This window comes from Trachemys scripta, chromosome 12 (genome assembly GCF_013100865.1).
Source record: "Trachemys scripta elegans isolate TJP31775 chromosome 12, CAS_Tse_1.0, whole genome shotgun sequence".
Classification (NCBI taxonomy): domain Eukaryota; kingdom Metazoa; phylum Chordata; order Testudines; family Emydidae; genus Trachemys; species Trachemys scripta.
In genome coordinates, this window is record NC_048309.1 from 18,830,224 (window position 1) to 18,950,164 (window position 119,941).

The 119,941-nt window shown below is 45.1% G+C and overlaps 2 protein-coding genes across 2 annotated transcripts; both read left to right on the forward strand.

Moving 5' to 3' along the window:
• The first annotated feature begins 6,830 nt into the window (after positions 1–6,830).
• OCSTAMP (osteoclast stimulatory transmembrane protein) lies at positions 6,831–10,361 on the forward strand. Its single transcript, XM_034786611.1, has 2 exons — positions 6,831–7,826; positions 9,793–10,361. Exons 1-2 carry the CDS (start codon positions 6,831–6,833, stop codon positions 10,153–10,155), a joined length of 1,359 nt encoding a protein of 452 aa, XP_034642502.1. The 3' UTR covers positions 10,156–10,361.
• Positions 10,362–76,149: 65,788 nt separating this feature from the next.
• LOC117885881 (thyrotropin-releasing hormone receptor-like) lies at positions 76,150–103,972 on the forward strand. The gene is made up of 2 exons (XM_034787408.1): positions 76,150–77,027; positions 101,670–103,972. Exons 1-2 carry the CDS (start codon positions 76,221–76,223, stop codon positions 102,048–102,050), a joined length of 1,188 nt encoding a protein of 395 aa, XP_034643299.1. The 5' UTR covers positions 76,150–76,220; the 3' UTR covers positions 102,051–103,972.
• The last annotated feature ends 15,969 nt before the right edge of the window (positions 103,973–119,941 follow it).

Sequence of the window (119,941 nt, forward strand, 5' to 3'; positions counted from 1 at the left end):
GGGGGGGGGGGGGGGGGGGGGGGGGGGGGGGAGGGGGGGGGGGGGGGGGGGGGGGGGGGGGGGGGGGGGGGGGGGGGGGGGGGGGGGGGGGGGGGGGGGGGGGGGGGGGGGGGGGGTGCAGGCAGGGCAGGGGGGCGGGGCGGGGGCGGGCAGGGCGGGGGGGCAGGGCTGGAGGCAGGGCAGGGGGTACAGCAGGGGCTGGCTTCGGGCAGGGGGTGCAGCAGAGGCAGCTGGAGCCCCAGCCCTTTAAATAGCCCCCGAGACCCCCGCTACCCGAGGGCTCTGGGGGCTATTTAAAGGACCCGGGGCTCCCCTGCTTCTACCGCCCCGACCCTTTAAATAGCCGAGGGAGCCCTGGGGAAGTGGCGGGGCTCCAGCGGCTATTTAAAGGGCCAGGGCGGTAGAGGCAGTGGGAGCACCGGACTTTTTAAATAGCCCCCCCAGAGCCCCGCAGCCCTACCCCAGGGCTCCAGCAGTGGGGCTCTGGTGGCAATTTAAAGGGCCTGGGGCTCCAGCCCCTGCTGGGAGCCCCAGGCCCTTTAAACAGGGCAGGCTCCAGACACCAGCCCTCCAAGCATGTGCTTGGGGCGGCACCTGGAGGGGGGCGGCGCTCACCGGGGAGAGCAGCGGGGCCGCGGCCGGGCTCGGCACCCTCCCTGCCGGGGGGTTGGGGGGCGGCGGGAGGCTTCTTTGCCTGGGGTTAGCAAAAAAGCCAGAGCCGGCCCTGCCTTTAAATTGCCCCCTGGGGAAGCTGGGCCATGCCGGTACACCATACCAGGGCTTGGGCGCCGGGCTCTCTTAGGAATTGGTTGAATTGGTCTAAAGCTGGCCCTGCTCCTTGTAGTTCGGCACTAAGCACAACGCAGATAGATTGGAGTCTCTGAGCTGGAGCTGTTAATAGCTCCCGGCAGTCACTGTGAATTTATTCCAGATCTCTTTTTCCTTGATATCTCTATGGCATCAGTCACTGTGAGCTCTGGGAGTCTGAATTCTGTTTACACCAGTGCCCTCTGAAAACAGCCTGGGAGCAGGTGGTGCAAGAGAGTGCACATCAAATTGAAAGAGTTTAACTTAGCATGGCACAGCAGGGCAGACAGCATGTGCAAATTAAACAGCAATTCACTATTAAAAACATTTTTAATGAGCTTTAACAGTTCGGTGAGCAACCTGTAATTAGCCTAAATCACTTCACGCAGAAGCAGCATTTTAATGTGAAACTATCCGGCTGTGATGTACGTTTGCCAGGAAACAGAAATGGCTCCCATCAAACGTACAAGCTCTGTATCAAGCCTGGTAACAATCAATTCAGGTGCGTCAAGAACCACAGAGAAATTTCACAGAGTTTGTGCTTTGGCCTGTATCTACTCTACCAACTGACTAAGGTTTTCTATAGAAGCATCACCGTAGCATCTGTGGGAATTCTCTGTCCCTTGAAATCTTTCAGTCAGGGCTGGATGTCTTTCTAAAAGGTCCTCTTTAGCTCAACCACAAATTATTGGGCTTGATGCAGAAATCACTGGGTGAAATTCTATAGCCTGTGTTATGTGGGAGTCAGACTAAAGATCTCGCGGAGCCCTCCTGGCCTTAAAAATCTATTAACCTAAACGCTTTACAGGTAAACTACATCTGCATTGTAAGTTTCCTACGGCACTTCAAGGGATCACTGCTCTTCACCCTCCCCTGGTTTTAGGAGGCCGTCCTTGGGCTGGGTGTACAGTGTGGGTATCTAGCAAGGCCAAGGGCAGAGAGAGATGGATGATGTCACTCTGTGGCAGAAATCCCTGTAGAAGTTAATGCTGCTCCTTCCACTGTGCAAATTCTACCCCCCCTCCCCCGCTTGAAGGAGTAAGAATGTGCAGTTGCAGCAGGGAGAACTGTGAGCTACTAATACAGCTGTGCTGCCGGGGCAAGGACTTTTTGCCTAAGCTTGAGTTCAGTGGAGGTGGGCCCCTCTTGCAGATGTCTTCTACCCAAACGTGGGTGTGAGGCTGTGCCTCCCATCATTCCACGTTTCCTCCAGTCCTGTTAGGAGGACGGGGATGCATCAGGCCTGTTGTTGTTTGGAGTCATCAGTACGTTTTTTGGGTTGTTTTTTGTGGCATGGAAGGGATGATTGCAGCTCTGAAGAAGCAGATGACAGTGGAATCTTGCTATAACCATTTCCTTAAAAATTGTTGATACCTTAAACTTCTGCCGGAGCGCAGATACAGAAGATTGTGTGGGAGCTAGTTATTTATGGACTTTTTTTCCAGTGACAGCAATCACTGCAGTATCTCAGCACTCGAGAGCTGCCCAAGGAAAGTTCAGGTTTTATGAGTGTCTTCTTTTCAAATTAGATGTAGTCAGCTAATCAGACTGCAACTAAGGGATTGGTCAGCCTATAAAGGACCTGTAATGGGTCGTATCCCTTTAAATAGCTTATGAGTCCCCTCGTGGAGCACTGTCTTTCAGAAGCTCCCAGAAACCTGCCAGAGCGGCAGCATATATATGTACCTAGGTCTTCCCTGCTGTATATCGTTAGTGAACAGTTATTTGGACTCCACTGTATCCACGTGCTGTCTTCATAATACAATGGTGTAAAGAGCAGGAGACTCAACAGGGCCATTTCCAAGGGAGCCACTGTGTGCTAGCTGTGGAAATTGTGAGCACTGGTAACAGGAGAATCCACCTAGCGCTTCATCTTCTCCCCACAGCTGGAGCATTACTCTCATACTATGATGAGCGCTAAAAAAGAAAGATAAGAAACGAGGTGACAAGTAATAAAGAAACAGGAAAGTTTCCTTCTGAAGCACTGTCATTGGACACTGTCGGAAGACAGGACGCTGAGCTAGATAGACCATTGGTCTGACCCGTATGGCCGTTCTTATGCTCTTAAAGTCTCATCCTTTCCGGGGCGATAAAGTAAACATTCAGCTTTACCTCTCTGGGACCTCCTACCAATGTTCCCTGGAGAGTGAGTGGGGTTAGGAGGAAATCAGCTGGGCTAGGAGGGGAGCGAATGATTTCCTAATATGCTTTGATTATGGTTGGAAAAATGACCATGTGACTAATTTTCCATCTTACTCAGTGTTGTATTTACTTACCATATGTCTTTGTCGCTTATCTGCGAAAATGCCTGACAAAACAAGCTTTTATGCTACAGAGTTAATGCAACTACAGCAAGAGCTGAATACATACCTAGTGCTCATGTAGTGTGTGATATTTACAAACATCAGTGGAGCCTCACAACGGCCCTCTGAAGTGGGAGGGTAGCACTCGTATCCCCACTTCACAGAGCAGGAAGCTGACACACAGAGCAAGGAGCTGACCGAGGCCACAGAGTGTGTCACTGGCATGACTGGCACTAAGAATCAGGACTTGTTGACTTCCAGACGCACGCTCTAACCGCTAGCCCTCCTGTCCTCCTGAAATATTTCTATAGCAGGCGGCAAATTACAAATTCTGGGCTTTTATGAGCACATAGTGAGTATGTTTATGAGTAACCAATGTGATTTCATTTTGCTCATCAATAGAGCTGCTCGGAAGAGAAAAAAGAAGAAGTTGTGGGTGGGGGGAAATCAAGCATCCAAAACCGGAAATTTTTTCATTTTTGTTTCACTTTGGATTTTTCCATTGAAAAAAATGTAAAAACATTTCCATGAAATCATTCAAGTAAAAAACACTTTTTTGACATTTCCCACAGAAATAAAAGTCGTTTTTTTATTTACCAGCTCGATTCTATTCTGTTCTGTCCTGATTCTTCTACCACCCTCATCACTGCGCTCTGTGAGCACCTTCCAACAGCGCACTGAGCAACGTGGCTCACATCGGCCGTGCGTGGGTTCTCAGCCTCTCCCCAGGGTGGGAATGGGGAGTGGTTTGGTTTGGTTTTGAAATGGCCACGCTGCGCCATGTTTATCATCCTTGGAGAAGGGACGTCAAAGACGAGCACCTTGTACCTGAGGAGCTTTGTGATGCCTCCAGTTCCTGTGGGGGTTAATTCCACAGACTCAGATCAGCCCCAGAGGAAGCTCTGTTCACCTGCACTGATTTCTTAGAGTCTCCCACACTCCTTACTGGCATTAGCAACTATGCTATGAGGCACAGGAGGCACATATGGAAATGGGCCGCACCATTTGCTGCTGTAGTGGCACGGCTCCATCCTGCCCTGTGCTCCCCCGGAGTGTGCTTTACATGCAGTCATGCTAAACAAATGCAGGGTAACTTTTAAAAAACACAGCCACGCTAATAATTACCCGAGACAAGGCAACATATGCAGGGAGAAGGCCGAACAGGGAAATAAAAAGACATACTGTGGCCATGGAGGTCAGCAGTGGCCATAATAAAACCACCTTTGTAAAGTGTTAGGGGCTGATGGAAAGTGAGGGATAGGCGGCATTCTGTGTGGCAGGGGGTGAGTTCTTCATGCTAGTGCCTATCCTAGCTAAGGCAAAACCACCTGACATCCTAAGGTGAGACGGGGGGATCCCTCCAAAGCAGGTGTTGTCAGGAACAGAGCGTAATTAGCAAGAGGAAAAGAAGCCAAAGAGAGCAATTAAATTGGCATGGGACAGAATGGTACTTTCAGGCTTCTAAGGGGGTATCTCAGAGTTGCAGTATAGTAATATAGTGACTGGAGAATATTTTGAAGAATCAAAGCACTGAGGCTCGGTTTGCTACATATGATTCACAGGGCCATTATTTGGTTGGGTCACTAGGGCTTTATAAAAATGTTCACCGATCCTGAAAACGTTGTGAATTTTAGCACCAATTATTATTTGGCTGAAAATGCCCACGATAAGTAAATCATGTTATTCAGTGTCCTCCTTTTTAAAAAAGCTTAATTTATCCAATCAAGCAACAGAAACAATGCAAATAGCAGATTGTCAATGCAAGCAATCCCCGAGGCTGAAAATGATCTGCCCAACCTCTCTTGCAAACCTTTCTGAATATCAAGTATATTGGAAGGAAATGACGATCAGCTGATGAGCAGTTCACTAACCAGAGTCAAAGGGCTAACATTCAGCAACAAACATGATTCAGAGTGAACAGCTCTACCACAGACTCGAGATCGATGACACCTGCTTGGTTCTTTTCAGAACTGACACTTCTGCTTTCTGTGGGCAAAATTGTGCAACGCCCTGTGTGCCTTTTAGACAAGCAGTCTAGAATCCAGCAGAAGTTCCTCAAGAGAGACGGACTAAACTTGTTCTGCATCTGACAGTGTGATCGCTATCTGGGTCTCTTAGTAATACTGAGCTCACCTTTTGGGCCAGGCTTGCCACACTTGGCATCACCAGCCTTCACTGTCTGAACCATTTTAAAATGTCCATTCATTGAAATCTACCCCTCTAGTCCCAGCTGGTCACTTTTCCTAGTTCATCTGTCTGTGCCTTTTGGGAGCTGTTCTTGAGGTTTCTTTCTGAGTGGATTAAGTGGCAAGAAACTTTCCTGAAGCATGGAGCACTTACAAGAGAGCACGAGGTCTCTTCGCAAAGCTGGGTATGTAGAATTCACTTTCCTCTGCATCTCACTCTCTGTGCCTATGAAACTGACATTTTATCTATGGAAAATCCAAGGAACAATTGTTCCAGAATTGCTTTTTTCAATATTCTCCCCCAAAGAATAACGGTGGATGCTCTGATTTGGTTTGAGTCATAGGAAGACAGACATTGCCAGACTGGATCAGATCCAAGGTCCACCTAGCCCAATATCCTATCTCCAGTAGTGGTCAGCACCAGATGCTTCAGGGGAAAGTGTAAGAATCCCATAGCAGGCAGATGTGGGACAATAGGTCTCATCCTGATTTCTAATGGTTAGCGATTGACTTAAAACCTGAAGCATGAAGGTTTAATATCCCTTCTCAAATGTTTATCATTGTTAACTATTACAACTCAAAATAGTCCTAATATCCATAGAAATGTCCAATCATCCTTTTTAGGAATCTCTTAAAATTCTTAATCTGAATAGCTTCCTGTGGCAAGGAGTTCATGTTGTGTGAAACAGTATTTCCTTTTATCAGTTTGCAATTTCCTCCCTTTTAATTTCATTGAATGTCCCCTTGTTCTTGTGTTATAAGACAGAGAGAACAGAAGCTCCCAATCTGCCTTCTCTATACCAGGGTCAAATATCTACTACTGGTGGAGCGTAAGCTATTTCTATGAATCATAATAACTGTAGGGTTGATATTATTATCGCTATTATTATTTGTATTATCGTACTGCCTAGGTCCCACAGTGCAAGGTGCTGCACATACTCAGAACAAAAAGATTATCCATACCACAAGAGCTTAATGTTATTCAACATTACATTTGAGTATGAGCAACTGACCTTCAATTATTAATTTAGAACTTCCAAGAAATACCTAGAAATTGCCTGTTCCGCATGATTTGAAGGAAATTCTACCCAGTCCCACATACGTAGTTCAGCAAAGCCAGTACAGAGGAACAGAAGTGAGAGACAAGATGTGTTCAGGGAAGGAAGCACACAAAAAAGACCTGTTAGTGCATCACCCCCCAAAGAATCCATCTGCTAGTAGCCACCCCAACAGAGATCATCCTTATGTATTATAATGCCCAGGAAAAATAAGGAAAAGACATTACACCAGTCGGACAGTGCTTTCTTCTTGTCCCATTTCTATTAGTAACTTTATAGTGCATAAGGAGTAGCTTTCACAGCTTGGTGGAGGTCACTCTGCTTCATCTGACAGTCACTGTTTTGACATAAACTTTTGGCTCGTATCAATGCATTTCTATATTGACTCTGTTAAATACAGAGTTGCTTTTTCTTGGTATAGGTTAAGAGTCTGGATCTATTGCCAGGACAATCTGTTTCCAAAGATACAAGAAGTCATGTTAGATGCATGGTCTGCCTACTCAAAGCCGGTGCCTTCAAGCTGCAGTGAGCTCCTGACTTTATTTCTTCAGTGCTGCTGCATTGCTGTGCTCACAGGTGGCCTCCTCTATAACTGGATGTTCTCCTCGCTAGAGTATCCATTTCACCTCTCCTCTGCAATTGCTGTTTCCTTCAGTCTGCTACTTCTACTGATCCTCTTCTTGGTGCATCCTGTCCGCTGCATGTTCACCATAATCATACCTACGTTGGGCACTAAACAAGGCCGGAGGCTTCTCTTGTCCACCTGCTTCATGATCGTGGCAGTTAATATCATACCAAACATCATGGACAACATTAAAACCATACTGCAGGTTATTAAATGCATTTGCAAGAATTACTCAGACAGCCTTTTGAACTCAACAATCCTATTGGGAACAGCTTCCACGCAGTTTGGTCACCAAGTCAAAGAAGTCACTGACAACATGGCAGATAACTTTCTGACGCCCAGGAATGGACATTTTCAGTATGCTGTGGATCACAGTAGTTCCTTGGTGAGGGAGCAAGTACTCATCGCTAGTCAGAAGATCAAGGATGATTTCTCTGCTGTCGAATTGCTGGTCAAACAGGCATTGCTGGTAGCCAACAGGGTGGCTGCTGGCTTTTTCCTGTTCTATCTCCTTTTTGAGTCCGCTTGGTATTTGAAAAGTTATCTCACCAACCTCCGATTTGACAACATTTACATCACCAAAAAGCTGGAGGTCTTGGCTGTGGACAAGAAAGCAGCCCATCTGCTGACACACTCACCCAAAAAACTGATCAGATCCACCGGCTTGAAGCTGTCCCGGGAGGAAATGGTGGTGTGCCTGGTGCGCATGATGCTCCTCACTTTGGTCCTGATGGTGACAGTGGTGATCATAGCAACGGACTACGTCGCCTTCCACTTAGCAGATACAACAATGAATGAGGTGGTTCAGTTTCCCACGGTGCCCATAACGCTCAACATTAAATACAATGTAAGTAGCAGAATCCCTAGCTTGGGCCTCTAAATAAAGGAATGCCCAGCTTGTCTCACCAGCCAAAGCTACATTTGTCTATTGCCAACTGCACAGGCAGAATGGAGGCAGGACAGGGACATGTGTACTCTCACAGCCTGCCTCCAGCACATATAGTTATATAAGGCAACATTGTGATCTCTCCTGTGCCCTCAGCTCCCACTAGCATCAATGGCAGCTGAAGCCAGCCATCAACCTGAAAGAGCAGGGTCTGTAGTACAGCCACTCCCGTTGTAGGGATCACTGATGAATCCCATGTGCTGCATTAACAAATAACGGACAAAACTAGCCCAGAGTTTGTGTTTAACCCTATAGGGCAAGTGAGGAAGTCACTGGTCAAGCAACTGATGTGGGGATGAAAACTTTCACTTTTAAAGCATATGTTCTTGTAGGGGTTGCCCTTAAGGATCTTTTCGGGGATTCTGGGGTAGGACTGGGGGGAGGGGTGAAGCAAAATCCAAGAGAATCAATCACGTGGTGTCAGTCATTCAGGGCAGGAGCATCTCTTGCCCTCATGCCAGTACAGGAGAGTCAGGCAAGCACTTTGCACCTCTTTACTCTCCTCTGTGCAAGTAGGATGACCTGATAGCAAGACAGAGCCTGATAATATGGGGACGTCTGGTCCCCCTATGTGCAAGGCTACCTGCACTGTGAGTCACAGAGCAGGGAAGGAGGGAAAGCAGTCTCTATGGAGTCAGTAACCCCACTCCTGTGCAGGTGGGCAAGAAATGGGTGAGTGGGGGGCACGGAATGGGCAGAGCTTTTGTTCCTCTCCCACCAAATGCTCTGGGGGCCAGTGTATATAGAACAGTAGCAAGGAGGGGACCCGGGAGCAAACTGTGATTCCAACTGTAGAGATACGATCTAGCCCTTAGACAGCATCACGGATACCCTGCAGTGAAATGAGGTGCTGGAATGCCACCCTGCGCCCTCTGCATCCTGCCTCTAGTCTGGGACAAGTGGGCTCTCAGTGACAAGAGGAAAGAGCAGTTTATTAGAAAGAGGAATGGGGCTCTTCCCATCTCTTCCTGGACTTGTGATTGCACTGACTGAATCATAGCTCCAGAGACCCACGCGTATGACAGCGGGGAGAGTTTTACCAGGAGACATTTACACAGTGATTATTGTGGGGATCTACCATTTAGGAATATGGGAGTCACCAAAGCAGAGCAGATCTATGGTTCATGTAGTCCAGTGTTCTGTCTCAGAGAGTGGTTAGTACTGGATTCATAAGAACTATGATTTATTATTTATACAATGCCCAGAGTTTGTTAGACACTTGTACAATCACACAGGCCAAGAGCATGGCCCCTGGCTTTCAGCAGCATTCTCACTAGAACTGCTCCCCATTCCCCAAACCCTCTCCAGTTTCAATATATCTTTTATCCCTCTACCTATTTTCATTTTTTCTTGTTTTTTAGCTTTCCTGTTTTAATTATTCTCCCATCTCTTTCCTTTTTTGGGATGCTTCAGACGCAGGTGTAATCCTCCCATCACACACTTAACTGGGCAAGTCTACATTTCTTCCTAGCTACCACTGGCAAGCAATTTATAGCCAGGAACCTGTGGATTGAGAAACTATTTAACCTTCATGTTAAAGAGTGTGACTGCAGGTGCCATTCTTTGCTAGAAGAGTTAAATTTTTTTATGACTCATCACCTCAAACAGTTTATTGCTATTATGGAAGCAGCTAAGACCTCAGTCAGGATCCTACCGTATTATGCTAAGCAGCGTATGCCCAGGTAAGCGTATTATCACTCTCAGTCACAGCTTGAAACCCACTCACATTTTTATCTCCCAATCTTACCAAACGTGTACAAAATTTAATTGTGATTCTTACATTGCCAAGTTGCTATTTTTGTACTTGCCAGATTGTGGTGGTTTTTTTTTCATCTTTCCGTTGAATCTTTTATTTTGTTTGTTTCAGGCCAAAATAAGCATTCTGCCCTTTATCTCGAAAATTTTCAATGGAGTCATTTCTGGCGAACAATCCATTGTGAACTTTGAAAGAACTTACCAGCAGAATCTGACCTTCATCTCTGCCAATTGCACAATTAAACAGCCAAGCCCCCCAAACAACTTTGTGGCCCTTGCTGTCGGAATGCTCTATTGCATCATCTATGCCATGCTATTTCTGGAAACCTACGCACAACGTTTGTGCCGAAAAATCTCTGCCTCCTTCTTCGAGAGACAAGAAGAGCGGAGAGTCCAGTACCTCTACAGGGCACTATTAAGGAAATACAACAAGAAGGAGCAGCAACTGCAGCAAAAGCTGAATGCGGATTTGTAAATATCCTGCATCCTGGCATTCCTGGGATGTTGTGACAGAAGATGACAGAGATGCTTTAGGCACTATGCCATGACAATCTTTTTTTGGATAGTTCAGCCTGGGTTTTGTCTTCAAAGTCAGGGGTAGGGAATATATGAAATATGGGCACAAAACCACAAAAATCTCAAAATCGGAGGGTTTTGCATTTTGCTTTAGTGTTGCAAAAATGGCCAAAGTTTATGGTTTTTTTTTTCTTTTCTTTTGCTCAGCTCCAGGACACTTTTACAACAAAAATGGTCCTACTATAAGCAAAAAAACCCAGCGTGCTCAAGATTTCAAATTTTATTCTGATGCAGAACAAATTTGGCCTCAAAACGTGCAAAAATGAAAACAAATTTGCATATTTTTATGCAAATACAATAAAGTCACAAAAATGTCAAGAAAAGCACAATTTGACTCTGTCCTGGAATTTAATTTTGCAAAAAGATCATGCTGTTTTTGCCCAGCCCTAGCCAGAATGTATTTGTGCAGAGTTATAGTCTGTTTCACTTGTGCTATGTTAAATATTTATACATTTTGAGAGAGAGAAATTGCTTAAAACTTTATTGATCTATGGGGAGAAATATGTAACTTCCGGTCCAATGATTGGCATTGGCTTGGATGTCCTGGATATTGTCTATTCTTCACTCGCGGTGATGTAACGCACAGCCACTTAGTGTCTCCTCCTAGTGGTGACTGGGCCACATATAGAAGTTGATGAGCCTATTACAGCCTCAGTTAACACATTTAGCTCAGGCAATAGAAGCTCACGCTTTTAGATCCAGAGATCCCAGATGCAGACCCACCCAGAGATATGGCATAACACTGACACTACGTGAAAATGGGGTTTCAACGACTGACCTGCCGTTATCAAGCACCATAGGGTATGTCTACACTGCATTTTGGAGCGAGCCTCCCAGTGCAGGTTGACAGACTCCGGTTAGCGGGACTCATGCTAGCACTCTCAAAAGAGCAGTGTAGACAGGTCTTTGAAGTTGCATCTTGGGCTGGAGCTCAAGCTGTGAAGTCCACCCCCCGGCTTCAGAGCCTGAGCTCCAGCCTGAGTCACTTCACAGCGTTGTCTACACCACTATTTTTAGAGTGCTAGTGCAAGCTCCTCTAGCCTGAATCTGTTGACCCAGGTTGGGAGGGAATACACCCCTGTATTCACACCCTCCACACTATTGTAATAATCTTTGTACAAAGTATGCCTTGCAAAGTGTCATTTGAAAACTCATCATTTGCTGGTCAGTATTGTCCTAATAAAATATGTGTGGCAACACTGTAGGCAAAGTTACAAGATTTCCCTGTATAATGTTATTAACACATGTTTCAAATCTCACAGCCCTGCCCAGACAGAAGTTGACAAACAGGTCTGTCTTAGACAAAGGAATATGTGCTCTGCTTAATTTGCGTTTAAGCAGTAAAAAGAGTCATCAAGCAAGAAGGGAAACAAACAAAGCTCAAACAAGTGAGAAAAAGCCAGCAAGGAACCTCCTTCCACATAGACTCTTTATTTCCTAGTGCCTAGCCGGAAATGTTTTTTTCAAGAGGGGGACTGAAACTATAAAAAGGAGGGACAAACACCCCCAGGCACCCCCTCTCTCCACCATCGCTTTCACTGCACCTGAAGCGACAAAGGAAGCATTCGTTGGACTCTGGGGGAGGGGTCCCAGCCTACAGAGTTTGATCAGTCAGGCCGCAGAAAGCCTGTGGTGAGACATTTTGCTTGAATCTGATATAGTTTGTCAAATTAGGTGTTAGCAAACATTCAATCTTTATTAACTACAAAGAGATAGATTTTAAGTGAGTACAAGTAATGAGGCAATAAAATAAAAATGGGTACAAGAAAAATAACCTTGTTTTACTGTTTTATCTAATGCAGTGCGTTTAAATTGGAGTGTCTGAATAACTAGTTGCGATAATAAAATGGCATATTATTCCCTTTAAATATTTTGTACTGTCCAGGAGAGGGCTGAGTAGTACAAGACATACATTTATGGGGGGAAATCTGGGACTGGACGTGTGTTGGGGTCACCCTGCAGTATAACCCAGGCTGGTGAGAGCCAGAGTGTAACCCAAGTGTGGCTGGCAGGCTGCAGCTACACACAGACCGTCATGGTGTGGCTTGCATGCTGGAAGGCTGTTTGTGAGTGGCCCATGTGGGAACTATGTCAGCAGGGCATTGTAAGGCATCCATAGTTGCAGGGCAGGGGCAACACAGCTACTCATTAGTCTGGATTGTACCCTGGTATGTCACAGAAGCCCACATCAAAATGCTGTGTAGACCTAGAGTACTCCAAGGGTTTGTCTACACCAGTGGTTCTCAAACTAGGGCCGCCGCTTGTTCAGGGAAAGCCCCTGGAGGGCCGGGCTGGTTTGTTTACCTGCTGTGTCTGCAGGTTCGGCCGATCGCAGCTCCCAGTGGCTGCGGTTCACCGCTCCAGGCCAATGGGGCTGCGGGAAGTGGCTGTTAGTATGTCCCTCGGCCCACGCCGCTTCCTGCCGCTTCCATTGGCTTGGAGCGGCGAACTGCGGATACTGGGAGCTGCGATTGGCCGAACCTGTGGATGTGGCAGGTAAACAAACCGGCATGGCGGGGCTTTCCCTGAACAAGCGGCAGCCCTAGTTTGAGAACCACTGGTCTACACTAAAGTTAATTTGAATTAAATTAAATTAAATTAAATTAAATTCCTGGTAAAAGTGGATTACGCTAATTTGGAATAAGGCACTCTTAACTTGGAATAAGAGCATCCACACAGGGAGATAATCAGAAATAGGTCAACTAGAATAACTCCCCATGTAGACAAGGCCTAATATGGCCTGAAGCCACAAATTAGGCTGGCTGCCATTTCAAGGCTTTGGCCTACAGTGTAATATGAACTTCTAAAATCAGGTTGTGTCTACTGAATTTAGAAGACAAAACCAAAAGAATGGGAAGTAGATTCAAAGTAGCTAATAATGAGCTACCCAAGATTGTCATGGCACAGGTATGAGAATCCCTGAACATTTTCCATGTGAGGTGGGAACTCTTGCTGTTCACACCAGATCTCTCACTGGAAAAGCACCAAAAGGATTTTAATAATATCACTGGCAGGAGAAGTGAAATCAATAACTTAATGGCCCCTATCTATGCATTGTGATAGGGGAAAGAGAGGAGCACAGAATGGGTCAGTCAGTCCATGCCCTCTTCCCTGATCTGAATGATTAGGTTTGACACCACTGCCCTTCCCCTTCTGAGCTCTGCATTCTCTGTCATTAAGAAAGTAAGGGAAAGGGTGGGAGTGGAGGAAGATATCACACCTTGGTGGATATTCAAACCTCCCCTTCCACGGGCTACCCATTTGGGAACCTGTGCTGCATGTATTATAAGTTACCTAGTGGCGTGCACAACTAGAAATTACTCTGATCCTCCAGCAGTTCTTGCCTGAGTATTTTTCTGGGAATGAATTAGCCTGATGGCATTTTTTGCTAGCAAGTTCAGTATTTCTCTAATGTGTAGAATTGTAACCATATAGTGGTGAGAGTTAGGCATCTTCAGACCATGCTAGATCTTGGCTACACAGTCAGCAACTAATCAGCTGGACAAATGTTGTCATGGGAATATTGTGTGATAAATGGAATGACTTATTGCTTTGCTAAAGCATACATTTATTCCATATAATAAGCCTGGCTTTATGCCCTCTGCACCATAAAAATATCCTAAACATGTGACTGAGTGAGATCTCTCCCTCCAAAAATTTCCAAAGCCATAATATACAGTTAATTTCTTACACTATTGCCCCTGCAAGGATACATCAGCACTGGAATACATCTCGCTCCCAAAAGGGCTAGGCTATCTATTAGGTTGTGTCTATTTTGACGATCATAGTAATTATGTTATAACTAGATTTTAAAGAGTTTCTCAGTAATGACAGCTTACTCTGGAAAATTATCTTCGCCCCTTCCCACTTAGCCAGATCAGTCTCTTCCACTCGTCCCCTAATGAGAGACTTGGAAAAAAAGAAAACACGGAGCAGAAGAGCAATCCAACATTATAAAATAAAAAGGGATTTAGCACTACCTGGGAAAAGGGCACTTGAGGATTTGTTATGTAAATTTTTTAAAAGGACCTAAGGGCCTCTAATCTTCTGTTTCAGTTCAAGCTAAGGCTGCTGTATGCCTTAGAGTTCACTGACTCTTTTCATCGTGCTGCTGGGGAGGTGAGAAGATTCGGTGTGAGGGATTGAAAATGCAGAGTGGGAGGCCAATATTAGAGGCAGATGACAATGGGGAGCAATTAAGTGTCAGGGCTGAATGATGCCAGGTGGGCAGATTCTGTTGTTTCCATGGGGCACGTTTGTAGAGCGTCAGAAAATGACTGTGAGCAGGAGCTCTGAGTATCACTTGGGAAACTGTACCAAAGCGTGACATTTCAAGGGGAGGTTTTAAAAATACCTATCTCCTACTGAACCATCGTGGAGAGAGGCCGCTTCAAAGCTGATCCTGTCAGCAAAATGATTAGGGTATCACTAGCAATCTGAAACATGTACATGGGCTGCTTCCCACCTCCAACGGGTAATATTATATATATAGACGCACACTCCTGGGGGGGGGGGGGGTTGTGTACAGAAATGGGATAGTCTCTTTAAGTAGTCTGTGATCCCTCCTAGTGGTGCTCACTGTGTTCTATGTTCTATGTTTTAGAACGGGGGGTGGGATGTGGGGAGGGGCAACCTGTGGCTTCAGAAGTTAATATGCGGCTCCTTGTATAGGCACGGACTCTGGGGCTGGAGCTACAGGCACCAACTTTCTCATGTGCTGGGGGGTGCTCACTGCTCAACCCCTGGCTCTGCCACAGGCCCTGCCCCCACTCCACCGCTTCTCACCCCATCCCCTGAGTCTGCAGTATCCTTGCTCCTCCCCCCCCCCCCGCAAAAAACAGCTGATCGGGAGGTGCGGGGAGAGAGGGGGAGATGCTGATTGGTGGGGCTGCCGGTGGCGGGAGGTGCTGAGACGGCGGGGGGGGGGGGGAGCTGATGGGGGGGACTGCTGACGTATTACTGTGGCTCTTTGGCAATGTACATTGGTAAATTCTGGCTCCTTCTCAGGCTCAGGTTGGTCACTCCTGTTTTAGAAGCTGCTGGAAACCAGCCAGAGCAGTACAGAGCTCAGTGTGACATTTTTGTGTGTATTTAGTAAATATGGTTATTTGGAACCCACTGTGCCCATGTGATTTTTTCCTATTATATTTCTTATGTAAAGAGCAAAAGACACAACAGGGGACATTTTCAAGGCACAAATAGCAGTTAGGTGGCTAATGCCCAATGGTTTTCAATGGAGATTAGGCACCTAACTCATTTGTGCCTTTGAAAATCTCACCTATAATCCCCACAGGGTATTTATGCCCCATAACAGAGACAGCAGCACAGCTGGGGCTGCTAGAGAGATGAAGCCGGGTGTTAAAAAGAAACAAACAAATTTTCAAGCATGACAAATAGTGTTGGCATCTAAAACTGAGCCCACAATTTTGTGGCCACAAGTTTAGTGGGTATCTTGTTTTCACCATTAGTTTTTGTGAAGGTGGCAAGATGGATTTGCACATGCAAATTGGGTAGGATTGTATGCATAAATGCTGTTTCCATGCACTAATCCTTGATTACATATACAAAAATTAATTGCATACCAGATGAAAAATTTCAGGTGCAAAATTTCAGTGGCTGTTTTTCAAAATTTGGCTCACATAGTCCAGTTTATTTCCCATTGGGCTCCTGTAGGAGTCCCATTAGTGTGGCTTGTAATTAAGAAGAGATTTCAGGCTAGCAGGTGATTTGGGAGAGTGATCAATTCTGAAACACCACTGACTCTTGAAACTGGAATAATATGGCAACCATTAGTGCTCTGGTTTTAGAGCATGCTAGCGTCACTTCTATTTGTGTTGCTAAATCCAGTGGTTTTCAAACGTTTAGGCTGCATACCCCTTTCCAAATAATGGAGTCTATTGTGTACCCTCATCTGAGACAGGGTCATAATATACCTGTGATTAGATTGGCAAGTCTTACAAAATAAAATGTATTGTCCACCATTACAGGATTTTTCTCATGTACCCCCTGACGAGAGCTCGTGTACCCCTAAGGGTAAGCATATCCCTGTTTGAAAAGAACTAATCTGTCCATCTAAGTTTTATATGATACCCATGGCCATTGTATTTGTGTGCTTCTCAAAATTACAAAGTGTACGTACATATATGCATTTCTCTCTCTCTAACTCCCTCAGTCAGAAGTGGCTGGATTTGTTGGGGTTGGTTTACTGTTTAATTTTCCAGAAGGTTTCCTCTCTCTCTGTGGGGGTGTAATTGGGGATAGGCTATTAAAAGTGGGTTTTGCATTTGGCTGTCAAGGTTCTGAGGTCCACAAACAACTTGAGTTCTCCCGGCACTTAGTTCCAGATTCATGAGCCAGTTACTAATAAAGTTCTTGTGTTGAGGTGGGTGTTCCCTGGTTCCTGCAGAACACAGCTGCAATGGGAGGTCATTATCGGGGAGAGGGGGTCCCCTAGGTCATTTAGATCAAATCCCTAAAGGGGATTTGAAGATGAGGACCAAGCTTTTGAATATGATTCAGTACTACATGGGAGCTGGTGCAGCAAGCAGAGCAGTGGGGTGACCGTGTCTCAGTGGCCTGCATTGCTGAGCAGATGAACGGAAGTGCGCTGAACCAATTGCTGCTTTTTCAAGCTTGATTGTTTCAAACCTAAGTTCAGAGAATTGCAATACTCTAGCTCAGCGGTCCACAGGCACAGATCACTGCGGCTAAATCTGAATCTGAGAGGCAGCACATCAGCCCCCCTTTGTTCTGAGCAGACTGCACCAGAGGATGAAACAGGGGGAGAATCAATTAAATTACCGAGCTCGGTTATAATGACGAAACTGTGCAGCCTCCCTTTCTTCAGTGTGTCTTGACTCTTTCCTTCACTTCTCCCATCCAAGTCTTCGTTAAGGTATTGTAATTATTTGCCATAATGGACCTTATGAGATTAAATTGCAGAAGTGAAGAGGCAGCTGGAGCCAGATGCATCAGACAGACTCTTTCAGCTTCTGGGGTATTTGGAACAAAAGAATGTGGGGTTTTTTATTTAGTAGCTACCTAAGGAAACAGTGGCTGTAACTGTCTCCCTGGGTTTCCTGGCGCCACATCATTACCTTGTTTAATACAAATGCCTTTCTGCCTCTGGAACAATCAAGGGCTTTGAGCCTGGTGTTTCTTTAGAAAATGTTTTAAACTCTCCTGCATTTGTGAACCAAAGAGACTTCCATGCTCCCTTTGAGTAGCTGAACCTATCCGGAACCAATGACTGGAGCAATGGGGAAGAGAAGAGAACAGAAGATTTCTTTCTAACTAGAAACCATCCCTATTAGCATACGGAGTTCTGATAGGCACTTTTCATTGTAGTCATTGAAACAGATGGCTCAATTTTTCAGAATGGACCCTACTCTTTTTAGTTAATGCCTCACAATGGTACATTTCACACAATCCAAGTTCTTTTTGTACCATATCCTTAATTCGAAACAAACTCCCAGTTCCTGTCTCTATCCCCCAACACAAAGAGGAGTGGTTACAATATGATCTGCAGGGAAGATTTCTGTAGGAGTGGAGTGGAAGATGAAGATGGTCAGTTCAGAGGGTGAATGGCAAGGGGAAAGTGGAGGCACAGGGTTGGGGATTTATTACATTTAGAGATAGGCACAAGTCTCAAAATTCAGATGTGGATTTTGACACCTGACACAAAGCCAGGGGGATGTTTGGGTCTGGGTTTTGGAGTTGGCCTTATCTGTGAGGAGAGAGAACAGAGCCCATTGGAGTTGGAAAAGTCAGAAAATCAATTGGCAAAGCAGCTCTTCCAGAGGACAGTGGGAGCAGATATTAAAGTGCTGCATTGCCGCAGAAGAATCTCAACAGAAGAGAACAGAACATCACTGCAAAGAAAGAATTAGATATCCCTTTTGTATCAAGGGGTTGGAGTTTCTCTTCAGAAACACAATGCATTACAAAGGGTGGGGCCCAGCAAACAAAAGGCATAAAATACAATTATATTTGTGAGACTCAACTTCATTTGTCTTTGCTGAAGTTACATCGAGATGCTGGGAAGCAACAAAATCAGAAAATAAATAACAGCTTTAAAAGGTCTTGCAAAATTTCACCCAGCATGTTTAACAGGCTGGCTTTTAAAGATTCAGGCCCATATTCTCTGCTGCTGTAATCTAGGGTTACCATACGTCCGAATTTCTCCGGACATGTCCGGCTTTTTGGTGCTCAAATCCCCGTCCGGGGGGAATTGCCAAAAAACCGGACAAGTCCGGGGAAATAGGGAGGCAGCATAAGTCAGGGTCCGCCCGGCCCTAGCAGGACCCGCTGGGTCCGCAGTGCAGCCCAGCCGCCCGGCTACATTGTAGCGAGCTCGGTCGGGGAAAGGAGGGGGGCGCAGCCACAGAAGGCAGCGGAGGGGCCGCTGCTGCTCCCGGAGGCCGGGCGGACCACGCGCCCCAGCCGAGCCTGCAGGACCACGGGGATGCCGGGCCCAGCCAGTGGCTCGGGCTTCCCTCATGGGCCAGGACTCCCCGGCCACTGGGGGACCCTTCCTACGGCCCCGTCACTCTGAGTGGCAGGAAGAAGGCTGTGGTGCGGGGCAGCAGTGTGGCGTGTGCCGGGGCTGCAGGGACCCGCGCTGCCTCAGTTGCCGCTGAGTATCCGAAGCCCCCGCCAGGCAGAGGCTGCTGGGTGAGCGGGGGAGCAGGGCAGGCGGGGGTGTGTGTGTGTGTGCAGAGGCTGCAGGGTGAGGAGGAGCAGGGGAGGCAGGGGCATAGAGGCTGCAGGGGTAGGGGGGCGCAGGGGCAGGACAGGCAGGGGGCGCAGAGGCTGCAGGGATGGGGGGGGTGCAGGGGCTCCAGGGCCAGTGGGGAGCAGGGAAGCACTTAGCAACCTCCAACCGAGATCAAAGTGGGAGGGAGGAGGGGGAATGTGGGGTGCTCAGAGGAGGGGGCAGAGTTGGGGCAGGGACTTTGGGGAAGGGGTTGGAATGGGGGTGGGGAAGGGGTGGGGTTGGGGTGGGGTGGGCAGGGGCGGGGAAGTGGCGGAGTGTCCTCTTTTTTAAATGTTTGAATATGGTAACCCTACTGTAATCTGATTGACCTCAAGGAAGCTGCACCACTTTCTACTAGCAGAAAGTCTAACCCCCAACATTTGCATAAGGCTGACCTTCCTTCCTGTTATGTACACAGCAGCTACCCTCTCACTCTGCCAATCAGTGGCAGCTGAAGTAGCAAACTCTGTTTTTTTTCTGCCACTAAATTAGGGATGGGAGAGACCTCAAACCCAAACCACAATGTTTTTGTTTGTTTCAAACCTGTGTGCTTTCATTTCCCCCCCTTGGGATTTTATTTATCTTCCTTTGTGTTAAATGCCACCTACCAAACAGCAACATTAATTTTCATTTTTGTCTTGACTAAAATCCAGCATAACCTCTCTGAGCCAAAACCCATGCCAGTAATTATATGGATGAAGATAAGTATGCATACACACACTCTATAATCTATCTGGGCACAGCATCATACAAGGAAATCAGTGAGAGTTTTAGCTGAGTAAGGACTGCAAGATCCAGCTCACATTCTTGCAGGGAAATGCCATTAGCTGAATGTATCCATTTTGCTCCATCGTTACACAGCTGCCCTGTTTATTTTTCACGGTGTGAAAAATACGCCCTCCTCCTTCCCCCGCCCGAGCTCGCTACAATGTAGCCGGGTGGCTGGGCTGCGCTGCGGACCCGGCGGGTCCTGCTAGGGCCGGGCGGACCTTGACTTATGCTGCCTCAATTTCACTGAACTTGCACTGTGCATCAGCCAGAAATATTCAGAAATACCTGGACGTCTTGGGTGTTTGCCAAGTCCTATAATATCCTGTCTCCTTCACTTTTTTAACAGAAATCCTCACCTCCTTTGGCTGTAATTCCCTAGGCCTTGCGAGAGGAGACTCAGCAATCACCTTGTTCATTCAATCAGGTTAGTAGGGCTTTCCCCTGACATCTAACAATGACACCTGTCCATCACGACCATCCCTAATGCAATGAATGTCTTAACATCTTTAAAGGTTCTTTTAGTTCATAATAACCTTTCTCCACTAAGGACTAACCCTCAGAACCTGATAGGAATTCAACAGAGCATAAAGCTTGATTTGGCTAACCAAATCTTTTAACTGTTATCTGAAAGGATATAACAACATATCTTAGGCTCCCCTATTATCATAGTTTCTGAGCCTCTCACAGGCTTAAACGCATTTATCCCCACAACACCCCTGCATTGTAGCGCAGTGCTATTATCCCAACCTACAGATGGGGAACTGAGGCACAGAGTATAAGTGACTTGTGCAACATACACAAGAAGTCTGCTGCAGATCAGAGACTGGAACTCAGGTCACCCACATCGCAGGCTGCTGCTGCTAACATGGACCCATAAAACCATCCCATATGAGAAGTTTCTATATCACAGGAAATCTCCGTCTTGCAAGAGCTCAACTACAGCTAATAGCCAGTGGCAGAGCATCACATTATTATTGGCTTTAACTAGCACAGCCACAGACTGTGATCTTCTTTACTTGTAGTTGAGTGGCATTTGCAAAAGGGAACGACTCCTTCCTGTTTTTTGAAACCATCAAGGAGTATCAAATAAATCTCTTCCTGTCTGATCTTTACAACCTAAATTCCTCACTGACCAGTCAGGGTCGGTGGCTATACACACCAGTTGCAAATGGCTTTTGGAAAGTGACTTGATCCTTACAGCTGAAAGATGATGCTAAGTGAAGATCAAAAACAAAATTCCACTGTATGCAAAGCCCTGCTTTCCTCTCAGAGAAGCAAAGAGAGGAATCTGTGGAGGAAACCAGTTCACTCCCCACCCATCTTCTGCAGCTTAATTGCACAACATTTATGTGACGTTTGATTAACCAGCAGCTTCTCCTAAGGTTTGGCCAGTATTTCTAAACTCCCACAATGGCAGTGACTCAGAGTCAGGGTGGGATAAGGGTTATCACAGCACGATCAGGATGTTCTGAGTCAAGGGAAAATGGCCTGACTAATCCAGTGGAACACATAGACTGCAAAGACCTAGCAATAGCTGGACAACTTCTTGTAGCTGGGCAGTTGTTTCCTCTCAGAGCCAGGCCCAGCTGACACAAGATCCCTTTCCTATTGATAAGAAATAAGAATTCCACAAGGGGCCTGAAAGCTGAGATTTCTCCCTCACGATCACTGGGATTTATTTATTTATTAACGTTGGGGCAAACGCTCGGTCGGGTGTAACTCAGCAAAGCTCCACTGAAATCAACGGAGCTGCAAAAATGTACACCAGCGAAGGATCTGCCCTTTCTTGAAAATAACTATCCCCTCCATAGTGCTTTTCAAGCACTGTACAGCCAGTGACACCCCCCCCCCCCAGCCTGGCAGGTGTAATGCCCATTTCACAGACAGGGAGACCCAAAAGGGTGAGGTGGCTTGCCAAGGTCACACTGCAGAGCTGGACCTAGAGCAGACTGAAAGCACAAGGATCACACGATTGCTGCGCAGAGAGGGTGAAATCCCCACCACTTAATTACCCCCACTGGTTTACAGGGTGTGTAAGCTCTGTGTGGTAGCCTACGCACAGGAGGTAGTGTCACCTCAAGAGAACAGTGAGGGGGAATTTGACCAGCAGCAGATGTCTTCCTTTTTATTAGAATGTTAACAAATCAGTGGTATCCCTGCTCATTCCAGCTCCGGAGGCAATAGCAACATTTCTAAGCTGATGGGCATGAGGTGCTATTTCTCTGTCAGTGCAGTTTGTGTGTCCCCTACTTGTTGGATTCACGAAAACACTCTCTGTCTTGAAAGCACCTGGCCCAGTGCCTCCTGTCACATGTTAATCAATTCTTCCCTATTTCCCCTCCAACACACACTCGAGTTCTGAGGTCAGAAGCAAATGGTCTATTCCAGGGGTTGGCAACCTATGGCACGCGTGCCAAAGACGGCATGCAAGCTGATTTTTAATGGCACGCTGCTGTCTGCCGGGGTCCCGGGCTCTGGCCACGCTCAGTCCGCTGCCAAACCCAGGCTGGCAGCGGGCTGAGCGGGACCGGTGGCTGGGACCCTGGCAGGCAGCAGCGTCCCATTAAAAATCCTGCCCGGCCCGGCCCGGCCCGGCCCGGCCCGCTCTTCTCCGCCCCTCCCACCGGCATTTGCACATGCTTTCCTGACCTCTGTCACTTCCGGCGGGAGGTTGTGTTTCCGGGTTAGCGTGTCCATACCTCTATCTGGTGTCTGTGGAGACTGAGCAGCCCCGCCGGTGGGGCCAGGAAGAGGGATACAGCCCCACAGGAGTTGCAGCGCCCATGAGGCCTGTAAGTGGGGAAGGGTCGTGGGTCCCAGCTGCACCGTGTGCCTGCCCGCCCCGAGCACGGCCGGCCCCACTCCCTGGACTCAGGCAAGCTGCCCCAGGGTTGGAGCCCCGGTGCCGGGATGAGCTCGGCTCTGTACTGGGGCAGGCCGCGTCCTACAGCCCGAACCCGAGGCCAGGGGCTGCGGCTCGCCGCCTGCTGGACCTTGGGAACAGCTGGGTCACGCCTCTTTCCCCACCGCAGGTCATTGGACCCCGCTCCTCTCCGGCATTGAGGGCAGAACCCAGGAGTCTGGGGCCATAGTCTCCGTTTGCCCCCCACCCCCTCGAACAACTAGAGCCCAGCTGGAAACCTAGGAATCCAGAGTCCTCGCTCCCAGCACTCCTCCTCCGAGCGTCAGACACCAGCCCCTTCCCGGAGCCCAGGAGTCCCAACTCCCACCCCGCTCCCTGCCCTACCCCCCCCACATGTCCCCAAAGCCCCTGCCCTGATCCCTGCACCCCCTCACACACCTCCAGCCCCCGCCCTGACCCCTGCACCCCCCCATGACCCCAGCCCTGACTTCAGCACCCCCAAACATACCCAGCCCCCCCACACCCCATGCTCTGACTCCTGCACCCCCCTCACATGCCCCCAGCCCTCTGCCCTGTCTCCTGCACCCTCCTCACACACCCCCAGCCCCCTGCCCTGACTCCTGCACCCCCACACATACCCAGTCCCCACATACCCCATGCCCTAACTCTTGCACCGCCCACATCCCCACTCCCACCCTGAGCACCAAATGGAAGTCCTGCACCGCCCCCCGCACCACTTTCCCACCTACACCCATTGCACCAAATGGGAGCTGCCCAGGTAAGCACTCCACACCCAATCTTCTGCCCCAACCCTGAGCCCCGTCCCTCACTCTAGCTCTTGGCCAGACCTCATACCCCAACCCCCAGCCTGCTCCTTCACCCCCAGCCCTGTGCTCAGTGCACTCCCACCCTCAGTTCAGTGCAGAGAGAGAGGAAGAGAATGGGCTCGAACCAGGGAGAAGGTACGTACCCACTCTCTGTGGGCAGGGCCGGGACCCCAGACCAGCAGTGGGCTGAGCGGCAGCGGGCTGAGCCGCTCAGCCCACTGCCGGTCTGGGGTCCTGGCTGCCGGCCCCGATCAGCCCACTGCCGGCCCTGGGTTCTGGCTGCCGGCCTCTTGCCAGCCACGGTCCCAGCTGCCGGTCCCACTCAGCCTGCTGCCGGCCTAGGTGAATGGAACCCCAGGCCAGCAGCGGACTGAGCGGGCCGGCAGTGTAAGATCAGCATTTTAATTTAATTTTAAATGAAGCTTCTTAAACATTTTGAAAACCTCGTTTACTTTACCTACGACAATAGTTTAGTTATATAATATAGACAGAGAGAGATCTTCTAAAAAATGTTAAAATGTATTACTGGCACGCAAAACCTTAAATTAGAGTGAATAAATGAAGGCTCGGCACAGCACTTCTGAAAGGTTGCCAACCCCTGGTCTATTCTCTTGCAATGTGTGTACCAATCAGCTGACTCAGTACTGCTGGAGCATTTTGGCTCCTTTCTGGGTAGTTTAAAGGCCTCCAAACGCGAAGAATCAGTTCGGGCAGAAGCAGGAGGCAGGGATTTCTGTTTCTGAACCTGAAGGCCTGAGAACAACAGCCGCATGTGGAGTGAGTGAGAGCACTGCCTGGCCCTGGGGAGTGCATTCCAATCACAGCGACAGAAGCGCTCCAGATGGGCTTTGCCTGAGGCACAACTGTAATGGTTTGCTAGCCTGCAGGAAATATGCCATTGGAAAGGATTTCTAGTTCGGCTGATAACATACCTCCAGCCCACATGAGATGCCATTTCATTTTATTGCAATTAATTTGTTGTTCAGCTGCTACTAAAATGTTTTAAAAGCCTCACAAAATTCAGTCTACTGGGTCTGCAAACCTTCATCTTAAGCAGCATGTCTATTTATTGCTACTGTAAGTCTCATTTTCCTTAAAGTTGGTTTTTTTGTCTCATGTGGCACATTGCAGCAGCAGAACTAACAGTGAGCTAGCAACTGGAAAGCTCTTAAAACGTATGCTTTGCCCTTAGCCCCTTCTACCTGAGGATCGCAAAACACTTTGCAATTAATTAATCCTCATGACACTCTGTGAGGTAGGGCAGTGGTTATCCCTATTTTGCAGAAGGAGAAAATGAGGCACAAAGCAGTGGAAAATGACTTAACCAAGGCATCACAGCAAGTCACTGGTAGAGTTGTGAATAGAACCCAGGAGTCCTGCCATTTTAAAGCAGTTAGTGATATTCACCCCATCAGAGGTGTAGCCATATATTTTTGGCATGACAAACCAACGTGTGAACGGTGAAAGTGGTGTGTTGTAGAGTCATGCACTGTATCTGTTGTTGTATCTACTCCAGTTTACCAAGCTTTGTAAGAGGAGGCTGGCTGCTACTATTGCATCTATTTGGTATTTAGAATGATATGGGTTGTAGATCACTGATGATGCATTGGAGAGGTTTTAGCTGAGGACTGTAGGTGATGGCCAGTGGCTGAGGTACAACCGCATTTGCTCCAACCCCTCAGACAGAGACCAACACCTACTAGATCTTCACCAAGCATTCCTGGACAACAATCCCTCGCTTTCACAGGCCTTGGGAGGCAGGCCAGTCCTTGCTCACAGACAACTTGCCAAGCTTAAGCATATTCTCACCAGCAACCACACACCGCACCATAGAAACTCTAACTCAGGAACCAATCCATGCAACAAACCTCGATGCCAACTCTGCCCACATATCTACACCAGCGACACCATCACAGGACCTAACCAGATCAGCCACAACATCACCGGTTCATTCACCTGCACGTCCACCAATGTAATATACGCCATCATGTGCCAGCAATGCCCCTCTGCTATGTACGTTGGCCAAACTGGACAGTCCCTATGTAAAAGGATAAATGGACACAAGTCAGATATTAGGAATGGCAATATACAAAAACCTGTAGGAGAACACTTCAACCTCCCTGGACACACAATAGCAGATGTAAAGGTAGCCATCCTGCAGCAAAAAAACATCAGGACCAGACTTCAAAGAGAAACTGCTGAGCTTCAGTTCATTTGCAAATTTGACACCATCAGCTCAGGATTAAACAAAGACTGTGAATGGCTAGCCAACTCCCTTGGTGTTCACACCTCAACTGCTAGAAGAGGGCCTCATCCTCCCTGATTGAACTAACCTCGTTATCTCTAGACTGATTCTTGCCTGCATATTTATACCTGCCTCTGGAAATTTCCACTACATGCATCTGATGAAGTGTGTATTCACCCACGAAAGCTTATGCTCCAATACGTCTGTTAGTTTATAAGGTGCCACAGGACTCTTTGTCACTTTTTACAGATCCAGACTAACATGGCTACCTCTCTGATACTGTTCGTAAAAATCTCCAGTGACAGAAATTCCACAACCTCCCTAGTAATTTGTTCCAGTGCTTAACCACCCTGACAGTTAGGAAGTTTTTCCTAATGTCCAACCAAAATCACCCTTGCTGTAGTTTAAGCCCGTGGCCTCTTGTCCTGTCCTCAGTGGATAAGGAGAACAATGTATCACCCTCCTCTTTATAACAACCTTTGACATACTTGAAGACTATTATCATGTCTTCTCTTCTCCAGACTAAACAAAACCAGTTTTTTCAATCTTTCCTCCTATGCCATGTTTTCTAGATCTTTAATCATTATTGTTGTTCTCCTCTGGACTTTCTCCAATTCGTCCATATCTTTCCTGAAGTATGGGTGCCCAACAATAGACACAGTGCTCCGGTTGAGGCCTTTTGAGTGCTGAGCAGAGGGAAAAAATTACTTTTTGTGTCTTGCTTACAACACTTCTGCTAATACATTCCAAAATGACTGACATCTGTCAAGAGCTATGAACATTTGCAAAGTGACATCTAATGAGGAAAACGGTGTGCTGAGACGGAGTACCCCCGTACAATCCTAGTCCCTTTCCCCCCTCCCACACAGAGCAAGACACACATACACTCTGTGGTGTGTTTTGTTAATTACACATCATCGCATAAACTGTCATAATAGAAATATATTTGTGGCAGAGAGTATATTTTAGAACAAACACATTATAATTAAAAACACAAAGATTAGCACAATGTGATTTCTTTATTATTATCATCACTGTCAATCTGTTTTAGGGACTAACACTAGCTTAATAAAGCAAAGCACTTATTCAAATGTAAATTGCATTCAGGAACAACACAATATTTTTAGGTTTATGAATCATCAGCTGTTGATTAGACGATTGTTTCTCCAGCCACATTATTCTCCACCAAAAGTGCTGTGATGCAAATCACTTCACACAGTCGATTGTGTCCAAAATCCACTTATTGATTTTTAAATTACCATATTTTTCTCATGCAACTTTTCCAGTGTTGACAACAGAGCCAGTGGGCTAACATATGTTAAGCTGACCACCTTATAGTAACCAATAATATTTCTCATGCACTATAGGCCAGAGATTTAAAGGTACTTAGGTGCCTAAAGATGCAGACAGGTGCTTAGCAGGATTTTCATAATTGCCAAGATGCCTAACTCCCACTAAAATCGATAGGAGACGGATGCCTAGGCACTTGTAGAAATTCCACTAGGCACCCATCTGCACCATTAGACACCCAAATACCTTCAAAAATCTGGCCCTTTGCATTTAGGGAGCTGAAAAGATACAGCTTATCCCCTGTAGAGGTGCTGCACCAGAGGGAAATGGGCTTGTTCCAGGGCAACCCCCATAAAGGTTTACAAGCCCACATAGAAAAGTCAGGCCTGGAGATGGGTTTGTCATGGGAAGGCCAGGGGTCCAGATGATGGATTGATAAGAGGATTTAACAAAACCCTTCAATCTCTCCGCTTCAAGGACTCTAACCCAGTGTCTCTAGTTACCATCGGATGGTTGTTTGGTGCCCCAGCTCTCCATGGACAAGCCACAAAAACACTCATCCCCTGGAAAGGGAACCACAGCTGACAGTGTAGGAGAGAGGCCAAGGCCTGACTGGGCCATGGAGACTGAGTGCAGATTATATTGGAATCATGTCTGTGGGGAAGCCTGAACTGTCACTGCCCATTGCTATACCTCGTCTGCAGGTAAAAGAAAGGACTTCATCCTCCGGCCCTCTCAGTCTTGAGGCTCAGAGGAGCCCTGTGAATTACTATTATTTGTACAGCACCAGCTGTGCGGTAGGTACTTCACAGTCTGATATGAAGACATGATCCTTACTGCCCTCAAGCACCCCCATTTGACTGGCCAGCACTGTGGACTGATTAAATGATGGCATTGGGCTTCATTAAGTGACCCTACCCTCCACATGCCTTTTGGGGTGGTTTGCTCTCCCTGGAGCAGTCCCAGCTCTCCTGCAAGCGTGGGAGCTGTGATAGTGTCTGACACTTGTGCAAAGTTTGAAGTGTAAGGTGCATTCCTTGCAATGTCCCACACAGTCACATGAGAGCCAGGGAGAATCTAGAGCAAAACCAAGGAGGAAAGAGACACCCAATCCTTTCTAATTAGCTGGAATGTTCTGATCATTGTAAGGGTTGGAGAGGTGAGGGGAGATAAAACTAACTAGGGACATAAAAAGAAGAACAGGAGTACTTGTGGCACCTTAGAGACTAACAAATTTATTAGAGCATAAGCTTTCGTGGACTACAGCCCACTTCTTCGGATGCATAAAAGGGACATAAAAGGCAACAAAAAACATTTTACAAATACATTGGAAGCAAGAAGGCCAAGGACATAGTAGGCCCATTCCTCAATGAGGAGAAAAAGACAATAACAGAAAATGCAGCAATGTCCGAATCGTTAAATGCCTTTTTTCAGTTTTTACCAAAAAGGTTCGCCGTGATTGCATGACCAGCACAGTGAATATCAGTGTACGTGGGGAGGATCTGAGGCTAATGTAGGGAAAGTACAAGTTAAGACTTACTTAGGGCAGATCTATACTTAAAACACTGCATTGGCGCAGCTGCATTGGTGTGGCACTTAAGGGCACGTCTTCACTGGCAACGTTAAAGTGCTGCCGTGGCTTGTGTGGTCGCAGCATAGCGCTGGGAAGAGAGCATGCCCAGTCCTCTAGACAAAACACCTCCATGAGGGGCGTGGCTCCCAGCACTGGTGCACTGTCGTTACTGGCGTTTTACAGTGCTGAAAACTTGCAGCGCTCAGGGGGGTGTTTTGTCACACTGTCTACATGGGGAGTTAGGTTGGTACACCTATGTTGCTTGGGGTGTGGGTTTTTCACACCCCTGAGTGATGTAGTTATACAGATATAGGCCTGAAGTGTAGACCTGGCCTTAGATGTCTTCAAGTCATCAGGTCCTGATAAAATATATCCTAGAATACTTAAGAAACTGGCTGAAGAGATCTCTGAACCATTAGCAATTATATTCGAGAACTCGTGGAGGACAGGAGAGATCCCAGAGGACTGGAAAAGGGCAAGTACAGTACCTATTTATAAACAGAGGAATAAGGGCAACCCAGGGAATTATAGACCAGTCTGCTTAACTTTGGTACCTGGAAAGATAATGGAGCAAATAATCGAACAATCAGTTTGTAAGCAATTAGAAGATAATAAGGTGATAAGTAACAGTCAACAAGGATTTGTCAAGAACAAATAATTAAATCAACCGAATATCCTTTTTGATATAATAGATTTGTCACTGGGGAAGAAGTAGTAGATGTGATAGACTTTGGGTATGTCTACACTACAAAATTAGGTTGATTTTATTTAAGTCGACACGAGTCTCCGATTTAAGCAAGTCGATTCTGCATGTCCCCACTATGACATTGTGTCGTCAGAGCGCGTCTTCACTAGCAGGGCTTGCATCGACTCACAGAGCACTGCACTGTGGGTAGCTATCCCACAGTGCATGGAGCCGAGTGGAATGTTGGGTAGGGCTTGCAATGCCTCATGGGACCAAAACATTTGTGTGGGTGGTTATGAGAACATGGCATTAGCCTCCCATGATGCACTTACCTCCGTCCCTCCCTGAAATCCATGGCAAACCAACCAAGCCTTTTTCACGCCTTTTTTCCTAAGCCTGGGTTACCTGTGCAGATGTCATAGCACGGAAAGCCTGGACCCCACTCAGCTGTACACTGTTGTTGTGAGCATTACAAACACCTTGCGCCTTATCCTGCAGTATTTGTTCAGCCGAAGCAGGAGCCGCTGCACAGAACAATGTGATGCCCCGCAAGCAGCCCTGCTGGAAGCCATGGAGTGGAGCAATTCGCATGCTGGCGACAGTCGCGCATCACCTTGACATGATGGAGTACTGGTTCTGGGCCCAGGAAACAAGCACTGACTGGTGGGACTGCATCGTTATGCAGCTATGGGATGACGAGCAGTGGCTGCAGAACTTTGGAATGCACAAGGCCACTTTCATGGAACTGTGCAAAGAGCTTTCCCCAGCCCTGAAGTGCAACAATACTAAAACAAGAGCTGCTCTGACAGTTGAGAAGCGAGTGGCGATAGCTCTGTGGAAGCTTGCAGTGCCAGACTGCTACCGGTCAGTGGGGAATCAATTCGGAGTAGGGTAAATCTGCTGTGGGGTCTGATGTGATCCAAGTTGCCAGGGCAGTCAATAGACTTCTGCTAATAAGGAGAGTGACTCTGGGAAATGTGCAGGACTTAGTGGATGGTTTTGCTGCGATGAAAAAATTGTGTTTGTTAAGTTTGGAGAAGAGAAAAGACTGAGAGGGGACATGATAACAGTCTTCAAGTATGTAAAAGATTGTTATCAAGAGACGTGTGATAAATTGTTCTCCTTATCCACTGAGGACAGGACAAGGAGTAATACACTCAAACTGCAGCAAGGGTGGTTTAGGTTGGACATTAGGAAAAACTTTCTGTCAGCGTATTTAAGTGCTGGAACAAATTACTAGGGAAGTTGTGGAATCTCCATCACTGGAGGTTATTAAAAAGGCCTGTCAGGGATAATACTTAATCCTGCCTCAGTGCAGGAGGCTGCACTGACCTCTCGAGGTCCCTTCCTGTCTTACATTTCTATGATTCTATAATGGAGGTGAAGATGAAAAAGGGAGTGCAAAAGGTCAACCAAGCTAATAACCAGACAGCAGCTCCAATTACCTTCACTGCTGTTTGAAACATCCCCTGGGCCAGCCACCCAGGCCGAATGGTGTATCAGTGATAGGATGGGTTAATATCCACTAACCAATGGTTAGGAGAACTAGACCAATCCTTCTGGGCAGGCTAGCACATAAATCAGGAGCAGCGGCCTGTAGCACATTAAAGCAGCAGAGGTAATTACAGCACTTCCAAATGCAGCACGCTGGGACCTGATTATTCAGGAGTTTGTTTCTTGCTCCTTGCTATTGTGGACAGGATTTTTAATTTCAAGAGAGCAGGTGCAGTTAGTTTGTAGCAGAGGAAATCTTTGGGAAAGACTCGAGTGGCCACACCTGCAAGGTTTGACAGAGACGTTATGGCTGCATAATTGATGCAAGCATCTATTGTGCATATAAAAGACGTAGCATAATCTAGTGGATCGGGCACTGGGCTGGGACTCAGAAGACCTGGGGTTCTGCTCCTGGTTGCCAATGACCTGGTGTGTGACCCTGGGCATGTCACTTTTCCCCTGCTACGTCCTGACTCTTTCCCTTAATTCTGAAGGCGATGGCAAGGCTGATGATGTTCCATAGGCATGACTGCCTCACGGGCATTCTGCCAACTAATCTCTCTCCTCTAGGACTGTTTCTAGTATTCCAAATACCTGAGTAGCTGCAGAGAGACATTTATATTATTTTTTATATATACAGATGCACACACATAACATTTGAACCATTAATTTGGATAGCAGTCTGGAACATGCCAATAGTTTTAAAGATGTCCAGGAACCTGGTTCATTCTAAATTGTATCTTGTTTGTATTCTGGGCCTTAATTTGATGATGGAACATCCTAAAATGTTCATATTAAGGCTGCCCCCATAATGAGCTAAACTAATTGACATCTCGCTTTGGGTTGAGTTCTGCTTGATAAGCACATGACACATACTTAGCAGATGGTGAAATCCATATGCATCAGTTTCAACAAAAGCATTCACTTCTAAGAGGTAGAATGTGCATCCACTCTCAGATTAGATGCAAACTCCTTTATAGTCCTTCTGTATTCATAGAGCCATTATGTGCATCACTTATAAAACTGGGACAGTGAGATTGTGTCCTAAGAGCCCAAAGCAAAAGATACAGGAGTCCAGTATGATCATTTAATTAGTCCAGAGAATCAGCACAAAAACAGGCAGAAGAAACAGCCAATTAATCAGGCCAGTATTAAACACAGAGAACAAGAAGTCATTAATCTAATTGCAACCAGACTAATTTCAAAGTATATAATTATAATTAAATCATAATATAGAACATAAACTCTTTAAAGCTTACTCCCTGTAAAGACAATAGTTCGTTCAGCATTCACAACATTAAGACTTGTTCAAGAAGAACAAAGCCTTCATAATCCTTACAATATTGATCCAAGAGTGAGTTCCAACAAGATTAAATGGACATTTCATAGCACCGGGAAATTCAGTTCATACTTGAAAGATTGCATTGAAATAAAAAGCATCAATTTTGTAGTTAGGAGATGGGATTATTGATCCAAAAATGAGAAAATAATCTTTAATTCATCAGGACAAGGAAAAATGATCTAAGGCTTAATCAACTGGTGCTAAAATCCCATGCAAGGGAACAGTGGGAATTAACAAAGAAAAGTGTATACAGCACTGAATACAAGAACTGCTGAGCTCAAACCGAGGGTGTCCCTGGCTCAGACTCAGGTATGGTCTAGTGAGTAGAGCAAGTTATGAGTAGATGGTGAACAATAATTTTTGGTTTGCTGGCACTTCTGGCGGAAAAAGGTTTTAGGTCAAATCAAAATCAAAACTTTCTGAAATTTTCAGTGAATCAAAAATTATTTAAAAAATACTGAGCCAAATGAAACATTTTGTTGTAACAATATTTCATTTTAGTTACATCATTTTAAACCCTTTTGATTTAAAAAAATAAAATTAAAGGAATTTTTGAAAAAAATCATTCTGAACTGAAAAACCTTAACATTTTGGTTAGAAAATGGCAAAATGAAATGTTTCCGTTTTTAAATTGTTTTAATTTTTTTTTAAAACCAAAACAATTTGGTGAATTTGACACAAATCCACAAAATGTCTCATTGTTGCAAAATCTGCAGTTTTTGGCAAAAAAAGGTTAGGTTGAAAAATGTTGTCCAGCTCTAGCCATGAGTTCTGTTCCTGACTCTGTCACCAATGGTCTGCGAGCTCAGCTTTGCACGGACCTGAAAGCCATCGGTTCTGCACTGAGGCCAATAAGAGCACCCCAGACCTCTTGGGAGACATACCCCACGTCACCAAGTGCCCACTGCTGCAAGATGCTATAAGTCACTGAACTTCTCTGTGGGCCAGATCCTTGACTTCCCAGCCAACTGCTTTGTGTTGCTCAGGCAGCCAGAAAGCTGCATTAAATGGGGGAAGCTAGGAATTTGGCTGTCATAAGGGAATACCTTAATGACAAGGAACCAGGTGTGCCTACATCATCCAAATTCCAGCCCTCCTGAGATAGGAGATGTGTTGAGGCCGAAAAGCATGATGCCAGAGTGTGCTGCTCTTTGGCCCACTGGAACAGCACCAAAGGGATAGGGCCAGCCAATGTAAACTAGAGGAGACCATAGGCTGCTCTATGTTATGTCAACAGCTAAAATAGGCCATTTCAATCTAGGATCAATGGAGTGGAAAGATGGCTTAGAGCAGGGGTGGGCAAACTTTTTGGGCTGAAGGCCACATCTGGATGGGGAAATTGTATACAGGGCTGGGGCAAAGGGTTGGGGTGCGTGAGGGAGTGCGGGGTGTAGGAGGGGGTGTGGTGTGCAGGAAGGGGCTCAGGGCAAGGGATTGGGACAGAGGAGGGGTGCAGGATGTATGAGGAGGCTCAGGGAAGGGGGTTGGGGTGCAGGAGGGGTATGGAGTGCAGAAGGGGGCTCAGGGCAGGGGTGCAGGAGGGGTGCGGACTGTTGGAGGGGGCTCAGGGCAGGGGGTTGGGTGCAGGAGGGGTGCTGGGTGCAGCAGGGGGTTGGGGTGCACAGGAGTGCAGGGTGCAGCAGAGAGCTCAGGGCAGGGAGTTGGGGTGCAGGAGGGGTGCGAGGTGTGGGCAGGGAGTTGGGGGGCGGGGTGCAGGAGGGGTTCAGGCTCCAGCAGTGGGCGATTTAAAGAAACAAGTCCCTGACTGCATCACCCAGGGTCCCTTGGCTGGGCCCCAGAGGAGAAGGCAGGTCTCTACCACCCCTATATGGATGGGGATAAAGACTGCTGAGAACCCTGACCAGGGGTGGTAACAATCACAGGAATATTGGGCTTTGCCTTTGTGTTCCTGCTTTAACTTTCTTTATTTCTGCCCTGCTCAAAAAGAGAGAAGGGAAGAAATCTGTCAAGGGGAAGCACCAGAACAGAGGTGAGGAGACACTTTGAGATGAAGGCCCAAACTCCTGGGACTATTGAGCAAAGGTCCACTAAAGCAGTGGTCTCCAAAGTGGGGTGCGCAAGAGGATCCTTGGGGGTGCGCGGCAGGAGGAGCGCTTTTTTTTTTTTGGCTTTGGCAGTTCGGGCGGGAGTCCAAGCGGCTTTTTTTTTTTTTTTTTGCTTTGGCAAAAATGGTAGAGCTGGCACGGCAGGGGGTGTGCTCAAAATTTTTTTACTGATAGAGGTGTGTGATCAAAAAAGTTTGGAGACAACTGCACTAAAGGACGCTGCTAACATTTTGGGTGGGGCCAGACTTCTTTCTGTCCCAAAAGGGGAGACATACAAGTTACCCAGCTAGAGGATTGGACTTACAGACAAAGATTGATGGACACCAGTTCCATCCCTGATCCAACTAGGGGAAACTGAGGCAGGGACAACTGCAGTTCCACAGCAGACTGCCAGGTGATGCTACAGGACTGAAATCCCTCAGTGACAGAAGGATTTGCTCACAGTGTCTGCAAAGAAGACAGAAGTGGAAAATGATACTTCAGGCGCTATGTCAGAGGGATTTGATAAATACAGAAATACAAAAAGAAGGGCATTTTAAGGCTTGGTATTAGGAGGAAAACAATCTAGATTACCTATTGAACTCTGGACCTTTCTGCAGTAAATGAAATAAAAACCCTCTCTTTATACTGTCCCCACAAAGGCCCTCTTAGGATTACTTTAGAAAAGTAACTGTTGCTAGCAGAAAGTTAATATGATTAAATAAAAGCAATCACACATACATGGTGTGGACAGGTGAGGTCCCCGAGGCCTGGAGAAGGGCAAACACAGTACCTAGCTTTAAAGATACTGGACAAGTGGTCTAGATGAAATTACTATGAGGTGGGTACATAACTGGATGAAAAAACATACCCAAAGAGTAGTTATCAATGGTTTGCTGTCACACTGGGAGGATGTATCTAGCGGGTTCTCCCCAGGAGTCAGTCCTGGGTCCAGTACTGGAGTGGAGAGTAAGCTTATAAAATCTGCTGATGATACCGAGCTGGGAGGGGTGGCAAGCACTTTGGAGGACAGGATTAGAATTCAACCTGACCTTGGAAATTAAGAGAATTGGTCTGAAATTAACAGGATGAAATTCAATTCAGACAAGGCAAAGTACTACCTTTAGGAAGAAAAAAATTCAGCTGCACCATTACAAACTGAGGAATAACTGGCTAGGCGGTAATACTGCAAAATAGGATCTGGGGGTTATAGTGGAACACAATCTGAATATGAGACAACAATGTGCTGGAGCTGCAAAAAGGCTTATATCATTCTGGGGTGTGTAAACAGGAGTGTTGTACATAAGACACGAGCGATAACTGGCCTGCTCTACTTGTCACTGATGAAGCTTCAGCTGGAGTATTGTTTCCAGTTCTGGGCATTACACTTTAAGACAGATCTGGACAAATTGGAGAGAGTCCAGAGGAGAGCAACAAAAATGAGAAAAGGTTTAGAAAACCTGGCCTATGAGGAAAGGTTAAAAAAAAAACGGGATAAGTTTCGTCTTCAGAAAAGAAGATGGGGGAATCTGATAATAGTCATCAAATATGTTAAGGGCTGTTATAAAGAGGACGGTGATCAACTGTTCTCCATGTCCACTGAAGGTCAGACAAGAAGTTATGTGCTTAATCTGCAGCAATTGAAATTTATGTTAGATATTTGGAAAAGCTTTCTAACTATAAGGGTTGTTGAGATCTGGAATAGGCTTCCAAGGGAGGTTGTGAAATCCCTGTTAGTGGAGGATTTTAAGAACAGGTTAGACAAAGACCTGTCAGGGAGGGTCTGGGTATACTTGGCCCTGCCTCAGCGCTAGGGGCTGGACTAGATGACCTTGGAGGTCCCTTCCAGCCCTACATTTCTGTGATTCTATGGCGTATCCATTAACTCATTATAATTCCTCCAATGCACATTTGCAACCAATTAATTCCTTCCTTAATTACAGCTCATTGATTTCTTTCACTCTGCACACCAGAAATCTCTAAGCTTCAGTACACAGGAATAAAGCACATATGCCATAGGAATGACATTACACACAGAATTTGAGAAATTCATTAAAGATTAATCCCCCTAATTAATCAAACAGTTTGTTCAATAAATCCTGGAAACTCCTTAGACAGAGGCACTTTCTTGGGATAAAGTAGCTCTTTCAAATCTGAAAAACTTTTCTGGCCCTGTTTTTCCACCCTAGGATTTAAAGGAACACAATCAGGTGGTTTATCCTCAAATTTCATTCCAGATTTGAGTGCAAAACTGTGAAAGAATTTGGATGTCTAACCTGCCAGGGCCAGATTCTCTTCTCACTTCCATCCATATTACACAGGAGTTTCAAAAACTTCAGTGAAAGCAATTTTCACAGTTTTTTTTTTAAATAAGGCTCAGTGTACTCACAAAGCCACACCAGTTTAGCTAGAAATATTGTTTTATGCCAATATAGCAACACCAGTGCAACTTTGAGTATGGATGCTCTAACATCAATTGAAACCTGGCTTCTATTAGTTTACTTAGTGTCAATAAAATTACACAGGTACAAGCTAAACGAATCTAATTAGTTTTAAACCAGTGTAATTGTGTCTACATAAGGGTTTGCACCACATCGGGTTTTAAACTGATTGAAATTAAACAAGGCAGCTTCCTTATGTAACTATGCCCTAATTTAACCATACCCCACAGTGCTGAAACACCAAACACAATGGCATTGTGCTAGTAGGAAAGAACAACAAAGAGAAATAGGCTGAAAGCACAGAGCAGTCAATCTAGTTTCATTATGCAAATTCAGTGAGGAATAAAAAGTTCTCTCAACTCCTCGCTCTTCAAGTGCGTTTAGCACCCATGGGTGAGCACTTATTCACAAGATGGATTTCAATCTCGCATGACTTCAGAGCCACTTGTGTGCCAGGGAAGCAGAGAATCTACACTTAGGTCCCTGTGTCACATGATATCATATCCACACAAATATAGACATTCAACAGCTTTGCTTTTAATGTGTTAGTGGGAGCAGGAAAGATGTATCTGAGGAATGCTTTGCAACCCATAATATGTCCTGATGTTCCTGCTGAAAAGAGCCCGAGTTGTTAGCATGGGGAGATGTGTATGAATCTCTCTATGAAGCAACTTCCTAAACTACTAACTTTGCAGAAAGAAGATGGAACTGTTGGGATAGAGGCTGATGAGGTTTCTATGAGGGAATCTTTTCCACAAGGTTTATATTTTTTATATATGGAAGGGACCCTGAAAGGTCATTGAGTCCAGCCCCTGCCTTCACTAGCAGGACCAAGTACTGATTTTGCCCCAGATCCCTAAGTGGCTCCCTCAAGGATTGAACTCACAACCCTGGGTTTAGCAGGTCAATGCTCAAACCACTGAGCTATCCCTCCAAGGTGTTGTAGCAGCACTATGTAATATCTTATCTTGCTCAGAAATCTATCCCGTTACTTTCTCCTATTGCGTGTTGGAGGGTAGCCTGGCTTTCCACTCTTTACTTAATGGTAGAGCAGTGAAATATTTCACACACTTACCCACTGGGCAAATCCAATATATCTGCACTGGTTTATGAAGTGAGATCAATACAAAGGCTTCATTAAGTACTAAGGAATTTCCATTGATTTCTTTCACATTCGTCTTTCAATTTGTGCCCCTGCTGAACTCTTCCCATCCCTCCCTCTGCTTTGTTTTTATTCAGCACTAATCCTTCTGTCTCATACACAGAAAATAATTTGGAAAGGAGGGTCAGACTATGATGATACCTTTGATTGCTTTCAGCTCCTGCCACATGATATGCCAGCATACAAATGGACAACTCTTAAGAAACCCTTTCTCTCTTCACCCCTCCCCCCAATCTGGTCTAACTAAATAATATTTACCAGTAGGATATTAAATTTAGAGCTGGGCAAAAGGAACCATCCTGGCACAGATCTTGGTCTTTAAAACTTTCGTTGATCAGGGACACAGTAGTTAGCTCTTTTAATCTTTTCCTCATAACTTAGTCCCTCCAGAACTAATACATGGAAAAGTAATTCTTCTTCTTCTTCTTCTTCTTCTTCTTCACTGAACTCCCTCTGTCCAGTTAATATATTTCTGTTACATTATGCCCAGAACTGAAGTGCAGCTGGGAGCTACCCTAACACTGCTGAGGGGAGAGGAAAACGTTGTCACGCTTCTGTTTATGTACAATAAAAATTCAGTTAAATGTACCACAAATGATGGTACAAGTTGCTCATGCTGTCTGTAGTTGTCCATTGATAGGCATCTCTATGGCCCTCATCAATGTCATGACTGGTCAGAAACCAAATAGTGTTGTTAAAGTACCATCACTTGCACGGATGTAGCATTGATTATGTGGCATATGTTAGCAGTGTAACTGGAAGGAGAAGCTGTCAATCTCTTTTCTGTGTCCAGGCACCTTTTAAATGCAGAACAGTCTCCGTGCCTGTCTGCAGTGGAAGCAGCTATGAGGCAACTGCCATGTTGTGTTACAATTCAAATGCAGAATGTTACAGCATGAGTCGCTGCGATTGCTCTCTCTCACAGAAGGATACATTTTCCAGTCCACTGAGTCAGCTTGATGACACGGGGAGAAAAATGGACTTAAAGCATCCAGAGATGGTCAGCAGAGAGTTTGCCCTGTGCAGGGGGGACTCTGGATGAGTGGATGGCTGGTGGAAGTAGCTCCACTGCCTCTTACACCAGCCCCATGATATCATAAGGAGGGCAAAAGGGCCTGTCAGGACATTGCATTGAGGGGCAGAGTAAGGCAGCGAGGGGGTGGATCTGTGTTATGCTATGCCTGATGCGCCATTGGTGTATGTCAGAGTTTCCTTGCAGCACTCGCTTTCAGCAGGGCAGGGTAGAGCAGAATCAGAGAACCACAACGAGCTCCCTGATGGCCCCATTTCACTGGATGGAGCTCTCACACATCTGAGCATCAGCCCTGAAGACTCTAGAGCTGATTCTTCTGGACTTGCACCTCATGCCTGTGCAAAGGGAGTGAAAATGGGTATAAAATGCTACTATTGGTACAATATTCTCCTGCTATGGAAAGCTGGTGCGTGGTAATGAAGGACCCTGATGTGCTGAGATGCAAATTTGTACACAAACAGAGCCTCCTAGGCAAAGTGTAATTGACAGCCCTAATCTTCAATCTACCAGAGAAAACACATTTTAATATTTTCCCAGGAAATAGAGTCACTAGCAATTTTAAATCCAGAACACTTTTGGGCGGGCTTTCATCCCATCTAAGTTATATGTGTTGTAAACAAAAAATATTATTGGTATCATACATTATTTTAAAAATACCTCTCAATATTTAATAGCATTTTGCATATTTTTTTCAAGACCTCCTCTATTCCCATTGATGTGTAATGTGCTCTGCTGCTAAAATACTTCTTCTAGAGAAGTCTGTCCTCAGAAACCTGCCTTCTGTCCATAAAGAATTAATGTGGCCAGCACCTTTTTGTACAGATGACAGCTGAGTTATTAATAAGCTATGTGCTTTGTTGATGGGACTTACCTGGGAGACCATAGATAGAGCTACATGCCAGGAGGAAGAAGGATCTCACTGACATGGTGAGGGAAGCTAAATGGGGATAATTATATCACTGAAGATAAGAGAACATTTAATTTCTGCACTCACAGATCTTCATTCTTCCACTCTCCTGGCTTTTGAAAACTGAATTAATTGGGCTGTCATCAAAACTGAAGAGGGAAAATAATGTCACTGAGAATGAGACTTTCTATCTAAAGGCTATTTCAGTGACTTATGTGTAATGAGTTGATGGGTCTCAGTCCAGTTCCTAGTGGACAGTTCTCTGTGTCACACACTCCCTCCCCACCAATCACAACATGTATACCAGAGTAGCCATTCTTAGGAGAATGCAAGATTTAATTCTCTCCTTTATCACCAGAGATCGTCCTACCACGTCAGGAATGGGGCATTCATAATATTTGCATTGTGACTGCCAATGCTGTCGAATTCCAGTAATAGATAATACTGATCTCCTAGGTTTTCAGTCTGCACTATCATTCCTTTGAACAAACAAGCCAAGATAGTGAAGTCATGGAGCATTGCCAAAGCCTGGTGCCTGTGAAGTCTGGGAGCCGCTGGTATTTCCTGAAGGCTGGAGTGGGGATTTGCTTCATTTACTGCAGATTTTCCAGGTTCACTTGAGTCTGAGATTCTGACAGACCATGTAGCTGGCAGCCTCCTTTTGCTGCTCCCTCTAGAGCAAGGTTTATGCCCTGGCCAAAAGTGTCCAAATTGCTGCCAATCCCATTTTAGTGGATAACCTTAATTAAAAGAGGAAAGTGGAAAATACTTGTGAAAAACGTCTATCTGGGGGAGAGGATCTGTATTCTCTCTCTGTCATCTGAGGAGCCCACGGACACTTACCTTGAGAAGAAACTCACTAGGGCTAGACCACTCAGCAAGAACCTGCTTTTACTTTCACCTAAATTGCTCATTAACATAATTCTACTGGATGAAAGCCAATAGACAGAACTAAAACTAAACCAAAACCAACATTAAAAATACACTTCAGTGAGCAGCAGGATGGGTTAGATATAAAAGAATTTTATATCCGATCCATAACTTCTATAAATATATGAAGACTTCCACACATTGAAGCAATAAGAATAGCCTAAAAAGAGAATTGTTAATCTAAGATCGGGGCCGCATTGCACAGTGCTCTGTACAGACAGGCAACAAATTGTAATATTTATCAGCTCTGTTTCAGTTAAAGCTTCAGTCTAAAGACTGTTTATTATATGAGCATCTAGAGGCTGCCATGTGCTCAGTACCGTACAGAGAAACAGCCTTTGCGCTGAAGAGGCAAGACAGACAAAGGGTGGGAGCTGAAACAGACACGCACAAAGGAGGAAAGTGGCTGGGCCAAGGTCTCACAACAGGCCAGTAGCAAAGCTAGGACTAGAACATAGGTCTTCTGACTCCCAGTCCAGTGCCCTCTTCACGAGGTCACTCTGCTCTCTGAAACCCTGGGTTGCTGCTTAGCTTTTCTGCAGGACTGGGCCAAGAGCTGAAAACCAAAGACGCACTTTGGAGATGTTTCAACAGTTCAGGGCTAAGGTGTCAAAACCTCCAGAGAAGGTCATTAAAGAAGCTTGAGATAGTAACACGGAACAGGTGTCAACTCTGTATTGTCCTTTGATGCCCTTCAGGAGTTCTGCTCTAATGGAAAATTAAGGTCTATCTGTTGGCAGATTATGAGATTGAGGTTCTATTAGCAGGTAAGTTTTAGACTGAAGGATACTTGGTAAGGTGTGCTAAGGCTGCATTGGATCTCCTGACAGGAGCAATAGCCCGGCACGTTATACTCTTCTAACAGCATCCCTAGGGTGGTGTGTCAGGCACAAAGCTGAAGGCCCCGCTCTTAAAGACCAGAAGAGCAGCATCTGAGCTCAGAACACATGCTGAGATAACAAGACCAGTCTAAGGCTGGGTGAATCTGCTGCAGACCAGCAGCAAAGCAGTCGGGTGTGACAATTCTTCTCATTAGTTTGTGAGATTATTCCTGACTCACAGTGAACAAATAGCACAAGTCTGCTGAGTCAGGTATAATATCTGTCTGTCTCAGTTCCTTGGAGAAATGAGGCCTAAACAGACTGAGTGAAATCAGTGCTAGGTCACTGGGTGTTAAACTTTTCCAATTAGAGACTCCTTCTTAATTGAACTAATATTGATGTATATAATATAATTGGAAAGATGCCTCTCCATGGTTCTGGGTTAAGAGTGCAATCAAGAGTATCTACAAATCCAGCAGCAAAACCTTGCCCCTTTAAACCAGCATAATCCTCCGGAGAGAGACCAAATCCACTGCATTCCCCGAAACGATCATGAAAACAGAGAGGCTTCATAGCATGCTAGCTACAAAGGGGAACAGATTCAAGCTACTTCAGACCAAGGTAGTGGGGATCATTAATTCCAGACCTGGGGGTGGTGGTGAAGGGGATGTCGATAGAGAACACCCTGCTGTCTCTTAGACCATGGTTGTGCCAGCTTCAGCATCTCTGTTGATTGTAACTGTGGCAGCATGAGACAGGGAAAGAGGCACCTTTCAAGTAGGGAGATACCAGAGTCAAAGCCAACACACCTGAGACTCTACCCAGAAACCAGCCGACGGCCAGGGGGAATCACAGAGCATTGATGCAACATGCTCACAACAGAATACCCCACTTTAACAAGGGGGCTATTGCATTTTGCACTGGCTTCAGCTTCCAAGTGCATTCAAGCTCTAGTCCCATGTCAACTGCACCACACTTGTCAAAGCTAGCAGTGACAAAGCTTGGATTGCTGGCAACATCCTCGCATCCGTGAGGAACAGCCACATGCTTCTGGCTAGATGTAGATGGACAGAAGCCATCTTGGCCACTCCTGCTACTTGATCTTCCAGCAGCCTCCGTGGATTTAACCAGGCCACCAGGGGACACACATCCTCTACCAGAAGGGCAGATATAACTTTGCCATTTGCTTTCCATTAACTTGTGTTCATTGAAACTGATCACATGACATGGAAAGGAAACACGAAAGGGACTGAAGTGTGGCTCATGGGAATTCATTTTAAAAGGTTACTGAATATTCATGGAACAAAGCTTTCCATGATTCTACGTGCTCTACAGGGACTGCTCTTATTGGATAAAGAAATAGTGAGTGTCCTCCCAGTCCTGAAAAGGTACTCAAACATCTGTGAGCTTGTTTGGCTTTTCATTGCTCTTTAACCACAAACCTGTGCAGTGTTGCTAAACTGAAAAATTCAAAAGCCACGAGTCAAGCTCCCTCCTCCCCCTCCCAAAATCATGAGATTGGCTTAAAAAGATCAGGAGACTTTAAAAAAAATTAATTTTGGATTCCTAGTTACCTTCTGGTTTTTGATCCTTTACGGTTCACATTTTCAAACTTTTCTCTACAACCACGGGGGCTAGACATTCACATTTTTTGTCAATGAAAGCTGAGATGTTCACATAGGCACATGATTCCAGCAGCTGGGGCTTTAAGAAAAACACCAAATACCACGAGATTCATGTTACCATTGTGAGAGTTGGCAGCACTTTGGGTGGCTTTAAGAGTCTTATTCTTGACGCTTTTTTTTTTTAAATCAGATCTTCTAATTATTTCCAATGGAAAACTAGAAGTTTTAATTGTGGCACCTTAGAGACTAATACATTTGTTAGTCTCTAAAGTGCCACAAGTACTCCTGTTCTTTTTGCAGATACAGACTAACACAGCTGCTACTCTGAAAGAAGTTTTAATGTCAGAGTGAGTGCTAAGGCAGCTGCACTGAGAATAGGATCATTTGCATTTCACCAACAGAACAGTCCCTGTCATTGCAGTTCTTTTGAATTCAGATTTCTAGTTGAACGTTGATATTTGAGTGTTGTGTAACTGAAAGCGAGGTCTGGGCACTGGCCGGTGATGATGCATAATGGGTATATCCTTTTGACCTTTCGAGTCAATGAGAGGGAGATAAATAATAATCACACCGATCATTACACAATTTTTAGTAGTGAACTGGGTCCATATTTTCAAAAAAAGGAGGCTAAAGTTAGACGCTAATCACATATTTAGGTGTCTAAATAAGTAGCCTAATTGTCAAAAGTGCTTAGCACTCAGCAGCTCCCATTAGCTTGGTGCTGAGACTTTTTGAAAATCAGGCCACTTTCTAGGTGCCTAGATAAGGATTGACGAGTCTAACTTTAGGCACCCAGTTTTTAAAATCGTGGCCCTGATCAGCTGTCTCAGCACCAGAGTGCACCAGAGACCTAAAATCTGCTGATCTGAGATTATAAACTACCGTGCAGTGTGGCCATGGGCTATTTTACAAGAGCCTTTGAAGAATTATGAACGATTAATGAAATCTTGATTGAACTGAGTCAATTCAGTGCTTTGCAGCACAGCAACAAACCAGTCAATCTTATTTGCAGAGAGAGAGTGAGAGAGAGAGAAAACAGATTGGAATAAGATCAAGGTTGGCTCACTTCACTGGTCCTGAACTGAAGAGCAAATATACATGCAAATATATAACGCCCCTCCCCCAAACACTTATTCATATGCTGTTGCAGTCTAACCCTTTGGTATTAACTCCTCATTTTACATATAAATCACAGGCAGAATATGCCCTATCACTCAAGGGAAAACAATTTCTCAGGGAAGATAGAAAGCAGCTCTGTAGATTTGTTTTCCCACAGAGATTCTGAAAAGATAATTTAATTCAAGGGAAAATTACACTTGAAAATACAATGAAACTTCCCACTAGTGACTCAGGGAAATGCAGGTAAATTCTAGAGGAGAATTGAAAACCAAGATACTGGAGGAAAATATCCACCATCACCCAGCTCCCTTCACTTGTATTCCAGTCACATCTTAGCCACAATAGTATGGCCCCGTGAATGGTTATATTTGACTGGAGGACGATCAGCATCTGTGATGTTAATTTATCTTTTGAAGTGATCCAGCAACTGAAATGACCAAGTTCAAAAGCTGAAAGTTTCTCTTGCATTAGCTTAAAATCCATTGCAGCTATTAATTCAGTAAAGCAGGGATATGGCAAATTGCAGTAAGGTCCAAATCCTTTGTCGTGGCACAGCAGCCTGAGGACTGAAGAAAGCATGGCAAATGAGGGGTTCATTTGTGGTTTTCCTTTAATAGGAAGCGTCTCCTTGCTTGACCCATTGTACAGATAGTATATTCAGCACTGCAGAGTGTGTAGCTGTAGGCTGAGCAGGCAGGGGCTGTAGCCCGAAATGACCATGCTCTAAAGAACAAATCATGCAGGAATCTACTGGGCAGGGTTCAGAGGCAGCAACAGTGCTTTGGAACATTACTGCAGAGTGAGCTCAAAGCACTAATGGGATTTGTCCTCACCCAGCGTCGTGTCAGAATTTGTAGTACCCACCTGCCCTGGTGGCAAAAGGGGAAAGTGTGGCTCTCATGCCTATCAGAAGCCACAGTCCTCATGTTTATTCATGGCTATTGCATGCGTTCAGTATTGTCTACTGCAGGTGACCTTAATATGCTCAGAGGAGCAACCAAGGTTTGGAAGTTTAGCATCTATCTAAGGAACTAATGCCCCCATGGTCATAGTGTCTGAGCAGCTAACAATTGTTAATATATTTATCTTCACAACATCCCTGAGGTAAGGAAGTAACTGTTGGTCCCATTTCCCAGATGGGAACTGAGGCGCAGAGGGACAAGGTCACTGACCCGAGCTCAGACAGGAAGTCTGTGGTGGAGCAGGGACTTGAATCCAGGCCTTCTCAGTCCTAAGCTAATGCTGTAACCACTGTAAGAACAGTTTCTTTTGTGAGATTCTTGGTACTTCCTACTTCTGGATGGAGAAAAAAAAAACATAGGAAGACCCTTTTGCCTAAGGTATTACTGCATTTCCAAGTCCTGATCCTGGCTGGATTTTGGAATCCCTTCCAAACCCAAGAGTGAGTCAAAACTTTTTTCAAAACCTCTAAAAAGTTTAAGGTGAAGGCTCTAGGGTGGATTCTATTTTAGTTTAACTGCTTTTAACATCCCTAATTGTAAGGACTGTTTCTTTACATCCACTGTTCTTCCATCCTCTACTTGTCCTCAGTGAGCGGCAGTAACTATGTCAAAAGAGACAGAGTGGGGGCGGAGGGAAGCAAGGTGACCAAGCCTTATAACTGGTCTGCAGTCTGGGGCCAGCTCTCCCCTGCTTTGCCCCTCTGCAAGGTGAGTGCAGAATGTTGCCATCTGATCTGGTCACATTATACACCCCGTCGGCGCTGTGTAAATTATGACACACAAGTTGCATGGCTATAGGGCAGTGTTTCCCAAACTTGGGACGCCGCTTGTTCAGGGAAAGTCCCTGGTGTGCCGGACCGGTTTGTTTACCTGCCGTGTCCGCAGGTCCGGGCGATCGCGGCTCCCACTGGCTGCGGTTCGCTGCTCCAGGCCAATGGGAGTTGCTGGAAGTGGCGGCCAGTACATCCCTCGGCCCACGCCGCTTTCAGCAGCTCCCATTGGCCTGGAGCAGCGAACCACAGCCATTGGGAGCTGCTATCGGCCGGACCTGCGGACGGGGCAGGTAAACAAACCGGCCCGGCCCGCCAGGGACTTTCCCTGCACAAGCGACATCCCAAGTTTGGGAAACACTGCAATAGGGGAACCAGAACCTCTGCATTTTTTTACCCCATTTAGAGTTTTTTTCTCTCCTTCCCACAGCTCTTTTGTTCACTGTGCTGGGAATATTCTTGCTCTCTCTATTTTCAGTCTCTTCTCAGTGGCATGTGAACCCATCACATTTGAGCTCAAGTGGGTTTAAAGTTAGAGAAAGCAGCAGGGTTGCTCCCTCAGTCAGCAGGGTAGATAGATTTCAACAAGCACTGTAGTACAGCCAGTGTGGATTGGAGTGTGAACTGAGCAGAATTAGCCCCATCTGCTGGTGATAAAGCTGCAAGTTTGCAGGAAGTATGAAAAAGTGGTTGGTTTTTAAGATCCAGGGGATGATTTGCCCCTGCTAGTGCATAGCATGCAAATGGCACTACTCACACCAGCACAGGTGTGATTAGATTCACTGAAGGGGAGGCCATGCAGTGTTAGCACCCTCCTTCCCCAGGTATTCAATTGCAAATTAAAGCTGCCTCCTGCAGTGGGAGGTTTATGGAAGCCTTATCCCCAGAGGTCATTAAGTGCACTTTGTGAGTGCCCAGGCCAAGCCCCCTCCACCACCACCCACTTTTGGGGCTGTGCTGCCTAACTTCAGGATCCCTCGCAGAGAAGGGATTGTGAGCACCTTGTACCAAAACCGTGTGACACTGCACCCCATATTCTTCATAGTGAGGGGTTATTGGAAAAGTTCTGATTTGCTGAATATAATTATTCTATTGTTATGCATGTATCGTTTTTGTATCTTAAGTTATGAATGTCACGTTACACTCCATATTCTTTATGGAAATATGCTTATGATATGGATATGACATAACTGAGATATACTTTATGCAAGATGGGTCTTGTAAGGTATAATTGGAAAGGTTATGATTTACTGAATGTGATTATCCAATTTGTATGCATGTATCATTTCTGTATCTAAAGTTAGGAATATGGACTATGTAACAATTACAACTGGGTGTGTATTGGGAAGACACCCACCAGATGACAGGCCATCAAATTTGATGGCCCACTAGGAAGGAACAACAAAACCATGAAGATACTAATTCCTCTCCCTCCTGGGAGGCGTCCGGGGATGTAACTGTGACACTATTAGGTCAGGTGGTCGTGTCACCTGATGGTAAACATTATCTTGGACTTCTTGTAACTTTCCACTAAAGGCAAGGGTGGGGTCAAGTTTGGGAAACAAAGGATTCCCGCCTTATGTAAATATTATTTAAGGGTGGGGAGGAAGGCAAACAGGACTCCTCTCCATGGCCTGTCTGCCCAAGAAGAAAGACTGCTAAAGACACCTGAAGGGAAGGCAAGGGGAGAGTCCAGACTGAGACAGGGGTCCAGTCTAAAAAGAAATATAACTGGAACTCTAAGCTACAGAAACTTTGCAACCTGCCTAAAATAACATTTAGGGTAAGACATTACATTTTGTAACCTGTTTCTTAAGTATATTGAGCTTAGCTTGCGTATTTTGTTTTATTTGCTCAGTAATCTGCTTTGTTCTGTGTGTTATCTCTTATATTCACTTAAAATTCACCTTTTGTAGTTAATAAACTTATTTCTTGTTTATTATATAACCCTATTTGTACAATTCATAACTGGGGGGGTGAGGAAAGAGGCTGTGCATACCTTCCTCCATATTGAGGGAGGATGCGGATTTCATAATATACCTGTGGGTTTGCACTCCAAGGGAGGTGGACACCTGAGTGCTAAGGCAAGTCCCTTAAACTGAGTCTTTCCAGAACTGATGTCTGTGTCATTCTACATTTGGGTGTGGCCCTGCCTGTGTGTGTGCTTGAGGAGGCTTAATAGCCTGGCTCAGCAAGACAGGTAAAAAGGGGGCCCAGGGCTGGCTTAAAAGGAGGCTCAGTGGTATCTCAGCACATCAGGTGGCATCCTAAGGGGGGCAACCTGTCAGGATGAATATTGACTATGTATCTGTATTTCAAATGTAATTACACCTAGGTAATGCCCACTAGATAAGATGCTTTCAGTCTAGATAGCTGGTTGGGAAGGGCCTGTTAAGGGCAATGACCACTAGGGAAAACAACAGGCCTTAGGAGAAGCTTATCTCCCACCTGGTGAGCCTTCCTGAGAACACTCCACACAGCCTGTAAGTAATGGCTGCCATGACTCCACAGGGACATGTGACCAGGCCACATGATGCTGGACTCCATCTCGGGATGTCAGTATTTTTCCACAGACTGGTCTGGGAACCCAGCTTTGGAACAAAGGTTTTCCCGCCATATGCAAAAGCTGTATAAGGCAGGGGGTGACATCATCTGGGGTTCTTCACTTTCCACACAAGAAGACACCTGGAAACACCTGAGGAACAAAGACTGAACTGGAGAACGTGCTGGACCCAGGCTAAAGGGATTCCTAGCCTGTGTGTAAAATACCTGGGATTCCAAGCTGTAAGCAAGTGAAGCTTGCCCCTTAAGAATCTGCAGCCTGCTTGTATCATCTGTTACGGTGAGAATCTGCTATTCATAGCCAAGCTATGTATTATATTAAGCTTAGTTTGTGGTTTTTGTTTATTTGCTAGGTAATCTGCTTTGATCTGTTTGCTATCCCTTATAATCACTTAAAATCTATCTTTTTAATTAATAAACCTGTTTTTGTTTTAATCTAAACCAGTGAGCTTTGACTGGAGTGCTTGGGGAAAACCTCTGCTTGGTTACCACAAGTGTGCATTGTTCTCTTCACATTGAGGGAGAGGCGGACCGGGTATTAAACCCCTATACTGGCCAGATTTGACCAGGGCTGGACGATATTGCTCTGGGGTTCCAGGCTGGAAAGCTGGTGGTTAGAGAGCCTGCGTGTAACTGCAGCTGGTTTGTCCCCACCTGTATGAATGCTGGTGAAAGTACAGGCTGGAGGGCATTGTAGATTGTCACAGCAGTACAGTATGAGAGGGAGCCCACGCTGGTGAGTCAGGGGGTAACCCAATTCCAGGTGGTACCCCGGGGGGAACCCATCACAACCCATCTCCTACCAGATAATCAAACAATGGAGGCCCTATCCTGAGGTTACATTGAATGACGCCCCAGGTGTGTTCACAGTGCATCTTTTAACATCGTGCCAAATATCCAGTCAGGCCTCTGCCTTGCCTCCACTTGTGCACATATAAAATTGTGAGGGTCCCCATGCTTTGGAAGCACAAAGGGCTACACGCACACACGTGCACATACACCATTGCAAAACCCATTTGGTAAATGTTCAAGTGTGTGCCTAAGAGTTTGCCCCAGCAACATGTGGGCCCGTGTATGCAAGTGTGCAATTGTGTAGGTGTGTATAATGAGGCCAGGGGCTGAAAATCAGGCCCTTGAAATGTCAACCCAATCTAGATGTTCAGTAACTTTTAAATGCACATGATGGATGCATTTTCATTCCCCAGCCAGTTAGCGATATAAGTGGGTTTTGCTTAAGCAAAAATGCTAAGGATTAGGGCTTGGAATTATTGGTACCCTTAAAGTCAACTATGAATTTTTAGTGACAGATTTTTTTATACAACAAAGCACTTAGTCTGAAATCTCAATAGTATCTTAGCTTTCTCCCTTATAAATGATTTGAGATGGGCAAAGGGGCTTGGCTGGGCATTGCAGAACACTGGGGTGGGTGGAGAGGGTGTGGCTTGTTTTGCATGACCCGGAATTTTTTTTGCCCTTGACACCCTAGATAAAGACCATTTGGAAATAGTACCCCTGTGAGCATCTCTTCTGGTGGGGAAAGCATGGGGGTGCAGAGGGGCTTTGCCTGGTGCATGCAGTTCTTAGTGGGCATTTTGATTCTAGCCCATCTCTGCTAATGGAATTTATGGTCCATAACATCTAACATGTAGTGTCCAATCTTGTGAAGTGTCAAGTGTTCTGACCTCCTACTAAAGACATGGACAGGTGAAAGTGCTCAGCACCTCATAAATTCAGCTGCTACCAGGGGGGATGCACATTTAGCACCGCGGTTGGACGGTTACAAGCCAGACAGATAACCTCTGTATCCATCAGAAGCACTCATTTGTAACGGATGTTGACATTTTCACTCTGCTGCCATCTCTAGCCTGAATTGTGTGTGGCAGTCGAAGTTTTGTGTTCAATTCTAGATTCTAATATGAACCAGAGCAAAAAAATAATAGCTGTGAATTCACCTTCCTCAGCAGCGATATTAATCAGCAGTGTGTGCAGTATTATTGTACCTAAGTGCTTGTTGTAATAGTGTTAAAAGGTTAACACATATTACAGGAACTGAAATCACCCATAATTACAATCTTGTTATTCTGCCAGGGTTTTCTTCTCTTGTAATATTGTATTTAATCCTTGCATTAACCCTCCTATTATCCCTTCAGGACTCCAGTCTATTAACTCAAACAGGCTGGTTACTATTTTCAGGAACTGACTATTTCTGGCCCCAAACCACTATATTTTGACTTAGCCCATGCATTCTCCCCCAGGACAGGAGCAGGGTTAGGTAATCCAATTCACATACAATACATCCAGCCTGAACCATTGTCCTAAAGATGAATCTCTTGAACATATTGTGATTAAAACTTTATTGAAGTTCGTAAAAGCTTGGCTAACTATTTAAAAGTGTATTGTAGGCTCCTTGAGCCTCTGTACCTCCTCCATTTGGCTGGGACCAGAAGCAGAAATATACCAGGAAAAGGTGATTTCTATTGTATTTCTTGTCCTGGGCAAAAAACAAAGGAGTGCTGAAAGTTTACAAGAGAGGCTGTCCTCAAACAAATTCCACTTTGATTCCCTGGCCAATGTGGTTGGGATAGATTTGGATGCACTTCAGAGAAGCCACTGGATGAAACTTTTGAGCTTTGCCCATCACCTATTTGTCAGCCTCTTCTCTGGAATGTACACATGGTCTCTGGAGTCCGCTATACTTCAGCCTATCCAATATTTTGAGAATTTAACTGTGTTGCAAAGAGATCAAACACAATCCCTCACGCTCTTCCTTCCCAGCACCATTGACTCTGGACCTAAGTTGCTGGAAATCTCTCTTAACCAAGGTTCCGCAAACAGGACGTTGGCTGGACCTCTGTATATTATTTCATTGGCCATTCATAATTTCTTCTGGGATACCAGCTCTGATTGTCATTTGTAGGGACCATTTCTAGGGATTTGATGGAGCAAAATATAGCTGTTCATAGAGAAACAAATTGGACGCATCAGGTCTGCCAACAGTTACTGATGAATCCCTGCTGTTATATCACAACATGTTAATTGTTTAATAAGTGATCCAGGAAGCAGCAAAAAAAAAAAAAAAAAGAGATGGAGTGTGCCCCACACTCACATTACAGACCAGTTCTTTTCAGGGGGTTTCATCACGTTTTCTGCCAAGTACAAGTTCTCCTGCTTACTTAAGTGTGCCAAATCTAAAGCAGATTCTTCTGGGCTGATGAAGCACCACTGACGATGATGAGAGCAGTCTGAGGAATTGGCTTTCTTTCCCAGAGGGAGATTTTCAGTAATAGGCCTCGCTGTACAACACTGCCACATCAGAATGGAAATGTGCCTCTGTTTTATATACCATGGAGGCAAAGCGCTGAAATTCCCTAGGTGAAGGAGAAGAGTGGGAAACTTTCACAATCAACATTAAAGCAGGTGAAACTCACATTTTTGTGAAACACAAGCTAGGCTTAGTGACACTGCAGGAGAAAATGTACCAAGGTATGATCTTAAATCCTGCTAAATATGATCACAGCTTAGGTTTGCTTAAAGGTCTGGGGCCTGATTCTCATTTACACAGAGGCCTTGCACTCTGGCAATGTAACAGGTAAGGAAGAATCAGGCTCTGGAAGCTTGTTTAAACCTCACGTTGAATGGAGCTAGGTAACAGCTTTGTATGAGCCCGAAGCAAACCAGATCCGGGGTTTCACAAGACTTCTAGGTATCATTGCACTCACAGCATTAATGGCCTGATTGTGGGATGGGGGGCCAAAAAATAGTGCATGCTACTGTGCACCTGAAATGTGCTCCTAAATCCTAAATCCTGTTAGTGGTCAGTTCTCTCTCTATCCCTGATGTTTCTAGAGTGCCCATCACTATAGCATGATGTGCACGTAAATGGCTGCTTGTAAATGCCAATCTCCAATATGCGCCTGCAGTCATGACAACTGAAAATTGTGCATACACAATTGCAGTCTCAAATTGGGACATCCAAATGTACTTGGTTTCCAAGAGGGACCCACAACAGCACAGATCCAGATGATACCTCTGCTTCAAGCCTGTATTTCTTTCAAAATAGCTACAATCTGTTATGTTTTTCCAAGCACAGAGAGAAACTGTTTGCTTTCAGCCTGACTAGTTTTTATTTTAGATGAAAAGAAAAAGCAAAACATGAAAGAATAGGGGCGGAGGGAAAGCGAGCAAGCACAGTGTGTAGCTCCTCTGTAACATGGTGTACCAATTCTGTGTCACAAAAGTAAGGTGAAAATAAAGTGATAAGAAGTAACCTGGAGAGCATTAGTCTTCCTGCTTTTTGCAGGGAAGCAAGGTTGTGATGGGAGGTTATAAATTGGTGGCAATAAGTTTATTTCCTTTAAAGATTTCTTCACATTTGTGACACTATCTATTCAGTTTCTACTCACAAATCCTCACAACCTGAAGATTGGCCAGACAGACTGTGCAATATCTGTACAGCTATTTGTTCTCTTGCTGCAAAACAGGGTTTGCCAACAACTACAGGGCATCTTCCTTGGAAACAGGGCCAATTGGGTGGGTTTCTACTGTAACAATTATCCCAGCCAGCTGCTCAGGGGCAGGATAGAAGTGTGTAACTCGTTCTCTCTGCCAACTGGTGACTAGGCATTAAAGCACACGGGACCCATGACCAATTAATAATTATAGGTGTTTTTATCAGTGATCCCTTAATCTGCTGTGAGTGTATCTGCATGTGACTGCAAACTGAGACCTTGCGATTTTTAAGTGACAATTCTACTAGACATTAGATGGTCCCAAAACACATCTCCACTCACTCTGTGAGGAAGTTCAGATCAGGAGACAAACTTTTCTCTAATCTTGACTGGAAACCCCGTCTGTCTTTCTTTCTTCCTTTCTTCCTTTCTTTCTTTCTTGGAACTACATGTGGGAACTATTCCCTTTCTCTTCACCAATAGTTGTGTCCACTGACCAGTAACCAGGCACTGTCTGAAACAGATGTCGACAGCTAGCAGAGTTCTCCATCTAGTGGGCATGTGATGCTGGCAGACCAGTGCCAGCTCATGCCAAGGCCCCTAGGTCTCAACAAAACACTGACCAATACCATAGGCACTGACTTTGCGGTTGCTCCAGGGCTGGAGCACCCACAGAAAAAAAATGGTGGGTGCTCAGCACGCACCAGCCACAGCTGTTTGGTAGCACCCCCAATTAGCTGATCAGGGTTCCACCAAACAGCTGATTGGAGGCACCACCAAATAGCTGTTTGGTGGCTGGGGGAGGAGTTGGGGGGAGGGTGGAGAGCAGTGAGTAGGCAGGGGCCTCAGGGAGGGGGCAGAGTGAGGTGGGATGAGGCAGAGCAAGGACATGGCCTGGGGGAGGGGGGAAGAACAAAGCCAGGGTCTTGGGGAAGGGGAAGAACAAAGCCAGGGCCTTGGGGGGAGGAGGGAAGCACCCCTAGGGAAATGAAAAACTCAGCGCCTATGACCAGTACATATCTGGAACCAGTCTGGCTCACCTATGCGGTAGTATTGTTAAAATAGATACTAGTGTTATAAAAATGTGCTTAGTGTTTAGACTTTAATTAATGCTTGTAAATTGCTGCTGGCATTACCCTCACTTATATAATCTGTATCCCATGGTATAAAGTAACATGTAAGTATTGCTCTGTAACTGTAAATCACCAGACAGGAGAGAAGCTTTACCAAGTGTTAATAACAGGAGGTGTTACACCCTGCCCAACAAAGAAGGCTCATCACCACCAGACAAACTACTGTGGGACATCAGAGGACAAAAGACTTTGTTGATTGCCCCCCCTACCCCATGAAGAGGAATTCCTCCCATCAGCTGAACTGACAGCTCAGAGAATGGGAATGGGATAAAACCCCTAACAAGAAGAAACTGGATCTCTGTGCTGCTTGGACACTTGAGGGTGAGGTTTTCTAGACATAAGAAAGAGATCCCCAGTGTTTACCCTGGATTAGCCCTCAGGGGTATATAGAGCTTGCTTATTGTAGCAGTTTCTATTACCCAAAGAAACTTAAGATTGTAACCAATTTGTTTGTGTGTGTTTACCTTGTAAATAATTGTCTTATTTCCTTTTCCTTATTAATAAATGTTTTAGATAGTTTATCGTAGGATTGGCTACAGAGTTGTCTTTGGTATGAGATCTAAGGGGCATTTGACTTGGGGTAAGTGACTGGTCCTTTGCGACTGGGAGTAACCTGGATATTGCAGGGATCTTTGGTGTAAGGGACCATCTATCACAAAGGCAAGCTTGCCTAGGTGACAAGATAGATCAGTGTACCCAAGGGGATGGTTTGTGACTCCATGGTTAGGCTCTTACAGGGCCTGAGGAGTTTGTACTTGATAATTGGTTGGTGAAATCTAAGTATAGAGCTCCCAGCCCATTTGGGGATGGTGCGCTGCTTCTTAACAGTCTGCCCGGAGGTTGGTAATAACATTCTTGAGCCACTGCAGGTCAGCTTGACAGGGCAGACTCCCCATTGGACATCAGCCTGAGCCCAGAAGAATCACTGAAACGTCATGAGCAAAGGACAATATTTCCAAGCTCACTGAAGCCAGGAAGAATCAGAAATCTCCCCCAAAAAGCCTGTCCCAATAAGACTGTCCTATCAGACATGGTGATTAGTGACTGAGCTCAGACTCTGGGGCTTGGTACATCCATAGAGGGCGCCACAGTCCCTGTCCCAGGTTTGGGGTAGGAGGTGCCCTCTCCTGAGCTGATTGCCCAGGCTGAACTCTCTGAGGCGCTTCCCATCCCTAGTTAGAAAATGCTTCTGGCTATTTTGGTTGGTTTGTTTGTTTTGTTTTAAATAATTTTAAAAATTTGCATAAGACATTTGTAAGACTCAAGCTGAGAACTGGTAGCTGCCAGTCAAATTTCCAAAAACAACGGCTTTTCCTCTCCTCGGGCTCCATTGGAAAGGTGGAAACAATGTGAGTGTTGGGCTGTTCGCCGAGATGGCTCGGGCATGTCAAATTGGTCCCAGCTAGTCTACAGCCAAAATGACTGGGAAATACAGAAGAAAGGAGGGGAGCTCTCTGTACAGAAGATGCCAACGCTAACGCTCACAAACGTCTGATTTAACTAGGTTGTAAAGATACACTGTACCAGTCTGCTTAGCTCTTAAACTATATGGAGATGGAAATTATAGGTATTGGAAAGAGGAAATTGGTATCCATAGAGCTACATAATGCATCCTCGTTCCTAAAGGTTGTTCTGTTCAGAGCTGCATCAATCCCAGTGTTTCAATTCATTGTGCTTATAAAACCAGTCTATAATATATCACACTAACAAGTGCTTTTCTGCTCTTATGGTGTATTCATAGGATCTCAGTCATTCCAGAAGCTGATCAGAATGGATTCCAAAATGTGCTCTGATTATAACTGTAACATGCAGGACGGATATATTCAAAGGCAGAGAAAAATAATTTAATTTCTGGATGCTCCTGGATATAGGAGGCTGCATCAGTGATGAATTATAGTGATTTACATGTCTGCAGTGGATAGAGAATATGAGAAAGAGGGACATCTGTCTGAAAGTACTATTTAAAACATAAAAAAGAAAAAACAGGATAATTTCTTTTTTTTTTTCATTAAAAATTACTTATCAATAACCCTGGAGCTAGCCTTCTCCTGTTGTTTTGTCAGATTAACACCTGCTACCTTATTCTATTAGAGCAACATTTCTATTAAAAATGGATTCAGAGCAAAATCTGACTAATGTCTGGAATGAGCACAATGTGGTCAAATGGTATGAAGGGTTAATTTGGTGCATTGCTGCTGTGGTCTACAGGGAGGAACGAATCTGCTGTGGTGTTGCAGTTTTAAGGAAAAAATATCAGCAACAAAATTTATTTTCTGGTTGGCTGCTAGTTTATGCTTGAATCCTGCTGTCCTTACGTGGGCAAAATTCTCACTCAACTAAGTCAGTGATGGTTTCCATTATTTATTATTATGGTAGCAGACAGAGGCCCCAACTGAGATAGGGGTTAATGCCAGGCACGGTGCACATACATAGTAAGAGCCAGTTGGGGCAAAAAACCTAACTGGCTTCAAGACAGAGCTTGATAAGTTTATGGAGGGAATGGCATGATGGGATTGCCTACAATGGCATGTGGCCGATCTTGACTGCTAGCAGCAAATATCTCCAAAGGCCAGTGATGGGGAGGGCTCTGAGTTACTACAGAGAATTAATTCCCAGGTGTCTGGCTGGTGGGTCTTGCCCAAATGCTCAGGGTCTAACTGATTGCCATATTTGGGGTCAGGAAGGAATTAACCACCAGGTCAGATTGGCAGAGGTCCTGGGGTGCTTTTTTTTGCCTTCCTCTGCAGCATGGGGCACGGGTCACTTGCAGGGTTAAGCTAATGTAAATGGTAGATTCTCTGTAACTTGAAGTATTTAAATAATGATTTGAGGACTTCAGTAACACAGCCAGAGGTTAGGGGTCTATTACAGGAGCAGGTGGGTGAGGTTCTGTGGCCTGCAATGTACAGGAGGTCAGACTAGATGATCATGATGGTCTCTTCTGACCTTAAAGTCTTTGAGTTTGTTCCTGCCCCAAAGAGCTTACAGTCTAAATAGACGAGTGTAGGAGAAAGGAAGTATTGTTATCCCCACTGTACAGATGAGGAACTGAGACACAAAAGGTGAAATCCTGGCCCCATTGTCAAGTCAAAACTTCTATTGATGCCATGATTTTCCCTAGAGAGATTAAGTGACTTGCTTAAAGTCGCACAGGGAATCTCCAACAAAGCTAGGAAATTAACCCACATCTCTGAGTCCCCATCTGCTGCCTTAACCACAAGACCATCCTTCCCCAGTTCTTGTTGCCCTGTAATTAGGAGTACAAGGTCTGCCGCCTAGTTTGTCGTGACAACACTGCTTTCAGTTAGGCACACGGTATAATAATACATTTACTACCCTTTCTATTCTTCTGCTACTTGGCTGAAAGTGCATGAAGTGACCGATTAGTGCTGGGCATTACTTTAGTAAAATCAGACGCACTGCGCTTTCAAAATCCAAAATGGCTGGTTCAGCAATTGTGCTCCGAGTGAGACTTCCACCAGCTTTATGTTAAACAAACAAAATTGTAATCATGGTCTTTTAAAAGCAATGACTTTAGCTGTGGAAAATGACACCCTGACTTCGGAAACATGCGTTCTTGGTGGGGAAATAAATCACAAACTTGGAAAGTTTTCTGTAACCCTCATGTGCTGTTTTGCTCCTGATCCTCTACAAACCAGTCACCTTTAACACCAGAAAGGGCTGAAGAAGGCAAAGTGACTGAAAGCAAGCACCTGCTCGTTCATTTGTGTTTGACATTTGACTGGCAAGTGGAACTGACTCAAAAACACCACCATGTACTCTTACTTTAACTTCTCAGGCATCTCTTGTGAGACATACTGGATTGATTGTGCCTGCAGCGTGTTGCCATTCACTCTGCAGAGAGACACTGCCCAGCTACAGAAAGGCTGAGTCTCATCATCAGAACCCTCCATTTGCTTGTCAAGATCCTTCCATAGTTCTTTTCAACATTCATGTTCTAGAAATGACAGCCAACAGCCTAGCTTTGGAAATAGACTTGCTTTAAAAACCTCACCACAGCCTTATTTTCACATCCTCTCCTTTATATTCCCTCTGGGTTGTAAGGCAACAGTCAACACATCTGTTCCACCTGGAGATTGTCTCTGCTAGAGCCTTTCAAAAGTAGTACTTGTGAAGTTGGTCACATCGGTACTTGGTGGTCTGGGATGCATGAGTCATGGATACAGAACATTCATAAAGGACAAAGAGTGGGTCATGGGTACATGTCTGTGTAGCCTGGCATATGTGAAGCATTGTTGAGACACATTGGGCATCACATCATCAATATAACCTTGATAAATAGGCTTACTTCCGAGAATTAATAGGAGGAAGAAACCAACTGGATCAGGAAGTGTTGGTCTCGTGCAACATGTCCCTCTTCACATTTAATTGGTATTGGGTGAGTGATGGAATACATGGCCCCACACACCTAATATCCAGGTGTACCAGACCAATCCTCTAACCAAGGTTCATACTAATGAATGCTGGCTGAGACCAAAGTTGGGCTCTAAGCACTTAATCTGGGCCCATTCTGGCTGCAGAACCAATGGAGGCCTTATGCAAAATAACAGCCTTGCGGGTTATTGCTTCTTAAAGAAGGATTCTCTAATCCACTTTCTCAATGTCCTGCTCCACCAGCTAGCTCAGCTTGTGTCAATGGTCCTACTATCACTTAGAATATGCTCAAGGCCACTTAGGGAGATATTGGCAGAACAAGGACTAGAATCCATGACCCCTGACTCTCACTTTGTGTCCTATCCACTGGCTCCTGCAGCCTGATTGCCTTACCCTACTCTGGTGCAATAAATAAGTCAGCTTCTTCTGTTTGCTGCTCAATAGTCTTTCAGAAGGTAAAGCCCTGTGCTTTTGGAATGGCAAGTCTTCCTGTTTGCTATGCCCTATTACCTCAGTCTGTAGTAGGCTGGTATGTAAGGGGAGCATATGGTTAGGTATTAATGATTTAGTTAGTGATTTATACAATGTATCCATCACACATTCTCCAAGAGCAAGTATAAAAGCTTAAAACAATAATGATTTCTTGGCAAATGGCACCTTTGAAGGCTCTTGCCACAAATAATACTTGATGCATTCCCCACAACCCTTCTCCCCACTCCAGCAAAAGCCTGCTTCAACATATGGGCCCTGATGGCAACACCCACAAGAGGAAATGGGAACAAACCCGCATTGGCCCCAGGACACTGACTGGATGATATAACAGGTTTTTTTCTTTCTCTACCTTCACCAGGAAAATGAAAATTACTCTTCATCTAACTAGGAAATTCAGGCTCTTTCACATCAGTGGGAGGAAGTGAATTCCAAAATAGAACACCCTGACCTGAGACTTCGCTTTCTCCCAGTATGGAAACACAGGGAGTGTAAGAGAGATTTCCTCTCCACTAGCTGATCCCTGCTCTTGTGACTCTTTGGGAGACAGCGCAGAACTAGGTAATCTAAGTCAACCTCTAGAAAAACAGAGAAACAGGAGCATCATGTCACACAAATTCGGAGTGGGGTAGAGTTATGTCAGCAAATAGAACATTATAAGTGATTATGTTATATCCTGCAAAGTCAGGGATTGGAGGGAACGGAGCATATAGATATATGAAAAGTTGTGGGGGGACCAAGATCTGTCAACTGCCCCCTTATCCCATAGCAAATGATGCCTCTACAGAGAAACAAAAAGCCGTAACTTTCTTTTGTATAATTGTTAGATCAATATTGAAGCAGGAGGGAAAAAATGAATCATAGTTTCTGACACTGGGCTGCTTGCATACTGATGGAGCCATAAACCTTCAGGTACTTAGCACCAGCAAGAGGCTCAGAATTGCCTATTCGAATTAATTACTTCATTTTGGAAAGACATTTCCCATTTTATTCCAGGTGAAAAGTTTTTTGCTTGAGGGGTGTGAAAAATAGCGGGTAGGGGAAATGGAAATCAATTGTTTTAATTTAATGATGTAGCAGTCGCCTTATATGGGTTTCTTAGACAGATCAACTGAAAGTTATTAAAGAAAAATCACTAACATCCACATGCAGCCAATTCCTTTTTTGTTTTTACGAAGTTGTGAAACTCCTATGGTGGGGGGAGGAGGGGCAATGCCACACAGAGGCATAGAAGCAGCTGTGAGGTCACTGGAATAGATTATTCCATGTAATATATATAGAAGTGATAACAGAAACCAGACAATGACATAAAGGAGACAGAGAACCTATGTACTGGTGGGGAAGTCAGTGAAGAGAGCGTTTGGAAGGGGAATTGCCTAGCTATGCCCTACAAATAAATCACCAGCTTGATCCTTCACCCATTGAAGTCAATGGGAGTTTTGCCAGAGTTTCACCCCCTGGCTTAGTTCTGCACCCTTGAAGTCAAGGTTAAAGCTCCCACGGGTGTCAGTAGTTCAGGATCAGGCACTTAGGACCTGGATCAAAGCTCACCAAAGTCAATGGGAGGCTTTCCATTGATTTAAATGGGCATAGGGTCAGGGGCTAGGTCTCCCTGGTGCAAGTGAGGAGTATCCCAAATCCTAGGTGGGACTGCACACCAATCCCCTTTTGTGGAGGCCAGGGCCCAGTCCTATTCAATATATTTACAAATGATCTGGAAAAAGGGGTAAACAGTGAGGTGGCAAAATTTGAAGATGATACAGTTAAGTCCCAGGCAGAGCTACAAAAGGATATCTCAAGACTGGGTGACCGGGCAACAAAATGGCTGATGAAATTCAATGTTGATAAATGCAAAGTAATTCACATTGGAAAACATAATCCCAACTATACATTTAAAATGATGGGGATCTAAATTAGCTGTGAGCACTCAAGAAAGAGATCTTGGAGTCATTGTGGATAGTTCTCTGACAAAACCCATTCAGTGTGCAGCGGCAGTCAAAAAGGTGACAGAATGTTGGGAATTATTAAGCAAGGGATAGATAATAAGACAGAAAATATCATATTGTCTCTATATAAATCCATGGTATGCCCACATCTTGAATACTGTGTGCAGATGTGGTCACCCCATCTCAAAAAAGATATATTGGACTTGGAAAAGGTTCAGAAATGATTAGGGGTATGGAACAGCTGCCGTATTAGAAGAGATTAATAAGACTGGGACTTTTCAGCTTGGAAAAGAGATGACTAAGGGGGGGATATATAACAGAAAATGTGGAAATGGCAGAGGTACTTAATGACTTCTTTGATTCTGTTCTCACCAAGAAGGTTGGTGGTGATTGGACGTCCAACATAGTGAATGCCAGTGAAAATGAGGTAGGATCAGAGGCTAAAATAGGAAAAGAACAAGTTAAAAATTACTTAGACAAGTTAGATATCTTCAAGTCATCAGGGCAAGACGAAATGCATCCTAGAATACTCAAGGAGCTGACTGAGGAGATATCTGAGCCATTAGCGATTATCTTTGAAAAGTCATGGAAGACAGGAGACATTCCAGAAGACTGGATAAGGGCAAATATAGTGCCCATCTATAAAAAGGGAAATAAGGACAACCCGGGAAATTACAGACCAGTCAGCTCAACTTCTGTACCTGGAAAGATAATGGAGCAAATAATTAAGCACTCAATTTGCAAACATCTAGAAGATAATAAGGTGATAAGTAACAGTCAGCATGGATTTGTCAAGAACAAATTGTGTCAAACCAACCTGATAGCTTTCTTTGACAGGGTAACAAGCCTTGTGGATAGGGGGGAAGCAGCAGGTGTGGTATATCTTGACTTTAGTAAAGCTTTTGATACTGTCTCACATGACCTCATAAACAAACTAGGGAAATGCAACCTAGATGGAGCTACTATAAGGTGGGTGCAAAACTGGTTGGAAAACCATTCCCAGAGAGTAGTTATCAGTGGTTCACAGTCATGCTGGAAGGGCATAATGAGTGGGGTCCCTCAGGGATCCGTTCTGGGTCCAGTTCTGTTCAATATCTTCATCAATGCTTTAGATAATAGTATAGAGAGTACACTTATAAAATTTATGGATGATAACAAGCTGGGAGGGGTTGCAAGTGCTTTGGAGGATAGGATTAAAATTTAAAATGATCTGGACAAACTGGAGAAGTGGTTTGAAGTAAACAGGATGAAATTCAACAAGGACAAATGCAAAGTACTCCATTTAGGAAGGAACAATCAGTTTCACACATACAAAATAGGAAATGACTGCCTAGGAAGGACTACTGCGGAAAGGGATCTGGGGGTCATAGTGGACCATGAGCTAAATATGAATCAACAGTGTAACACTGTTGCAAAAAAAGTGAACATCATTCTGGGATGTATTAGCAGGAGTGTTGTAAGCAAGACATGAGAAGTAATTCTTCCGCTCTACTCTGCGCTGATTAGGCCTCAACTGGAGTATTGTGTCCAGTTCTGGGTGCCACATTTCAGGAAAGATGTGGACAAATTGGAGAAAGTCCAGAGAAGAGCAACAAAAATGATTAAAGGTCTAGAAAACATGACCTATGAAGGAAGATTGAAAAAATTAGGTTTGTTTAGTCTGGAAAAGAGAAGACTGAGAGAGGACATAATAACAGTTTTCAAGTACATAAAAGGTTGTTACAAGGAGGAGGGAGGAAAAAAAATCTTCTTAACTGCTGAGGATAGGACAAGAAGCAATTGGCTTAAATTGCAGCAAGGGAGGTTTAGGTTGGACATTACGAAAAACTTTCTAACTGTCAGGGTGGTTAAGCACTGGAATAAATTGCCTAGGGAGGTTGTGGAATCTCCATCATTGGAGATTTTTTAAGTGCAGGTTAGACAAACACCTGTCAGGAATAGTCTAGATAATACTTAGTCTTGCCATGAGTGCAGGGGACTGGAATCAGATGATCTCTCGAGGTCCCTTCCAGTCCTATGATTCTATGATTTAACATTTGACCATATTCAGCCACACATTATTTGCTTGCACCCACTTTACCAAGTGATCCCGATTTCTCTGTATCAATAACCTGCCCTCTTCCTTGTTTACCACTCCCAGTCTTTGTGTCATTGCAAACTTTAGCAATGATGATTTTATGTTGTCTCCCAGGTCATTGATAAAAATATTAAATAGCATAGGGACAAGAGCTGATCCCTGTGGGACCCCACTAGAAATAATGATGATTCCTCACTTATGCTTACATTTTCAGACCTATCTTTAATATGGAGATATACCTATCTCATAGAGTGGAGGGGACCTTGCAAGGTCATTGAGTTGTGTCCAGTCCCTGTCTTCACAGCAGGATCAAGTACTGTCCCTGCCACATTTTTGCCCTAGATTGCCCCCTTAAGGATTGACCTCATAACTCTGGATTTAGCAGGCCAATGCTCAAACCACTGAGCTATCCCTCCTCCCTAATTTTTAATCCATTTAATGCATGTATCTTTTTGGGCATCTAGTAACATGTTCTTAAATAGTTCCCAATTATTGTTCACCTTTTTCTGTTTAATTTTTTTCTCCTAACTGATTTGGCTCAAAAATGTTTTCATCTTTGCGAAATTGGCACTTTTAATGCATCATATCTATATTACTGGTCTGGGCTTTATTCTGTTCGCACATAGCAGATGTACTCAAGTCAGGATCATTTGTATCTCAATTACCACTAATTTTTAGTTCTGTGGTCAATTCCTCTTTATCTGTCAAGGTGAGGTCTAATGGAATTCCTCCTTGTCACAAGCAACACCTTTTGAGTTAGGAAATTGTCATCTATAATTTTTAGAAATGCCAAGGATGTTTTCAAACTAGCAGCCTGAGACCTCTAGCATATGTCACTCAGATTGAAATTGGTCACAATAATGCAGCTTTTTCCCCTACATATTATAGATACGTGCTTAAGGAACTGGTCAGCCTATTCCCTAATGTGATTTTGGTGGACTGTAATAGACACCAATTAATACCCCGTCTTGTGTTTTATCTGTTCAATGTGTGGACGTTCGAGGTCATTTGTCAGTGACTCAGAAGCAGGTAATGCCAGTTTTGACAGTGCTACTCCCCCTTCCCTTCCTTTTGCCCACTCAAACCTTCCTAAATAGGTTATACCAATTGAGTGTAACATTCCAATGATGCAAATCTTTCCACCAGGTTTCAGTAATACCAAGTAGGCTGAATTTATGCTCATGAGTGAGCAATTCCAATTCCTCTTATTACCCAGGCTCCTAGCATTGGTATATAGACAATTAAAGGATTCCAATATCCCTGAAAAACTTTACTCTGCAATGCCCTTGTCAAGAGGTTTAATATTTGACTGAATAGACAGACCAAGACACATAAATAGGGCTCTACCAAATTCATGGCTGTGAAAAACACGCCATGGACCATGAAATCTGGTCTCACCCGTGAAATCTGGTCTTTTCTGTACTTTTACCCTATACTATACATATTTCACAGGGAGTCAACTGGGAGTCCCAACCCAAAAGGGACTTCCTGGGGGGGTCACAAGGTTATTGTAGGAGGGTTATGGTAGTCCCACCCTTACCTCTGTGCTGTCTTCAGAGTTGGGTGGCCAGAGAGTGGTGACTGCTGGCTAGATGCCCAGCTCTGAAGGCAGCACCCCACCAGCAGCAGTGCAGAAGTAAGGGTGGCAATACCATACCATGCCACCCTTACTTCTGCACTGCTGCCTTCAGAGCTGGGCGGCTGGAGAGTGGCAGCTGCTGGTCGAGGGCCCAACTCTGAAGGTAACAGCACAGAAGTAAGTGCGGCAATACCATACCATGCCATCCTTCCTTCTGCGCCGCTGCCGGCAAAGGTGTTGCCTTCAGAGCTAGGCTCCTGGCCAGCAGCCGCTGTTCTCTGGTCACCAAACTCTGAAGGCAGCGTCACCGCCAGCACCAGCGCAGAAGTAAGGGGGGCAATATCATGAGCCCCTCCCCCCATCTCCTTTTGGGTCAGGACCCCTACAATTACAACACCATGAAATTTCAGATATCTGAAATTTACAATTTTAAAAATTCTATGACTGTGAAATTGACCAAAATGGACCGAAAATTTGGTAGGGCCCTATATATAAACATAACAAGCCACGTTCATTCCTGGTATAGATAGGGTAGAGTAAAATTCAGCAAGCTAACTAACTTTCCATACTATACCCCTCTCCCTTCAATCCGAGTGACCCTACCATGCAAATATCTGGTAGGACAGTAAAATGGACAGAGAAACACTGTCGTGTTTGGTCAAATATGCTTCCTCATGAAAGTCCCTCATTGAGACACCCCATGGCCTCTGTGAGCCCCACCAGTGTCTTTCATAGTTTGCTTTAGACACAGCATAAATCCACCAGCTTTCAGTCTAATTTCACAAGATGAATGGTTTTAATATTTTTAGTGTACTCGGCACCCCAGAGAAGAGAAAGATGCTCATCCAAAGTTTGGACACGTGGATAAACTCTCCCCCCACATTGTTTATTAAATATGTTAAAACATCATAGGTCTTTCTGTCCCTGGAGCTAATCAAATTGCTCACTGAGGCCATATTAGAGGAATGAGTTTTCTAGCGGTTATTAAAAAAATAGGAGAGTAAAGATGTTTATTGTCCATGTGAGATGTAACCTTATTAGCTCCTCAGCACAGGGATACAGAGCTGTTGCAATGGGAAATAACATACTACATGAAGGATTGAGCAGTGTGGGAATGTAGGCCTTTAGGTGGCCTGAATAGGTTTTCTTAATTATTTTTATTACAGTAGTGGCTTGAGGCTTCTATTGAGATCAGGGCCCCATTGTTCTAAACACTGTACAAACAGACAAAACAGACATGGGGAGGGGAGGGCAAATGGTGTCCTACTGTCCTGCAGTGTGTATGTGGCAGGGTCTCCACTGCACAGTTCAGGCCCCATTTTACCCCTTTCCTTCAGTGCTGTAGTCTCTGCTTTGGCTGCTTCTGCAGCTGCTCCTACCAGCTATCTCCTGAGGCTACCAAACAGGAGGCTAGCTACTGCCACTTGCTTTTACATTGTGGACTATTTGTCCTTTACAAACTGGACTGAGAGCCCTCCCTCCCGCCAAACTCATTTCACAGAGGCCATGGAACAGCTGTCAGATGATCACATTTGTTTTTTAAGGACTTGAGCTAAACTTTAGCATGTGCCCGACTGCAAAGCAGAAAGGCCTTACAGCCCATTGCCTGAGCTATTCAACCTCCTCCCCAGCTCCGCTCCATTTGAAAACCTCCATTCTGACCTCCCTGGTGTCCAAACAGATAGCATGCTCACACTTCACATTTTAATTATATGACCGTGGGGTCTATCTACACATCCCTCGCTTACTCTTCCCTGATTGATTTTTATAGTCTGTCGGAGCTCTCTCTCTTTCTGACACCAGCATTTTTTGCTTGGTCCCTCCTCTGCCACCAATGGACATGCTGGACAGCCTGGTGTAAGAAAATGAACACTGACTGTATTCATGTGGGGTCAGTGATAGCACAATAAATTCCTGTGCATGCTGTGCTCTCTTCATTAATGTCATTCACTGGCCTCCACAAGACAAAGCCAATGACAGATCATCGAGAGTAATGAGGCAGAGATAACTCACCAGAGAATGCAATTGCAAATTAATTTTAGTTTCATTACTTGTCCTGCTGAATTACATTAATTAAGGAGGAAAGGAGAAACATGTTTGCTCAGCTATTTTCACTGTCCGGTTACAGAAAACCAATACTCTGTGCCCAACTTGTTCAAAGAAATTAGCGAACGAGAGGGAAAAGTGGCAGGGGGTGGAGTGGGAGGGGGCGACACCCTCATAATCCATAGCCCAGTTGAACAGTATGCAAATCCATTAGCAGAGGGAGACATGCTCTTCCTAGCAATAGCAGTTGCTTGTAAATAGTGCCAGAAGCAGGAGCGCTGCCAGCTTTTTTCCCACCCTAGGCGGCAGAAGGTCCCACCCCTGAAATATTGCCGACGACCGGGGCAGCCGAAGATACGGCTGCCGCGGTCGCCGCCCCCCAAATGTTAGTGCCCTAGGCGACCGCCTAGGTCGCCTAATGGGTTGCACCAGCCCTGGCCAGAAGTCATTGAAACCATTCAGGGCTGGATTTTCAACTATGTCTAAGTAGAGTTCCCGTGCAGTGGGGAGGAGTAATCATGATACCAGTTTGAATCCCCGATGCTGCATCACTGGCCGTGGTGTAAGAGCCCTCCAGGAGCGAGCCTGAGTGGTGCAAAGTAGATGAAGCAGACCAGAGACTCTGATCCTCTAGTCTAGATGCTTCTGTCACAGTTCAGTGCAATGGCACCTGAATTTCCCCCTCCATGGTCCAGCAAGGGCACCCACTCTCACACTTTCAGCTTCCCAGCTGCCTCTGCACAGTAGGGTGGAGACCCGTGTCTCTTTCTCCCTCCTGGCCAGGTATTTCCCCGCCTACACTGTGAATTCCTTAGCAAAGTCAGACTGCCTCAGCAGGCCTGCTCTGCTTTTCTCCTCAGAGGCTATAAACAGCGTATTACCTACCATTAAGTTACCACACAGCTCTTTCTAAGCAAGCATATTTATTCTTAAGGTAAAAGTATTACCGAGAAAACATATTCCAAACAATAAAAGAACCTTGTCCCATGCTAATAAGTTTACCAGAGATCACCCCACCCCTCCATCTCCACCCAGGGCTCGCATTGGTGTCAGTCCTTCCTACGGATTAGGGCCACTCCCGTTGGACAGAAGGTTCTGTCCATTTGCTGGACCAGAATGAAGACCCTGAGTCAGTTTAAACTCAGGTTATTTGTCCCAAAGTCCTTTCTTTGTCTGCTGGTCTCTGGAGAATCCCATTTGAACCAGTATATGCAAGTATCTGCAGGTGGTGGTGCCTCTTTGGAGGTGTTACAACCTGATTATACTTTTGTAGTCACCTTTCACTGTTCTTAGTTCTTCATGTGCTGTGGTTCCTCTCCCCCATGGAATTTCATATAATCCCTGGTCCACAGTGATACATAAACTTAATACCATTATTTTCTCCCAAAGATTTTGCAGGAAATTGCCATGTCTGTCACAGCTTCTCTGAATTTACCTGATCAGATTTGGTTTGGACAATGGGGACTAAACATCTCAGCAGATCAGACATTCTTTCAAGAGTTCAGTTTCTCCTTCCTGATTTTAGTCAGGCTTAGAAAAATCCACAGAGATTTTCTGTCATGATATAGACACTTTTGCTTCTGGGTGAAACTAGCAAGTGCAGAAGTACAACTATGTGGAAATGTCAATTACAAATAAAAATTAGTCAAGCTTCAAGACACACACACCTTTTGGATTTCATTCAAATTTGGGGTAAATATTTAGGTATATTCTTCTTTAATACTCATTGGCTGGCCAGATCTTATTTATAAACACCTCATTATACTGTTATTTTTTTAATACCTGAAAAGTTAAAGTTTTTTCTGAATTATAAGCAACTGAAAACAGGGAGTTACAAAGGAAGTTGTTAGATAATCTTAATAATAAGTGTTGCTACTGCACTGCTTATAACCTTATGTGTCTGCATTATGCTTGTGTGTGTGTATACACACATTTTATGTCCACTTCCTCCGGCATTTGGGCAAAAGGGGAGTTGATACTTTGGGATCTATTGGAGTGATCTGGTGCCATTATTATTATGGCTATTCTTATCTTCATGATTACTAGGGGGTTATTTATTGTTGAATGGGCAGTTCTGCAAGTAAACTGAAATGCGGTTTGTTGTATGAGGGGAAAACAGTCAAAAATGATGATCCCACAAACTGTTTGCTATTTGATGTGAAATAGCAACAATATGTATTATTACTTTATTTTTCTGTCCTGGACACAGCCCCTGGCTCTTGGAATGTGTTTGAGAAACCAGTCAAATCTGGAACCACTCTCTGTGCTTTCTGTCGTGTTATACTCTGCTTTCCTCTCAGCCCACTCTCACACACTTTACCACCCAGCCTCCATCTCTCTCTCTCTCTCTCTCTTTCTATATTTTGCAATGCAAGCGACATGTCAGGAATAAGTTACAGAGACATCCAAATTAGGAGGACACGTGAATAACTTTGTGTCCACTTCTCCCACATAGTCTATTTCAGGAAGCAGTGCTGGTTTGGCTGATGACAATGCTCAGCATAGATTTTTTGCTGCCTTTTTAACACCCTGGATTGTTTTGCATCAGATTATTGATTCGGTACATCTGCTGAGCTGCACTGCCATATGATACAGCAGAACACCACATGTCTTGTCACATGAAACATATGGGAAAAGAAAGGGGAAGTCTGGTACAGTGGTTAAAGGACAGGACAGATGTAAGAGGTTCTATTTCTGACCCAGCCATAGGCTAGCTGTGTGAATTTAGGCATATCACTTTGAAAATCTTACCCTAAGGCACAAAGGGCAGTTAGGCATCCAATTCTCAATGAAAATCAAATGGAATTGGGTATCTAAGTCCTATTTGTGCCTTTGAAAATCTCCCCCTGTATCTCTTTGGGCATAGTTTTCTCCATCTGGGGAATATAGTAGGGATGGGAGTACTCACTACAGTAGGGGATGATACTTGCCTACCTAACAGTGGTGTTGTGAAGGTTAATTCATTAATTTTTGAATGTACCTCTGGGGTTCTTGAAAGGAAATTGCTATATAAGTGCAGAGTACTATTTTCTTCATGAGTTCCCCAACCAAGAGATAAACTCCTCTGTTATTGCAGGACAACAGACGATACAAAAAGATGCAAGTGACTCTTCCAAGAATGCCCTGGTGACATTGGTGCCTCCCTCTGTACCACAGTGGCAACCACCAAGTCATAGTGTGCTCCAATAGCTCCTTAGTCCAGTTGGGAACATGGGATGTTCTATTGTGTTTTTGATGTTCATGTGGCACTCTTCTACTCATAGGCTTATAAGCTTTACAGTCAGAAGGGACCATCATCATCATCTAGTCTGACCTCCTGCACATTGCAGGCCATAGAACCTCACCCACCCTCTCCTGTAATAGACCCATAACCTCTGGCTGTGTTACTGAAGTCCTCAAATCATGATTTAAAGACTTCAAGTTACAGAGAATCTGCCATTTACACTAGTTTAAACCTGCAAGTGACCTGTGCCCCATGCTGCAGAGGAAGGCAAAAAGAACCCAGGACCTCTGCCAATTTGACCTGGGGGAAAATTCCTTCCCGACCCCAAATATGGTGATCAGTTAGACCCTGAACATTTCAGTGAGACCCACCAGCCAGACACCTGGGAAAGAATTCTCTGTAGTAACTGAGAGCCCTTGCCATTTATTGTCCCGTCACTGGCCTTTGGAGATATTTGCTGCTAGCAGTTGCAAATCGGCTATCTGTTGTAGGCAGTCTTCTTACATCATTCCCTCCATAAACTTATCAAGCTCAGTCTTGAAGCCAGTTAGGTTTTTTGCCCCCACTGGAATGTCTGTTCCAGAACTTCACTCCTCTGATGGTTAAAAACCTTCATCTAATTCCAAGCCTAAACTTGTTGATGATCCATTTGTTCTTGTGTCCACATTGGCGCTTAATTTAAATAACTCCTCTCCCTCCCTGGTATTTATCCCTCTGATATATTTATAGAGAGAATCATATCTCCCCTCAGCCTTCATTTGGTTAGGCTAAACAAGCCAAGCTCTTTGAGACTTATCTCACAAGGTAGGTTTTCCATTCTGATCATCCTAGTAGCCCTTTTCCGCACTTGTTCCAGTTTGTATTTGTCTTTCTTAAACATGGGAGACCAGAATTGCACACAGTATTCCAGATGAGGTCTCACCAGTGCCTTTGTTATAATGATACTATTAACACTCCCATGTCTCTACTGGAAATACCTCACCTGATGCATCCTAGGACTGCATTAGCCTTTTTCATGGCTGCATCATATTTGCAGCTCATAGTTATCCTGTGATCAACAAATACAACCAGGTCTTTCTCCTTCTCTGTTGCTTCCAACTGATAAGTCCCTAGCCTATAGCAAAAATTCTTGTTGTTAGTCCCTAAGTGCATGACCTTGCACTTTGCACTATTAAATTTCATCCCATTTCTATTGCTCCAGTTTTCAAGGTTGTCCAGATCATCTTGTATGATATTCCGGTCCTCCTCCATATTGGCAATACCTTCCAACTTTGTGTCATCCGCAAATTTTATTAGCACACTCCCACTTTTTATGCCAAGGTCATTAATAAAAATGTTAAGTAAGATTGGCCACAAGACCGATCCCTAAGGAACTCCACTAGTAACCTCCCTCCAGCCTGACAGTTCACCTTTCAGTATGACCCATGATAGTCTCCCCTTTAACCAGTTCCTTACCCACCTTTCAATTCTCATATTAATTCCCAACCTCTCTAGTTTAACTAATAATTTTCCATGTGGAACGGTATCAAATGCCTTACTGAAATCCAGGTAGATCTACTCCATTTCCTTTGTCTCAAAAATCAGTTATCTTCTCAAAGAAGGAGATCAGGTTGGTCTGGCATGATCTCCACTTTTTGTAAAACCATGCTGTATTTTATCTGAAATACCATTTACCTCTATGTCCTTCACGACTTTCTCTTTCAAAATTTGGTCCAAGATCTTACCTACAATTGAGGTTACACTACCAGGCCTGCAGTTTCCTAGATCACTTTTCTCCTCTTTCTTACAAATAGGATCTATATTAGCAATTCTCCGGTCATAGGATATTATTCCCCCAGTTTACAGATTCATTAAAAATTCTTGCTATTCAGCTTGCAATTTCTTGTGTCAGTTCCTTTGATACTCTTGGATGGAGATTATTGTAACGTACAGTGCACAGTAACTACTGAACCTATTATTTTGTTGTACCTTTTTCCTGCATCTGCCTCAAAATTATGTGACAGTTTTTACCACAATTGATTTCTGTTTTGAAGGACATTTTAATTACCAAACAAAAGATCAGGAGTGCAAAATTACACCACTGCACAGCAATGTGGTGTCAGATAATAACATCCAGAGTGGACCCTCTGCTATTGTTAAGATAGAGCAGTGTATTGATGAACAGCAGCAACCAGATTGGCATTACCGTCACTCTGTTTAGAATAATGACTTGTGTCAGCCCTTGAACACCATGAGCTAAATGAACACACACACACACACAAACACCCACCCACTCCAAGGAACCCCACTTAGCAGACCAGAGAGAATCCAATTCATGGATTTCACTTGTAAGTAGCTTATGGAGAAAAATCATACAGCAACACTAAGGCCTTGTCTACATTGTGAATTTGTCCGATTCCAGCCATCAGCAGCTAGCCACTGATTCCTACCCCCTCATTTCAAGTAGGGGTAAGTTCCACTGGGCAAATTGCAGCTTTCCTTGTTTACATTAGGGGTTTGCACCTGTGCTGGCTTTCTAGTGGCTGGCTACTAATGGCTGAAATTGAGACATATTCCCATTGTAGATGAGGGCTAATTGATGGACTGCACCACTTCAGGTTAGTGCAGTGCCAAATACGGGGTTGAATTCAGCAGACTGCCCTCTCCAACAGTGTCAAGCACTCAGTGGGAAAGGATTATGTAATGAATGGTGATCAAGAAGTTCACTGGAAACCTTAGTCAGCATAAGGTAAGGGATAGGGTGGAGGTCATGATGGAGAAAAGCAAGAAGTGTGTGGCCACATTCAGTGCCTGCAAATCTGTGGCTCTTATATTAAGAGGTTCTTCGGGTGGGAAGCTGAAAGTTATTATATTGACACAAAGTGAATGAGGAGTTTGCTGAGTCTGGCAGCATTGGATGAAAAATGCCACTGAGAAAATGCTGAATGGTGAGAGGTAGAATTAAATCATCCAACAATTAGAAAATAATTAAGTAATGACATGTGCTATTAAGCAATAAACTCTAAGTGCTGGTTCAGGTGTGAAGACATGGGTTCCTGACATCATAAATCCCAGATCTGGACAGTATCCTGCTGTAGGAGCTGATGATGATGTCAGCTATTATTTCTGTAGAAAATAATGGTGGGTGGTTGACACAATGAGAAGTAATAGGAAGAGAATGTTTATTATGGCTGGAACAGGGCCAAGAGAGAAGAAAGTGGAGCAACAGTGCTGCATTCAGGGAGGAACAATGCACTGCAGCCCTGCTAATGGTGCCAAGCAACAAGTAACCAGGAATGCTGTAAATCTATAATGAATATGCTATGTTCTTGCTCCTATACCAGAGGGCAGCAATAATGATGATGATAATTATTATGACTCACATTTCTCTAACTTGAAAAGTATTTTACAAACATTGCAAAGCAATTTATAATATCTATATAATGTGTGTGTTTGTTATCTAAATATAAAACATAACAAAATGTGTTAAGAGAATGTTGTTTAGGTTGTAAAGTCAAGAACTCAAAAGTTAGGAAGTACTAGATGTGTGGTTGTCTGCATCTCCCAACCTTGTGTGTCTGTTCTATGCACTGACTGAGGTGGGGGTCTTGTAGAAAAATAGTATTTTATTATGTGCTTAAATAGTTATAATGCATACACACAAAGGGGCAGGATTAAGTTTGCATGGGCAACCAGAAATCTGGCATTCCCTAACTTTTGAATACTTAGCTTTGCAATTAAACAACATTCTTTCAATGTACTTTTTGTGTATAATTTCTTAGGGTTTTTTTAAGGGGAAAATCAAATTCTGTTATGTGCAGGTTTACAGGGGAAGGTGAGCCTGCCCTTTTCACTCCCTTTACAGCTGCACTGGCAGTTCCCTGGTGTTCCCAATGCAGTGCCTACTGTTGCTGCTGCTTTGACAGCCTTGGAAGGGTCAGTGATTTTGGCAGGCTCCAAACATTTCCATAAGAAAAGCAAGTGGGAGAAGAGAAATGGTGATTTTTCAGTATCTTAATGTTAGAGTCAAACTGAATGGAATTTTGAGACAAAAAAATAAACATAAAAATCTGTAGCTTGAAAGGATTCCCCTTGCTGCATATCAAAGGCCTGCTGCAAATGATGGTGACATGAGAATTTTGCAACAACAAAAAAACTAGCAAGGATCATAGAATCGTAGGACTGGAAGGGACCTCAAGAGATCATCTAATCCAGTCCCCTGCACCCAAGGCAGGACTAAGTATTATCTAGAACATCCCTGACAGGTGTTTGTCCAACCTGCTCTTAAAAATCGCCAATGACAGAGATTCCACAGTCACCCTAAGCAATTTATTCCAGTGCTTAACCACTCTGACAGTTAGAAAGCTTTTCCTAATGTACAACCTAAACCTCCTTTGCTGCAATTTAAGCCCATTGCTTCCTGTCCTATCCTCAGAGATTAAGGAGAACAATTTTTCTCCCTCCTCCTTATAACAACCTTTTATGGACTTGTAGGTATATCCTTTATTATGGAAAGTGTTACACCACTTTATGCAGCCCTGACTGTACATGCTCAGGGTTTGTGTGTCGTCTTCTTCATACAGAGAAGAGTTGATAACTGATGTGACCCCCAGGGAAAGCTCAGAAGAATTATCATGAGGGTCAGGAGCTGAAGCTTCAAGGGGAGGTTTCAGTTCCTGTATCTATGAGTCTCAATCAAAACCTGATGGGGATTGAAATGTAGGGCAGAGTGGCGTTTGAAAACGTGGACTGTTCAAATCGAATTGGCTCTGAGCGACACACAGGCTGGTGCAACCCGGATCCCCAAGGGAGAGGCAAAGTCCCGAGGAGTGTGAGTGAACCGCAGAGGTGGGCTTATCCCCACGCAAGCTAGGCTTCGGTTGCACAGACCCCCAGGAGTCAGAACTGGGTCGCTGGGGGACAAGCACTCATGCAAGTGCTTCCAAAGGCGGAAGTGGGGGAATATGGTGGGCTGAAGAAGAGGGGCGGGGAGTTGAACATGGAGAGGAGGCAGAGGGCAACAGACCCTGTGCTAAGGTTACCAGATGTCCCAATTGTATATGGACAGTCCGGATTTTTTGGTCTTTTTCTTATATAGGGTCCTATTACCCCCCCCCCCCACCTCCTGTCTTGATTTTTCACATTTGCTGTCTGGTCACCCAAGCCCCTGCTTGGGGGAGGTGGGGGATAGGGTGACCAGATGTCCCGTTTTTAAAGGGACAGTCCCGTTTTTTGGGACTTTTTCTTATATAGGCGCCTATTACCCCCACCCCGTCCCTTTTTTCCACAGTTGCTAACTGGTAACCCTATGGGGGGAGGACTAGTCACTAGCGCCCTGTTTCCCTGGGCTCCGGGCTTTCCCCTCCGGCTCTGCGAGGAGGGGACGCTAGGACCCTGCCCGAGACGCCAGCTGGGAATCCCCCACCCCCGGGGGGCAGGTAGAGGCTGCACGCGGCTCAGCAAAGAGCCACAGCTCCAGCCGCGCGGCAGAGAGCCGACGGGCAAGGCAGAGCGAGGGGGATCGGAGCCCGGCCCCAGCCGCAGCGCCTCCGCCCCGGGACGGCGTTGGCCACCCCGCCCGGCCAGGGAGCTCAGAGCTGGTAAAGTTCGCCCGGTCCCCGGGCAGTTCCCGGCCCGGCTCGGTCTCTCTCCGGCTTAGCACAAGAGGAGTTCAGGCAAAGGCGCGGCGGGCGCTGTGAATGCAGCGGCGCCGGGGCTGCGAAGCGATGGCAGGCGCGGAAAGTTTGGGCCAGCGGGACACCTGTCTGTGCCCCGGGTTTGCGGTCTCCTAGCCCAGACTCGCTGCTGCTGAGAGGGGTGTGTTGGGATGTATGAGGGGGTGCTGTGTGTGGGTGCTGGGGTATGGGTGTGTGTTGGGGTGTCTGTCTGTGTGCTATGCTATAGGTGTGTGTTGGGATGTATGAGGGGGTGCTGGGATGTGTGTGTGTTGGGGTGTCTGGCTGTGTGCTATGGTATGGGTGTGTGTTGGGATGTATGAGGGGGTGCTGTGTGTGTGCTGGGTATGTGTTGGGCTCTGAGGGGTTGCTGGGGTGTCCATATGTTGGGATGTATGAGGAGGTGCTGGGTGTGTGTTAAGGGGGTGCTCGGGGTGGTGTGTGTGTGTTGGGTGTCTGTATGTGTGTGCTGAGGCAGGGAGGACCAACCTTTAGATGTAAAACAAAACCCTGCCTAACTCTTGAGCAGCGCAATCAAAGGGCCCCCGTGTTTTGGGGGAAGATGCCGGAGGTAACTGTGGGGAGGGTGATCTCCTGATGGGGAGTGCAAGGGAGAGACCAGGGCGGTTCCTTTGAACCAACTGACTTTCCCTGTCTTTCCTTGCTCAGGATCCCTGAAGTGCAGCCGGGGAACTGGTGAGAGCATCTGGGGAGCCCGTGGGACCAGCAGCAGATCTCCCAAGCAAGGCCCCATGGAGAACAAGACCTTGGCCTTTGGACCCCCTCTGGGCAACAGCAGCGTCAACCAGACGCTAGGGAAGATGCCCCAGCACCCCATGGAGCTGCAGGTGGTGACCATCCTGCTGGTGCTGCTGATCTGCGGGGTGGGCATCGCAGGGAACATCATGGTGGTACTGGTGGTGCTGCGCACCAAACACATGGTGACCCCCACCAACTGCTACCTGGTGAGCCTGGCCGTGGCGGACCTGATCGTGCTGCTGGCGGCGGGGCTGCCCAACATATCGGAGGTGGTGGCCTCCTGGGTTTACGGCTATGCCGGCTGCCTGTGCATCACCTATCTGCAGTACCTGGGCATCAACATCTCCGCGTGCTCCATCACTGCCTTCACGGTGGAGCGCTACATCGCCATCTGCCACTCCATCAAAGCGCAGCTGCTCTGCACCGTGGCCCGAGCCAAGCGCATCATCGCTTGCGTCTGGCTCTTCACCTCCCTCTACTGCATGATGTGGTTCTTCCTGGTGGATACTGCCCAGGCTACCTTCTCAGACGGGGCACAGGTCAGCTGTGGCTACAGGGTCTCTAGGAACCTATACCTGCCCATCTACTTCCTGGACTTCACCATCTTCTATGTCATCCCACTGGGGCTGGCCACTGTCCTGTACGGCCTCATTGCCCGTATCCTCTTCATGAGCCCTCTGTCTGCCACCCCCCAGGACCCCGGCAGGCTCAGCTCCATGCACCAGGGCAAGCCGCCCAGCTCCAGCTCCATGAAGCTCTCCTGCCAGGGCAACAAGGGGGCTCTGAGCTCCAGGAAACAGGTACAGCCTGAAAGCCAGTCTGCTGCCCCCCTCCTGCTGCACCTGAGAGGGGGTGGCATTGGGAGGGTGGGGGGTATGAGACAGGTGGGGTGGGGCAGGGACTGGAGGTATGAGAGAAGTGGTGTTCCTGTGTTCCTAAAAAAGTGTTCACTCTCTGTCTCTCGTGCGTTATAAAGAAAGACCAATTCCCAGAGTGGCATTTTTTTCTTGGTGTTTATAGATGGTTGGCATGGTGACATCCTGGAATGGGTATAGGCGAGTTAGTGCATTACCCCCGGTCCCCCGTTATGGTCAGGATGCATTAAAGGAACCCATCTGATGGCTGCTTAGAAAGTCATCATCTCTCTAAACAGAAAAGCCTGTGGAGTTGTCTTACTCTGGGGGTTGGCAGCAAAGACCTTCTCTGTGGGGCAAAATCTCTTAGAAGTGCGACTCTGATCCCTGGCTTGACAGGGGCCCTGGAACGCCATCTATTCAGTTACACCTGATGGGTTCTTAGGGATCCTTTTCTCCTGAAACACCCCCCAAAGTTGGCAGGCTTCCCCACAGAGCCCAAAGGTTCTTGGATTTAAAGGAGTGATCGACCCCCTCACAGCAGACAGTGAGGTTGTGTGAGGGGAATGGAGCTGAGCAGAGGAATCGTGCTATTGCCTTTATTGCTATTTCCGGGTTTTCTTTCCCTTCCCTGTGTAATGAAATCGTCAGGGGTAAGAGGAGAAAAGGAGTGAAAGCTGAGAAAAGGCTGAGTTCTTTTAAAACAGGGGTTCTGGGGTTGGGACAGAGAGATGAAGAGTAGGGCCGAAGGTCACATGGCAAGTCAGTGGCAGAAGCAGGAAAAGAACATGCATCTCCTGGTTCCTAGTCATAGAATCATAGAATGTCAGGGTTGGAAGGGACCTCAGGAGGTCATCTAGTTCAACCCCCTGCTCATGTCTGGATTGCACTGCCTCCCTCGGGCTCCATCTGAATTATGAAGCTGCATGGACTATCAAGTGAGCCAACTTAGTGGGACCCCAGAAAGATTATGGTGGGAAATAAACTTTGGAAATATTGGTCTCTCTGTCTCCAGAGAGAGATGGTCTCCTGGGAGACAGTGAGCAGGAAGGTACCTTCCAAATGCAGCTCGAGCTTCACTGCCCTGTGACTGACAGCCAGAACGTCGTGTTCAGGTTTACTGCATGGTCCAAAGATCACTTTAAAGGTCTTTCCTCATTCTTTGCCTCCGTAGAAGAAACCACTGTCAGCAGAGCTGGGGTAAGCATTGGAGGCAGTAGGATAACTGCCACAAAATGCAGTTGGGAAGGACCAAGTGGGAGAATACATAAGATCTGCAGCCATATTAGGGGGACATCAGCAAGAGGATAATAAGATGTGGGAAGGAGACAATAAGCTGTGTGTATGCCTCTCAGGCACACACACAGCTCAAGTGCGTGCATCTCTCTGCAGTTCATTAGCTGCTGCAGCTGAAAATGTCTCTCTTCCTTTGCCGACTCTAGTTCCATTTTCAGAAAATTACAATTGTGAAAGAATTTGAAAACCTACTTTTTTCTTCTAACTTTTCTGTCATCGTCTTGTTAAATTTGACAGGGGCCATTTTCATATGTTAAAATCAAGGCTGCTGTGAAGGCTGGAGAGAACTATAGGGTCTCGCTTCTCCTCCCACTTTTTATGCTGTAAATTGGGAGCAGCTCCACAGAAGTCAAGCAGAATGAGAAGTTCTCAAATGGAATATCCAAGTCATTTATGTCAATGCCAAACTTTGTCTTAAATGTACTCATGCTTCTTGCTCCCACTACTTTCCCCACATTAGATTCTTCCACTATCCAATGGGTCTCTGTAGTAGAAAACCTTCCCATTAATATTTAGCTGAGAGCCATCCAGTTTTTAACAACAAATTGCTTAGAGCTTAATACATTTATTACAGTTCACACAGAGTGGCGGAGAGGAGACAGAGACAGATGAGATTATCAGGCCAGAGTCAGCAAGCTAAATATTGTTTTGTGGTATTATCCTCCAGCTTTTCTTTGCCTTTTTTTGTTTTTAATTTTTTTTTTGGATGCATGTGAGAGTCTCCAGTGGGTGTGAATCATTCACCTGGCAGAGAGTAAATTTATGTAATGCACACATACTATTGGGAGCCTCTCTCAATGAGGACGACAGGATTATTAGCATGTTTGATTGCATCCAGCATAATATTTGGGATCATTACAGCTTCCCATTCAATGGGCTTTGGAGGATTTCAGAAGACAATGAGCTAACATGCATATTATTATTTATTAGTAACATTTATATTGCAGTAGCATCTAGAGGCCCTAATCACGTTAGAACCCTACTGCGCTAGGTGATGTACATGCATCATAAATGACAGTCCTTTCCCTAAAGAGCGTACCATGTATTGTAAAGGTTATTGCCAAGTGGATGGGGAGAAGCTGTAGACACGATATGCCTTGTTTTTAGTAAGGCTTTTGATGCAGTCCCACAGGACATTCTCAGAAGCAAACTAGGGAAATATGTTGTAGGTTATATTACAATAAGGTGGGTGTACAACTGGCTGAAAGACCATTCTCAAAGAGAAGTTATTAATGGTTCACAGTCCAACTGGGAGAACATATCAAGCGGGGTCACACAAGGGTCTGTCCTGGATGCGATACCATTCAATATTTTTATTAATGCCTTGGATAATGGAGTGGAGAGTATGCTTTTAAAATTTGCGATGAGACCAAGCTAGGAGGGGTTGGAAACATTTTGGAGGATAGGATTAGAGTTCAAAACAACCTTGACAAATTAGAGAATTGTCTGAAATCAACAAGATGAAATTCAAAAAAGACAAATGCAAAGTACGACACTTAGGAAGGAAAAAAAATTGAATCTCAGCTATAAAATGGGGAACAATTGGCTAGCTGGTAGTACTGCTGAAAAGGATATGTGAGTTATAGTGGATCACAAATTGAATATGAGTTCACAGTGTGATGCAGTGCAAAAAAGGCTAATGTAGTTCTGGGGCGTACTAACAGGAATGTCGTATATAAGACACAGGAGGTAATTGTTCTGCTCTGCTCAATACTGGTGAGGCCTCCGCTGGAGTACGGTGTCCAATTCTGGGTGCCACACCTTAGGAAAGATGGGGCATACTGGATATAGTTCAGAGGAGAGCAACAAAAATGATATCAGGTTTAGAAAACCTGATCTCTGAGGAAAGATTAAAAAAGCTGGGCATGTTTAGTCTTGAGAAAAGAAGACCGAGTAGGGACATCGTAAGAGTCTTCAAATTTGTTAATGGCTGTTATAAAGAGGACAGCGATCAATTCTTCTCCATGTCCACTGAAGGTAGGACAAGAAGTAATGGGCTTAATCTGCAGCAAGGGAGATTTAGGTTAAATATTAGGAAAAACTTCCTATCTAGGTTGTGGAATCTCCATCATTGGAAGCTTTTAAGAACAGGTTGGACAAACCCCTGCCAGGGATGGTCTAAGTTTCCTTGGTCCTGCCTCAGTGCAGGGGGCTGAACTAGATGATCTCTTAAAGTCCCTTCCAGCCCTATATTTCTGGGATGCTATAAATACCACCTAAAATAGCTTAGAGGAAAAATACTAACTGGGAAGACATGCCAGAAACCCCCATTTCAAGCTTCTGGCTGTGAACTGTGTTCAATATACCTGAACCCCAAATACTTATGTGCTCTATATCACATTGACTAGGAGTTCCTGCCATCACACCAGCCTAGGTCGTGATCTTACAATTAAGTAGAGTCAGTACAAGGATGAGAGATTTCCATGGCTGACTCCAGTCCCTAGAAGAAGTGAGGTTTGTAAGTAAACAGTAAAGCTAATACTCTACAGGTGCCCCAGTGGCAAAGCCTTCCTTATGGAAGAGACTACTGAGAAGATGGGCTGTGTAGCCCTGTAAGGGTGAAAAACATTCTGTGGGGAGGCAGTGGAAATGCCTCTTCTGTATCTGAAAGTTTGGTACAGGCAAGAATATATAACACAGCTGGCTCTGATTGTTCTGCTAATCTCTCTCTGTCCTGCATTGCATAAGGGCACATCTCAGGAGTGAGAAAGGATGCAGGTTTTGTGATAATTTATTTCCAGATGCTTGTTTGTGTAAAGGACACAATCAACCTCAGAATGTTTTCTGTGCCATTTTCTCACAGATGGTTCTGTTTATCATGGAAAAGGAGAGAAGACAGATATATTCAGGAGGCTCTGAGTGTGGAAACATTTTCTTATGCCATGGCTTGCAGAACATTGTATTTCACGTGGATTCCTGATGCACTTTGTTAGATGCGTCCTGCTGAGTCCAGACAAACAGCGTTTGGAAGGGGTCTGTTTAAAGAGACACTGATGGAGAGGAAGCAGGCTAGCTACACTATTAGCTCAGTTATCAAACAACTGTCTGACAAGCCTTCTAGTTAGGCACTACAGACTCATTAATGCCTGCTTCAGAAATGTATTAGTAACCACAGTCTTAAAGGTGAGACATAAAGCCAAAGCTTATGGTCATTAAAGATCCCCTTTCATCAGAATAAGGGCGCTAATCTGAATGTCATGGCTGAGTTTCCGCTCTCTGCATTGCTCAGGCAATTTCAGCTGGATCCAGAATTCTTCTTCACTTCCTGATCCAAACATTTGTATTGTTGTGCACTGTTAACAGTTGCTATGTTCCACCCCAAAGGTGGCTGCACTTCAATAGTAGGGTAAGCCCAATTTCTCTGAAAAAACCTTCACTGATTTTTAGGACTAAACTCAAATGGAATCATTAAGGTTTTGAGGTGATACTTTTGTTTTTTCTGCTTCCCAGATAGGGTCAGAATTATCAGAGGCAAGGCTATTCTCACAGTAGTTTCATGTGTGGACAGAAGTGCCCTCAAATCTCATGCAAAATCTTGTTCACCCAAGCTTGTCAACCCAGGTCTGCAGACCCACATGGTACAGAGAATACTGAGAAGTGCACACATTTCTGGAGACTTATCTGCACCAAACCTGAACTCAACAACTTTTGAGGTCCATTCAGCACTCAGAAAACGAGTCTCTAGCGTAAATACTCATCAACATTCCGAGTTCAATCAGTAGGATAAGAAATTATGCCTCTAGGCTTAATTGATATGCAACTTCCCACTTCATAGGAATCTACATAGGAAATGCCATACTGGATCAGAGCAGTGGTCCACCTAGTCCAGTATCATGTCTTCAACAGTTGTTGGCACCCAAGCTTATGAGGAAAGTGCAAGAAACCATACTATAGGCAGTCATGGAATAACTTCCTCCCAGGGGAAGTTTCTTCTTAACCTCCACTAGTTAGTTTTGCTTAAGCCCTGAAACATGTGTGTTTATAATCCTAATTCACTTAGGTCCTGATTCTGCACTACTGAAATGAATGGGAGTTTCATCATTAGCTTCAATGGGAAAAGGATCAGGTCCCCATAGCAGAAACAAAGTAATCAGGCTCCTGTCTGGAAGGCAATAATCTTTGTGGGGTACCAGGGAAGAGGCTGCCATGTAATTTGAATGTAAGTGCTGCTTAGTAGGTGTTTCACATTGTACTTACTGGTATGAGACAGGTGATATGAGGTGAAATTAAATGGGCAGTCAGCTTTTCCTTGAATCGCAGCATATGTTTTCAAGTACCAGTTTTTCTTCTACAACAATAAAGGGATCAAAATTCCACTGCCTTTTTCCTACCTATTTGTATACTCCTCATCCAAAGATCTCAAAGTGCTCTACACCTACTTGAAATAAGTGTCACAAACCCACGTGATGTATGAAAGGATCATCACACCCATTTTATACATGGCTAATTTGAGTCACAGAGAAGCTTAAGTGGCTTGCCCAGTTTCACATACCGAGTGAAAGAAAGAGCCAGGAATAGAAACCAGGAGTTCAACCCCCCGTCCCTTTACCCACTAGAGTCATTGTGAAGCGATTTAACTGTGTGCTGTTATCCTTAGCAGTAACTTATCTATGCACCAAAATCACGCCAGATAAATCACAGCTATTTTGATGCAGCTGCAGAAGGATTAAACAGAAAGAGTGCTCTGAGTATCATAAATCTGGGCTTTAGTAGTGCATCTAACAATGCCATCTGAAAACTAACTGGATAAATTTGATCTAGATGCAAATTCTGTGAACTGGATTGAAGAACAGCTAATAGATCATTCATAAACTGTGGTGATTCATGGTACTCCATCTACTTGTGAGGAGATGAAGGTATCTAGTTCATTGTTGGGGCCAGCTTTGTTTACACCTTGCTAAGTGATCTGGAGGAGGAAGGAGCACCTGGATTACATTTGCAGGTGATATTGAGCAAGGAGATATTGAGCAAACGGAGCTCAGGTAGTATGGTGAAGGACAGCAGTATAAAACCCTGAGATACAGCAGGGAGAAGACACAGACAGAGCTGAAATTGGGGAAATGGATAGATAATTAATAACTAGGCTTCCATTTGGAAAAATGCAAAATATTAATAAGGAGAACCCTAATACAGAAGTAGTGGATGGAAGAAAGGAGCTTAAAGAAGAGCCAGGTGTAGCACTGTATGATAACTGGTTCCCTGCAATGGAATCTGGTTGCTAAGCCAGTGCATATAGAGTTGTCTAAGCAGAGGCATCAAAGTATGTGACGGAGGGGTAACACCAGTGCTGCCAGTGCGTGCAATTTTATTGCAAGTCTCGTGATATTTGATGTTTTTCATAAGGCCTCGGCTCTTACAATCAGGTGATTATGTGAGAATCTTAGTTTGCACTTCTAAAAAATAAGTTTCTAGCCCTCATGGTTGTGGAGAAAAGTCTGAAAATGTGAAACAACTGCATCCTAAAGGCTCAGACACCTGAAGGCAAATAACCTCCCTTCCCCCCAAAATATATTACTTTTTAAAATTTCATGACTTTTAAACTAACCTTGATGCTATTTCAGGGCCCGAAGTGATTTTTGAACAATTGGCATTGGCAATGCTGTAACAGTCCCTCTTTGAGCAGGGCTGGTGGGGCTGCATTTGCAGCTCAGTCTTGCTTCTAATTGAAATCAGAGACAAAATTCCCACTGATTTCAATGATCAGGATCAAACCCTTGGAATCACTTGGACAGTTTGGGGCATATCTGACTGTGGAAAAGACAGCAACTGGAAAAGGTCCAGAGAAGGGCAACAAAGATAATGAAGGAACTGAAGGGAAGAACCTCCTACGAGGAAAAGTGAGGTGAGGCGCCTAGGCAGAGCTTGGTGAAAAGTTGCCTGAAGCAATAGGGATATTTTTGTGTCTCTTGCTCTTTACACAAAAAACATAATATGAAGGAACTACATGGAGAGAAGGATGATCCAGTGGTTAGGGCCCTAGACTGCGACTTAGGAGACCGAGGGTCAAGTTCCTGCTCTGCCACAGACATTCTGTGTGAGCTGGGGCAAGTCACTTAGCTTCTCTGTGCCTCATTTCCCCATCTGTACAATGGGGATAACAGCACTGCCCTGCATCAAAGGGGTGTTGTGAGGCTAAAATACATTAGATTGTGAGGTGCTCAGATATTACAGTAATGGGGGCTAGATAGGTGTCTAAGATAGGTAGAAATAACCATGGTTACAACATGCAAGTCTCAACACAATGCTGTTCTGGTGGCTTCTCAAAGCAGACATTGGTGAGGGCCACAAGAAGGCCCTCAAACTACTTAAAGGGATACTAGCCTATTCTGATATGCTACGAGGAGCTTACATTATTGTGGGGGGGTGTCTCTCTTAATTTCTCTCGAGGCTCCAAATCTGACTTGTAATTGTGTACATCCTTAAAAGAAATTATGTGCCTTCTCCCGGACTTACAGGTGCAGCCTCCCTCATGCTTAACTCATAACAGGCTGCTAACGAAGGAGTTCAGGTTAGACTGAATCTGAAGATAATTGTTCTTAAAGGAGGGGAGGAATTGCTGGGGGTGGGGAGGGGAGAGGTGGGGAACAAGGGAATAACAAGAAATGGGGGCATGAAACGGTATAAAAGAAAATGCAAGCTCGACTGCACGAACAGGTAATTGCATTGGTCTGTGGGAAACTCTCCCAAGGAACATTACTGAAGCTCCCACTACTGGAGTTCTTCAAACTGAGGCTGGATTTGCCCCTTAGGGTAGTGCAGTAATGGCTGATCTTGCCCATGGCAAGGAGATGGACTCCACCCAACAGGTCTGTTCCATCCCTAATAATTGTGTTGCTATCAAGAAGTGACTGGACTAGCATGACATGGCATCTAGCCTTGGCTTAGCCTCAAGAACCCAGTCTCCAGGCCCCTTTTCTATGGAATAGGTTGAATCACTAGCACTGAGATATGTCAGGTGACATTCCATCTCTTTCCAACCACAAGACAACCCAGATGGCTTTAGGAACTTGCGTCTCTTGAATAGCACCATAGAATGCTGCTTCACAAGTGATACTGGTTCCAAACCTGTGAAAGGCTCATTTGCTTATGAATCATTTGTTGGTGGTGTGGATTATTTGCCTTCTGCCATTCAGAAGCCCGGACAGCTTTTTGAAAATGTCACAGAAAATATTCCTGGTGGCCTTCAGAAAGCTACCTTGTCATTTGTGTCAGAAATTTTGAATAGCACCAGATGCTGCTATTATAATAAAAGACATGGGGAGAGGTGTCTTATCTGAAATGGTAAATACTAGGATTAAATAAAACAGTAGACATGCTAATGATGCGACTTCTCTGCTTCAGTACTAGAGCTTGTTAAAAAGCACAATTGCCAAGTAGGTACAAACACAAGGGAGGCAACTAGAAATCAGCAGATTTTCAAATACAAATGTGCTTCTGCAGGTGGTGCTAACATAGCAATAAATATTATTATATCTGTTATCTCCTACTGTTCACAGGTATGCTGGGCATCTCACAGGAAACAAATAGAAGGCAGATCCCTGCTCTGAGGAGCTTACTTTCTAAGACCTGGATCCTGCAAACACTCATGGATGTTTGCATTAAAGAACATAAGAATGGCCATACTGGGTCGTACCAACGGTCCATCTAGCCCAGTATCCTGTTTTCTGACAGCAGCCAATGCCAGGTGCCCCAGAGGGAATGAACGTATCAGGCAATCACCAAGTGATCCATCCTCTGCTGCCCACTCCCAGCCTCTGGCAAACAGAGGCTAAGGACACCATCCCTGCCCATCTTGGTGAATAGCCATTGATGGACCTATCCTCCATGAACTTATCTATTTATGGGCCTATTCGTGTGTGTAAGCATTGGCAGGATTAGGGCCTATGTGACTACCATGACAGACAGGAGCAGATACAACATGCCCCAACTATTTGATCTTGCAGCAGTCCAGTGGATGGAAACGGAACAAGCTAGACAGATTCAGACCAGAAATAAGATACATCTTTTCATCAGAGATCTGGCAGTAAATACAAAATCACTGCTCTAAAACTTTCAGATGACACAAAGATATGCATAGTAGTAAAGGATGAGGACAAGGCAATCAGACAGAGCAATCTGGATCACATGTTAACTTGGGCCCATTCAAACAAAATGTGTTTTAATACAGCCCAATGCAGTTATACATGTAGGAACAAGGCATGCAGGCCATACCTACAGAATGGGGGACTGTATGCTAGAAAGTAGTGACTCTGAGAAGGGCTTGGGGGGGATAGTGCACAAGCAACGTAGCATGAACTCCCAGCGTGATGCTGAGGCCAAGAGTGCTCATGCGATCCTTGGATTCACAAACAGCAGGGTAGTGAACAGAAGTAGGGAGATGATTTTACCTCTATGTATGGCTCTGGTGAGACTGATCCTGGAATACTGCGTCCAGTTCTGGTGTCCGTATTTTAAAAAGGATGTTGAAAAAGTGGGGAGGGTGCAGAAAATAGCCACAAAAATTATTTGGGGGCTGGAGAAAATGCCTGACAGTCAGGGACTTAAAGAGCTCAATTTGTTTAGCCTTTCAAAAAGAAGATTGAGCAATGACTTGATTACAGTCTATAAGTATCTTCACAGGGAGAAAATACCAGCTACTAAAGATAAAACCAGACAAAATCAAATTAGAAATTAGGCACAAGTTTTTAACAGTGATAGTGATTAACCATTGGAACAAACTACCAAAAGAAGTGGTGAATTCTCCATCTCTTGATGTCTTCAAGTCAGGACTGGATGCTTTTCTGGGAGATATGCTCCAGCAAAACACAAGTAATGCGTTAGTCAAACAAGTTATTGGGCTCCATACAGCAGTTATGGGGTGAAATTTAATGGCCTGTGATGTGCAGATGGTAATACTAGATGATCTAATGGTCTTGTCTGCCTTTATCGCTATTAATCTATGAATTATGAATAGTGGAGTTAAAAAACCATTTGGAGCATACTTAGGGAAACTTGAAATCTTTAAATCAAGAATGGATATCTTTCTGAAAGAGATGTAGCTCATACAGAAATTTTGGGCTTGATGCAGAAATTATAGGGTGAGATCCCCTGGCCACCTTTAAACAGGAGGTCAGATAAAATGATCATAATGGTCCCTTCTGGCTTTAAAATCTATGAAACCTGGGAGGGGAGGAGCAAGGGAGGATATGTGTTCCAGCCAGTTTAGGCTGCACATGTCTGAGTGGTTCAAGTGGTGCAATTGGTTAGTTTTTCAAATGTAATGTGTGAACAAGCTCATTTGCCTAAGATGATCTGTGTGGAATCCACAGACACAGAGCAGGGATTAGTGTGACTCTCATAAGGGAGGCTATTTTGCAAGGTCTGTGTTGGAAACAATGTGCTTAGAGATAAATGCCTGGTAAATTAAAATGTAACATGATTTTATCTGATAATAAATGACCACCAGTGGGCAGCAGAGATGTTCTTTAAATCATTGTGGCCAGGACTAAGAGGCTAGAGGAACGACCACATGAAGCGGGGCTGAAGGTGTATTGGAATGGTAGGACAAAAATAAGGCAGGGGAGAAGGTGTCCAAGGGGAAGTGAGAGGGTGTGGAAACTGGAGAACAGCAGCAGGGACTCAGAAGCAGCGGCCTAAGGTGAGACGGTAGCAGATGGAAGGGGTGATAGAAAGCATACAGCCTAAGGAATTCACTGAGGCCAGATGTAAGAAGCGGGGATGGAGATACTGAGTGGGATTGCAAAACAGCAGGCATCTCCTAAATGACTAAACTGTAACTCCAGTAAGCTCTGTATGGTGGGAGCGGTGAACTCAGACCCAATGGAAATGCATTCACAGTGATGGAGGATGAAAGCCCCCCAAAAACGTATTGCAACACGAGGTGTCACTCTCATCATGAGGGTCTTGGCTTAGAGAAAAGTTGTTCTGTGGATTAAAACTGACTTCACGCCCAGAGCTTTCCAGGGTAGCTCATTCCGTCCCCCTTCTCACGGCACAGTCTTGAAAGAGATACTGATGGAGGTGGTTGTGCTCATTACAGCAAACAACTCTCATTGCTCCACGAAGTTAGAGTTAGCTGTTATGGCTTGTGTGTTTGTTTAACTGCTTTGAAAGACTTCCCTTTGCCGAGTTTGGGCTTTATTGAGAGACTTGTGGGTTGGTTCCATTTGTGACTTTTCCGTGTGGAGCTGCCTGTAATGAAACTAGCGCCTCACACTGAGAAAAACCTTGTTAGGGGAACGGGGATGAAGACAGAGATGCAGAAGGCATTTATTGAGAGAGACTTCTGAGAAGAAAGCTGCGTCCCACACACAGGCAGTCCCACGCCCTGGTGTAATCATTAGCAGCCAGCATGGATTTACTACGAACAAATCATGCCAACCAACTAGATTTCCTTCTTTGATAGGGTAACGGGTTTGGTGGATAGGGGGAATGCGGTGGACATAATATACCTGAACTTCAGCAAGGCTTTTGACACAGTCCCACATGGCATTCTGTTAAGTAAGTTAGAGAAATGTGGGCTTGGCAGAGCTACAATTAAATGAATACATAATTGGTTAAACAACTGCAAACAAAGAGAAACTATTAATGGAATGATGTCAGATTGGAGGGAGGTCTCAAGTGGGGTTCCACAGGCATTCTGGGTCTGGCGTTGTTTAACATCTTTATTAATGACCTGGATGTTGGAATAGAGATCATACTGATCAGATCTGCAGATAAGATAAAGTTGGGGGGGGGGGGAGGGATTGCCAACACTTTGGAGCAAAGAGCTAAAATTCAGAGGGATCTTGATAAACTGGAGAACTGGGCTATAGACAATAAAATGAGATTCAACAATACACATGTAAGGTGCTACACTTAGAGAAGAAAAAACAAATGCACAAATACAGAATGGGGGACAATGCTTGGCAGCAGCATTGCTGAGAAGGATCTGGGAGTTGCGGTGGATCACAACCTCAACATGAGTCAGCAATATGATGCTGTTGCAAAAAAAGCAAATGCAACTGTAGGTTGCATTAACAGAGGCATAGCATGCAAGTCATGGGAGGTGATAGTACCTCTCTACTCAGCTGGAGTACTGTGCCCAATTTTGGTCACCAGTATATAGAAAAGATGTAGAAAAACTGGAAAAGATCCAGAGGCGATTGACAAAGATGATCAAAGGGATGGAATGCAAGCCATATGAGCAAAGGTTGGAGGAACTGGGTATGTTTAGTTTGGAAAAGAGATTAAGGGGGGACATTATAGTGGTCTTCAAATACTTGAGAGGCTGCCATAAAAAAGATGGAGAAAAGTTGTTCTCTCTTGCCACAGGGGGCAGGACAAGAGGCAATGGGTTCAAACTACAGCATAGCAGATTTAGATTAAATCTTAGGAAAAACTTCCTAACTATAAGAAAATTAGGACAATGGGACAGACCCCCAGGGAAGTGGTGGAAGCTCCTTCACTGGAGGCTTTCAAAAGGAGGCTGGATAGCTATCTGTCTTGGATGGTTAGACACAACACATCCTGCAACCTGGCAGGGGGCTAGACTAGAAGATGACGCTTGCGGTCCCTTCTAGCCCTATGATCAGGGTCAGTAAGCTGAGCGCTTGGAGACAGCTATAAGTATTTGTTCCCATTTCTGAGACCCTTTACATTTCCCCTCAACACTTTTAAATGGCTTTGCATGCTCATTTATTTCACTAATGCAAAGTGTATGAAACCTGTAAGCTGCTGTAAGATAAACCACAGAGTGTGTCGGGGGGTGTCTATACTGGAATTAGACACCTGCGGCTGGCTGGCCCATGCCAGCTGACTTGGGCTCATGGGGCTCAGGCAAAGGGGCTGTTTAATTGTGGTGTAGGCATTCAGGCTTGGGCTGGAGCATGAACTCTGGGTCCTAGAGTCCAGGCTCCAGCCCTGCACAAGGAGCTGATTCTGTAACTGAGATTCTTCCCCTCAGAGGCAGGGAGCTGACTTTCATCTGAATGTCTTCTGTGGAGCAGTTATAACTTACGCTGTGAGCTATCGTTAAGAATGAGCAGGTGGGATCAGAAGGGTGACATGCAAACAAACCCGGAACTGTTCATTTCGCTCTCTCTCAGCTCTAGCTTTTAATTGCCCAGCATCTTTTATTCTTGAAATAATAAAACAAAACCCAAGATGCTAGCGAATGCCTAAGATCTGTGAGGGAAAGGCGCCTGGGCAGAAATCTTTATCCACAAAACTTAGTGCCTTTGGCTTCAGCCGGATGTCCAGTGGAGTGTCTGGAAGCCGAGCCGGTTGAATAAAAAAGGACCTAACTCATCAGACGTTTTATTTGATCTCTCCCTCTCTGTCTGCCCCTGACTCACTCTTCCCACTTGATCTGAGATCTGACACAATAATCATTTTGCAAGACTTTTGAAGCTGCTGCTAGCCCAGCTCCCTAGAGACCCCTGCTGATCTCGCTGCCTGCACTGCCATGGCTCCCCAGCCTTCTCCTGCCAGGGCGGGGGCAAGCACCTTTGCTGGGGAAGAGGCTGTAACAAAGAACAGCTTTTACACCGAGATTCCTCAGTGTCCTTTAGCAGATACCAACAGCTGTCTCCCCTGGGGGCTAATGTTCCCGCTTATGCTTTAAGCTGTGTGTGTTTTAAATATCATTTAGGGCCCTCAAGTGGGGATGAATCTTTACAAACATGCCTCCGGGGCCACATGTACACACCTACCCCACACAGCTGCTTGGGCTGTTTTTTCATTGAAATACAGTGAGGAGCCCTTAGAAGGCAAGAAAGCCTTCGAGGGTGCTGATGCCCCTTCTCACTTTGGCATGTCTTCTTGTACTTGGCAGGGTAGCTCCATTTACTACAGCCTTGTACTTTGTGGTCACTATAGGAACAGATTCTCGCTTCCCCTGTTAGGCTGGAAAAGCGGGTAACTTTGACGTCCTCTCCGATGATTCCACTGGTGTCTCCCCAGCCCCCCTCCCTCCTTTATTAGTAAGCAGTGAACTAGTGATTCTTTGTAATCTAATTTTTCCTCAGGAGGACGAGGGAGCAGCCTAAGGGTATGTCTACACTACGGGATTAATCCGAATTTAGATAATTCGGATTTGAGATACAGGTTGTATAAAGTCGAAATGAGTGCGGCCACACTAGCACAGTAATTCGGTGGTGTGCGTCCAAGTACCGGGGCTAGCGTCGATTTCTGCACCGTTGCACTGTGGGTAGCAAATCCATAGCTATCCCATAGTTCCCGCAGTCTCCCGCGCCCATTGGGATTGTGGGTTAAGATCCCAGTGCCTGATGGGACAAAAAACATCGTCGCAGGTGGTTCTGGGTACAGTCTCACTTCCTCCCTCCCTCCCTCCCTGCATGAAAGCAACGGACGGCAGACAACCATTTTCGCGCCTTTTTTCTTGGGTGGGTGAACACTGCAGACTCCATACCACGGCAAGCATGGAGCCCGCTGAGGTCAAGACAGCACTCATGAATATTGCAAACACCTCGCGCGTTCTCGTGGAGTTTATGCTCAGCCAGGACCAGAAAAACGAGGAGAGGAGGCAGCGGCGGCGGCAGCATGATGAGGACATGGACACAGACACGGATACAGAATTCAGTGAAACCACAGGCCCCGGTGCTTTGGAGATCATGTTGTTAATGGGGCAGATTCTATCCATGGAACGCCGATTCTGGGCCCGGGAAACAAGCACAGACTGGTGGGACCGCATAGTGTTGCAGGTCTGGGACGATTCCCAGTGGCTGCGGAACTTTCGCATGCGTAAGGGCACTTTCATGGAACTTTGTGACTTGCTGTCCCCTGCCCTGAAACGCCAGAATACCAAGATGAGAGCAGCCCTCACAGTTGAGAAGCGCGTGGCGATAGCCCTGTGGAAGCTTGCAACGCCAGACAGCTACCGGTCAGTCGGGAATCAATTTGGAGTGGGCAAATCTACTGTGGGGGCTGCTGTGATGCAAGTAGCCAAAGCAATCACTCAGGTGCTGCTACGAAAGTTAGTGACTCTGGGAAATGTGCAGGCTATAGTGGATGGTTTTGCTGCAATGGGATTCCCTAACTGTGGTGGGGCAATAGACGGAACCCATATCCCTATCTTGGCACCGGAGCACCAAGCCACCGAGTACATAAACCGCAAGGGGTACTTTTCAATGGTGCTGCAAGCACTTGTGGATCACAAGGGACGTTTCACCAACATCAACGCGGGCTGGGCGGGAAGGGTTCATGACGCTCGCGTCTTCAGGAACACTACTCTGTTTAAAGGGCTGCAGCAAGGGACTTACTTTCCGGACCAGAAAATAACCGTTGGGGATGTTGAAATGCCCATAGTTATTCTTGGGGACCCAGCCTACCCCTTAATGCCATGGCTTATGAAGCCATACACAGGCAGCCTGGACAGGAGTCAGGAGCTGTTTAACTACAGGCTAAGCAAGTGCAGAATGGTGGTAGAATGTGCATTTGGCCGTTTAAAAGGCCGCTGGCGTTCATTATTGACTCGCTCTGACCTCAGCCAAAGAAATCTCCCCATTGTTATTTCTGCTTGCTGTGTGCTCCACAATCTCTGTGAAAGTAAGGGGGAGACCTTTATGGCGGGGTGGGAGGCTGAGGCAAATTGCCTGGCTGCTGATTACGCGCAGCCAGACACCAGGGCGATTAGAAGATCACACCATGAAGCGCTGTGCATCAGAGAAGCTTTGAAAACCAGTTTCATGGCTGGCCAGGCTACCGTGTGAAATATCTGTTTGTTTCTCCTTCATGAATACCCTCCCCCTTTACTGACTGATTTTCTGTAAGGAACCCACCCTGCCCCTTCCCCCAGCTTTCTTTCAAACCAAATAAAGTCACTATCATTTAAAAATCATTTATTCTTTATTAATAGATTAGAAAAAGAGGGAGGGAACCCGGGTGGTATTTGGGAGGAGGATTGCTGGGAAGGAAAAAGCCACAAAGAAAAGGTTAAAAAAATGACAGCCTTTTGCTTGGGCTGTCTACTGGGGTGGAATGGGAAGGTGTACGGAGCCTCCCCCCCCGCGTTCTTACACGTCTGGGTGAGGAGGATACGGAACATGGGGAGGGGGGAGGGTGGAACAGGGGCTGAAGCGGCAGTCTGTTTTCCAGCAGCCGTTCCTGAACCTCCACCAGACGCCGGAGCAGCCCCAGCGTTGCATCCTTCATCCTCTGGTCTTCCTGCCGCCATCTCTCATCTCGATCGTCTCTCCTCTCCTCACGTTGGTCCCTCCTCTCCTCACGTTGGTCCCTCCTGTCCTCACGTTCACTGACTTCTTTCCTATACTTTGAAACTGTTTCCTTCCACTCATTCAGATGAGCTCTGTCACTCCTGCTGGATTGCATAATTTCAGAAAACATGTCCTCCCGCGTCTTCTTCTTACGACGCCTTATCTGTGATAACCTTCGGGATGGAGGAGGGAGGCTTGAGGAATTTGCAGCTGCTGTAGGGAGGGGAAAAAAGAGAGAATTGTTTTAAAAGCTACATTTTGCAGAACAATGCTTATACTCTTTCACGGTGACCAACACTGTTCACATTACATAGCACATGTGATTTCTGTGCAAGGTCGCATTTTGCCTCTTAATGCTGAGTGCCTGTGGCTTTGCTGCTAGAGATCAATCACAGGTCTGGGCAACAGAATTCGGCTTGCATGCGGCCATGGTAAGCTTCAGCGCCGTCCGTGCTTTCCAACATACCAAGCATAGCTTGTAGAGTGCTGCAGAAGCCTGGCCAATCTCAGCCAGTTGGGGGGGGGGCAGTGTGGTGGTGCTTGTCTGGGCCCCTTCAGGCAAGTAGCCATGAATTCTCTGGGATGATCACAGTACCCTCCCCCCACCGCGTGGCTGGTAACAGGGAAGATCCCTGCTAGCCAAACGCGAAAAACTAACTGCAGGGAAGGATTTATTTTCCGCCACAGGCAAACAGCCCAGTAGGAACGGCCACCTCTGTCCCCTTAATTAAGTTCCCGTATTTCAACCAGGTTACCAGGAGTGATATCACTCTCCTGAGGATTACACAACAAGATAAAGAACGGATGTTGCTTGAATGCCAGCAAACACCGGGACCATACGCTGCCAGGCTTTGTCAGGCAATGATACCAGATTACTTGCTGCAAGCATGGCGTGGTCAAGTGTCCTACCATGGAGGAGGGAATAAGGATGCACTGCCCAGAAACCTTCCGGCAAGGCTTTCGGAGTACCTCCAGGAGAGCTTCATGGAGATGTCCCTGGAGGATTTCCGCTCCATCCCCATACACGTTAACAGACTTTTCCAGTAGCTACAGACTTTTCCAGTAGCTGAACTGACCGCGAATGCAAAGTCAGGCAAAGTAATCATTAAAAAACCGTTTGCTTTTAAAACAAGTTTTATATTTTAAAAGGTAAACTCACCTGAGGTCCCTTCCATGGGGTCAGAGTCTTGGGTACTGGCTTGGGAGGCTTGGGAGGGTACTTCAGTCAGGGTGATAAAAAGATCCTGGCTGTTGGGGAGAATGGAGTGCTGTGTGCTCTCTGCAAGCTCATCCTCCTCCTCCTCCTCCTCTACCCCCTCGGCAGAATCCTCAGGCGTCGAGACTATCCCCGACCCAGAATCCACGAACAAAGGTGGGGTAGTGGTGGCAGCCCCCCCTAGAATTGCATGCAGCTCGGCGTAGTAGCGGCATGTCCGTGGCTCTGACCCGGAGCGACCGTTTGCCTCCTTTGTTTTTTGATAGGCTTGTCTGAGCTCCTTGACCTTCACGCGGCACTGCTCAGAGTCCCTATTGTGGCCTCTCTCCATCATGCCCTTGGAGATTTTTTCAAAAGTTTTTGCATTTCGTCTTTTAGAACGAAGTTCTGCAAGCACTGAATCCTCTCCCCATACAGCGATCAGATCCAGTACCTCCCTCACGGTCCATGCTGGTGCTCTTTTTCGATTATCAGCCTGCATGGTTACCTGTGCTGATGAGGTATCTGTGGTCACCTGTGCTCTCCACGCTGGGCAAACAGGAAATGAAGTTCAAATGTTCACGGGGCTTTTCCTGTCTACCTGGCCAGTGCATCCGAGTTCGGATTGCTGTCCAGAGCGGTCACAATGATGCACTGTGGGATAGCTCCCGGAGGCCAATACCATCGAATTGCGGCCACACTAACCCTAATTCGAATTGCTAAAATCGATTTTGGCGCTACTCCGCTCGTTGGGGTGGAGTACAGAAATCGATTTAAAGGGCCCTTTACATCGAATTAAATGGCGTCGTTGTGTGGACGGTTACAGGGTTAATTCGAATTAAAGCTGATAAATCCGAATTAAAGTCGTAGTGTAGACCAGGCCTAAGTAACTGCTTTGCTTCTATGTGGATAGGCAGGAGACCAACATGGTTCTCTGTTACCCTGCACCTAATAGTCACCTAAATGTAACCCTTCTGCCCATCTAAGTTGGCAGCAACAAGGGCCGGGTTCTGTATCTAGGGGTTCCGTTTCAATAACACAATGCAAAACCGGCTCGAGCCCCCACCCAGTGACCTGGGACAATTACATACCACCCCCTGGGCGCCTCTACGAGGCAATACTTCCCCTCTCGCAAGCACGGAGTCTGAGTGTAACAGAAAATGTTTAATAACATGAGGTAAACAACATCAGCATTAAATTGGAAAAACACCAGAACTAGAGTTCTTAGACCAAACCATGAGCGAAGACCCACCCCAGCAAATTGGGCCATGTCCTCTCCCATTGGTTCTTGAAACCAGCGACCCAAGAATCACCAAAGTCCCAAAAGTCCACCAATCCCAAAGTCTCTTGGGTCCAGCAACCCAAGAATCACAAAAGTCCCAAAAGTCCGACAACCCCCCAAAGTCTCTGTCCATGATCAGTGCAGCCCCAGAGTTCAAAGGGGGGGGTGAGCAGGGTGTTAAGGGGCACCTTACGTGATCCGAGGCCAACCGGCTGCTTCTCCGTGGGGTTCCACCGCAGCCTTCACCACGAACTGCTCCATTCCACCCGCAGTCCCACTCCTGCCGTCCCACGAACTGCTCTGGCAGCTGCTCCGCTCCGCTCACCGACCTGTGAGCCGCGCTGCTCTGCTCCGCTCCGCTCACCGACCTGTGAGCTGAGCCGAGCCGCGCCGCTCCGCTCCGCTCCGCTCCAGTCGTCCCGTGGGCAGCTCCCACAAGGCTCTGCTAGCTGCTCCTCCAGCCGCTCCGCTCACCTCCGCTAAGCTAAGTTAGCTTAGCAAATAGCTTCAGGCTCCCCCACTAGTTAACACAGCCTCAGTGATCTCAGCTCTTAAATAGCTTTAGCTCTTTTGTGATTTCAGCTCTTAGTGATTTCAGTTCTTAGTAGGGGAGCCCCAGTGCTGGTGCACTATTGGCCCAAAGTGAACTCAGCTCAGCAGCCTGTAACTAGACTCCTAAGAGAATCAAAGTTAGCTCTGACATTCGACAGTGGAGAGAGGAGGAGGTGCAATTGGTGTTTCAGGCCCACAAAAGGGACCCACACCACCAGGTACCAATACCTGCCCCCAACCTCTCTCAATTCACTGGGTTTTGTAACCCATGCCCCTTGACAAGCAAATGCTTCCTAGGTAATGGTGAATGACTCACTCAGTCCTTCTGCCATACAACAGTTCCACTGGCCTTGATTCACAGAATCAGGGTAACAAAACTTTATTCTTCCTGCCCCAATAACAGAGAAACTGGGGATCCCACACCAGCCAAAGTAACCACTTTGAGTTGCTGTGGTTTCATGCCAGGCGAGTGGGTGTGCCTATGCAAACAAGATCAGCCCCTGGAGTTCTTTTCCACACTCGCCATAATTCACCACCAGATGTCAGGGTAGAGCTCATCCTGACTCTGCTTACATAAAGGCAGTGCAAAGCATTGCAAAATGCTACCAGATCAGAAGGGTAGCATCTGAGACCCACTTTGCACTGGTGCCAATGACACAGCCTGTCCGTGAAGTGGGGAATCAGGCCCACAGTACCGGGCAGAGCTGCACATCCACCAAAACAGACAGCTGTTGTAACTGGAATCTCCAACAGCAAATGTCTGGTCCACAATGGAATAGAATTATTTTTAGCAACTGGAGATGGTTATATCTGGGATGCAACATGCTCAAAGTCACAGAGGACATTTGTCACTAAAACCATTCAGATAACCCTTGCTAGTCATGACATATTATTAATTGTATACCTAACCTTCATAAATTCTCTCTTGCTTAACAATTCTATTTAGATTCCCCATTTAACCACCTTACCCAACATGCAGTACTTACAGTACATCAATTATTTCATTACAGTCAGAAAGAAAGGATGGTCACTCACTGTGTTCTGTAGTCACCCTTCACCAGGTCAGCATGAGGTAAGTCATTGCCTTGGGAGACCTGGAGTATCCAACAGAAGACGACAGCAAAAGATTCCTGTCAGTCATGCACTGCTATGACATAGGACCTTTTCATTCTCAGTGATGCTGGAATGGAAGTGGGCTTGTGAGAGACCTGAAGGAAATGATATTGCAGTCAAGGGAGATATGTATTCCATTAGATGCAGCTTTGCTTAGGTCTCCATTGTGACCAGTACCAATTGACTAAGGACATTTACATCTTAGAGAACGTCTTTCAGAACTGCTGCCAGACTTATTGGGGGGTCGGGATGCAGTGTCCTATGATGAAAGACAGATCAGTGTGCTCAGTGTGTGGGAAAAGTCACACCAAAAATGATTTAATAAAGGTAACAAAATTCTTCTCAAAGTTAAATCAGCACTAGCTATATGTGGTGTGACAAAGGTAAAATTACTGGACTTGACCAAAAATTGAGGAAGGGTAGATTCAGATTGGAGATCAGGAAGAGTTTTTTTGATCACAGAGTTATTGTGACATGGAATCAGGTCCTATAGGAATGAGTTGAAGCTGTGAATGTTAAGTCAGGTAAAACTAGAGTGAATGAGTGAGTACTGAGGACTCCTAGCATGTCTATAAGCACCTGCTGAAAAAGGAGTGTGTGGAGGGGTTGTTCTGGTAAAAAGGCAACTGGACCAGTGGTTCCTTCCATCCTAATTTCCCACTGCTTGAGAAACCATCGGTAACCAGATGTTAATTTCCATCATATTGGGAACATTCCCTCTTTATTAGTGACCTGTACTGGTGCTCGTGAATGAACAGGTCACCCTTCACAAACATGATGGTGCTTCAAACCAAAGAAGAAGAGAATTACAAATAATCAAAGAAAAAAAGTCATTGTAGAGGTTTAAATGAAGCTCCGGTCCCCCAGCGGGAAGTGAAGTCCACCAGAGAGTTCAGCTAAACATGCCAGAGTTTATATTCGGAGTATGTAAATGAAAGGGATTATTGTATGCCATTCGGAATCTGATAACTCATCACCTTAGGAAGGAATGTCTGTGCTCAATGCCCAGTATGCCTAGGCGGGCTAGCGAAGGTTTCTGGGGCACACTCTCAGGCAGCTATTTTGCATAGGCTCAATCCAAAGCCCACTAAGCCAATGAAAAGTGTCCCATTAATTTCAGTAGTTTTTGGACTAAGCCCCAAATCTCTAATACTGAATTTTCTGCTTATCCCAGAGGACAGCCAGGGCCTTAATGGAGTTCCTGTTCAGACAGGACAAGGATGCTTGCAGCCTGCTTAGATCAAATGAATATACATCCAAGTCTGCTTTAACCACCCAGGAGACCAAGCTAAATAAATAGTGTAGTAGAGGTGAACTAAAGGTTGAATGAATTTGTACTCAGGGTCACTTAAAACAGACACTTGGTTGCCTCTTGCTGTAGGTTTCAATTGATTGTTACAGCTTTGTCCAAGGTGAACAAGTTCAAGTTCTCGTACAGAATCAAACCTCAGCAGTACCAATACACAGCAAAAAGCAATCCTCTTTGCAAACTTGACAAACAGGTAAATGTGCAGTGACTCAGGAGGAAGTATTCAGACCTTACAGATGTACAGAGAGACGATTGCTAGACATTCTGGGTCAGATCCTTGGCATAGCTCCATTTACTTGGAGCAACACCACTTTACACCAGCTGAGGAGCTGGCCCTCTCTCTTCCTAAAAGAATACAAGTGTCTTCTTGTGAGCTGTCCCTCTAGTCTGTGTCTCCCTACTGACTTTGTTCTGTGCACAAAACTGGCTGATTATCTGTGCTGCTTTTCCAGGTGGTGTGTTGGCCTCCATCATGTTGAGCAGTTTCTCTCAGTTAATTACTATAACAATATTTCTTATGTTCATATATAATTTTTTTTTGTATCCATTACAAATCTTTAGCATCAGGTTCATCACCTTCATTGTCATTATCAATAGCAACATCCCAGTTGGTACCTGCAAAGCTTAACCATCAAGGTTACCATCTTCATCATTTGGAATAGTGTAAAACCCATCCTCATCTTCGAGACCTCATACATCTTCCATCTCCAGCTGTGGTAAATAGAAAATATTTTAGAAAACTGTCTTTCAATTATAGTGACCTTAACAGATTTGTTGAATGTTATATTACTAACATATAACATCTGTATATAGTCACACTGATACAGTGCATTTTAAGTACCACATGTGGGGGGTTGGTAAGGAAATCTATCCTTTACTGTACTGGTTTGACAGCTCTGGGGACTAAAATTCTCCCAACCTAGATCACTGATAGCACAGATTACAGCAATGTGGGACTCCATCATACTGCCCCCTGAATGTGCCTCAGCATTGACATGAATACACACCCTTTATTGAGCAGAAGATGGTTCAATCTCCATGGCCCAGTCATTCCTAATCCTTTTAGCTGAGACAGTGGTACCAGTTATGACAGTTGGTTATAACTGGAACTGGATGGACCCCAATGGATTTCCTGTGGGGCACCAAGCCAACCGTCAGACTATAATGACTGCTGGTCACTACCAACTTATTTCTGAGTATTTCTAAAAATTGCTCATTAGCATGGCATTTGGTGCTAGATGGGATAGATTGGAACCAGAAATCTATGAGACACTATTATCCCCTGAGCCATCCTATTCCTTGTTAGTAAGGATTTCCATGGTAGAACTGTGTCAGATATGGGTAACTTCACATATACTGCAATCCTTCACGTGTATTTCCCAGAAGGAGTAAGACATAATAACTGGTCCATTGGGTTCTTAGCTGTGATACAGTAATTCATAGCATCATCACACTATCTCATGCTGGGACGTGTCCCTGTGTCACCACTGTACTGTACTCTGGCTTCCAGGCTTGGTAGTGATTCCTTTCTTGTTCCAGGCTTTACAATGTGACATGTCACCATTCTCAGCTCCACAGAGAGCGTTCTAGGGTATGGTACCCTGTAACCAACTGAAAACCATACTTCAAGAGAACCGGGGGGCCAGACCTTGACAAAAATGTCTATCTTCCTGCAGAAAAGCATAATTACTGAACTACTCCCTTTTGGGCATTTAGGGGTGCCTAGCCTCTTAATATGCATGTCATACTCCCACTAACGTATATAAGGCATTCTGAAAAGCATGTGTATTCAGTAAATATGTGCTGAAAGGAATATAATCACTCATAGAAATGGCTGTTTGCAACTGCCTGATTCGGATTATTGTAGAACATCAATATAAGAGAAATGCATTTTTTAAAAAAATTCTGGAGTGCAGCAGAGAGGAACTGCAGCTCATTTCTGAAGTCTCATCACGTCCTTTTCCTAATGTGCCAATATAGAACTTTGCAGATGCTTCAGATTTTAATGATATTCACTAGCTACTCTGTGCAAAAAAATTGCTCTTGGAACAGATCTGGAATTCATGCTGGAGTCTGGGTGCTCTAATACCGGTTACTGGCAGAATCACTTGCCTCTGAAATGTTTAAATTGAGCGGAAAGTCAACAGAGTCCAAAAGAATCATTTAAATATCTGAGAAGTAATTTTAATGCTTCCTGCACCAAATGCTGCTTGGGATTCTGCCCTAGCATACAGGATAGTTTTCCCCTTGATTTTTTTTGTTGTCCCAAGCAATTTTCAAAATTGCATCCAGTCAGAAATTCTGACCTCTTCAGTCCTTTCTATCCAGCTCATCTCCCAGCCAATGAATGATTGTTCCCAATGGGGGTTTAAGTGTCTTGAATGATGATGGGAGACCTGTTATTTAAGTGTGTTATTTATATAAAATGTGCTCACAGGAGTGAAATTGGCCCCTCCAGAGGGGTTGCCAAGATTTATGCCCCGCTTAGCCTTATTTTGAAGCCTTAAATGGGACTTAAGTGATGCACAGACCCTGAGTTGGCCCTCTGCAGTTTCAAAAGTGGTAAGGTCCTGTTGGAAGAGGTGTAACATCAGCTATTTATTTTTTGTCCCTCACAACTCAACAGGTGACCAAGATGTTGGCTGTGGTAGTGATCCTCTTTGCCCTGCTGTGGATGCCGTATCGCACATTGGTGGTGGTGAACTCCTTCCTGGACCCTCCTTACCTCAACATCTGGTTCCTCCTGTTCTGTAGGATGTGCATTTACCTGAATAGTGCCATCAACCCCATCATTTACAACCTGATGTCTCAGAAATTTAGAGCAGCCTTCAAAAAATTATGCAAATGTGAACAGAAAAGGACTGAGAACCCCACCCAATACAATGTTCCGGTGTACTATAGCGTCATGAAGGACTATTCCCATGAGGACTCCGATCATGACGTCACAGAACAAGAAGATCTAAATGGTTTCCCCGCAACAGTGAAGAAAAGTAAACTTTATAGATAAACGTGGTGACCATGAAACAACATAGACTTTGGGAAGTACGTGGTTGTATTTTACACTGTCTGGAACGTCCTATTGAAAATTGTTTCTGCCATATGCAGAGAGCACACAACAAGATTAATTTAAGAGCTCTCTAGGACATTTAATTAAATAGATTCCTAGAGGGCAAATTAATTTGCTTTTCCTGAATGCTAATTTATTCACAATCAGTATTGTGTGTTAGACTTTTGACAGCATTTTACATGGTCTGTAGTTAATGTGGTGGTGCAATTACATTTCCTGTTATGCACAAATATTTTTATTTGTTGGGCCTAGTCAGGGCTTACATAGGAAACCTAAGAAAATCCAGGTGCTGAAGGTGGTTGTACAGGGTCTTCAGTAGGATATCTTTTCTCTGAACCAATGCCTCCCAAGCAGTAGTAAGGGGCACTGTGTTGCTGAAGTGTCATCTTTCTGGTGGGACATAGAACTGAGACCCAGGCCACTTGAAGTCATTAAATGAAGATCCCATAGGGCTTTCAATAATAGGAGAGGTGTCAGCTCCATTGTCCTGGCCAAATTCCAATTTGGAAAATTTTATTCTTCCTACTTAAAGTCTCTCCGGTATCTACAATTGCATACCGTACTCTTCCTTTTCTGTTCTGCTATAACCTATAGTGTGGTATTGTTGTGTACTGTTGAACAGCTACCACACTCTATCCCAGAGGTGGCTGCATTTCAGTGGCAAGCAAAATGATTGTGTTAGGTACCATAAATAATTTGTAAAAGTTTGTAAAGTGGCATGGGACCCTTCGTGATTAATGGTACTATGTAAATGTATAATATTATTGTTTCTAATTGTCGTTACGCTCTAAGAAGATAAATGGATATTCAGAATTGTACAGTTTAGTGAAACCATCCAGTGGAGCATGTCCCATACTTGTAAGATATTATTTAGACTAGATCAAAAAGCACAGAAGATTGCACATGATTAAAAGGAACATTCTGAATCCTGGGAATTCCTAGGGAAGATTTTGCTCCATAAAATAAATGGCAGCCATTGGTAATCCTGGTGAGTGACAGAGACTTTGTCAGACTCTCACCATACATTAGAGATTGTTTCGTCACTGTGTGGCATCTTACAGCTCCATATCCTCAAATTAGAAAGGGACTGTACAGTACATCTAGAGCACAACTGTGCAGCTATCCAGCTGTACACCTACAGAAGAGAACTGTTCTGAGGACCAAACCTGCACTTCATTCTGACCTGTCTGAGGACTATACAGCATATATTTGTTTTTGGTCTGATATGTGGCTGTGTGTGTGTATATACATTATACTGTCTTTTATTTAACTAGTCCAAAATAATTATAAGGCAAAGAAAATGTTTAAAAAATGCAAATTGTTGTTTCAGATGCATACTATAGGAATGTTTGTTTGGGAATTTATGGACAAATGTACTTCATGCGCTAACAGCTGGCCTGTCATTAACGTATGTGGGTCTTTAGGAACCATCTTTCTCATTATTGTTATCACTGGGAGTTCTGCTAACTGATTTTAAATCACAGCGTCAATTGGATTCTACAAAGAGAACTGGATAGAATTACCATGGCTACAGCATGTGAAAATTGTACCAAAGGAGCAAGTAAAAGACACATCTTACAGGAGACAATTTTTCTCTAATCTTAATATTTTGTGGCACTAAGCAGAGGTTAATGATAAGATTAACATGCAGCTTAGAGCAGAACAGCTGCCACCACACAAAATCATCAGGTGTAAAGGTCTCAAAAACAGTGGTAGGCACATGCAAGGTATAATAGAAACTGTGCCATGATTAATGACGTCACATTAAAAGTAGCCCAAGTGCCACTCCAGATATTCATGACAACAATTCCAGCTGTTTTCCTCTTCTATAATGAGACAATCTGTCATACAACTCTGCAGGTAAACAAGTTTCATTTATATGTATGATCGTGGTGAATAGGGAAGTATTGTGATTATAGCTATTTTTACAGTAGCATCTAGAGCAGTAGTTCTCAAATTTTTGTACTGGTGACCCCTTTCACATAGCAAGCCTCTGAGTGCAATCCCTTTTATAAATTAAAAACACGTTTTAATATATTTAACACCATTATAAATGCTCGAAGTAAAGCGGAGTTTGGAGTGGAGGCTGACAGCTCATGACCCCCCATGTAATAAACTCGCGACCCCCTGAGGGGTCCTAACCCCCAGTTTGAGAACCCCAGATCTAGAGGCCCTTGATATGGATCAGAGCCCCTCTACATTCGAAGCTGTACATATATGTAATGAATAGACAGTTGCTGTCCCAAAGAGCTTACAGCGCCTAACTATGTAATATAGAGTATACTGAAGTGTGCAAAAGGGGTGATAGAGAGGGGGTCCCCAGATACTCAGAGAATGGATGCCTTAGATATTAGTAAATACACTGAAGAACTGGGCATAATGAAAGACCAGTACAAGCCTTCACTGGCTGAGCTGGGGTTTGGTTGTAAATTTGTTTGGAATGTTTGCTATGTCAAATCCTGTATTTCTATTCAGCAAAAGAGCATTATTGCCCTGGATGGGATTTTTCGGCCTTTCCCTTACCCCAGCCACCTCTTGGTTAATCGATAAAAAGCAGATATAATCTAGAGATGGTTTCATACCAAACCCCTGAATCCAAACACTACCGAAATCTTAGCCCTGATCTACACGCTAATTGTATGGCTGGTCCCTCTATCAATAACAAGCCAAACCAAGACAGCAGATCCACCCCTCATGGGATTCAGCGCCTGCTACTGAGTTTTGCAATTCTGTGTAACCTCAGGTCTTATCTCCCATTTGTGGCTGATCCACAAACTAGAATGATCCTGGTCTGCTGTGCCTGGCAGAAGGGACATAGAGAACAATTCCAGTTTAGCAGAGTAGGAGGTAGGTATATACAGTAGTTTCAATTTGTGAGAGTAATAAACCCAAATATTAATAGGCCTCCAGTCCTAATGAGCCAATAGGTTCCAATGGACATGTTCAGCACAGCAGCAAAATGATAACAAGTGCATCTATGTTTAGGAAAGACTGGCTGTAGAAAGAGCATGAACCCCACTGCCCTTAAAACCATCACCATCTAGTCACTAGTGAGCCATTCATCCACTGGGTTGTGATGTTGTTCCCCCCTGGCATGGGCTATACCCCCAGAAATACCCTCATAACAAATTGCTTGGTGCCAGTGAGGCGGTGGATGGAGTTCGATGCACAAGAAGCACTACACACATTATTAGAATAAGTTTTGGATTGTTGACTGGCTGTGGTTAGGCATTTTACCTGTCATTGGTGGACATGCTGAGTGAAATCTAGATCAAAGTGACCTTTGTTAACAAGCCCCCATGGTATCACAGAGGCAATGCTTAAGGTATTAAGGTAGTGACTTTAAACAGGTTTATACTCCAAACTGGATCATCTCTGCCAATTTCAATAATAAAGCAGAATTACCAGTAACTCCCTCTGCCTCCTCTCAAGACCTCAAAAAGATGCTTGAACCGAATAGATGTGCAGTGGGCATCGGCTGTAAGTTAAACTCGACTTAGACCGAAATGGCGGATACACACCAAGAAATGAGCCTGAAAATTCAGATATCCAGCCAGCCTTTAAAAACACGTTAGTTTCCTTTCGATCTCGGACTCTGAGCCTTCCAGTTCTGTATGAATAAATAATAGTAACTTCTAACAAGTCTCTGTGAATGTAACAATTTTGTTTCAGGTTTTATTTATTTACCACTTTCTTTTGACGATCATCAGAATGCTCATCGGATACTAGAATCCCTGGGAAATGAGACTTGGTGGGCCAGCTTGTATCAATCAGCATAACTCCACGTGAGACTGACAGAGCTACGCTGAGTTACACCAGCTAAAGATCTGGCCTTACATTGAATCATTTACCTCAGTAATTAGCAGAAAATAGTGATGAGGATCTAATACACACCATCTTAATCAGAACAGGTGTTACACAGGAATCATAATTCCCAGGACAGGACAGGCATTTAGATCGCTTAAGCCTAGGGAATATCTTGAACCTGAAACTGTGTGGCTCACACAAATTCTTTACAAACATTGCTAGCCACAATCAATATCCTGCGTCTATTAAGTCCTGTTTCCCGTCAATCTCATTTCAGCCAGGAATTTCTTTCAATTACTGCTGGGTTTATTTTATTTTAAACAATTCCTTATTCTGAATTGTTTAGAGGGAAATTGTTGATGATTGGGAAGTATGGATTGCAACTGGTGTGTTACTGACTTAGCCAGTTCTCTTAGGACCTTTTACAAATGTCTACTCAATCTGATTATCCTGAGTGCATTGCTTCAAAGTACCGGGAGACTATATTGGAAGTAGCATAGTGTATCATGTACAGGTGTATGAAGAATGGAGAACACAGCTTCTGCCAAAATTTATTAGAATACCACTGTCTCTTCTCTGAATGAAGGAGAGCTTCTAAGGGCACAATGGGACTTATCTATCCCTTTAGGTGTTTCAGTGAGTCAGGGATCCAGCTTTTACTAGACAAAATTATTCAACTTCCTTCTGTTTTCTGTAGCTCAATTCCAGGCTGAGGTAGATTGCCACAGCTCAGACATCCCTCATAGATGGGTGTCGTCTGTTCAAGGTCTCTCATTGGTCACCCAGCCAAGATACAGCCCACAGTCGGGCTTGGTTCTTCCCGACCTCACACAACTTGTCCCTTATTTGTGGTGGTGACTCTGCCTGTTCTGAAATGTCCCTGCCACACCTTGAATTCTGGCCACATTCATCCATGGCATAAACCTAAGGAGGCTGGAGGAATTGCTACAGGAAGGAGTAGTGAGGTCAATAGTTCCTTTCATGACTGCTTGGTCCAAGACAGCACAAAGGGAAACCTGGTGTGGCAGGCAGCACACAGTCTGAGTCCAGCAGCCTTGGTGAATAACCCCTTTATATTTAGTACTAATGTAACCCCTCTGTATTTATTAAGGCAGCATCCTGTCTTTACACAGGCATAGGAGACATCCAGGATTAAACTGACCCTCTGCACTTACCCTGACCCCAAATAATCACAATTAGTAAAGAGCTGTAACCAACCAAATCTCCTCTTATGGTTCACAGTCACTTTTCTGATTACTAATGTCTTGCCAGATGTGGCAGCTGCTTCTCTTCCTTAAGGTTCCTGGCGGAACGTGTTCCTGAAGTAAGGGTCCACACAGCTCCTGCTGTCAGTCCCTTCTACTCTGCCTCCAGCATCCTGCCCTCTGCACTTACAGTTTCTTGCTCCTTAGAATAATTTTGGTGCCTTTTCAGCTGGCCCTGTTTTTCCATCTTCATAATTGAATAAGCCTTCTAACAGCCAACAGTGTCATACACTGGTTTCATCCCCATATACACTTACTGCTAACGTGTTTTACAAGATGTTTTTAATAAACCATGAAATGACACAATTGCATGTAGCAATTAGCTACAGATTGTTAACATGTTCATAAATGGAAACTTAACTGATTCTTAAACAAGCCGAGTTTTGAACTACCATTTCCTGTGTCCTAAGTGTCACTACTGCAATTTCCTGGTGTGCTGCTTATTTTTAAACATGCCAGTGAAATGCGATGTCTCAACAGACCTGGTATTCATACCAGAGCCTGGAAGCTCTATCACCAGCGACTGGCAGAGCAGCTATATTTCCATTGGTAATGTTTAAAGTGAGCAGAAAGTCATTAAAACCCCAAGGTCCCTTTAATCTCTAGACACAAGTCAGGCAGCTCTTGGCTTGAGAAGCTGCTTGGAATTCTGCCCTCCAGCAATTTTATGGTTCATTTGTTATTTGATTGGTTTACAAGGTAAAGATGAAATCCCCTGTTTGGGTGGCACAAATAATGGATAATACAGAAACGTTTGGGGCAAGAAAGGACTCTTGTTGAGAGGCTTTCAATAGAGATACTTGAAATGAAAGTTGATCAAAACACCAGATTTGTGATTGGTGCACCCTGGCTCACAGGGTCACATTGTTTGTTCTTTGTGAATTTTCAGGTGACTGCCGGGTACGTGTGAATGTATGTGTGAATCCCAAAAGCTCCACAAATGATTCCCCTGAGAATTCTTTTTGAAATTTCATTGCTTGTTATTCTGCTGCTTATGAGTTTCAGTCATCCAGACAGAATGACAGGTTTCAGAGAAACAGCCGTGTTAGTCTGTATCCGCAAAAAGAAGAACAGGAGTACTTGTGGCACCTTAGAGACTAACAAATTTATTAGAGCATAAGCTTTCGTGGACTACAGCCCACTTCTTCGGATGCTTATGCTCTAATAAATTTGTTAGTCTCTAAGGTGCCACAAGTACTCCTGTTCTTCTTTTTCCAGACAGAATGCAGGATCAATACCATGTGACGAGGGAGACCAATCACACACCATGACAGTGGATATCGAGTATTTGTAGTGAAGAGTTGGCATCTGTAAGTGATTCTGGTAACCACTCAGGCCCTGCTTGCGACAACTCCGCTAGCTCAGCACCACATGGGGAAAAAGGGACATCTAGTGCTCCCTGAACTGTGAGTCTAGGCACGTGTATACAATACATGCCCGCTCACCCAGAGAGGAGTGGGGAGTGGCTCCATTACCCATCCATGATATGGCCAGCAGAGCTGCGCTGTTACAAGCAGGGAGGGGAAGTTGTACCCTTTTGAGGGCTACAGTAAATTACTTTTCCCCATAGAGCAAGGGTGGCAAGCAAGGAAAGAACTGGGTCCATAATTCCTTCATTTGTTATTTTTGACAGAATCCAGGAGTGTGCTAAGCACTTTGCAGAACAACAAACAAACAAAAACAAGCTCCCAGAGCATAAATTGCTAACAAACTGATTAGGGAGGGACAGGCAGTTGAGGATGCAGGGAGGAAGGGTACCACCCACTGTTGGAGAGAAGCTACTGAACTAGATGGTAGGTAAATTGTATAATGGCTGACAGGGGTCAGGCTGGAGACTCTTGCCTATATGCTCGGGGTCTTACTGATCGCCATATTTGGGGTCGGGAAGGAATTTTCCTCCAGGGCAGATTGGCTGAGCCTCTGGAGGTTTTTCGCCTTCCTCCGCAGCATGGGGCAGGGATCTCTAGCAGGAGGGTTTCTGCCGATTGAAGTCACCTAAAACGGGATTGGGGACTTCAACAGCAGAGTCCAGGGAAGGGGTAGGGACGGTTTTATGGCCTGCAGCATGCAGGGGGTCAGACCAGATGATCATAATGGTCCCTTCTGACCTTAAAGTCTATGAGTCTATGAGTTTGGCAATATCCAGTTTGGCAATATCTTCCTTACAGTAAAATGAACACATGGTAACTGCTGTGACCCAAGAACCTCTTACTGCCAACCGGCAAGGGGGTTACAGGAATATCTTGATTCTGGGATGTACATTCTGGTTCACCAAAGAACGTTATGTGAAGTCTTAAATGAAAGCTGGTGTCACTCTGGTCACTCATATCATTGTGAAATGTATGTACTGATACTATGTAAGGAATTATCTTTACCTCCGGGCAATATGGTTTTAAAGTCTATATCAAGGCAGGGTGAAAACCAGGTTGTCCTCCAAACAGGAGGTAAGAAGCGTATCTCTCTCTGTCAGAATATAAATTAAGCATGATAAGCTAACACAATGGATGTCAGTTTACATACAAAGTCAGAAGTTAGCAAAGAGATGTGAAGTCAACAGTGAAGGAGTACCCAGGAAAAACAAACCATAGGTGGCTATCCTGGCTGTGTGCAAAAATAATAAGGTTTGGGGATATATCTATGAGGCAAAGAAGACACCCCATCATCCTGCACCTAGGAAGTAAACAGGCAGTGTATTTACCAGTCATGAAAACAAGATCTCAGCCAACCTGGACTGAAAAGCTGCAGAAGAAAGATATGCGTCTGATGAAGTGGGTATTCACCCACGAAAGCTTATGCTCCAATACGTCTGTTAGTCTATAAGGTGCCATAGGATTCTTTGTCGCTTTTTACAGATCCAGACTAACATGGCTACCCCTCTGACACTAGAAGAAAGATAGTGAGCCTGTGAGAAAAAACTTCTTTAGACAGGAGGTTAACCTGTTAAGTTTTGTCTCTAGAAAGTGTTTTATGATTTTGTTGCATACATAACCATTTGTTTCCAATATTCTTATTCATTATCAATTGAATCTTTGATAATAAACTTCGTATTGGTTTTCACTATAACTATATCTAAGTGCTGTGATATTAAACAGAGTGCTGATCCTGAGCTGAATCATACAACTTGGTGTGTACACTGCTCCTTTGGGGACAGCAGACCTAGGATTTTTGTGAGTGTTCAGTGGATAAGGGCACTGGATGCTACATGGGAATGCTTTAAAGGGACTCAGGGACAGGGGTGCACCTATTGTTAACCTGCAAGGCAAAGTAAGGACTGGCTGGCATGCTTTGGGTGTCCCTAAACCTCTGATTGCCAGAAGCTGGAACTAGACAACAGGGGATGGATCACTCGATAATTGTCCTGTTCTGTTCATTGCCTCTGAAGCATCAGACACTGCCCACTGTCAGAAGACAGGATACAGATCTAGTTGGACCATTGGTCTGGCCCAGTATGGCCGTTCTTATGTTCTGGTGAAAAAGAATGGACTGTTCATTATTTTAAGGTGCAACTGGCAAATAAATTGTTTCAGCAGCAAGAGACATCCACAGGGATGCTGGTAAACTAGTCAGAAGATTAGATGGTCTATAGTTGAGGTGTCCTCCTTAAATGAGACATTGTGTTATGCAAGACAGATCTGAAATATCAGAGTCCAGTGCAGGATCTGTTGCATCACATTTAAACCTCAGCTGGGCAAAACTCTGGAGAACATAACTCACAGGAATAATTCTGCATTGGGTGGTGGGATGGACTACACGGGAAAAGAGATGTATTCATCATTTACTCCTATGATTCACCATCAGCAGAAAGCTAGTGGGTCCAAGTCTGGATATGGCAATTTCCTGCAGTATGAGATGCAAAATACAGTTCCATCAGCTGCTGTGGGTTATTTTCCCTCAAGGCAAAGCTTACAGGGCATTAACCCTGATTTTGTGGTGGCATTTAGGCAGTTTTAATTTGCGTGGGAAAGGAAGTTGATGACCTTCAGCTCACAAAAGAGGATGTTGGTGAAGGGCACCTGTCTGGTCAAAAAATAAATTATTGTCAGGAGGGAATTAAAATAATTGAGATGCAGGAGGCTATTGATGGTGACTCTCAAAGATTTCACTGGTAAATGGAGTATCACAAGTAAATGGATGTAATTTTACACCAGGCAGACAGTGCCGGAGACCTGTCACACTGGTTGACAATTTCACATAATCACCATCAATTCAACTATCAATGAAAATCTAAAAACAATTCAGCTCTGAATTGACATTGCATGAATCAGTGGGAGGATTCTGAGTGGATTTTGTTGCTAGCTAAATTGAATACCACTCTCAGCTGGCCCAAGCTGTCAATCTAGTATCTCCTTTCTTTGTTTTTAGGGGTTTGTTCTTTTCGATACAAGAAAGTATCAAATAAATGTGCAAAAAGAAATGTTTTAAGAATACTGATAATGAGCCATGAAACATAGCAAAGGGAACCCCCTCTCTGGAAAGGCCCTGGCTTGGTAAAGATGGTTGCTCTCCCTTGTCTTGCTACCAGCACATAATCTACTGTAGGCATTTAGAGTACCTGTAACCATACTTTCTGCTCTGGTCTCTCTTTCTGCATTGGTCCTTTCCCTTTTTCCCCTAGTTACTCTCATTATCCTTCCCCAGAATTTAAGCAAGAGCTATTCAAGAGAAACACAAAAGAGGGCCTGGTGGCTGGTGTTGAAAACACAAATCCTGCATGGCTACCTGCTCGGAAGTTCTAAAACCCATAGCCCACCTGCATGTCCGTCCTGTCTTCTCTTGCATTGCATTGCATTGGCTCCTGCCCTTAGGCTGTAAACCCTGTGGGACAGGGGCCCACTAGCAGTTATGTGCTGAGCTGCTATGGTACAGCAGCACATACACTTATAATTATCACTCTTTTGGAAGGCCACTGCTCCCAGCGATCAGATTATACGCAGATAGGTGCAAGGCAAAATGTCATCTGGTGGCTTCGTAAGAGGCAATTAGCTGGGATAACTAAGCAAGACTGAAATTCCCAGCCACGTTCCTAAGCTCCATAGAGTTACTCCATTGCTGTTCAGCTTTTATTAAAGCCAGCATGCTAGGCATTAAAGCACAGGCTAAAAAAGGAGATTTCTATCAGTCTGGGGCAGCAATTGCCTCATTCTGCCACTCACGGCAAGGGGAAATGACAAGAAAGAGCTGAGATGCATTTGAAATGCTCTTCCTTTCTGTTTGCTAGTTACATCCACCATGTCTGACTGTGCTATGGTTCTCTTTGCTGACACACCTGGAACATAGCATCAGGAGAAGTCTTCCTACAGAGTCTGCCCCCTATCAATTAGCAGTGAGCTTGACATTCCTCTTGATTTCCTTTGTAAGGGCAGAGATCTGACATCAGCTCCTCCAATACATCTTATGCATGACTCTCGTCGCCACCTCTTTGATCTCTTAACCCCACCTCTCCCTCTCATTACACCCGTAACCCCTCTGTGCTATCCAGTTGGTTTAACCCCAACCAGTCTCATGCAGCATTTAGTCGCAACTCAGGCATGGGTATTGTGGAGATAGAAGCCATAGAAGTAGACAAACTGAATTACCTGGTGTTGACCTTAACACCCCTCCTTTTTAAAACAGCTGCTCCACTGGACACCGGCCCTACGTATTTTATCAGCATTGAGCTCAGATTGATGTTCTGTGGTGCAGGGAGTCTGTTTTCTCTTTATCTGTACAGAGCACAGCTTACTTATGATGCTCTAAAAATGAATAAAATAATCCTAGGGGTTCTCTTTTTCTTTTTAATGGGAGAAACAGATATTTGTACCATCTGATCCCTGTTTGCAAAACAAATAGAAAAGCAACCAAAAGGCAGAGGTTGCAGGAGATGGAAAGGTGCACAGATTGAAGGCCAGAAAGGGCCATGCCAATCACCTAGTCTGATCTTGTGCATACCACATCCACTGAACCTCACCCAGTCAACTCTGCATCAAACCCATAAGTTATGTCTGAGCTACAGCATGACTTTTAGAAGGATCCTATGTCTTGCTCTAAACAAAGATGAGACTAGGCCTTTTAGAAGTCGCATTTAGGAAAAGGCAGAATCTCTAGGAGACTAATACCAAAAGGCATGTACCAATATGCACAAGCAGGCCAGAGCAAAAACCTCTGTAGGAAATTACATTGCAGAGAGCAGGAAAGCAACCTGTCTTGCTAAACCAGGGATGCTTCGACCACAGACTGCTAGTGTTTTGTACCCAGAATCTGGCACTCGCTTTTACATAAGCATGCATCCCCCCTCCCTATTGTGGCTGTTTGGGAGAACGGTGTTTCCTGGACAACCACTACACTCTAAAGTATTAGTGTGCCCTGGGCAGGGCCGGCTCCAGGCACCAGCTTAACAAGCAGGTGCTTGGGGCAGCCAAGGGAGAGGGGCGGCACCTTCGGCAATTCGGGGGCGGCAGGTCCCTCACTCCCTCTAGGAGCGAAGGACCTGCCGCTGAACTGCCGCCGCCAATCGCGGCTTTTTTTTTTGCTTGGGGAGGCAGAAATGCTGGAGCCGGCCCTGGCCCTGGAGTAGTCCTTACAGTAGTGTTTTCTTGCTGCAGCAGCAACTTTTGGGTCATGGCTGCAAAGGCCCAGCAGCCACACCCGCGGACTCAGGTTGGGTGGCTTGGTAACGTTTGAGAACTCTTAATGCAGACCGTGGAGGGAAAAGGCTCTCTGCAGCCAGCACCCAAACAAATAAGAGAGGAGCAAATTCCTTCTTCCAGCCACATTCCGTCCACCAGTCTTGGGAAGTTCAGCTCAAATGTTAGTTGAGTCACATGACCAGGAGGAAAGTAATAGAGGGAGATAAATGAGATGCAAAGTTGATCAAGAGCAAAATACTCAGGGAGAGAAATATTCTAGTGTCAATACCCCACATAATGGGCATCCCTGATGCCAGCCTACCTTTCAGGGCACTCCTTCCCCCACTACTCAATACAAGTTTTCCTTTAATGACAGGAAAACATGTACTCTGGTGTTTTCCCTCTTTAAATTCATAGGCTTAAGTGATCGGGGAAAGGTTTATCTGTAGAGCTGCTTTTACAGACTCCAAAAAAGTAGTTTAATGGGGGAGGGGAGGGGAGAAAAAGGGATGTGTGAAAAACCTCAGCCTCTCCAATCTCATTGTCCCTACAACAATGCTGACCAGCTGCATCCATCCTCCACCACAGAAAACACCCCCCTACCTACCTACAGCATCTTCTAGTCACAGCCCCCAGCTCTGGTTTATATTTCCTCTTGGAGAAGTTGGGGCTAAGTCACACTCCTGTCTGGCAGGCCTGCAGCTGAGCCATTAACATTGATTAGTAGTAGATTGCAGGCAGCCAGGTGGCTTCATTCTCCCGCAATTCTGGAAGCTTTTTCAAAGCACTTGTTTGGGGAAGGGTTTTAACCCCAACCCTGCCAGTTCCTGCAGAGGGTTCATTCATTCTAATCTAGGGAGCTTTTCAAAATGGGGCTTTTGTACCCTGGGGTGAAGCTCACTGCTCTGCACTATGGAGCGGTCGGGTGTGCAGTGGATCTGGACATATTCTATTCTCATTCAGGCATTAAAGGAAACTCTGAAGGCAGATCAGGGGAGGAATATGCAATCAAAATCTATACATGTGGTTGAGAAGAGGAAAAGAAACAAAGTTGGGGGAGGGATAGCTCAGTGGTTTGAGCATTGGCCTGCTAAACCCACCATTGTGAGTTTAATCCTTGAGGGGGCCATTTAGGGATCTGGGGCAAAAATCTGTCTGGGGATTAGTCCTGCTTTGAGCAGGTGGTTGGACTAGATGACCTCTGGAGGTCCTCTTCAACCCTGATATTCTATTATTCTAATAGGGCAGACAGTTACTTATTCAGTTATATCCTAGGGCCCTAGAGTAGCTATGAGATGTACAAATGGCAGGATCATGCCCAAAGATGCCATGTGAAATACTATTCAAGTCAATTGGGCCATAACCTGGATGTGGAACCACTGCTTGGGGATTCCAGTCTTTCAGCAGCAGGCTTCCCCTTTCATATTGTTCATCCCTACAGTGGTTCTCATCACTGGATCCTCATTTGCACACTTCCCTTTCAAAAAGATCTGCTTATGTGTGTGCAAATACTAGCAATCTCCTCATTTACCAGGACAGGCTCTCAGATTTACATGACAAGAGGTAAGCCCAGCAGTGCACACCACAACTATCTAAAATAATAACAATATCAAGTTCTCATCAGTAGATCTCAAAGTGCTTTGCAAAGGAAAGCAAGCATCATTATTCCCATTTTACAGATAGGGAAACTGAGGCACATAAAGGTTAAGTGATTTAGCCAAGGTCACCCAGCAGGCCAGTGGCAGGGTCAAGGATAGACTGTGGTACTCCTGCATCCCAGGCCAGTACTCTATCTACTAGGCAATACTGCCTCTCGCTTTACCTGCTGTATGACTGGGCTTGTAGATTTTACAGGGGAAATTTGAATTGTCTTAGGACAAAACTTGACATTTGCCTCAAGAGAAGTCCTAACTCATCCGAGGAGTTGCCTGAATTTCTCTCCACCCAGGCAGGCTCCTCATTTAAGGTTTGTTAATTCTTTCTGAACCCTGCTTTGAAATAGTTACAGCCTCTCATCAAACTCTGCAGTCTCTAATCGTTGCTGTAAAGTGGACCAGAGACGGTTTGACATCTGTTTTGCAGCACCTACCCATGCATGTGTCAAATAGTGTCCACTACCATACACACTCCCCGTTGCTGATCTAAGGCCTGGATCCACAAAGGTATGGAGGCATCTAAGTCCCATGTTTACTCAAGTAAACTTCCCATTGAAGTCAGTAGGCGTTCTGCCTGTGTAAGGTCTATGTGAAGATTGGAGTGTACGGCCCCAAAGTAGTTTTGATGTGCACCAATTCCTTCTGAACATAGCTACTGGACCTTGGTGCCATCAAAGTAATTACCTCCCCGGTGTTCCAGGCTGGCAGGCGAGGAGAATGTCCTCCGTTCTAAATATCTAGTATAAAAATGTCCAGGACTTGGCTTAGTTAATGCATGAGCCAGCAATATTATTGCTCTCTAGCTACAGAACAGCCAGCCAGCCAAGAGAGCAAACGTTAAATAAGCAGCTGTCAGAAAAATATTGGTGAAGATGCAATTGAGATGAGGCAAGGATGGATCAGTGTTTGTCAAGTCGGTGCAACTGAGCCAGTAGGGGGCGTGTTATATTAAAGCATCGGGCGGGGCGGAGGTAGTTATCAGAAAACATGGAAGCTAAAATAAATTCATAAAACTATGCTTAAAATTTTGGCAGTTTCCCTTTAAATTGGAGGAAGGAAGAGCTCTTGGTACTAACCATACTCCCTGGAATAGGAGCAAACCTTCACAGCTCTTGTTTAACTCTATGGTCGAGGCATCTGCTTTGGGTGTTCAGGGCTCATCCTGGCAAACCTTTCCTTCCACAAGCTCGTCCCCTGGGACCTTGCCCCACTGACCTTATTGGGGCTGGTCGCTTACGGCAAGCTTGGCAGGATTGGGCAGTTAGTAACTTCGAGAGGAATCGATAACAGAATCAAGTCAGAGTTATTCAGGGTTCAAAGCTGGTATGTTTTTTAACCTTTCCTCCTGCAAGTAAAGATCCCAAGATCAATCTGCCTAAGAAATGAAGCCGGTAATCATGATGCATTTTAATTACTGGATTAACTTCCTTGGTCCCCTCAGCTATTCCATGTTCACAGTATTTCTTGGAAATGGGTCAGGCACACTCCTTCCCTCTCTTATAACAGATAGGACATTCCCTCACCATTTTTTGCTCTCCCCATAGAGATCTGCCTTCATTCTCTGTTAATTGTTTCACTGTACAACAGTAATACATTTATCTTAGAGCTCGATCCTACAAACCCTTCTCAATGTGATTACTTGCCCTTGTTTCATATCCCTGCAGCCAAATCATCCGATTTTTGGGTCTTTTTCTTATATAGGCTCTTATTACTCCCTACCCCATTCCTGATTTTTCACAGTTGCTGTCTGGTCACCCTAGCTAGGCTGAATTTGGCCTATGGTGCCCATAACCTCAATAGAGATTCCAAGCCCCTGCCATCCAGGATCTGCAGGCAGATAGCCGAAAGGCAAATACTGCTGAGATCCTCTTTGTGGGACTCAGACTGCAAATTTAATAGCTCTCCTTGGTCCATTTAAAATCCCATTAAAATAGGCACCATTAACAGAGACATAGCCACAAATCAGGAACAAACACCCTCATAAAGAGCAGGGAACGCATTATTAAAAATAAGTAACAATGCAGTTCAATTATAATGCTCAGGCTCCGTAAGGCTGTGCTGGAGATCTGAATAACTGGACAGCCACTAAGCTTTGTCGTGGGGGAAGAGTGGATGAACCTCAAGTTCAATAATAAAGTAAAATATGGCTCATTTGAAATGATCTGGTCCCAGATTGCTTCTCTGAGCTAATTAGTTTAGAGACACAATCTGGGAGCAAATGAAATAGCTGCAGTTTAAGGAGCAGCCACTAAGCTTGGGAGGCGTAAACCTGTTGAGAGAAGATGGTCCCAGCCATTTAATGTAATCAATCAAACATTATTTGTTTAATTTGCAATCCCGATTTTGAAAGGACTCCTGGGGAGCTTTCAATCAGCATATACACCTTGGCACCCTTGTCCTCTGATTTTGAGTGCTCAGCGGTAGTTCTTCAGCACATTTTTTAATCAAGGCATTCAATTTCACAAGTATATTTAAATATGTCATGCGTCAAACCATGTGTATATATAGGAGCCCTTCTAATACAGAGTAATTTAATAAAGGAGCTGAATAGTTTTTCTGAGCCCTCCAGCTGCATGAGCAACACGCCCCAACACTGAGCTCAAGAGGCTGTTTTTACTCCGGTAACGGTCAGGCTGACTGATCTGTTTGAGCAATGGCTGGCTACACAGAACCACAGTTGGAGAATCACCTTCCTAGGAGAGCTGCAGAGGGAAGATGTCACAGCATCAGCCTCCCTTGCAGCTATGTTGCTGTCTGACTGCACAAGCAAGTGGCTGCCCTGGGTCTCGAGCCCCCACCCCAGGGTGTGTGTGCATGTTGTACCCCCATCAGAGTAGGAAGCACACTCCCCTGGCGCACGTGGGCATTGTGCCACCTTGAGGTTACCTGTCCACACCTTTGCTGTGTCACTGAGATGGCAGGAGTGAGTATTTAGTAGCCACTGTTTGCTCTGGCCATACTCCTGTGGAAATCTCGTTTCTATGGGCCTGAGCTGGAGCCCACTGATGTCAGGGTGTGTCTTTCCATTAGCGTTAAAGAGCTTTGGACCAGCCATGTATGGACTGGCCTGATGCAGCCTGTATATCATGCATTGCAGCAGAGCACCTGAATATCTGACTGCCTCCGGCATACGGCTTGGCTCCTGACTTTAAGACTGCATCATTGTTGTGCAGTTTGTTTCCTGGACAGGGTTGTTTCCCTGGCAGCTTAAAGGCAGCTAGAGAAGCGGAGTCCATGGAGCTTGTATTGCTTCCACCATCACAATATCTGAATGTCTCTTCCCACCTCCTTTCCAGAGGGAGGAAGCACTTATCTCTAGCCCCAGACATCAGCCAGGGCTCGGCTCGCGTTCACCAACATTTCCTTGAGTCGTGCGCACACATGGTGCCCTGTTCCTTGTGTTAGCTAGTTGGGAAATGGAAGCATGAGGTGATGCTTTAAAGAAATGAACCCCCACCTCATGGTAATCTCACCCCTCTGCTCTTTTCTTTCTATCCCTTGGGCCATTGACTCCCTTTCCTTGCTGCCTTTGGGCCCAGTTCTCCCTCCTGTATGTTGAGTAGCACGTTCCCTTGGGAGTAGTCCCATTCATTCATAACCCAGGCTCTTATGGAATCCGTAGGGTGACCTCCACAGTCAGGTACATACTACTCGGTGTAAATTATGGTGGCAGAATCAGGTCCTTTGAGTCACAGTGGGGCTGAGCTGGGTAGTTAGGAACACAGGAACTGCCAGACTGGATCAGATCCAAGGTCCATCCAGCCCAGTGTACGGCCTGCGACAGTGGCCAACACCACCTGTTTCAGAGGAAGGTGTGAGAATCCCCCAGTGCGCAGATATGGACTATTCAAAGTTGACCCTGCTGGGGGCCAAGGAGGGAGGATCTCCAGTGGTCAAGGTCTGCATTCAACTTTAGAGGGCTGAATAGTGTGAGGGGTTGTTATAGATATGAGCATCTCTCGTCAACGCTGTCTGATATACAGGCAAGGATAAAAAGCACCTGTAGGATGCCCTGCACTGTCTTACATCAGCGGCATGTTCACAGGTATTTTTATTGACCCTCTGGATGGAAACTCCATATCAAAGTAGCAGCTCCATGGTGCCTTTGGCCAGCCAGCGTATCATGTTAATGAGGCTTCCCACTTATAGCTGTTTTTCTAAGTACACGATTTCTTTTAATATCCACTCCACAAATTGTGCACCAACTGTGCTGTTGCTATAGAGACAGGGGAAAGGACAAACACTTTACCGCTTCTCGTTATTTCTCTGAAAGGGAAGGGATGTTGCCATTAGCAGTGAAGCACTTTAGACAGAGTAATAGGTTCTCCAAGCATCTCAGAGCAATACTTTTAAGGAAAGTTTTATGTTCCATTTTGTAGTGGAATAAACACTTATGCCCTTGCTTTCTATTGTACTCTTATGATTAGCCCTGCTTCTACCCAGCAACAGTTCCCAGTTGCTTTACAACAAACATGAATTTCAAATGGTGAGGAAAAGGT

Bases quoted from the DNA above. Each gene is read 5' to 3' on its own strand.
- LOC117885881 (XM_034787408.1), top strand. From the start codon at position 76,221: ATGGAGAACAAGACCTTGGCCTTTGGACCCCCTCTGGGCAACAGCAGC. The intron at 77,028-101,669 runs GTACAGCCTGAA...ACAACTCAACAG, and splicing joins CTCTGAGCTCCAGGAAACAG to GTGACCAAGATGTTGGCTGT.
- OCSTAMP (XM_034786611.1), top strand. From the start codon at position 6,831: ATGTTAGATGCATGGTCTGCCTACTCAAAGCCGGTGCCTTCAAGCTGC. The intron at 7,827-9,792 runs GTAAGTAGCAGA...TGTTTGTTTCAG, and splicing joins CGCTCAACATTAAATACAAT to GCCAAAATAAGCATTCTGCC.